Raw genomic sequence first — 105766 nt, forward strand, 5'->3', positions numbered from 1 at the left:
ACTGACCTAAAGCCCTGGACCCAAGCTACTAATTTTTTACCAAGTAAAACTTTTTAAAACGAGAAACTATCATCTACCATCATCATAAAAAACAGCATTTAACATCAAAAAGTAGAAAAGATAAATTTCTTTAAATGAAGATATCTTTAAGAGAAAAATGCTTTCCAAAGTTCTTTGTTTTTAGGCTGAGGAAAGTTTAATTTTGATTCAGCACTAGTTTAGCTCCAGGCTTTGGAGCCCATTACTTTATAAAGTAATCTTCATTTAAAGAAATTTATCTTTTCTACTTTAGAGCCCACAACTCTGTAATACTTAATTTTCCCATCAAAATATTTGATAAATTAATGAACCAAATATCTGTTATTTTTGTAGCCAGAAGACCTAAAGAACAAAAGAGGTAAAGCTATGAGTAACTAGCCAGAGGCTTTGAACATAAGAACATGATTGGCAGATGTCACTAAGGGCAGCCTATATTACAGGTGCTCCTCTAAGTATTTTTTTTTGAGTGTTTTTATCATTACTTCAAAAAACTAAATATATCCCATTTTTACAGATAAGGCAATTGAGGCACAGAAAGACGATGTTATTTCTTCTAGGTTCCCCATTAGTAAGTGTCAAAGTTGGTATTCTAACCCAAACAATCAGAATCCATCGTCTGGATTTGCTCACCAAGATAATTTGACTCTCTACCAAAAAGATAAAATATAGGATAAATTATAATGTGAGTGTACCATATAAATGGAAAGAAGTAGTTGGCAATTGAGGAGAGCAACAGTGTATGTTACTAAGACATTGGTAGTTTGGAAGCGTGAAGGATGGGAATAAGGGGGTAGACTGATGATTTAGTCCTGTGTATTGTTTTCAGCATTTTAAATCCATGGTATTTCCATGGCAGCAAAGGCGAGAGCTGGGAGGCACCATGTTCTGTCTGGATAGAGATGAGAAGCCAAGCAGGCATCACTAAATCACCTGGGTAGAACCCAGGTTAACGAATCAATTTCCTCAAGAAGCAGCCACTATTCATTGCTCTACACGAGCTCCATAGCAGAGGCCAAACACCAGTTCAGGGGAAAAGCCTTTGCCGAACACACAATAAGAAGTTACATTTTCCCAGAGCCTGGCTGCCAGCACATGGCCAGTGCCCAGCTGAAATTGGCAGTAGAGTCCACTCAAACCTCCTCCATCCAAAAGCAGAGAAACTGGCTTATTGGATCTTGGGTCTTGGATCATTTCCAGGCTGTCACTCCACAGCAGGGACCCATAGAAGTCCCAGCCAAGGCCCTGGTGACACATCAGGGGCTGCCAATGTAAGTCACTCTTTTGAAGACTAAAGACCTCTCTGCTGGGGTGAAGCTAAGCCTCCAAGGTTCACAAGATGCCAGATTCCACAGGCTTTCCATCATCTCATTATTAATCGTGTTTCATATTAACCCAAACACTTTGGTCTTGATACCAGTACTACTCAGGGAAAGTACATCCCCTTTGGAGTTCAAATTGATAGCATTTTCTTTGCTCTAGGCACTGTGCTAAGTACTTAGGTGGATTACCTACTTGTTACAACTGCCCTTTGTAGAAAAGGAAAGGAAAGTGGGAAAAGTGAAGTAAATCCTCAAATTACACACAGTGAGTGTCCTCAGAGCCCAGGCAAACTTCTTAGACACAGATCTAAGAACTTTGACATCTTGTCCTCTCTTTCATTCTTTTCCAACACAAAACAAAATTATCTGTGTTTTTGAGAGCCCGTAATACTATGAGGCTAAGGTCCAGGGAAGTTGATGATTTATTACAAAATAATGAAGTCTATCTGGTATGACAAGTGTTATTTCTTGCACATCTAGCAGTTATTTATAGATTGTTAAAATATTCTGTTTAATCATATTGTTTCATTAGTATGAGAAGCTGAAAGAAAAAAATATGTATATATGTATGTATATAAAAATAATAGTTAACATATTTATACTACTGATTTCTCTGAGTTCACTGAAGAGAAAGATCTGTGCTGGTGTTGTATGGAAAATTGAATGCAGATGTGCTCGGGTAAATGATCTGTGGATGACAGTGTGCAACGTATTTACCATTGTTGCCCCCTGATTGATGTGTTTTGAAATTTTGTTATAGTTTTTTCCTTTTCTTCTTTTTCTTCCTTTTCTTCTTTCTTCTTCCTCTTCCTTCTTCTTCTTTTCCTTCCTCCTCCTCTTCCTTCTTCTTTCCTTGAAATAAAATGCATTTGTAAAAAAATAAGAAAATAAGGGGCTGGGGATTTAGCTCAGTGGCATAAGCACCTGCCTTGCAAGCAGGCAGTCGTGAGTTCGATCCCTGGTACCAGTAAAAATACAAAAAAAAAAAAAAAAAAAGATAAAAAAAGTAAGAAAATATTCTGTTTATCCACATATTTGATTCTAAATGCTACTTACTAGTGTATTCTTCTCTGAAAAACTTTTTAAATTAGTCCAGTGGTGGATGTCATATAGTTAAAATCCATTTAGTTGGTCTTTTTCTGTGATTCCTAACACAGAGGTCCTAAATGCCTTGGAATTTCCTGAGTGATTGTTTTGTTTTGTTTTGTTTTGTTTTGTTTTGTTTTGTTTTGTTTTAATGGCCAACTCATGGCAGGTCTGCAGGTAGCTTCAGAATGGGGTCTGGTCAATAGAAAAAACAAACCTCGATTGAAAATTTTAACCCCAACCTGAATTCTATGGGGGAGGGCTAAGGAAACTGGAGACTGAATTAATAACAGATTATATTTCTGTGAAGCCATTTTTATGAAAATCCCTAAATGTTAGGGTTTGGGGAGCTTCCTGATGAACATTTAGAGGCACTGGGAACGCAGAGTGTGGAGAAAAGGTGTGAAACTGATTCTCCCATTTCATATGTATCTTTTACATTTGGCCTTTCCTGGGTTACTCTCCATAATGAATGGATAATGGTAAGTAATGTGCCATCTTGGTTCTGTATGTTGTGCTAGCAAATTATCAAATATTAGGAGAAGATTTTGAGAGAGCCCAATTTAAGTCCAGTCAGTTGAAAGTACGGCTGCTCTGAGTGACTGACATTTTAACTGGGGGCCATTTCGTGGGACTGACACTTTCATTACACTTCTGGGATTTGATGTTAAGTTTATGTGGTGTTGGTATTTAACTGAGTTGTAGAACAACTAGTTGGTATCCAGAGAATATGAGAATTAGTCATTGGTGTTGGAAAACATCCCTGTGACATTTTTGAGGGAAAACTACAAATTTGTCCTTGAGTACCCATAGCATGACAAGATACACAAAATATCTTCTGTTAAATGTATATAGTAGGCTCAAAAACACATTGAAGTGGGCCATGCAGGGGACTGGGAGGAGCCAAGCAACAAGCCTACTACCCAGCCTTTCTGGTAAGCCACGCAAGCCATGTGTATCCCAGAAAGAGGAAAGTTGGATAGTACCTCCCATGAGCCTCCCAACTGAGAATCACCGCTGTGGGTGGCTGGCTGGTTTGGGTGACAGGCTGAATTGGTGGCAACTGAGGTGCAGGGGGGAAGCTGAGTGCTTGTGTTGTTGTATTCGTTGGTTTTGCCTGGGGCTAGTGGTCTGAGCATCTATGGGAGGATAACTTTATGCAGTAAAGCAAATATGGAGTTATTTCCTTCTATCTTGCTTTTAAAATCCAGTATTGTTCTCACTGTTTTGTTCCAATTAATTGTTTTGCTTTATTCAATATTCTGTTTTGACTGATTTTATTCCATTTTATTTTGGTTTGATTTTGCTCTATCTGCTGGGATGGATGACAATTGTGAAGATAAGATATAATATGGGGGTTAGGGATTTAGCCCAGCATCCTAAGTGCCTGCTGGCAAGCACGAGGTCATGAGTTTGATCCCTGGCACCAAAAACGAAAACAAACAAACAAAAAAAAAAACAAGCTATACTATGCTAGTCATTGTTACTTTCCGATTGTCTTGCTTTGAAGTTCTGTACCAATTTCACTGCTCTGTTTTGACTGGATTTATTCTGTTTTGTTTTGTTGGGTTTTATTACCTTTAAAATAAAAAACACATCAAACTTTATTTTTATGAACAGTATCAAGGTCAAAATAAGAGATAGGTGTTTAAATATCTTACAAGTCCACATTATTATGAAAGCCTCCTGACCTGTTTCCATATACTCTCTGTGTTCTACTCTAACTTGTGATTGATTTTTACAATAAATGTTAAGTTTTTGATCATTGGCTCTGGTGATCTCTCTTCTCTAAACTGATGTGATGATGAGGATGAAGATGATGAACAGACGGAATTTACTGAAATTCTGTTAAGTCCTTTAGATGTTCTATCTCCTTTAAGTGCTCTCTCTCTCTCTGTCTTTCTGTGTCTATTTCTGTGTTTGTCTCTGTCTTTTGGACTCTGTGTGTGTGTGTGTGTGTGTGTGTGTGTGTGCACGCGCGCGCACAGGCGCGCACGCGTACGCATAGGGAGTACTGGGGATTGAACTCAGGGCATTCATACTGAGCTATATCCCCAGCCTTCTTGTTGTTTAGTTCTTATTTTGAGGCATACTCTTGCTAAATGGCTAAGCTGTCCAAGCTGGCCTTGGTCTTGCCACTCTTCCTGTAGTCATCCACCCAGAGAGCTGGTCATTTAATCTCTTTCTTTTTTTCAGTACTGGATTTGAACTCAGGGCCTTTACACTGGGATACACACCCAGCTGTTTAATTTTTTGTTTTCAAGACAGAGTCTCATTAAGTTGCTAAGTTTTATGACACCTATCTCACCTCCTCTCTAATGTCAAATACTCACAAATGGTTTTCCCTCTCTGGGCTTCCCACTTGCTGTTCCCTGCCCTGGGCTGCTCTTGTCACAGCTCTTCTCATGGCTGGCTCATGAATATCCATCAGGTGTGAGCTCTCACAGCCCCTGTTGGAGAGGCTGCTCTTGATCACGCAATATAAGCAGCTTCCCCAATTACAATATGTCTTTCTGCTGAGAAATTATTGTAGTCTTTCATGGTCATGTTTACTTTCTTCTGACATTTGTCTATCTTCCTACTTAGAATGTTTTGTAAGCTCTATGATGGCAATTTCCTTACCACTATCTTGATTGCTACTCTGTCACAAGAGCCTAGTGTGTATACAAAACATGGTTCAAGGATATTAGTGAAATTGATTTTAAGAATATAAATTTTAAGAAAATATAGTAATAAACAACAAAAATCTCAGCATATTTCTTGTAATTAGTAACCGCCTGCCCATGTCAATATTTATAACCTGAAGGGCCTGGCTTCCACATGGTCACTAGATACATGCACATTTGTTGGGTCAGTAATCCTAAGAGAAGCCGGTTCACATGAATCATGGGAAAATATCCCTGTGTTTAGAGATAGCTGGTTAGTAAAAATTGAGCATTAGCTCATAGTTAGGGCAGATAGCTATGCAAGGGAGATATGACATGCTGTCTGGGACTGTCAAGAAGGCTGACAATTCAGGCAACAGATATGTATTCTCAGATGGGGAGTGGTTTGATGTGGGCTGGTGCTTGGAATAGATGAAATGAGGAGGGGGAGGAGTGGAAGGAGATGAGGCTGAAGTGTAGGCTTCAAATGCTAGATGGTGGTGAACACCACTAACAAGGACAGATTTCATGCTGGAAGCAATGATTTGGAAGGGGGAAGGTCTTAGGGAATACAATGACTAGATTAATGCCTCACAAAAGAAGAGACGTGGATTGAAGACATACAGGCTTTTTTCCTCTCAGGTGATACATGCAATAGAACCAAGAGAATATTGAGTTAAAACTCAATATGCACTGAGTTAAAACTCAACATGTTTGTTCAATAACATCAACTTTAAAATGTGCGCATTGGACTATATCACATATTCTATGAAGTAGCTAAATGATAATTGTGTTAGCTGGTAAAGAGGTGCTTCCCTAAGCCCCAGCATGACTATTTTTGTATAAATAAGCATTGTATGCCCTTAAGGGTTCTAGATACAAGTTTTAGGTAAATTGAAAGAGTAAGAACTAAGGGTAACTTTAGAGTGGATCTGTGCCCTTATTCTTCATTGTTCCCTGCGTGGTCTTGCTCTTATCTCTGGAGCTTCTTTGAGGTTTCTAACTCTGCCATAAATCCAGATGTTTGCTCTCATTGGTGCCACAATTTTTCTCTCTTTCATTGCTGTCAGGTTAAGTCCTGAATATTTTTTCTGGCTAAAATAAAAAATCACATCTGATTATTATCGTTATCTTTAATTTTGTCCAGATAAAATTAATTGGTTATTCTATGTCTCTGTATTATTTGAAAAGCCTAGCATGTAAGTGCATATTGAAGCATAATCTTGTGGTTCCTAATGGTGTGGGCTCTGCAAAGTCAGGCTGCCTAGGTTTATTTGTGATTAGCCACATGACTGTAGTAAGTCAACAGAACACTGCTTTAGTGCCCTCATCTGTAAATAATCATGACAATAATGTCTTAGTCCTATCCAACTGCTATAACAAATACCATAGAATGGATGTCTTATAAACAGTAGAATTCCTTTCTCACAGTTTTAGAGGCAGGAAAGTCCAAGATCAAGTTGCTAGCAGATTCAGTTTCTTTAAGGATGTTTCTTTATAGATGATTATCTTCTCACTGTAACTTCACATGGCAGAGGAGCTAGCATTTCTCTAGGGCCTCTTTTATGGAGACACTTAATCCCATGCATAGGCCCTTATGACTTACTCAGATTTCAAAATCCCTACTTCCAAATATTTTTACCTTGTGGATTAGGATTTCCATGTATGAATTTGGAGAAACACAATCATTCAAATCATAGCAAATACTGTCTACCACAAAGAGTTACTGGAAGGATCTAATGAGCAAATCCATTTAAAACTTAAGAACAATTTCTGGAACATAGTAGACATTTGTGTGTTGTTCTTTTCTGGTAGTCAATGAGTAGGGTTCTTATTGTCAGTGTCAACCAAAAACCTGGCATAGTGCATGTGGTCCCTATAATCCTCAGAGAGGGCTGTGAATGAATGGGTTGTACTAATGAGGAAACTGAGGCTCAGGAAGTTAAAAGTCTTGTGATGGCCCTTTTGAGGATGCACCAAGGGCTTCTGGCCCCCAGACAGTGTTCCTGATTGACTGTTGAATTGATTACTTCTGAATGTGAAGGAAGTTATACTATGCTATGTGCCTTATCAGGGAAGAATCAATGCATTTACTCACTGTTTATGACACCTAGGATAGGGATATTTACAGTTGCAGAACACTAAAAAAAATGAATGAAAGTGTAAACTTCAGAAATTACTGTGATTTAGAAAATGATAGGTGTTATTTTTTCTCAAGTTTTATAGAATGAGTGCATGCAATGGAATAATCTGAACAAAGGTAAATAAACCTGAAGACTATTTTAAAATACGACATGATACAGGTTTATGCCTGTCTTTCACATATTTGCAAAATCTGTAGTATTTATCAAGTCTAAAAGTGAGAAATTACCTTAAAACATTTATTGGCCTAAGACATTGTGAAACAGAAGCATAGCCATGTTTGGGGTTCTGATTCAAAATCCCCAGTTCCTTAAGCACTAGGAGAGGCACAAGGGTGAATGAGAGTCTAATTTCTTCCCTCAGAACTAAAGCCTCTTGTCCTCTAGCTGCAGGTGTCTACCCTATGCTGATCTGAGGCTCAGTTATGATGTGATGGGAAATTTAAGGATGTTTAATTCTTTACAAATTAGTGCTGCTGTTAGGCTCACTTTGATCTGGGGCCCAATTCCAGTAAATGGGACCAACTTGTTGTCTGATTCTTGGTTACCTCCCTATGTCAAGAAATTATATCTTTAACTCATTTAATACTCCAATAATTTCACATGGGGTGAAACAAATGCCCAGAAAAGATAAATGATTTGATGAAGTCATATTGTACTAGAGTGGGGGAATCAGGGTTACAACTCTGATGAATGGTGGAAACAACCCAAATGCCCATCAAATGATGAATAGATAAATGAAATTTTATCCATACAAGGAATTGTATTCAACCTTTAAAGGAATAAGTACTGAGACATACATGTTACTTATTGGTTATGTTTCTCTAGAAAAACAAGCGGTTAGGGAAGAAAAGCTGCAGACCCACAAGAGCCAGTGGTATAATTAATGCCCATCCAAAAGCCTGAGAACCAGGAGAGCTGAGAGCTGATGGCAGGTATTTTAGTCTGGGTCTAAGACCAAAGGCAGAAGACCAGTGTTTTTACTGAAAGATGTTTAGGCAGAGTGCAAGAGAGAACAAATCCTGCCTTATTCAGCTTTTTTACACTACTCAGATTATTAGTGAATTTGGATGAGGACCCCTTACACTGGGAAAGATGATCTTTCCTCAGTATAGCGATTCAAATGTTAATCTTACCCAGAAACACCCTCCTAGGCACACCTTCATATTACAGTTAACCAAATATCTGGATTCCCTGTGGCCCAGTCAAATTGATGCACAAAATTAAACATCTTATGCTAAAACAAGATAAACCTCAAAAACATTGTGCCAGACACAAAGAAACTAGACACAAAGGTCATATATGTTGTATGGTTTCACATAAGTATGAAATATTTACAGTAAGCAGATTAGTTTTTGCTGGAGACTGGTCGGGGGAGGGAATGGAGAGGTGGCTGCTTAATGGGTGTGAGCTTTCCATTTGGGATAATGAAAATGTTCTGGAACTAGATAGTGCTGATGGTTGCACAGCACTGTGAATATACTTAATGCCACTAAATTGTAGACTTTAAATTGGATAAAATGATACTTTATGATACACATATTTTACCATCAGAAAAACAAGCAAACAAAGGAAAACTCGATGCATCTGTCTTTGAGACTAATTTTTCTCTTACAACCAGATGTTCTTCTGCCTTGTTCCTGATTCTCAATCCATACCTCATAATTGGATGTCCCTGTAGAAAAATTGCTCAGTCCCTCAGTCCCTCTGCTTGCTTTTTAGAATCACTGCTCCCTTTCTCACAAAGCCTGAGTTGAAGCTTTGTTTAACAGTGAGAACCTGGGCGCGGTGTCACTTGTTCCCATTTCTTTCCTGTGTGTAGCCCTTGGTTGGTGCTCCTTTATCTTGCCTGTGGCCCTACCTTGTATCAGTCACCTGTCTACACTCATCTTTGCCGCTGTACAGGCTGGATTCCCACCTCCTGATGCTGGGACTAGTTTGAGCTGACCCCACGTCAGAAAACTGGTCAGGATGACTTGTGTCAATGCTTTCAGTGTCTTCTTCCTTGATTTCCTACCCTAATCCTGTCTTAGTTTTTCTGCATGTTTGATTATCTGGTCCTTAAAAATGTCCCCAGAGTGACTACCAATCTTCTACAAATTTTTAATAAAGACTACTCATTCTGCTCTTCTTTGCCCTACCCCAGATGGGGTCCATCTTCCAAGAAGATAGGTAGGCATTCCCTACTCTATTACCAATTTATCATGTGCTTAGATTGTGTTTATTCTCCTTTTTGAAAAGATTTACTGGTAACTGTAATGACATCTACATTTCATGGCTGGTCAGAATCTTCTGAAAGTCTCTCTATTTTTTGGATACTAAGCACATTAGGACTTGTATCTTTCCAACATGTGTCAGAAACCCACTTTCCTGGCTTCCTTTGCATCTAGAGCATAGAAACATGGTTTTTCTCTGTCCATAGATTATTCTGACCAGGATGTAGATCCAGAGAGCCACGGCAAAGAGTTTCATTTTTCTGAAGATGATGACATAACTGGTTGTGGCAACTGTGGGCCTTCATAGAAGTGGCACAAGGAGTAGTTTAGCTAATCAGTCTCCATTTTCCATTCTCCATCCTTCAAGAGTTTCTGAAAATTACACAATATCTTAACATTTTTGCCCAGATTAACCAATATACTTTAAACTACAGTGAGGTGTAATTGACAAATAAAAGTAGAATGGTATAAACTCAAAGTGCAAAACATGTTATATATTGGGATATGTGTGTATTGTGTTATGATTACCAAAATCAAACCATCATATTGATCATATAGCACACATTTTTTTTGTCTGTGTGTTAAGAACACTTATGATCTACTTTCTTAGCAAAGTTCTTGTATGTGGTTCATTATTTTAGCTATAGTCACTATTCTATACATCAGGTCTCCAGAATTTATTTTTCTTATAAACTGCAAATGTGAAACATTTTATAATCAATTTTACCTTCTATTTAAACTACTTGAAGTTGTTGTTTGTGACTAAGAAATCTCGAAACATACAGCTTCCCTTTCTCTTTGGATTAAGACCAACTCCTCTTCCTGTGACTGTGCCTGCCATGGTGTGATTCAGCTTTTTAGGGCAGGCTCAGCTCTTTTCGTGTTCTGTGACTGTAGCCAAAGGGTACTGAGCACAGGGCGCTTCCCTGGGGCCACACTTGTGTATCTGCTCCTTGGTCCACCTGGAGTATTCTCCCAGCTCCACCTTTGCACCAGCATTCTACTCACCCTTTAAAACTCTTCTCAGGTTTCTCTTGAATAGCTCAGCGGCATAAGCACCTGCTTTGCAAGCAGGCAGTCATGAGTTCGATCTCTGGTACCGATAAAAAGAAAAAAGACAAAAAAAAAAAAAAAGATGGCAGAAGTGATCTTTATTTTTCAGAAACACACTATACTTCTTTTTAGGACATCTACAAAAGTTTGCCCATTTTTTCCAGAGGATAGAGACTGGCTTAATTTAGCAGTGTGTGATGGAGCTTATCACCAGTTGGTTTTAACAAAACAGCACACTGAGATCCCTCAAGGTAGCCAGTTGAAGGATTTCTACAATGTCCTTAACACTTATTCCTTCATGGTCATCTTCTCTTCAGGAAGGTCTTTAATTTCTGCTTCCATTTCTGTGGTAACCTTAGGTGGTATCAAAGCTCTTTACTTCTCTAGACTAAGGATAGTCCAAGACTCCCTTATCTTTTTTCCTCTCCTCTCCTCCTTTCCCCTCTCCTCTGCTCCCCTCCCTGCTTCCTTCTCTCCTCTTCCCTCCTTTCCTTTTCCCTCTCCTCCCCCTCTCTTTGCTAATGGGGATTGAACTCAGGGCCTAACTCCAGCCCCTTTTATTTTTTGACCAGAGCCTTGATAAGTTGCCCATTTTGGGCTCAAATTTGTGATCCATTTGTCTCAGCCTCCCAAGTACCTGGGATTACAGGCACACTACCATGTGTAGTTAAGATTCTTACCTTAATGTCTCCAAGAACAATTATGCTTCAGTTAGGAGTTTTGGACTAATATAAGAGAATAATTAATAAGATTCATGTGACTACTGATTGATAAGCATGGTTCTTCTCATCAGTTGTACCTATCCATCTTTGAGGTCCCATCTGTTCAACTCTAAATGGTGAGAACTAACTTCATTTCCTTCTTGTCACCCCACGAAGAAGCACATTTGAACCTTACTGAACGCTCAGGAATCTACAAGCAGAGAAAGGAAGGCATGTTTTCCTTACCCACATGTCTTTAAATTCTTCACTTCCTCTTCTAGGGCCTACTAATTCCCAGGACCATCAACTCTGGAGTATCCTTCATAGGCGATATTATTTCCTGATCACAGAGCCTTATTTTTGTCCAAAACTTAAATGGGACAGACAGATTATAGCACAATTTAACCCACTGCTTATGTAAGAACACACATACATGGCAGAGACATACAGTAGGAACATAGTAAATGTGTGGAGAATTGAATCGACTCACGTACATCCTTCAATGTTTGCAGTTATTGCAGTTCTGACTCAACACAAATATTGTAGTTCTTTAATTTTTTATAAGCCAACCTAATTTCCCCTATCCCATTGGGATTATAGCTGGAGAAAGTCTTCTTAAACTGTTCTTATACTTTTTCTGCCCCTTCTGAGCCCAGCGATTGGATTACAGTTCCAAGGTCTGTCACATTCCCAGTATCTGACATGGGAAGATGCCTCCCTCGGGTCATTTGTTTACTGAGTGTTTCACTGCTTACAGAGCCCTTTTGGAACTGATAGCTCTCTGTAGCTTTTGTTTCTGGCTCTAGTAGAAAAATCTTTGTAAGACTACAGCTAGCTAAACTTTAAGACTGCCAATGGATCTGGATGTATTTAGTTTATTTGATCAGCACAGTGTTTAAACATTTTAATCATAATAAATGCACTTAGAGAATGCAACCTCAGATATCTATGCTTCCTCTTGTATCTACTGGTTTAATCATTTCTTCATTTACAGTACCTTCTTTGTTCTTTGAAGGCATTTAAGTGTGTAAACTTACAATCATTGATGTCTAGGATCCTACTCCCTCTTTTTCTGTCTTGATTCAGAAAAATCTCTGCCTAATGGTATTGGAAGATCTTCCATTCTCTCCAATGCTTTGTTTAACACGTTCAGGATAGTCAGACGATCCTCTTTCCCTTTAACCTCCTTCATAAGTCCCACAAATTTAGTATTAGGTCTATAATGGGCAGATGATTTTAGAAAACAGAGGCTAGAGATCTACTAATGAATCTGTTTTTTTTTTTCTCTGCCACATATTTAAAAAGGCAGTTATGCAAGTTACAGGCAAAGACATAGAAAAAAAAAGAAGAAAATAAACTTTTATTGCAAATTATTAGCAAAGCACACAATCTAGAATAGAAAAGAATTAAGACAATGGGAATTTGGGGGCTGGAGATTTAGCTCAGCGGCATAAGCGCCTGCCTTGCAAGCATACAGTTGTGAGTTCAGTCCCTGGTACCAATTAAAAAAAAAAAAGACAATGGGAATTTTGAACAAAAAATAAAAGGAGACGTTTAGAAAGGGCAAGTTTAGAAACACAGGGATGAGACCTCTTCAAGTTTTACATCATTCTTGATACATATGATATGGGCAGCTGTTTATTCCATTCGTGTCCCCCATCCTGGGTGGCCCTTGCCCTTTCTTATGAGTAGTTACTGCCACTGAAGCCCTTCTTCTTACCAACACAACCCATATACGATCCTCTCAGCAGCCATCAGACATCCGGAGACAGGACACGACCTGCTCCTTCTCAAAATAAGAAGCCATACACACTTCACTTGTCTTGATATTTCCCAAAGTCCCTGTCTATAAATGATGTCATTAGATATGTAAAGGAAATAAAGAGCCTTTTCATTTTCTAGCTGCATAGGGAGCAAATTACATCCAGGAGCGATGCTGAAGCAGAGAGGAAGCCCTGCATGAGGCAGGCCCACTTGATTAGGGCAGTCTGGATGGAATGCCTGGGAGCCCCTCAGACATTGCTAGAAAGAAAAGAGAAGTACAGAAGCTGGGAAAAGGGATTGATGCTTTGACTTGAAAAAAACCAATCTCTCACTGATTAGAGAATTAAGCAGCTTTCATCTCTGGATCCTACTGGATACTGCAGTAAATACAGAGACGAGTATGATACAGTTCCTGTCTCAGGGAATTCACTGTTTGTAAAAAGGGGCAGACACTGTTTCATACCCTGTGATACTTCCACATATTTAGTGAGGAGTGATAAAATAAATGGAAATTCAGAGAGGGATAGAGAACTTGGGTCTGAAGTTTTTTGGAGAAGGGACTGGAACCAAGTGTTAAGGAAAGGGTAGTTTTGAAACAAGCAGGGGAAAACATTTTAAGTGGAGATGCTTTGTGGACAAGACAGAGGGAAAGCAGGGTTGGTTTGTTGGGTTAAAGCAAAATATAAAAGTGGTAGAGAAAACACTGGGAAGGGAAGAGACAGCAAAATGTGGTGGAGGCGTGACTAGAGTGTGAATTTATATGGCCTTAAACTTAGTTTCTTCATTTCCCCAAATGGCCGTGAAAGGCTTTGTGGTGTTGTTCATAAAGTTAAACAAGATACTTGATATGTAAGCTTGGTGTTTTGGAGACTCAACAAATGTGGCTTCTTCTTTCCTGGGCTGAGCTGATTAGACAGTATGCAGCAGACTGTGTGGAATCATTGGTATTTGTAAGCAGGAAAGTGAACTTCACAACTGTGACAGAGAGGAAGTGACAGAGAAGGATGTGAAAGGAGATGGAAGGAGGTTTGCTCAAACTGCTCTGGGGAGATGGGCAAAGGCTGTACTTGCTAAAGGACTACAAGAAGTCCTGGGTGTGGGGCAAGTTCCCAGAACAAGATGCTTTTCAGTGATCTCTCTGCCACTGTGCCAGGCAGTGAGATCATGTTTGAAGTCTTTTCCTGAAAGCTTCTCATCCAGTAGGCAGCAGGGCTGCTAACCCTTATACACTCCATTCAGGGGTAAAGAGAGAGGGATAGAAATGAAAGATTGTCCCCCTCCCCCCCTGTCAATCATAACTGCCAGCCATTCCTCAGTCCAGGTGAAATTTAGTAGATATATTAAAAATGCATCCGGGCACAATAAAACTTGGCTTGAGATTTAAAATATATAGCTTGTCAGATGAGTATTTAGTGTTGTGTTTTAATATGCATAAGTGAAAACCAGAATTTAATGTGCAAGCTAAAGTACACATTAGCAATTTCATAAGTGATCTGAAATTGCAGTGTACATAAGCAAGTTGAGGGGAGGGTGGGTTGACGAAGAAAGAGGGAAACAAAATACCATTAAACTGTGATGCTGTTCTTTTATTCCCTTAAATGAGACCTTGAAAATTTCCCAGGAGAATTTGTTATGAAGTCTTCTATTACTTATTTATTATTTTATGTTTTACTGAGATAGAATTCTTATAACATTAAAATTAACCCTTCTATAGGGCACAATTCAGTGGCATCTAATACATTCACAGTGCTATATTATCATCACTTCTGTCTGGTTCCAATTATTTTCATCATCCGAAAAGGAATCCTTGCACCTATGAAGAGGTCAATCCTTCCATTAAACAGTTATTCCCTACTTCCAGCTTACCCTAGACCGGTGATGGTGAACCTATGGCATGCATATTGCAGAGGGCTGTTTGTGTTACTGAAATCTAAAAGGTTTGCCATCACTGCCCTGAACCCTTATAAACTACTAATCTGCTCTCCAGCTCTGTGGATTTACTATTCAGAATCAATGTCTCTCTTAGCCTTGTGTGTGTGTTATGGTTCTAATTAGTTTATTTATTGGAAACAATTTCTTCTGGTTTGGAAGACTTCAGAAACTGTAATGCTAAGAGTCAAGATGATATAACATTTTGTTGAAAGGAGGGGAAGTCGCTAATAGAAGCTAACTTTGTAGAACCAATACAGGTACAATATAGGTAGAGCTGGGATACCTAGTGGTACCAAGATTTCTTTAAAGGAATTTTTAACCTTTTTGAATTGTGGACCTCTTGGCTGTTAGCGCAACACTTCGGACTGAGAATAATATTTTTAAAATGTTTTTATTTTAAAGAGAACAAAACAAGGGGTTTACATCGGCAGTGTAAATGCTTGCTTGGCAAATGCAAAGTCGTGAGTTCGATCAACAAAGCAAAACAAAACAGAACCAAGCAGAGCAGAGTAAAACAATGTAAGTAACACAGGATTTCAGAAAGAGACAGCAGGAAATCAACAGTGGCTACCAGAATGTCTCATTTTCTTCAAAATAGTAGTCATACCTTCACACACAATCAGTTAATACATATCAAACTAGTACAAAAGCAATCAAAACACAAGAATGAGAGCCTTAAGGGATTTCAAGACCAGATACTAGGAAATCAATAATGGCAACCATAATGTCTCTTGTTTTCTTCAAAATAGCTGTCCAAATCTTCATACATATTGAAATCAAATAACTGAAAACAGACTAAAACCAATCAAAACCAAGAACAAACAGCGTTATTGGCTTTCAAATCAAAATGATAGGAAATCATCAATGGTACCATGGTGTCTCATTTTCTTCCATGTAGATGTTCATATCATCACACATACTTAAAATCAATTCTTGTAAACCCTTTAGGCACATATAAGCCTATGCATGTATCAAAAGCCTGGCCACAAATGCAGCTTACTCATTATAGATATGAGTAAGGTCTCTTCAAAACCACATGGTTCAACAGTCGGTTTCTGTTCACTACAGCCAGAGCTCCTGCTGTAAGTTCTCTTTAAAATCGCACATATAAGTCTATACATGTGTATCTATCCTTTATGTATTAGAGGGAAAAACAAAACAACAACTAAGTAACTATAACTAAGAGTCCAAAACAATAACAATGTAGGTTAGATTATTATTTTGTTTTGTTTTTTTTGTTTTTTTGTCTTTTTCCTTTTTTTTTTATCGGTACCGGGGATCGAACTCACGACTGCCTGCTTGCAAGGCAGGCGCTTATGCCACTGAGCTAAATCCCCAGCCCCTAGATTATTATTTTGAATAAGATGAAAAATACAAATTATAAGGAGGCCAATTGTGTCAAGGTGCAGTTATAAAATATTAATGTATTTGGTGATTGAATAACATACACTCTTCTTTACTGACATTGAATAATAACATCCAGGTAAGGGAATAATAACACTGTAATTTTAAAGTAGTGAGAGGTATAAATTATGTCTTGAGATACCAGCAACATTATAATGTGATTTGAAAATACCTGATTTTTATTAGTGGCAAAGTCACAGAAATAGCTATTACTAGTGTTTGTTGCCTATATTTATAATTAAGGAAACATGGAAATCAGTGAAAACCAAAATAAAAATTTCCCTAAGTTCCCCACCCATAGACCCTGATTAAGAACTTTGCTCTGAGGCTGGGCGTGTTGGTGCACACTGTAACCTCAGCATTTGCAAGCCTGAGGCAGGAGGATCACTGAGAGTTCCAAGCCAGCCTGGGCTATAAAGTGAGTTCAAGGCCAGCCTGAATAATTCACAGTGCTGTATTATCATCACCTCTGTCTAGTTCCAAATCATTTTCCTCATCCCAAAAGGCAACCTTGCACCTATTGAGATTAATCCTTTCATTAACTGGTTACTCTCTACTCCTATTTTTCCCTTCACCAGTGGTTTTGAACCTATGGCATGCATGCACAGTGAAACCCTACCTCAAAAACAGTACAAAACCAAAAAATAATTTAGATCAATAGTCTCTAACATACTTCCAGCCATTAGGCCCCCTTTGAGAATATGAGATCACCTCACCAGAGAAATTCACTTATTTGCATATATACAATTATACATGCCTGTCAGCTCCCTAGCACTCATTTCTGGACTATTCCTATGTCAGTGGACTCCAGGTTGAAAGCTCCAGTTCCTGGTATACCAACAGCCAAGGGCACTGTTCTGCTTGAGACTCTGGCCGTAATGAACAGAAACCGACTGTTGAACCATGCAGTTTTGAAGAGACCTTACAACAGGAGCTCTGGACAGTCTTATTGCATCTCATGTCTGGAATGAAAGTCTTATTGCATCTCATATCTGGAATGGAATAAGCTCCATTCGTGGCCAGGCTTTTGACATTCTGATCACTATCTGAAAAGGCTAGCTTGGGTCAGGTGCCCATGAAGTTTATGAGGGGAAAATTGGGCACCTGGTTGACATGGGTACCTAGTGGTCTATAGCTAATAAGAATGGATGATTTCCTAAAAAGGAATTTGGGACGTTATTAGAAAGAAAGAAAGAAAAGATGGACATGAAACAGCTAGAAGGAAAAACAAAGTTTACTTTAAGTTGCATGAAAGGTGATGACTAGTATTGATTTTTTCTTAGTATTTGATACTGAAGTGTTTCTGAAATCAGGATATGGCTTTCATTTTCAAATGGTAATCACTTTTGACTGTCTGACTTGGTGATTTTTGATGTTATAGTGGAACACAAATGATACGCATTCAGTAAAAAACTATGCTTACAACTTTGCACTTTAAGTCTTTTGTAGGCCAGCCACATGTTAGCTATGGTGTTTGTTCAGGTGTATTAAATAAATTTCAACTTACCATATTTTCAGCATACATTGGGCTTATCAGGACATAACTCCATCATAAACTAAGGAGCATCATTACACATATATACTGAAAGTAGCCTTTCCCCTCTCCTCAGATGTAAACTTTTTATGAATCTGTGCTAATTGCATCTTGCAGTTGAGAAGTCTGTGAACTAGAACTGTACAAATCAATACAGAAATGCAAGCTGGATTCCTTGAAGCTTCAGGAAGTGTTTCCACACCAGTGCTCTTTACCATTTTCTTTCAATCTCTGCAGTTCTAGAATGTACTTACTCTGTCTACTTATTAGGCATCAGGTCATATATTTGACGTACTATTAAATGTTGAGATAAAATTCAATTCCATTAAACAGATGGATTTTGAATAATGGCTATCAGCTCAACTCTGAGACTCCATGAACATAATAAAAGGAGATTGACACACAGCTACCTGCTGTCCAGAAGTTTAGTTTGAGTGTAGAGATTACATATGCACAGGGATTGGTAAAACATTAACCTGGAGTGTTAGATTAAATGATACTCACTTGAAGTGCTAAACTAAGTTCTGAAGCCACTGAGAACAGAGTGTGGGTTGGGTGGAGAAGCAATCCTCTATTGAGGAACCTCGGGAAAATGAGTTCTGTTTCTGTCCCAGTGAGAAGGCAGCGTCCCAGACCTCCGATCTGATGACTGAGACATTGTACTCCTTGTCCTGGTCATGTCCAGAGATATAGGTGCCTCTGGGGACAAGGACCATGTGTGTCACAAACTCTTCACAGGGCCAATACCTGTTCATCTCTTTGGCCCCTCTCTCAAGTCACTTCCTGAAAAAGTCTTTCATGATCTCTTAATGTAAGACTAGTTTCCTTTATTAAACTTTCTCAGCAAATCTTGTTCTTTTCTTTTGAGCACATTTAACATAATTTGTGATTATGAGATTACTTTTCTCTCCATTGCTCTGTGAGTTTCTACGGGAAGGGAAGGGAAAAGGAGGGAAGAGCAGGAAGGGAAAGAAAGGGAAAGACCTGTCTCTCTCTCTCTTTTTTTTTTTTTTTTTTTTTTTTTGGTACTGGGTATTGAACTCATGACCTTGCGCTTGCCAGGAAGGTGCTTGTGCTGCTGAGCTAAACCCCCGGCCCCACAGACAGTATCTTTATGTTTACTTCTGTATCCATAAACCTCAATAGTTGCCTGCTTGTGTTAAGTGCTCAGTAAATTTGTGTGGAGTGACTGAAGACTTAAACACAGACTAGAAATCTTATCCTTGCTTTTTGGGGGTGATAAACATCAGTTGGAGACAAGGACACACTTGATAGCAAACATTTTGTTGTTAACAATGTGCCAGACCAAAAGGGACAGCTGGAAGATGAGTCACAGGTGAAAACCTTTCAGGCTATAGGTCTAAAAATTTAGATAATTAGAAAATGCTATTTTTCAGTTAAAATCCAGCAAGAAATAATCAGAAGTTAAAATCCAAGAGTGGACTATTTACAACCTAAAAGGACAGAGCTCCCTATTCCATTCTAAGCATGCTGACAGTTCTGCTTATAATGGGACTCTGGAGAGTTGTGGTTTTGAATGGTCCTACTTTCCTAAGCAAACCCCCTGAAATCCTGAGAGGAGTTAGACGAGCATGAAGACAGTTAATGATGCTCTTATTTCTCTTAAAATAGAAACTTAACATTTGCCAGCAGGGAAAAAGTTGTAAAGAAATTAAAGTTTTGAAAATCTGCTGGTATTCTTGGCTTGCTTGACTGTTGGCAGCAACGATGAGGTAGGGGCTCCTTTCCATACGTTAACTGAAGACTTAAATTTCAGGAAGCCAGAGTCAGTAAGCATGACCATCTTGGTTGAACTTTTCATTAGTGTTCAGTGCCTTTGTACAAATGAAAGCAGAGATCTGACAACATTTCCTTATGTAAGATTTTACGGCTTTGTGGAAATGGACAAGCTTATCTTTACTGTATATGTGTAAGTTGGCTCAAAGTTTTAGTTTAAAAAATACATATATGATACTACTACCAGTAAAAAAGACATTTTTATTATGCTACTTGATACTTACACAGTATTTTTCTTCGTGGATCTCAGATTCTAACTAAGTATATGAAATGGATAAGCTTGCTTCTTGAGGAAATACAAGTGCCTAGGCTTAAAAGCCATACAACAATGTGGAGACTTTTTCTTCTTAGCTGAAAAAAGGTAAATTTCTGTAAATGCCCATTAGACTTAACTTCAGCCAACACCAAGTGAGCATCTATGGCATTACCAAAGCGATCAATTTCATACTTAAACTGGTATTCAACTAGGCTTCAGGTAAATAGTTAAAATGTTCAAAGTTGCAGTTTCCCTCTTTATACACTGGGGTTAAAACCAATCTTCTTATAGGGTTAAGTAGTTTCTCATTGGTTGTTACTTAAGAACTCTCCTCACCATAAACACACATACATGTGTGCATGAGTGTGCACACATGTATCATACACACACACACACACACACACTGAGATCATTGACCAGATCTCAAGTCTAAATCTTTGCTCCTGACAGCCCAGCTCTCTTCGAGCCAGAGCCACAGATGCAATCTTGGAAGGGAGGCTTCCTTAGTCTTAAGTTCTAACAAGTGGAACGAACAGAACTGTCAAGTTCATGTAAGACAAAATAAGAAATGTAGTTAAGAAAACAGCAACAGTAGTTGAAAAGTGGTTATTTCCAAGGCTTTACGGTTTTTATGGACTAGTAATAGTATAAAATCTTTTTTGGGGGGGAACTAAGGTTGTCAAATTTTTGTTTTGCTAAACAAGGACTCAAACGAAAACTAGGTATTGAAGCCACCCTAACTACAGTGCTAATTCATACAAAAAGTGAACATGGTTAGCTTTGTATTGCTCTTAATACTCTTGTTTTATCCCTAGTAGCGAAACTCTCCATGGACCCACAGCCAACAGCAGATGAGTGTGGGACTTTCACTGTAGGGAATATACCACTGAGCATGGACAGAGCTGAGGGTACAAATTATGAACATATTTTGCTGACCAGAGCTCCTGGAAGCTGCAGCCAGGTCAAAAACCCAATTTTGAGGGTTCTACTTCTGCAAACACTCAGAGGCACATACAGACTTTACCATTTTAGGTCTCTCCCACCTTACTTCACTATATAAATAAATCATCCCTCAAGAATAGCACAGCACAGTCAACATGGCGTGTCTCTGAGGCACAGTATGGCATTTCCTCATTTATCCTATTTGTCCTGGTCTGCTCCGTAGTACCACATGGAAACCTAGAAGAGTGGATCTTCTACAATCTACACTCACCATAGTCTCTTTGTTTCTTTGCATCCATTTCTACAAAGTTAAATGTCACATTGACAAAGTCAGAAGACCCATAAGACCTGTATCATTCATTCAATAAATATTTATTGACAATCTGTGCACCAGACTTGGAGTAGGTGGTGATGTATAGGGACAGACAAGTGCAGTTCTTTCTTATATGCAGGAAAAATATGAATTAAACACATATATAAATATATAATTATGAAATGTGACAAAACAGAAAAAATAGGAGTGTTATGAGAGAGTGTTATAGATGGAGCAGTTAAGAAAAGCTTCCCTGAGAAGATGACATTTAAACTAAAATCTGAAAGATTAGAAGTGGCTAGTCATTGTTTTTGTCATCTTGCAAGGACTTTCCTTTCTTCTGGTAACAGAGTCCTGATGCTCATCTTTGTGGACGTTGATTCAAACTGTCCTCTGGCTGAAGACAGCATGTGACCAGGCTAGGCCAGGCAAATTTTCTTCTAGGGCTTGGAATCTAGCAGAGAGTAAGGCAAGCTCAGAAGCAAACAACATGGGTTGTTTTAGTAGCTGAGCCTCCAGCATGTGTCTGTCCTCCTTACATTCCTGAGGTGTCATGGTTCTTGAACTTCCTGAAACTTGGTTGAAGAGATTGTGGATTACCTACCTGTCATCTAAACTTTTGTTTATACTACCCCTTAATTGTTTTTCATTGCTTTCAACTTTAGTGGGTCTCCAGGAATAGGATTTAGCAAAGTGAAGAGTGTAGGACAGAGCAGATCAGGAGAGGGTATAGCAAGTACACAGGGCTTGAAGTATAGAAGAGCTTGATTTGGGGAACAGAAAGACTTCAGGGCAGAGTGTGCTGAGCGGCAGAGCAGAACAATGCTTCTGTAGGGCTATGCTGCACCAGACTTCGTGGAGCTGTGAGGCCATATTCAGAGTTGGGATCTCATGCTAAATATAAAAGAAAGTTGTAGACATACTTTGAGAGTAGGCAAAATATTTTAAATAGCAGCAAATGTCAAAAGGAAAAACAGAACAGTTCACCAGTGTAAAAAACCTTAAAATGGTCATCCCAATTGTGGTCTGAGCAAGCTGTAAGATTTATCTCTTTTAGCTTCAGTTTCCTTATCTGTAAAATAAAGTGGTAGATTAACTGATCTTTGTTCCTTCTTTGATGTTTTGTGATTTGTCAAGAAACCTTATCAATAACCTTAATTGTCACTAAGGAGTTTACATTAAGGGAGAGAGATAAACACACCCAAACTCATGATGCTGGCCTGTTCTAGCCATTTCAAGCAGTTATTTAAAACTTTTGGTAGCTTACAAGCTGATTTTGCAAGCCTATTCTGATGTTGACTGCAAAACGATTTGAAACTGCAGTACTAGTCTTAGTAACTATTTCAATAACCTTTTTTTTAATGTAACTCATGACCTCCTATGGGCCAGGCAGGTGCTTACCCGAGCTGACCTAAGTCCCGCCACCCTTCAGTAGAGAACTCTGAAAGAGGATATTTATATAAAATGTGACAGTCTGCTAAATTTAGACTTAGTGACTTCACCTGAAAGCTTCATGGCCAAAAACATTAGCAAGAGTACTGATTCCAGGGTGAATTTCACCAAGACACTACTGTTAAACTGTAAAAATTACTGTTAGTGATGTGTGCACTAATTACCTATTGTACAACAAATCATGCTAACACTTAGTGACTCTCACAATTCTGGGGCTGACTGCGTTATTTTTGTCTGTTGTTGCCTGGGGCTCTCTCATTCATGTGACTGAATTTAGCTGGCAGGTGGCAGAGCTAGGAGGGCAAGCCTTCCTCTCCTAGGGCATTTCATTCAGAAGGAGGTTGGGCTAGGTTTTTCATTGCAAGTTTAGGGCAGCATTCCAAAACAGGAGCAAGGCACACATGGTTACTCATCAAATGTTGTATTTGTTCATGTTCCAGGGGCCATGACACACCAAGACACACCATCAATGCAGGAGGATACCACACAAAGGCACCTTGGTTAGCGTGTGGTCATTAAAAGCCATTAGTGTAGCAGTACACAAAGTTTCCCTCTTAGACTTGGATTGCAAGATATGTAAGCAACTAACTTGTAAATTAGGGCACTTCCATCAGGACACCATATATATGTTATTACTAGTGTAAGGGCACAGTTAGAGTCACCTAATTAAGGGCCTGAATCCTACATCAATGGCTCTGCTTGCCTCATAAAATTACTCATTAATTTTAAGCAAAGGCTTTGAGAAGTTATGTGCAAAATATTTAGAGGAAAACAACATTTGCAATAATGAATTACAGCACTCCCCCACTGTAATACCACGGCCTCAATTTGGATCTTTAGGCTTACTAATTCTATACTCAGTCACATCCTTTCTGTGTAAACACGTTTATGTGTGTGTCTGTATCATCCACCGCGGCTCAGATTCCTTCAAGGGCAAGAACTTTACCTCACTCGTTTGCTTCCCCTCACCTTCCACTGCCAACAACACTAAATGGACACTCTGTAAGCACTTGTTAAATAATCACTAAGTGCTTTTACTAAACACTCACGTGTTCTAGGGGCTTTGCTCATAGAGAGGATTGCTTCTCTCCCAGGATCACAAGATGTTATTCTCCAGTTTCCACTTGACTGAGGTGCATAAAACCCAAGGTCATGGGTTGGGACTCCAGTCTGAGTCCCACTGATGCTACTTCACTGTATTGTTGGTTTGTGTGCAGACCAGAAAGAAAATTTGTTAAGCAGTATGACAGTGTGTTTGAGACAAGTTCAGGAAGAGATCAGGAAGGGGCAGTATACATCAAGGGACCTCGGTTTATTGCCTTTGATATCAACAAAATAAACTTGTTAATTAAGAGAGGACCTCAGAAACCCAGGTGGGAAATCTGCAGAAGAGCCCATTAAGTTCTATAGATCTTAAAAACCAAATCAAACCAAATAAAATCAAGGCCTGCTTCAGAAGATGGATAGAAGCCTGCCTGTCATGGGGCTGATGCTAAGCAGCAGTTTACAATATCATACAACCAAGATTTTGCCTAAGGTTGTCTTCAGGTGAAAAGGCAGCCATTATTATCACTTGCTAGATCAGTAGTAACTATACAAAAAATAAGCACTACATTATGCTGTACGCATCAGAGAGCTGTGTAAAGTACCTTAGAGTGTATGATCTCAGTTAATACAATAATCTTATGAAGTAGGTTTCATTATTCTTAATTTCTAGATGAGTTAATTGTGGCCCGGGGAGATTAGCTTTCCTGAGACTGCTCAGATTCTGAGTGGCTGACTTAAAAACCTAACTGTGTTTCACTAAAAGTCCTGAATAACATTTGGCACAGGGCCTTGTGAGGCTTTGATGCTGGTCTAAGGTGGGAAACTGTCAATCCCATTTAGTTATGCTGAAGTGTGCACGTGTAAAAAGGCGGCGGTTCAGGCTCTTGGTCGGTGAGGCATAAAAAACCTACTTGGGAACAGAGCGGTGGAAATCCCTCCCGGTTCTCTCTCGCGTCGGCTCCTTTCACAAGACTTCAAGGCGCACTTCGGGATTCCAGACCCAGGCTTGGGAGAGAGGCCGGTGAACGCGCTCCTCGCGCTGTTGGCCCCAGCCGCCTTCCTCTGCGATCTGCCCCCTCGGGGCGGGAAGCGAGCCTGCAGGAAGCCGACTTCCTGTGCCGGCCGCCAGCCCGAAGCGCCCCAGGACCCCGCGTGGGCGGCCCGCCGGCGTTAGGGTTAGGGCGGGAGGATTCGGCTTCCCGGCGGCAGAGGGCGCCTGGCGCTGCGGTCCGGCGCGCCGGAGCCGCCCGCGCGGGCGCCGAGAGAAGAGGCGAGGCGAGCGGGGAGCGCGAGCGGCGGCCACTGCCACGTCTTCCCGGCAGTGGCGGCGGAGGTGGCTCCGCGGCAGGTGGGCAGGGAGCAGCGGCCGGGCGGGCGCGGGACGCCGGGCGCGCGGGGGGCGGCGGCGGGACAGCGCCGTTCCCGCCGCGGCGCCTCCGCCTCTGCCTCCGCCTGCGCAGCGGGTGCCGACCGAGGCCCGGCGCCCAGCGGTCCCGCGCGCAACTCGCGCCGGCGGGCGGGACCTACGGGACGCGGGCGCGGACGGCCGTCGCGGCTCGGGACGAGGCCACCCAGCCGCTTCGGGGCCCGGGCTGAGGCCGGCAAAAGTTGGGGCGGACGCGTGTGCCGGGCGGGAAGTGCAGGTGAGGGGCGGCCGGGCGGGCCCGTAGGGGAAGGGGAGGACGCCGGCCTTTTCGTGCGCCCTGGGTCCCCGGGAGTGCGCGGAGAGGAGACCCAGGGCGGGGGACCCGCGGGGTACGCTGCCGGCTGTGCCCCGTCCCTGCCTCTGGCGGCCAGACTCCGAGAGAGAGGTCAGACCCAGCCCTGGGGCCGCCTGTGGGGTCCGAAGCCCCGGGGGGAGTTCCGGTAGAGGGTGGGTGGGAGCTGAGCGTGGCTTCCTCTGCCGCAGGGCCAGGTAGGGGCCTCCTCGCTGCCCGCGCTCAAACTGCTGGGCTGTGGTCCTGGGGAAGTTAAGGAGGGACAACCATTGAGTGGTCTGTTGCGGGTTCCAAGGTGAATAGGATGGACTGGGCTGCGTGGAATCATAACTGTCTGAAAAAAACTCCTCTATCTCCTCACCCCGTTCCCTGTCCAGTACTGCGTACTCCAGGTTCCCCGACTCTGAGATACACCCTGGGTTGTGCTAGCAACTTCCCAGAACCCAGCACCACGTCAGCTCACAGCTTTGTGGGCAAAAGATGTGGCCGTTTAGTCTCTAGCGGAGGTTGGTTATTTCACAAACAAGTGGTTGTGGAAATGCTGCGTGCTTTATAAGAACCACCCGCGTGGTGCCTCTTGACAAAGGAAATGATTCGTGTGCGTGTGTGTCTCTGTGTGTGTGTGTGTTTCTTTTTCCTCTCTCCCACATAAACTTTATTCGGGATACCAACATGCCAGGTCATTTGGAATAGTGACAACAGCTGGAGACTAAGGATGTGGGCCTTATGGGTCCTTTTTCTCATCTAGATGTGTCAGCAAGGAGTGTGATCTTGAATAAACCACTGGCCCTCTCTGGACCTCCGTTTTCCTATCTGTAAAGTGGACTATACAAAAAGCTAGATAATCTGATAAAGACAGAAGTAGGTTTCTGAGAGCTAAATGTTTGTGAAGTTAGGCTAGCTACACAAACTCAGCCTATTCTTATAAAGAAATTAACATAGATTTGAAAGAATACAAATAAGATTAAAAAAGGAAACAAAAACAATAATCAGTACTATATTTACAACATAAATACTGTTCCAATGCAGTCAAATAGTGATGTTGACTGTCCTGTCTTTACTATAAAGTTGCTACCTATGCATGGAAATTATTACATGTATTGCCTGTGGGCCTTCACTTTTTTTCCCCAGCCATCAAGCCTGATGCTCAGATGGTTTGTCTTTGTGAGGCCTCACCTGAAAGACAATTTCCAGATTTTTTTTTTTTTTTTTTGTCTTTTTCATTTTTATCGGTACCGGGGATTGAACTCACAACCGCCTGCTTGCAAGGCAGGTGCTTATGCCGCTGAGCTAAATCCCCAGCCCCCAATTTCCAGATTTTTAATTTCCGTACTACAGGTTTCTTCCAGTCTAACTGATGCTGGTCCTTACACATTCTCACTTCTGCTTTTCCACTCTGGTTTGAGCAGTGGTGAGCTGATTCCTGTTGCATCTGTCATTTCTGAATTAACCTGTTTTCTTTTCAAGTGAATACAGTAAATAAATGGACTGTGTACTTAGATGCAGCACATTAAAAATAGCTCCGAGCAGCAGACCACCCTCCCTGTCCCCCATTTCCTGTGTCCCCTGGGCAGTCTCTCGCTGAAGTTCTGGAACCGTTTTGGATGCTGAGGACCATCACAGAATTGAAATGACTGGGGTTAAATAGCACATTAGTGATCAAGCATGGTGCTGGATGGCAAAAAATACTTCATTATAACCAGGTACTCCTGCTCTCTTCCCTTAGGAACATTCAAAGTCCGTATTGCGTTTGACCACATCGTTTTCAGTACTCCTTTTTGTTTTATTTTTTGGTTGGTTTCTTGGAAGCTGCAGTTGTGAATTTTCTCTGAGTTTTAGATAGTGGTAAAATGATATCTTTAGGTAAAGACTTGACAGTTGGCCGAATCTTTAATATATCAGAAGTGTAAATGTGTGTGGATTTTACTTTAACTGAGGGCTATTAAGTTAATAGAAATCATGATGTCAGTAATAGTTACCATCTGAGCTCCTGCCGTTTATTAGGCACTGTGAGGTAGGAATGAGTGTCAGTTTACAGGCGAGAAAACAAAGCTAAGCTCCAGCACAGTTATGTTACAGCAGGTTTGCACAAGTTCCTGATGATTGTTAAGTCCAGATAGCCTTTTGTAATGGTGGAAAGGGAATTCTTAGCTGTTTCCTGGGGTTGTGAGAATTAATGAGATCACGTAAAAAGGATCCTGTAAACTATAGCATGATCCTTAACCTCTGACATTTTATCGTGATTGCTGGTAGACCCTGAAAATGGGTGTGCGAAGTGGTGAGTTCAGGTGTCTGATGGCCCTGAATATAAGTCCTGAGCCTGTCACCTGACCTCTGTGAGCCTGGTTTCTGCGTATGTACAAAAAGGGTTAAACTGTCTGCTTTGTGCTACATAAAATGTACCTGTGAATTGCAGTAGGTACTAGGATAAGGTTGGGCACTCCTTTCTTTCCCTTGCACTTGGGCACTCCAGATAATGGGATTGATTAAGTCTTCCAGTAGGAATTGTCCTCAGGGGAAAAAAGCTTTTAAAGCACATTTTTGTCCTTATGAATAATTCTCCCAGCTTTTGCATCCCTACCTTTATGTATTCTAGGACCCATAATAATCATTGAGTCCAAAAAGAAGGGTTTGAATAAAACCGGAAGTCAGAAAGAACAGATCTTTAGTAAGAGATCAAAGGGTCTTGCCGAATTGCCTAGGCTGATCTGGTACTCTTGATCCTTCCACCTCAGTTTCCAGAGTAGCAGGGGTCACAGCGGCGTGTCACCACATCTGGCTCCTTTTTTATAAAAATCATTTGTTCAATGGGGAAATGATACTGAATTTTAGAGGTTTCTGGCTAATGGAGGACCCTAGGGAGATGATACTGAATTTCAGGGCTTTCTGGCTGATGGAGGACCCTGGAATTTCAGGGGTTTCTGGCTGTAGCACAAAGTGGGAGGGCGGAGTGAACAGGAAGGAAATGGAGGATTTGAATGTGGCTGGTAGTAGAAGTAGGAAAGTTCAGCGGGGCGGAAATGGCTGTTAGATGTAGGATTTGGTTAAATATGAGGCCAGTTAGCACCTAGCCCTGTGGTCTTTGCGCTCCCAGCAGATTTTGACTGGTTGTGGTGGCACTGTAAATGAGTTTCCAGAGTTAAGTTGTATGCTGAAAAGGAAATTAAATTCGAAGAGGGTGTTTGTTGTGACTGATGCCAGAATTTCTCTTGAGAATTTTATTAAGATTCAGTCTGTCTATAACGGTACTTCTTAGTTCTCTGAAGGTATTAATTAAGAAACAGTTTTAAAAAAATAGATGTATCTCCTTTGTGAGCCTTTGAGGTGTCATATCCCTAAATCTTTATAATAAATGAAGTTCAAAACATCATAGAGGTTTGTATTTTAAAAGCTTTTTCTCTTGAAAGAAATGTTTTCTTTCTCTTCTCATTCCTTCCCTCCTCTCACATTGTTTTGATAAGGAGTTAATTTTGGTTTCTTTCACATTTTGGTATCCTGGCTTTTATATTTGCAGAGCTCCCATGTGCCTTTTCTTTTGGATCAGTTCTTGCTCACTCACTGTTATGAGATGGTACAGCAAGGTGATGAAGAGTGTACCGCCTGTGCCCCTAGGGGCTGGGCACAGTCTCTTGAGTGATAGATGCTTTACAGTTTGGACTTAATTCTTACAGCAGATCAGAGAGTTGATCATGTTATTCCCAGTACACCATGGTGGAAAATGGGACGGAAACACATGTGTCCAGTCAGTTGTTACTTATCAGATTAGTGATCTGTGGGACACCATAGCCTGTATTTGCCTTGATGCTGGAAAGGCAGGCGGGGGCTTTGCTGGCTGCACTTAGGATAGGAAGCAGTCCTGTAAGTTGGGAGTGCCATTAAGGAAGAAAAGGTCACGTCTGTGTTTTAGAAAGATGGCTTGGTAAGATACTTGGAGTATGAAGTGGAACAAGTAGAAATTAGTAGAGGAAGGAGTCTGTTAAAGTAATCAGTCTGAGATATGATGTGGACTTGAAAGTAAGACACTGAGACGGTGGCCATGGTGATGTAGAAAAGGGGACATGTTAGAGTCGGAAGAACCCTGGCCCTCTGGGAACTGGGAGATGGAGAATTCAAAGCCCAGCCTTGCCTTTCCTCTTTCTCCTCATCTTCCCCGCTGTAGTTCTGAGTCCCCAAGGCTGTATGTTGGAAGTTCTAACTCTCCCTAGACTAAAAACAGTCTTTACAGAAACCAAATTTGCCTTCTTTAGTCTCTTGCTGATAGCATGACACAGGTATTGAATCCAACACCTGAAAGAGCCTTAGCTTCTGTGTCCTTAGCCTTTGGCCTTATTCTTCCCTCTCGAGAAGCATCTCAGAGGATGGGAATCAGGCCTTCTCAGGTCCAATTTAGGGAAATGTTGGCTTGAACGCTTAAACTTTAAGCAAACAGTACTAAAGGGAAAATGCTACCGAAGAAAGAAGCTTGCCTGGAGTAAACCCTGTACATCATTATTCCCTGGTAACTTGCCAGGGGACTTATTCCTCACTTCTGGCTTTTCTCTAAGATCTGATATGCCCCAGGCGGGGTCGGCTTGTCACCAGGCATGTCAAAGTGACATGAGGAGGGAGAGAAGAGCGGATGAATGTGTAGTGATGAACAGTGGCCACCTTCCCATGACTGCTGGAGTCTGTGAGAAGCCAGGCTGACAAGCACAGGGAGATGGTTGGTTGGTGCCCTCATTGTGGGACACACTGTCACCATGTGGTTTTATGTTGTCTGTGCCAGACATGGTAGTAAACTGGCTTTTAGGCTTTCAGAATTCATAGAGCCCCTGCCTTTCAGAGATTTTGTTCTTGTGTTGGCTGGGCTGGAGACCAGTCGATCAGGTCTGGCTTTGCTTGGGCTGTGTAAGAGGCAGCCAAGGTCTGTGTATTGTGCCTCAGTGCTTCCCAGCGTTTTCACTTAATGCCCAGCTCTGCTGGTGTGTCTCCTTATAGACCCCTCTGGCCACTTTCTGTTTGGATGCTTACTCCTTTCTTTGGAGAGGTGACCTCTTTCCTCTTGTTCTCAGGGGACCGTTTGTTTGTGTGGTAGGAGCACTTGCCAGACAGAGCACATATTTTAACTAGAGAAAACTGTTTTTGCCCTAGGCATTAATTGTCATGCCTATCTCTTGAACATTGTGTCCTCAGCAAAGCCTCTTTGCTGTTCTTCTTTTTGTTGTATGTGTGTGTGTGCGTCGCACGTGTGCATGTGTTGTGGGTGTATTTGTTTTAGCTATTACTGAGGAGAAAAAGATACTTACCAAATGTTTAAATCTACAACAGTGTCATTGCTCTGGCAAACAGATAAATATATGTTTAGCCAGCGTACCACTGATTTCTCTTTTTCCTGTATTTTGGCAGAACCGTCTGATCTGTATACTGGTGCAGTCTGGATTTCAGTAGTGAGTGTGAGAAGACTTCTGGGCTGCTTGCCGAAGTGGAGGAACTCCAGTGAGTGTGCTTGAGGGCCGCCAGGCTTGGCTGTCTCTGCATCCCAGGAGCGTAGCGGTTGGGAAGGTGGAGCCTGACCAGACCCTTTCCTCGCCATGTCTGAGAACAGCTCTGTCGGCAGCAGTGAAGCTTTCCTCTCTGGTGTGGCAAAGGGAATTTTCTCTTAATCTCGATGTTGGCTTTTGTCTCTTCCTGTGGGGGTGGGTGAAAGGGAAGATGGCTGTAGAACCTTTGAATTAGGGAGATGGTAGATTCAGGGTAGGGCAGGCTTGCAGCTTGTGAAGAGCTTTTACCAGTTTTCCTTGCACCACACATCTCCTTCCTTCCCCTTTGGTCCTGGTCCAGTAATCGGAGCTTCAGAAACTGGACTTGAACCTTGTTAGTCCACTTTAAATCAGCACAAGTGCTGCCTGCATGCTGGTGCATTGGTGCAGCAGTTTCACGTTGGCACTACCCTGTTGGGTAGTAGTGTTCATATTCAATTCAGATGCTTTTTTCTTAAATTGTATAGGCAGCATGTGAATATATTCTGCTTTAGCACCCAAGCTTCTGCTTAAGATAGTGTAGAAGTCTATAGCCCCATTGTCTGGCACCCCTCCCCTAGGCTCCATCTCACCACCAGAGCTTCAGGTAACCAGCTGTAGCAGTTGCATGCATATCCTGAAACTGTCAACCTGTGTGTGTGTTTTCTTGTCTAACCTAAATCTGTTAATGTATATTGTTCCACTCTTTGCTTTTTTTTTTTTTTTCACATACCTTGGAGATCTTTTCATGCTTGTAGCTCTTCTCAGTTATTGTCTGTAACGTGCAAGTATAGCATTTATGAATTGGTTCCCTACTGGCAGACATACAAACTATCTTGTTACTTTGCCATTATATCTTCATACATATACATTTTATGCATGTGTTTCTCTAGGAGTGGAATTGGTGTATTAAATATTATATTCATTTAAAATGTAATAGGCCAGGTGTGGTGGTTCATGGCTGTAATCCAGTGCTCAAGAGCCTGAAGTAGGAGGATTGCAGTGAGTTCTAGGCTGGCCTGGGTTATACATAGCCAGCCTGAATTACACAGGAAGATCCTTAGCCCTCCATCCCCAAGTTTGTTAATCTCCATATTGTGCTCTCAAGGGTTATATTGGTTTAAACTACTGGTAGTATATCAGGCTGCGTTATTCCCCAGTGGCTGCTATTCTACTGGGTGAAAGAAATAGATTGTATTTAGTAGGTGTTTTGGTGCTTACTGCTGCTCGTCCTTCAGTCTCTGAGTCTTAATGGTAAGATTTTAGACATTTAGAGTGTCTGGGACCATAGTAACCCTGGTGCCTACTCCACAGAGGCCCTGACTCTGTCAAGGTGCTGTGAGTATCGTGTCACCAAGGCTGGCAGCATGGCACCTGGCAGCATGCACTGCTGGTTGCACATTCTTTCCACTTCTGCTGAGCCTGGGCTTGAAAACAGAAGGCTTTAGTTTTGGTACAACATGCCTGAGTATTACTCTGAACCTCCCTCCAGAGAAACCAGGCATGTGTAAGTATGAGCTGAGACCAGTCTGTCCTGCATTGCTTAAGGCAGGGTTTCACAATATAGAAACTGCCAAAAAACTGGATGTCGTGGCTGCTGGAAAAGGCAGTGGGTATATGGCAAGGCAGGATTCCATGTGGAGCAAGTCTTTTCTTTCAGCTGTGTGGCGTTCATTCCCCTGTTCTGACTTGCTGTAGGAATACTGTGGCGGTTGGTCCCTTACTAGGGTCCTATGGGGAGAAGAAATGGTTTTCCATTGCTGACCAACAGCTGGTAGAGGAGGCATATAGAAGCCGGTACAGGGCCATCTCTGCATGCTGTTATCCAGAGGGCTTTGGGAAGCCTTGGTTTCCTGGATGACAGCACCCTCCACCTGCCATAGCAAGGGGTCAGAGGGGAGAGTGCAGGAAGCTTGGTGTGGGAAAGAGACTCCAGAGTGGGGCCTCGCTGGAACCCAGCCATCACTAAGGCCATTATGATTGTGGCACTGTAGCAGTTATTCTCTCTTCAGACCCTAGTCTCCTACTTGGAATACTGTAAGTAACTACCTCACAGAGTGGTTTTGAGGATCGATACAGTAATGTGTTTAAGGCTGTCAGCATGTTACATAAAGTACTCAATAATTTTAAGTAACTACTATTTATGTTTTTTTCTTGATAAACAAAATGAGTAAGTAAATATTACTAAGTTTTTAAAATGTGTAGTTTGGTAATATTACAGAGGAAAAGTCAGCAGTCCCAGCTCTCAGGAGGCTGAGACAGGAGAATCGCAAGTATGAGGCCAGCCTGGATTATATAGTAAGGTCAAATTGGACTATATAAAAGTGGGAAGGCCAGGAGATTAACAGCTGTCTAGAAACACGTGACAGGTAGAGGTTGGGATGGTGCTATTAGCAGGACAGGAGAGTAAGCTTGGACATCTCTTAGCTGTCATGAACCGCTTGCTGGGTGCACACCCCAGCCCCAGATATAGCGGGCTTGTCCCTGTTTTTAGACCGAGTCCTGAGGAGGATGCTAGTATTACTGTCTTTGTAAGTGAATCCCTGAAAGGTGATGTGCTGCCCAAGCCACCCAGCCGGCAGGACAGCAAAGAAGTGGGTGGTTTTCAGCTCTCTGAAGTTGAGATGGTCTTCCTTTTTCCAGTCACTCTTCCTGAGCACCTTGTGAGGTAAGGTAAAGTCCAGGCAGTGCTGGGATTTAGACTTGGGCCTGCTTCCTTCAAAGCTCATGTTCTTATCCTCATAACGGTGCCGGTCCCAGGTCGATGTCCATCTGTGCTAGTTTCGTTTTCCTGGTCACCACTATGCACATGCAGGCATATTTGTGTATGATGGAAAGTTTATTTGGAGCATCTTGTTTGTTTGCTAGTGCTTCATCCAAACCAGATGGTCTGAGACCTGCAGGTTGAGTGTGGAGAGGGCTATACAGAGAGTGCTGGATAGAGAGCAAAAGAAACTTTTCTTTTGGGAGCTGATCTTGGTGTATTGATTGGGAGGAATACTCACCAAAGATTCTGAAAGTCCTGGGTAGACTCTGTGGCCTGCTGAGTTCCACATGCAGAAGCCAGTGGCATGAGTCTGGACCATGTGTGTATAAATTAACTATTTAGCCTGTGGTATGAAAGAGATTTCAGAGTGATGTGTGATAGGCACTGCCCTGAATGGAAGTCAACAGAATGGAGACTCGAGAATCTTAGAAGGCTTCTCAGAAGTAGCATGAATTAAAATGATCCTTGCTAACCCCATACAAAGCAAGCAGATTCAGCTTTTTTCCACCCTGCAGCTTGACAGATAAAGACATTGAGACCCCAGGTCCAAGCTTGGATCCTACCCCTCAGTTCCACCACACCACATATGTGGTTAGTTATTACTGTGTGTAGCGGCTGTCCTGGGAACTGGGCAGGAGAGCGCTCAGTTTATAGGAGCTCTTGTTGTGTGTCTCATGAATAATCAAGGTCTCAGTTCGGTTCTTGAGCGGGTTCTTCTGAGTTAGGGTTAGCTTCCTAGTCTTAGTCTGTAGGATGAGTGATGCACTTCTGTTTCCCTGCCAAGCTCATCTTTATTCATCCAGAATTTAGCAAATATTTGCTATCTACCAAGTGCTAGTTAGTCTACTTGGTGTTAGAAATTTTGTACTGGACGAAAGAAACCAAAATCCTGTTCTTGTGGGGTTAATTTTCTAGTGAGGGTGACAGACACTAAATGATTACAATGCATGGCATGTATGTTAATTTCCTAAGGCTGCAGGAACACAGGACCAGAACTGGTGGCTTAAGCAACAGAACTTTACTCTGCACAGCTTTGGAAGATTTAGGGGGAATCTGTTTCATGTTTCTTTCCTGGATTCTAGTAGTTACTGGCACTTCTTGCTTTTCCTGGCCCTTGGCAGCATAGCTCTAATTTCAGCCTCTTCCATTATATGCCATTGCCTGAGGCTTCCTGTGTCTGTGTATTAGTCTGGGTTCTCCAGAGACACAGAACTAATAGGAGATTAGTGTAACAGTATGACCCCATTGTGTTAGGATTCTCCCGAGAAGCAGAGCCAGCTGGGGTGAGTATATGTCTGTGTATGTAGAGAGATTTATTATAAGGTATTGGCCCACATGCTTATGGGCTAAGAAGTCCCACCAGTCTGCAGCCAGAAAGCCGGGACCAAGCAAAGTAATGAAGTAAGTTCCAATCCAGGTATGAAGACCCAAGAAACCAGGAGAGCTGGTGGCATAAGTTCCATGTAAAAGCTAACAGACTTGAGACTCTAGAAGAGCCAATTTTCTAGTTCATGTCAGAACTAGAAAAGACCAACTCAGGCATTCAGCTAGGAGGAGCTACCTCTTACACAGCTTGTTTGTTCTATTCAGGTCTTCATTTGATCGATGAGATCCACTTGCCTTGGAGAGGGCAGTCTGCTTTATTCAGTCTACCAATCCAAATGTTAATGTCATCTAGAAACACTTTCACAAGCACAGGATAATGTTTGGCCAGATGGGTAGGCATCTCTGGGCCAGTCAAGTTGACATGTAAAATTCACTGTCATACTCAAATTATGTTTACATTTAAAGTCACATTCTCAAGTTTCAGGTGGAGGTTTTTGATATACTAAACAAGCCAGACAGTATCCGGAGTCAGCAAATGTAGAGGGTCCAGTGTGAGCAGGCGCACTGCTAGGTGGTGTAGGGACAGTTTATTTTGAAGTGCACTGTTTGTGTGTGTTGAGAAGAGGTCATGACATGAAGTGCAAGAAGCTGGGTGCATATGTGAGGGACTGAGGATCAAGGAGGTTCTTGCCTATTTTTGTGAAGATTTTGGCCTTTGCTGTAGTGGGATGAAAGTGACTCTTGTGGTTGTGAGCACAAATTGGAGCAGAATTACAGGTGTGGGCTAGTTTGCTGCAACTGTTCCTTGGTATAAAAAAAAAAAAAGAAAAAGAAAAAGAATTAGTGTTCTATTGACCCTGTATCACCATCTTTTCCTATCGTTCTTCTAGATGTCTTTGCACCCACCCACCTATATAAACTATATAGGTGAAGAACTTGAGGAGGATGACAGGGACTGCTAGGAAAGTCATCATGTGTGGCCACCCTGCTTGGAATGCTGAGCCTCACTCTATCTGAGATGGTAGGCTCATCTCTTCCCCTCCAGGTCTGAGCCTGCATCTCTCTGACCATATTTAGAAAATGCTGAGATCAGTATTTTCCAGGATCCAAGATCCTTCTGTATGTACAGTCACTGTGCTGTAAAAAGAATCAAGTCAGCTCCCTTGGTCAGTGGGCCACATTTGGCCTTCAAAATAAATGGCAGAAAGGAAAGTCCAAAAGACTTGTGGAGAGAGTGAACAGCCATGAGATCAGGGCACATGGGACCTGTCTGCCAGCCACTATAAAAGGCCTGCAAAGTTTTCACACTTTTTTCTTCTTACTTGTTGTAAAAACAGTTCAACTTCCAAGCTCTGAATATCAGTCATAAAACAGCAGGTAATTCAGGCAGAGCCTTGCCTCGGCTTGCTAGGCCTGGTGGCCGGAGGCTTGTGTGATTGTTGAGGGAATAACTTCCCATTCCTTGGCCTGAGAGCCAAGGGCAATAGCCCTATCTGCTGACATGGAATTTCCTCTTGGTGTTTCGGAAGGAAGGGCCTGGCTCCGTGTGGTGAGGGCTCCCGAGAAGGTGCCCGTGGGAGGAGTTTGCTGCTTCCACCCTCTGAGGGAATGCCAGAAGCAACCCACAAGGGGAGGTTATCTGGGTGTCACTGCCACTGTGGCCCCTCTGGAGAGCATCACTTTAGAAGATAATTATGTGTAAGTAAAGATGGAAATAGAATTCCCCTGTGCCAGGAGCAGCTGTTCCTCTGTAATGTTTGAGGAGGTGCCTTTGGGGCACCATCACACTATCTTCCATTTCAAGCAAAACTCCCATACAAAATGCAAGTTGTGAAGGCTCTTCCCAGCTAGAAGTGAGCATTACAAATGTGTTTTGTGAGAGTGTAATTCCTGCTCTAGGGTTATTTTTGGGGTGCTTCCCTTCACACATCAAAAGAGCTTCCTTAGAGGAACTGCCTTTTGAATTGCTCAGCCTTTCTCTGCCAGACTTGCTCAGGAAGTTCCAGCGTGGTTGGCATCCCTCAGCAGTGGTGGAACCTGGCTTTGTTTCCATGATATAGTTAGAGCCGTGAGGACTTGCTCAGGACCAGGGACCAGATGGGACTCCAGGAGTTTCCATAAAACAGCTTCACCTTGCTCTTAGGTGTGACTTCTGTCTCTGTGTTGATGTTTCCTAAGCACTTAGTACATAAGTACTTCTTGGTGGATAGGATTGTATTGGAGATGGACTCTGGCATCTTTGCTAGGCTTTGAACTTACTGCTTAAAATCAGAGCTTAGAGAGCTCAGTCTTCTTATCACCAGCTAGGGACTGGAATGTTACATTCTAGTCCCATTGCTGCAGCCTTGTGAAAGTCACTTGTTTCCCTGAACCTCAGTTATCTCATTTTTAACCTGAGGAATGAATGAAAGGACTGGAATTTAGGTCTACCTTCTTTGGGTCCCTCCTACTTGCTCTGGGCAGTGCCTGGTCACAGTCTTTTAGGTTGCAGTGAATGCTTCTTGAAGACAGGGCTGTTCTAGGCAAAGCAAACATGTACTCTTTGTTCTCCTCAAGCAGATACATACAGAACTGTCTGCAGACTCATGACCTTCGGCTCTATCGTGCCTTGAGGGCCTGCCTTCTGTCTGGCCAAAGTTCAAGGGCTTTTACTTTCTTGGTGAGTGGGGATGAAGGGAAGAGAAGCAGATGTGAAGGATTTGGCTAAATCTCCAGTCTGGTCCTAGAGGCAGGTGTCTCCAGTTGCTTGACATGTTCTCCTTGTTCTTCTTTCAAGTTGACACAACTTTTTATCTTTGTAAGCAATATCTATTTTTAGCATTTTCTACATTGAGCATGTATTATCTCTATATTAAAAAGATTAAAATTACTATTAATAAGTAGCCATTTAAGCCAGGCATGGTGGTAATCTCAGCACTTGGGAGGCTGAGGCAGGAGGACCCATACAATTTCGAGACCTGCCTGGACTACAAAGTGCGCTTAAGGTCAGCCTCAACTGCATATTGGGACCCTGTCTCAAAAAGACAAAGGGAAAAAAAAGCGCTATTTATTAGTGTTTAAGTATGAAAACAGTATACCTGTACAGTTTCTTGTGTACTCCTTTTTAAGAACCTCATTGACTCAATTTTGTTTTTTTGTAAAATATGTAAAATTTATCTTTTAAACCATTTTCAGGTGCATAGTTTTTTGTGACATTAAGTATATTTACTATGAGATACTGTTTTTAACTCCTTATTCTAAGCTGAGACTTAGAATAACAAAGTTATTTGTGGTGGTAGCTTTCTGTCACTGTGACACAATAGCTGGGGTAAATCAAGAGGAAGAAGGAATCAGGAGTGGTGTGCATGCCTGTAATCCAGTACTGGAGGAAGGTAGGCAGGAGGATTGCAAGTTCAAGCCCAGCCTGTCTACATAATGACTCAATGAGAACCTGTCTCAAAAATTAAAAAATGCAAAAAGATAGGTTGGGGATGTAGCTCACTATGAAGGAGGCCCCAAGTTCAGTCCCTAGCCGTGCCCCTGCCCTGGTTTATGTCTGTGGCCCCCAGGCTTCATGAGTTTGCATTGTGCGATTGTGATGGTTCATTGTATAGTGCTTGGATTGATGGTGTCAGTGCTCCACCCACAGAGAGGTGGAGCCAGGATGTGATGTAATGGCAGGAAGAAGGTGTGTCTTGCTCTTTGCTGGTTCCTGCTTGCTGTTTTGCAGCCGCTATGAACTGCGGCCCAGCCATGCCTGCCTGCCTTGGAGCCAACTTAGTGTGGACTGAAGCCTCCAAAAACTGTAAGAAATAAACCTTTCCTTTCCCAACTTGGGCTTCAGGTATTTTGTCTCAGTGACAAGTACAAAGTAACTAAGACACCCCCACCCTGGGTGGGGAGTTTATTTTAGTTCATGGTTTTAGAGGTTTCAGTCCATAGTTAACTGATCTTGATGCCTTTAGGCCTGGGGCAAGGCAGTGCATCAAGCATGATTGTGTGGTGGAAAAAGGTTGTTTGCCTCATTGCATCTGGAAAACAAAGACAGGATGGGCTGAGGTCCCATTATTCCTTTTAAAGGCCCTCTCGCTGTGACCTAACTTCCTTCCACTAGGCTGCTCTGAAGATCCCACCACTTTCCAGGAACAGCGTGGACTGGGATCAGGCCTTCAACATACGAGCCTTTGGAGGACATTCAGGATCCAAACTATAACTCTTTGTCTCAGCCTCTTAAAGCTAATAAGTTCCAGAGATGAAATGTGAATGCAGAATTTAAAGATACTCAGAGGGCCTTCAACTTTCTGGGCCCTCTGTGAATACTGGAGTCCATGATGTATGTATTCTTTTTCTCAGTACTAGTGACTGTAGAAAGTCATTTACTTGTATATATTTTTCCTTTAAAACTTCTAGGAGTTAGGTTTTGTGCTTTTGCTGGGGAGGTGATGATCAGCACCGTGCAGGTGCTACTCAGGTGACACAGATACTGTCTGTCAGTGGTTACCAAGGTTGGTAAGTTTTGTGCTTCTGTTATGAAAAAAGGCTAGTGTGTGTGGGCTACAGTGTCAGAAAGTATGTGTGCTAGAATTCTGTGTGTAGAAAGTGCCTTATCCAGGTGTAGTGAGGAGAATGATTTAAAGCTCAGCTATGTGATTTCTTCAGGTCTCACTGTGCCCTGCTGGTTGATTTTGAAGAATGAGCATTGAACTTGCAATTAGAGGTTTGTGCTTCAGTCCTGATTTTTACCTCATGGGAGACATGCTTTGGCCTCACTTTCCTTGTTTTTAAGTGCACAGTGAAAAGTGCCCACTCCATCTGCCTCCCAAGATAGTAATGATGATTAAATGTTATCCTGTGGGGTAACAGTGGTAAATAAATAAGAGGGCTCTTAAGTTAGTTTCTGGGATAGGAATTTTGAGTGTGTATTTATGACTGATGCCGGAAATATGAGGAGGATGGGCTTGGAGGTAAAGCGTGACAGGCTTGCTTTGTTTTGGCTTTCAGTTTGCTTCCTCCACTATTCCTAAACAAATACAGTAGAATTTTCCACTGTCTGTAGGGTGTTCTTAACCTAGTACTGAATACTTTGGGATTTTATGGACATTTGTCCTGGCGAATCCTTGGATTTATTGTCCCTTAGACTCACGTTTCCTCATTGTGGTGCTTCTCTGTCTGCTGTGTCTTCATAGCAGATATCTATCTATCTTTGATCTCTATTAGCATGGACAGGGACCTTGCTCTGTCACTAGAGGGAGGAGCTCACTTTGCTAGGCTCTTTTCTGTGCAAGACACCACAGAACATCAAAATGAAGAAGACACCTCTTATCTCTCCCACAGGCCGTTTCATGGGGAAGATATAGAGTTCTGAGGACTTGGATGGGTAACTTGAAAAAACACTGCCATGAGACATGTAACCCTTGGTCCACATAGATGGAAGTGTTTCCTGGAGATAGTCGGAGGGCATGAGCTCAATGTCTGTGACTTTTTGCTTTGCAACAACTGTTTGAATCAGCCTTTTTCAAGAGGGGATTTCTGTCCAGCTGCCCTGAGAAAATATTTGGAGTCATCATTATTGCAGTGTACTTCTCATCTGACAGAAAGGCAGGGGTTTGTGCTGGGCTCTGCTGAAGTCAGCGGCCCAGTCTTAGTGTCCACCTGTTTTCAAGAATGGCATTCAAAGACTTTAAGTAGGTCATTGATAGCTATTTTGAACCAAGGGTGGCTGTGCTTCCTGGACATTTAATTTCCGGATCAGATCTGTTGGCCTCATTTACCCAGAAGGTTGACCACAAGCACTCTCTGGTTGGTCGTAGAGTATATTTAGTAAGTGTAAAGTGTCTGGAGGCAGGAGATACTCCAGTTCCCCAGACCTTTTAGGAATCAGTGGTGGAGAGGCTATGGAGCCCTTCAGGAAGCAGGGGTTTAGTTTTCCTGATCTGTTTTCTTGAGTTTTCCGAAAATTGTTGACCTTTATTAACTACATGAAATTTTGTTCTTTTCAAGGAATCTGATTTTTGCCCATCATTAATGTATCCCTCCTTTAAGTCAGGAGCAGCTTTTAGGTGTTGATTTAATGAGTAATGAGTGTTTGTGCAGAATATTTCATTTAATCCTCCCAAGGGCTTGGAAAAATGAATACTGTTTTCTTCATTTTACAAAGGGAAGAACCAAGAATAGAAATGGTACAGTCATTTTTGCCCATAGTCCTAGTAGGTAAGTAGCAGGGCCTGAGATTTGAAACCTGGGTCATTCTTGCTAGAATTTGGCCTTTTGCATCACAGCTCTGGGAACAGAAAATATCCCTGCTAGGAACGGGGAGCTCAGCTCTGGCTCCTTGCCCTGTTCGGCGTTCCTTTTGGGAGAGGCTGACTATGGTTGTTGGAAGTATAGACTCCCTCCACTGCAGAGTAGCTGCCACGTGGACCTGAAGTAATATTGTAGGCAGTCACTCTGGACGGACTGGACCAAAGGATTCTCAGTTTTCACTCTTTGTTGAGTTTTCTTCTGTTTCACTGTTTTTTTTAAGTATCCTTGCCCAGAACTCTGAGTGGTGTGATCCCTGTGACCCTGGAGGTGGTGACAAACTCCAACTACCAGCCATGTCCTGAATGCTTCTTTGGTATTTTATGCTTTTCTTACATGTTTGAAGAGGGAAAGTTTGTTAGGGGTGTATGTACTTTGTCCTTTTCTACAGCTTACCCTGCTACGCTCCTTACAGAGTCCTGGCAGGAGTGCTGCTGCTTGGTCCTTTAAATTTGTTGGTGTGTCAGCATCTTCAGGCAGCTTGCTCAGGTGTCTTGTCTGGATTCCCAAAGAGCCACCATCATCTTCTTTTCACAGATGGGGAATTTTAAGGGAAATCTGACAATTACATGGAGTATACTTTTTTCTGTGCTGTAGTTTTTCCCTGAAACTTTCTTAAAAACAAAACCCAAAGAATGAAAAAACATTTGCTTATATGCTAAAAGTAAAAAGAAGGCCTCTTTAGATGCTGTCTGGGGCTTGCTGGTACACAGTGGGCTTCTCTGTCAGAAGTGCCTGGCCCATGCTAAGTTTTTCCTCAGGCATCTCCTGGTTCTTTGAATTGGGACTGGCCACTTAAGCTTTCTCAGTCTGAATTTTATTAGTTGCTGATAATAATGTCTAAAAGAGGATGTGTTAAAGTAATAGTGTGACAGTGTTTTTCAGTCAGCCTGACTTGGGAAATCAAAGATCTCAGCTACTGATGCTGAGACCTGAAAAACTCCTCTCTAAGGCCAGAGGTGATACACCTTCCCTGCAAGCTCTTCCCCAAAAACAGGAGAGGAGAGGAAAAGCATGAAGAACCCTTGTTTCAACTAGGATCTTTCCAGGATTTCTTCATTCTTTTTGGTTTGGGGATGGGGTTCTGGTCTTTGCTTCAGTTTCTGAGAACCAGAACACTAAGTCTGTGTTAACCACAGAGCCTCACAGAAATGTCCAGTCCATTGTTTAAAAGAAACCAAATAAACCAGGATTTCAGAAGCAGAGGGATTTTATATATGCATGTTGGACACATACGCACGTTAGTGCACCAATACTTATGTAATTATTTTGAGATGACTTTGAAAGGCACTGGCCTCCTCTCAAAAGACCCATTCAGCCATCTAGTTGGTTCAGTGTTAAGTTTTTGACCACCTACTGAGACAGCTTTTTTATCCTCCCATCCTTCGTCTTATCTTTTTTAGTCTTTATAAGTTGAGTCTAGCCAAGTGTAAGTCTCCGGAAGTTCCAGAGAAGCTAAGATAGCAACCTGCAGCTTTTAATCTTTGGAGATTCCAATTTCATGTATATTTACTATGTGAACTTTAGCAATTCTCTTTACTTCAGGGCTCAAGGAAATTACAGTCTGTGGGGGAGATAGGTCTGGATTGTGATGTGCTAATACTGCTGAGTATGTACTAGAATCCTGTTCTTACAGAGGTTGAGTCCTAGTGCGGAGGCAGTGGTGGTAGTTATGGTTTTTTAAGTCTTAATGGATTATAAACTAGAAATATGCAAGCTATAATTTTTCATACTAATAAAATTGCAAATGGGATTAAAGGCTGGGCTTCCCACCATGAGGTACTCTCTCCTTGGGCTCCCAGGCTTCTGCCTCCCTTGAGGCAGGCAGTTGCAGTTAGTTAACTACGTACCTGTCCTTCTGCCCAGTTTGACAGCGAGCTTAGCATGGCAGCGACTTGGCTTATGCCCTGTTGTATCTTAGATATTTTGCATGTTCTATTTTTTATGTGAAACACAGCTGACATCTATATAAAAGGTTTAAAGGATTTGTGATCATATAAGATGGCAGAAAGAAGGCAGAGTGGCAGATTAGATTTTCAGCTACAGCCATTTATTAAACAGAACTGTCTCAACATCAGGGCCTCTGGAGTTGTGTGGGTCAAGGATGGAGGCTGGTGCTACGCAACCAGACTTGTCTCCCTTACACGCTTATGTGTCATGGCCACAGTGCCTCTGTTGAGAAACATGAGCTAGGTACCAGGTGTTGCCTTGGAATGAGCTGAAGGAGTGAGTGGTAATGTCTCCTGTTTTATAGGCCAAGGGCAAAGCAGGAAAGTCGGCATTTGAATGTAGATCTGCTGGGTTCCATATACCAGTCCCTTAATAATTCTGATACATTTGCCTTAAGGACATATTCAGCCAGAAGCTTTATCCCAAAACATTCAACTGAGACCTAAGGAAGAACTTTCTGGCTTTGTTTTTTTAATCAATGCAAAACTGGGACATTTTAGAGTAGGGGCTTTTCAAGCTGTCATTCACAATCCAGTGTCACAGTATCAATTTTGTGGATTAACATTTTTTTTAAAAATGGAATAAAAAATACCAGCATGCCACCCTTGTAAGGGTTTGTGCATGTGTATGCCTGCACATGTCCCAGACCAAGGTGGAAATACATTTCTGGCTATCGGTCAGTATGAGAGGGAGAAAGAAAGACAGTAAGACAGAGAGAGTTTAGTACTGATTAGCTTGTAGAGTTCTTCGTGGCAGGAATCTGTCTCCCCCCCCCCCCCGCCCCCTTCTTCCTTAGCCCAGTGTCATGTCTTAGCTGATTGAGTTTTCTTTCTGGAAAACATTGTATTTCCCCATTCATATTGAAGGATGATCACAACAGTGTGAAAGATAATTTATAGAAGACTTTCCAAAGTCGGAAATGAGAGAGGTGGTCTTGCCCTTGATTTATAAATGAGGGAGGCAGAAAGATCCTGAGGGTTAGGAAATAACACCCCAAAATACATCCCTTAGGATTTCAAATTAAGGGCACTTGAAGAATAACAAATAAAAGGTTGAGTTTTCTGTGAAGTTCCTTTATTTTCTTGTAGACATATACTCCAAAAGGAACTTAGTTGTCATGAATCTCTTCCCCATAAGTTTACACTTAATCAGACTATTGTGGGTTACCTCCTGATCTTTAAGGGACCATTTGTTTCCTGGATCCATTTGCTCTTCCCTAAGCCAGATTTTTGCCTTCTCCATAATGAAAATGTATGTAGACCTTACAGAGTATTCCAATATTACATGGCCTTGTGCATGTAAATGCGGCTGTACACTTTTTCTCCTATTAATCTGTCTAGTGTCATTTTATTTCCTAAACTTAGCGAACCCTCAATGATAAAGGGAGAATCATCCCCACCCCCCCACCCCTGGGTATATGAGTTAAGAGGTTGGGCTGTGAAGTCCAGGAATCTGGGGTTGAATTCTGTGTCCACAGTGTCTTGGTTATGTGATGTTGGTTAACTTGCTTTATCTTTAAACTAGGTATAAAAGTGACACCCAGAAATATTGCAAAGATTGAATGTGATAGATTCAGGTGTATTTGGTAAATCATCAGTAAACATTATCTGTCACTCTTGGTTTGTGATTAAGAGAGATTAAGTGACTTATGTTGGGTCTCAGGGTACCAGCTAGAGCTGGCTCCTTCTGGAGCTCTAGTTTTGTGATAGTTGTTGATCTTGAGATGAACTTGTGGCTTGAGTTTGTGGTTTATTTCTGGCAGTGAAAGGAAGTAGATGTTGCAGCAGAACAGGTGTGTGCATACAAGATGCCCTGATTTTGTAATTTAGAGAAAACAAAGCATCATTCAGAAACAGTGAAATAGGACTATTACAGTGGAATCTGAGGATGTAAATGGCATTTCTTGGGAAAACCAGGTGTTTTTTATTTCACCAGAAAGCAGCAGTTCTTAAATTCAATGTAGCAGTGTATATACTTAAACTGGTAGTTTTTTGTCCAGCACAGTGATAATTTTAGTGGAAATGCCAAATCTGGTAAATACTGATTTCTGAAAATATCCACTGGCCTAACAAAACTGCTGTGCACTCAGAGTTAGTCACCTTAAAATATGTGTAGTTAAATGTATGACGTGTTGAAGGTGTAGGATCGTGGACAAAATCCTACATGGACTAGTTTTTGGCACTGGCCCCTAATTTTCAAGTCTGGATCTCTTTAGTTCTGTTGTCCAGATGAGAGAGAGTCATAAACTTTCTTTCCCCTCAAATTAAAATATTTTTATATCCTTAAGTATGCAGCGAACGCTCATAAACTCTTCAGCAAATGGATGCTGTTACCATCATCCTCATCTTGGAGAAGACCAGGGCTGTAGACCTGGCTTTGTTGTTGCTAACAGTTGTGTTTGGTATGCTGCTGAAGCTCTCTGCACCTCAGTATTCTCAGAGAGTTGTTTGTACACTTCAGGTGCCTTCTGGCTCTTTCCTTCCGCCCACCGTGTTGAGTGTCTTGTTCTTGTCAGGCCTGAGTGATGTGATGCTGTCTCTAAGATTGAGACCATCTTCTGATAAGGACCTTTAGCCACACTGCCCTGCCAGGTGTTTGTCTTGATAACCTTTGTTTTTCTTTCCTTGATTTCATATTCCAAGTCTGTCTGTTTTCCTAACTCTGCCAAATGACTCCTTATGCTTTGTATTTTTTTTCAAACTGGAAGTACAGGTTTTGGGTTGGAGTCCAGTTTCCTCTTGGCAGAGCCTCACACATAAGGGATGTTCCTGCAAACAAGACTGATTCCATGGCTTTGTTGTTGTTTTTTAGATGTTGTTTGTTTGCCTTTATACTCTCCAACGTAGTACCCAGCGCTCCCTACATCCAGGCTGACCTAAGAAGAGCTACTCATGAGAAAGCAGTGGCTCTGATCCACAGTAAACTCTGTTTTTGCTTTGTTTCCTTCCTGGCCTTTAATTTTAGCTTGAAATTTGAAGAGCTTACTGGAGCTAATTTCAGGGCAGTTTTTTAGCTTTCACTTTTGCAAAAAGTGGAGCTGTAGATTTAATGTCCACAGCACCCCTTTGATGTTCTAGACTTATCTTCTGGTTCTTCTGAACAATCATGCACAGTGAATGAAGTAATTGAGTTGTTTTCAACATAATGGAACACCTGCTCAGAGAATGCTGCCAACTCACCTGCATATCTGATTTGCCAGCTATCCCTGTCATGTCAGTGTCTTGCTTATACCCCAAGAGTCAGTCTTGTCATGTACAGTTAGTTTGGTGTGTTCCTCAGAGGTCTATTACCTTCTTTGCCTAAAGGCGCTGATGTATCCCTCTTTTGGTACAGTACCTTTGCATTCCCATCTTGCCCTTGTTCTCCTAGCTACTGTCACTGGTGACTGTCAGTCTCTTAAAAATGGCTGCAAGACGAGATGCAGAGAGAGATCATGTGCACTCTGGGTAGGTTACTGTGCTCACTTGCCTTACCTTGGTTTTAGACTAGGTTTCTGACTAGTTTTCTAGTCAGTCATTCTTACAGTACTACTGATTATTTAGAAATACTCTTTGAAGGTGTGGGTTTTTAAAAAGACTGCTGACATTTTTTGACATGAGGGACTTAGGTCTTTTCAAAGAGAAAAAATTCTCTTACTAAAAGTAAGGCAGAGAATCTAATCTTTCCTGATCACAGAAAGCTGTCCTTGTTTATGGCTTGTGTTTGTTTTCTCATCTGTTTTCTTTGGTTAAAGTCTCAAAGTCAGCTGTGTGTTTCTGGTGGAGCCTTTGGTAGGTATAGTTTTGTTGTTAAAAATATCCTGGAGATAACTGCAGCCCTTGTTCATTATGTGGTGGGATTGCATGTCTTAATTTTCTCTTTGTGGTATCCCTTAGCCTTTTAAAAAGGATTGTACGTTTTGTATTTCTTCTGCCCAGAAATGAAATGAGATAAAAAAGTATTTTAAAACTTTTTATTTTATTATGGTTTTATATTCTGCTTTTAGTTTTCTTTTGGCTATTCTTGGTGGAATTAGAAACTTTTAAAAATATTTTAAGGAAGCATAGTGTCTCAAAAAATTAAACACAATTATCATAGGACCCAGCAGTTCCATCCTAGGTATTCAAAAAATTGAAAACAGGGCTGCAGATCTTTGTAAAGGAATACTCATGCCACACTGGTTAAGATAGCCAATCTTAGAAACAACACAGATTTCCACCATTGGATACATCCAGCCTTAAAAAGGTATGAAGTAAAGATACATGCTACAGCATAGATAAAACTTGAAAACATTATGCTCTGAGGAGAGAAGCCAAATACAGAAGGCCTCTTATTGCATAATTCCATTCGATAAGAAATATCTCAAACAGGGGAAACTAGAGAGAGAGAAAGCAAATGGATGGTTTCCAGGGGCTGAGGGAGATGAAAATGTTTGGGACTAGATAGGGGTGATGGTTTTACAACATTGTGAATATGTAAATGATGTCTAAATATTCAAATATCACTAACTGTCTAAATTCTTGAGAGTGATTGATATATGTTATAGGGATTTCACCTTGTTTAAAAAATTTGAAGGGGAGGCTCTATATGTTCTTGCCAATTGTAGTTTTTAAAGTGATCTCATAGAACAATTGCTCTGAGACGGAACACTTCAGTGTGGGTACAGGAAGGGAGTATGGAGGTGGTTGGCAGGGGCTCAGGTCTTAGTTTTTCACTCAGCTGCCAGGGGAGATTTAGCTTGGCCCATTGCCTCTCCTCTTTCAGCTTATAAAGAGGCTTAACGTAGGTTTTCCCTCTTAGGGTTGCTGTGAGAGTCAGAAGAGATAATAGGTAAAAAGTGCTGGGCATGCTGTACGTGCTTAATAAATACTAACCTTTGTTTCAGGTCTGTGGAAGGAGAGAATGAAGTGGACTCTAGCACAATGCTAAAACAGGCAAATAAGGATTGACATCAAGCCATCTAGGTTTAGGTTAGACCTTTGAGAAAAGGATAAAAGAAATCCTGTTCTCTAAATTCCTTTTAGAAGTTACCATAACCACATGGGCCACTGAAATCTGACTGACACCAACAGAAGCAGTATTTGTAAAGCACTAAGTGCCTAGCAAATAGTGAGGGCTCTACAAATGATTGAACTGAAGATAAAACCCCAGCCCCAGTATGGCTACTTGGTGTTAGTCTGCTGTCCACTTCCCTTGCTGAGCTACCTGGTTTCCCTTGGTGTCCAGCTCATTGTGGAGCTGGTTCTGTGAATGCACTGGGCTCACAGTGAGATGTGCCTCCCTCTTGCGTTAGCTCACAGTATTTGCAGGACATTGGGCTACTGGGTTCACCTTTATAGATCTGAATTTCTGATTCCCATTTTCTTCCTCAGGAGAAAGGCCTTCGTCATCCCCAGGCCCAGGCAGAAGCAGCAGCTGCATGGAGGAGAAAGGAAAGTGAGCGCTGGGTTGAGGCTCCCATCCTTCAGCTGTAGGGCAGAAGGGCGGGTGGTGAGAGAAGTCTCCTCTGAGTCTCCTTGGTGAAGAAGTAGTTTTTACATCTCCTTAGTCAGCACACAGTTGTGGAGTAGATATCTCTAATTTTAGGAAACTACTTGGATGTAAATGGGTATGTTGATTTCTCCTTTCTAATTCTGTTTGCACTAAACATCTTTACTGCACAATTAGCACCTTATTATGTACTGATAGTTCTTTACTGCTGGTGCTTCACAGCTTAGTGGGCAAATAATGCCAACTGTGGTACAGAAAGAAGAAAGATCTTGGGCTTGGAGTCTGAAGAGCGTGGCTTAGCTGTTGTGCATTCAGGCTTTCACTTATTTCACCTACTTCATCTTGCTTTCTTCTTTTGGAACTGCCGCACCCTTCTCCTGTACTTTTCCATCCACCCTTGGGGCCTGCCAGGTGTGGGTTTTGATTCTCTCTGTTCCAGTCAGGGGTTTTTCTGAAATTTTTTTAAATAAAAGGAAGAATTTATTATGAAGACTCATGTGTCTCAAGAGAATCCCAGGCAGTAACTGCACCCATATAATAAATGGGAGGTTAAAACGAGACCTTTCCTTGCCTGTTTCTTCGGAGACACCATGGATATTCTGTTAAATAAATGCAAAGCACCTTCCATGTAGAAATTACAAAGGGAAAGTGCAGAACCAGTTTTGGGCTCCTCAGCCAGATCAAAGATACTGAAAGGGGAGTTGCAATACAGAGAGATTTGGTGGAGGACTGCTGTCTGTCCTGTTCTTTCCACCCTGCTGCCTCCCCACCACTCCATAGGTCTGGGGAGAGGGATAGAGGTGTAGGGCATTCTTTCAAGCCCGTGTCTTTGAACTGGTGAACTTGAAGCCTGAAAACCTTTTCCTCTGGGATTCTGGAGCTGGGGTCTCTGGCATGCTGCAGGATCAGAAGAGGCCACAGACAGGGAGCAGATATATTCATCTGGGAGCCCCCACTGCCCACCTGCTTTTCCTGCTGTTTCTTTTTTGCCTTAGCTAAGCAGAAGTGTTTTATTTTCTTATAACCAAGAGTCCTAAATAATAGACATTGTGACCCTCAGTGTCTCTCACAGAACTTGGTCTTACTTGTGTTTTTTCCCTTCTGTTACCTGTAATTGCCTCATGGTTACTGAGATGATTAACTGAAATAACGGACATGAAAGCTTGGGGGAATTATAACATGTGAATATGGAGGCTTACAAGATTTGTGATTTTCTACCTGAGACTAATGACTTGGTCATTAGTCTCAGGTAAGAAGCATCATTGGCTGTCTTACTGTAGATTAAACGTTCTTTCAGAAACAAATGATACTATTAGTACGTTCTATTTTCAAGAGTTACATGACTTATGTATTTGTAGGAAATGAATGAATGGCCCTTGATAAATTATAGCCTTTCCAAGCTTAAAAAAGACTTTCCTGAGTTGAGCCTTAATTATATCCTGGGAAGCAAAAAATGCTGCCTCACTCATGTCAGGCGGGCAGTGCTTCATAACTCTTTGGCAGGGACAGTGGTGGTAGAATTTTAGAGTAATTGCACATGTATCTAGCTTTGGATTTGGGCGTTGGTGTTGCCACTCATTAAACCATGCTGTCTTATTGGTTGTCATCTTGTCTTTTGCACAGTGGGAATGATCAAGATTACAGGAGACTGAGGATTACAGGTTGTTAGCTGGTATGGAGTAGATGCTGAACAGATGCCACTTTTACTGTAAACACAGTAGCTTTAGAAACAGTTGCAGCTAAAGGGTGTGCGTTCAAAATTAGGAATTTGATGGTTAATGGCAATATCAATAACTCAGTATAAAAGTGAATTAACAAACTATTAGGTGCCTCCTTGGAAAGGGGTGAGGGTGGGGTGGATAAGCTTGTATGTATAGCCATTCTTGTCTGCTGGGGAAATAAATCATGACATATGGAAAAGTGAGACAATGTAAGGCAGCTGGCCTTTGGAAGATGGGAGAAAATTGGGAACAGAGAGGCTTCCTGGAGAAGCATAGGCTGATGGAAAATGTAACGAGGGAAGAGATGTCAAGAATAAACATATAGGGTGATTTAAATAGCTTATCTGTACACACTTACGGCTTCATTTTTCCTGATTCTGTCCACACCTGCAAAGTATTTCTGGCCAATGATGAAGATCCATGCCCAGTGCATATTCTAAAGCTTAACATTTTCACCATGAACCATTGGCTTTTTGTCAACTTATATCTAAAAGTGATCAGAATTTTCCTAGAAAATTCTGCTCTTCCCATTTGCATTACTTTGTGGTAATTTTCTGCACTGGAGAAAGCCTACTTGGGAGTTTTAATCCTTTTGAGTCATGCAGCAGGTGTTTACTGAGGTCCTACTACAGGTGGGGTACAGGCAGTGGGTTAGGGAGGCCTGGAGACTAGAAAGATTTGAGTGAGAGTGGTTCCTGCCCTGAAGCAGTTTGGTTAGTAGAGAAACAGATGGGCAAATGGACTCTTAATTAAATGTGATTAGTGCTTTATGTTGGTCGGATAAAGAAAGACATTTGGCGGGTCCCCAAATCCCCAAGTCCTCCACCAGCCACTTGCTATGTTCAGTTTAAAAAGACTTCCTGCCTTCCCAGCAGTCTGGACAAGTACATTCTTTATTAGTAACTACAGTTGGGACATGAAATCTCTCTGTATGGTGTCCTGCTTGGAAACATGTTGAAGTGAAGGTTCCTTTGTTATCTCTTCCCAAATCCTCCTCTAAGGAGAAAGTCCAGATTTCCTCTCCTTCCATGTACTAAAACCTACTCCTCCTTTGAGATCCCCTTCTCAAAAATAGCAGTGTAGTCAGCCCAGAAGCTTGAGAACATCTTAGATATTTTTCTTTTTCTTCACCTCCAGCTCTCCTTTTTGCAGCATTGGGGAGTGAACCCAGGGCCTTTGCACTAAGCATCGTTCTCAGCCCTTTGTATTTTTTTTTGTTTTAAGATGGTCTTATTAAGTTACTAAACTGCTGGGCTTGAACTCATAGTCCTACTGCCTCAGCTTCCCAGAGTGCTGGGATTACAGATGTGAGCTACCATGCCCTTCTCAGTTTTATCCAGGTATTTACCAAGTTCTATTTACTTGGACTTGAATGATGGTATTAACTACCCTCTACTTTTCTGTCCTTTTCCATCATCCAAGTTCTCATCGTCAACACTAGGTCATGATGCTTGTTATTGGATTCTAAAATTAATCCAGAGGGTCTTTTCTAGCATTTCAAAAATTACAGAAAAAGTAGAATGCAAAATGTAACATGTACTACATATTGAGGCTTTTACTTGTATATAATAACAGTTTTATAAAAATGGGTAACATTGCTAAGGGATTTATATATATTGAGTTCTTTATCCTCCATAATTTATATAGTTGGTGCCATTTTACTAGCACTATTTGCAGTTAAGGAAACTGAGACTCCGGCAGTTGGAGGAGATGGCCCAGGATCTCAGTAGTGCCAGAGTTCCCATTCAGACTGCTGCCTAGCCTCAGAGGCCATGTGAGTGTAGGTGTGCACATGAATTGATTGGTTTGTGAAGTAGAGTGTCCTACAGTCCTTGCAGGTTGTGGATAAAAAAAGTACAGACTGTTTACAGAACTCTGCTTTTATTTCCTACCTTCCAGGCCTCCTTACTGCAGCCACAGTAACCTTCTAAAATGCAAATCAAATGATGCCTTTCTGCAAGGAGATCTTTGAAGATCTCTTAATGTTAGAAGAGGTAAAAATCTGTGTGGTCAGAAGGCCCCATGTAATCTGGTTTCTGCTTGCCTCTCTACTCTTTTTTCTACCCCATTGGCCTTTTAGCTTCTAGGCTTTTTTTTTTACACAAGGGAAATGGCAATTATGTAGTTCAGCCTGGCTTTGAAAGACATCATGCAATTTACAGTGGCCATAAAGTTTCCTGCTGGGTGTAGTATTGTAATTTCAGCTGCTTAGGAGGGTGAAAAAGGAGGACTACAAGTTCGAGGCCAGCCCATGCAATTTAGCTTGACTGTTTCAAAATAAAAAGGGCTAAGGTTGCATCTCAGTGCTACAGAGCTTGTTTAGCTCTCCTCAATTTTCCTGTTCCTTTAATGTCTCTCTGAGGTTGGAAATACAACTTCAAAGCTCCTGGGGACATCATCTGGCATATCAGTGAATACTTATGTTCCATTATTGATGGAAAGTGAGGAAAGGGAAGAGTCTTATTTTTGACTAAATTGATATTCCTATCAAAATGTTTCTTATCCTGTCCTTCCTGTCCAGCCTTCTTAAAAAGTATCTCATTAATTGGTCCTCTTTATTTCTGTGAGTCAATCACAGTGTTTTGAATATTTTTCTTTGTTTTTATTTTTTAATTTGGCTCTAACTGGATGCAGAGTGGCAGGCTCTCAGTCCCTATCGGCTGGAAATGTGGTCTAGTAAGAGTCCTGGCCCTCAGGTCCTGAGAGCAGTTTAGCTGTGAGACAGCTTCCTGGCTGATAAAATGAGAGTGGTAACAGTGCACAAGCCTACATCTGGGTTGATTGTGCTAGTCAGGAGAGTGAAATTTGCTATGAAAGATACCTGGCATAGTGGTGTTGGCTCTCAGAATATGGTTGTTTTTAATGTTTTTTTCCTGGAGCTCTTTGTGCTTGACAGTGTGCTTTTGTGATGCGTGCTGCAAGTCCTTAAGCCAGTCAGAGGGAGTTTTCATTACCCAGTGTTTGTAGCCCCAAGCCAGAGCCTTTCAAATTCTTTTCCCCTGGTCAAATATTGGTGATTTTTAGGGCATGTTTAGGACTGGGGTGAATGTACTAAGAATTATAGATTCTGCTTTGGCAAAAGTAATGGCCACAGTGACAATAAGGTAAGAGATTAGGGTGTGGCAAACCAGATGAACAAGAGGGTGTGACCTGTGAATCATGGAGATCCAGGAAATGCCAAGAAAACAATTCCAAAGGCCTGCACTGTACTGTTTTCAGCAGATTTTGGATAGGATGGGCTAGATCTGATTCACCCTGCGGAGTGGAGGATACAAAAGAAGGCTGCCATTTCCCTTGTGGCCACAGGGCTCTATCAGGGCGGTCAGCTCTAACTCTGTAGGGAGTACTTCTTTTTCTACTTTTAAAACTGACCCACTCTCTGCAGAGCCTGTTTCTTTTCCTACATTTAATAAGTGTAAAAGCTCTCTATCTTTTGTACTTCTTTTGACCAGTTCTTTGGCTCAGGATAGAAAGAACTTAGAAAACACCTGAGAAGTAATACAGGTAGGTAGGTTACTTAGAAATATCATAGGCAGTCAGCCGGCTGTGCCCTCCAGAGGTCAGAGCAGAAGGCAGCTGTGCTGAAGGTGCATTCATTGAAGGCCAGGCCTCAGGACAGAGGAATGACTGCACCCATATACTTGCCTTCGGGAAGAACAGCAGGGGCGTCAGTCACCTTGAAGGCCAAAACCTTAGGCCTTCTAGGGAAATCCTTGTCCTTCCCCGTGCACTTGCTAAGTAATTTGCATCTCCATTTAATCAATGTTATTTAAGCAACATTACTCCTACTCTTCCTGGTTGACCATAGTTTTGTCCCACCTCACACCAACCTTATGATTTTCCATTAGATCACTATTACCTAAGTCACTACACTTGTAATCTTATGAGCTAACTATAGTTTTATCTTGCCTTACACCCACCTTACCTCTAGGTTTCACTTTATAAAATGCCTTGAGAAGCTGATTCCTTGGGCTACCCACTTGGGACTCCTTCTGTCCCTCTTGGACAAAAGCTTTCTTTCTCTCAATAAATATTTCCTCCTCTTAACTTCTATTCCTAGGATTCATTCTTTCATTTTAGAGAACACGAACTCGACATATCAGGCATCTTACAGGATTGGAGTCATATTTCTTACATTATTTGAGTTATTTGGAGATCCTTTATTACTCCTATATCATATATCAAAAAGAGACCCCAACCTGGTAACAGTAATCATTTTGGTTTTTATTTGTTCAGTGCTTTGCCTTATATCAGACCTGCAGTCACAGAAGCCATAATGCCATACCTCTGATCCCACCAACCTCAAAGTAAATGGTGGGCCCTCCTTTTGCAGAAGAGGAATGTGAGGCTCCGTGGGTTTGAGAAAGTCGTCAGATAGTTGTCTTTTGTGCATTCCATATGTTCCCTGTTTCTGATGGTGTACTCAGACTTTTTCTGGGTGAGATACTTGCTCAGGAGGTCTGCCTGTCCAGACTTCGGTGCAGTCTCCTTTGCTGTGGAAGTGTTTCTATTCCCTCTTTTCCATCTTTAGTGGTGAGTTGTGTGTTGATTGGCTAGAGTCCAGGCTCTGGAAATAGGAACTGATTTCCTTTCTTTTCTACTTTTTACTTCTAAATGCTTCTGTTTGTCTTCTCTGGGCTGCATTCATTTTCCCTCTTTACTGCTCTGGGTCGCATTCATTTTGGCTCTTTACTACTGCTGTTTATTGCTCTTTGCTGGCTCCTTTATTTTTATTTTCCAGACTTGCCTGAAATGCATCTTGATTTTGGCATCTTTAGTTGTTTAAAGAGTTGCACTTTGTTACTGATGATTTCCCGCATTTTGCAGAATTTTATTGGGTAAGTCTATTTTGCAAGACTCTACTTTCTTTCTTTTTTTCCATCATTACACTTTCATATTTTCCTGTTTCTGCTCCTTTGTAGGAATTTGTATTTCACTTTTTTTTTTTTTGAGGTTATAATAATGGGCCTTCAGTGCCCTACAGCTTGACCTCCTATATACTAACTCATTTTTAGAGTCATTTGTTCATGAAGCAGAGAGCTCTTTTATGGTATCCTTGCACTTTCTAAAAGGCAGATCTGTCCAGAGCATCGTGGTGGTTAGTACCCTTTCTTGGCTTTTGTGACATCAGCCCTGAACACCCCAACACAGTGTGAAAGACTGAGGGTATCTCTCCCTCCTGCTTCCTTGCCTTACCTCGCCCTCCCTCCCCTACTATGCTAGGCTGGTGCTTCTTAGCCTTTGGTTTTATGGCTTCTTTATCTAAGTCTTAAAAATTGATGAGATTTCCCCAAAGGGCTTTCATTTATATAGATTATATCTAGCAATATTTATTAGACATTGAGATAAAAAAGATTGAAGTATTTATTAAATTATATAAGAGTAATATACCTACTATATAACTTAAGCAGCATTTTGATGAAAAATAGCTATTTTTAAAACATATTTAGTAAGAGTGGCATTGTCTTAAACACTTCTAATGTCTGCCTTAATAGAAGGCAGCTGAGTTCTCCTAGGTGCTTCTGTGTTTGTTCTGTTGCAGTATGTTGTGTTGGATGCATCATATGCAGAAAATCCAGTCTTACACAGATGAGAGGGTAGAATATTTAAATACCCATTTCAGTTAATTGGGGATAGTCTTTGAAACTATATTAGAATGTGTCACAAGTAGTTTCTCAAAGTTTTGCTGCAGTATGAAGTCTGAAACCATACTTACAAACTTTTCATTCGCTGGTACATTGAAGTTTACTGGTCTGTCTTGGTCTTTGAAGGAATTTTTGTGCATGATTTTGTCATAGCATGTCATTTTTTGGACTATTAAAATATACTTAATATCAAATTTTGGAAAAGATAAAATACCCTATTTACTTACGTTACTTCCATTCTCACTTAAATGCCTTCAGGTATTGGGGTGCTCTGGAGCTCACACTGATGAATACGAGTTTTCCAACTCTTTTTTTTTTTTTTCTTTGTCTTTGAAGGAGGGTCTCACTGTGGAGTTCAAGCTGGCCTTGAACTTGCAGCAGTCTTCTTGCTTCAGCCTCCTGAATTCTGGAATTATAGGTATTTGTCTCCACATCCCGCTCCAATGTTTTACTTTTTGCTTGAAGGTTAACATTTCACCTTTGGCAACAGATGCCTGTTTCCTTGAAATAGCAGGAATACTTTGTTCATTTTTAAGAAAGTATTTAATGCTTGCTTTAGCAACGCATGTACTAGAAAGTATTTATAAATATCCAAATTTGAATAACTATACTTTCTCTGTCAGTCATTCTTCCGAGTAAGCATGGTGTACTTGAAGAGCAGTGGCCAGTGCAGCCTGTAGCCGAGTCACCTGAGTGCCCTTTCTTCCCAGAGCCTGCAGCAGTCGTGCTTGATGAGTCCTTGGCATTTGTCAGGGAATACTGTGAAAATGAGTACTTGTGAGTTGATAGTTGATGAAACTAATAAATATTACTGCTTCATTGAAGACATTCTTAGGTAAAATTGACCCCCTGCAAAAAAAAAAAAAAAAAAAAACAACTGTATGTGGCAATGGAAACTATAGTGAGTACTAACACAGTCAGATTAGTACTCCCTGTAGTAGTCCACAGTAATTAGTACCAGTACTGTCAGCCACTTCTTTGATTTGGATTGTAGCACTGACAGTTTTGTTGCTCTTGCTTTTGTATTATCAGTGCAAATCTCAACACAGCGAAGAGCTCTTGATCTTGTAGGGGCCTCTGAAAGTGTCCTGGACCATTCTGAAAACTACTGGATGAGACCAGCTGCTTGTTCATCTGGCATACCGGATTCTTGTTTCCCGTGTCTTGGGTTCATGCCCTTTTGTCTACAGCACCCATCTCCACCACCACCTCTCTGTTCCCGTGTTTATGAACATAGTGGATATATGTATATAGTGTGTGTGTGCATATGCACACACATCTATGATATATATGTATGTTATGTGTGTATATGTACATGTATGTGTCTGTGTGTGGTAGTGGTACTGAGAATCAAACCTGAGAGGTACTTCAGCGCTGAACTACATCCCAAGCCCTTTTTTATTTTTAAACAAGATCTTGCTGAATTGCCCAGCTTGTCCTTGAACTTGCAATTCTCCTGATTCAACCTTTTCAGTAACGGGGATTAAAGGCATGGGCTACCACACCTGGGTATCTGTGTATATTTATGTGTGTATCACTTCAGCTGATATTAGTTATGTCCGTGCATTGTTCTCTTCTGATACACTGTGAGCCAGATTTCATGTTTATTTTGATAGGAGGAACACCAAGTATGCCTGGCATGGCCAATCATTCTTGTTCATTGTTAACTGTCTGTATCATCAACAACAATTTAAGAACTTAATATGTATTTTTTTGAACAGATAAAGAGCCTGAGTGTGTATGCCCGCAATTTCCTTATAATATTGGTTATCTGTGACATCAGCAGGTATTAAAACATCAAAGGATATGAATGTTCAAGCAGGTTTTTAGTTGAAGGATTTCCTAGAGTCTTTTTGTTTTCTCCCCAGGATGGGGGATTGAACCCAAGGCCTCCGCTGAGCTACAGTCCCATCTCTTGTCTTATTTGTTCAGACAGGCTGTTGCTAATATGTCCAGGCTGGGCTTGAGCTCAGTCCTCCTCCGGAGCACATCAGCCTCCGAGAGAGCTGTGATTGCAGGTGTGTGCCACCGCACCCTGCTCTAGATTCTTCATTGTATAATGTAGGAGGCTATAGATTGTAACATCTCCCAGCTTTCCTCTGCACTTTTGCTTTGCTTTGCTCTTTTCTTCCTCCCTCCCCTCCCTTCCTTCCTTCCTTCTTTTCTTCTTTCCTTTCTGTTTTTTTTGCTACCAGGAACTTTCATGGCTTTACTCACATGGTTAGGATCGTCACAATTTTCTCCATTTGATGTTTCTGTTTTAACATTTGAGGAAATTACTTATGTTCGTTCTTTCACAAATTATACCTCAGATATTTGATGAATATCTCTTAAGGTTAGATACTGCTAGGTGTGAGAATAAAATGACAAGTAGAAAGAAATACCTGGAAATGTCAGTATTCTCTTTCTATGTTAAGTGGGAGATGTAGCACCAGCATTTATCAACTAATCACTAGAATTAGGAGTTCCAAAAGGTTTGTAGGAAAGTAAAGAATGCTAAATCATTGATGTTTTGGTTGGCCTGTGTAGATCATCCTCTTCAGTACTGCTGCTGGCATTCCTATGGTGCAAATGGCTGATGCTAAAGATGTCAGTCATTTGCCTGCTTGCATCATACTAGAGTGTAGCATGTTGAAGATAGCTTTTAAAATGTGAGATAGCCTCCACTTAGCACCTAGCACGTAGAAGGTACTGTATCTATTTATGGACAAATAAAGAGTATGTAAATGTGCTTAGAAAGACCTAGGACTTGAGGATATACCCTATACTACTGTGGTTTCATCACCTAGCACCCCAACTCATTGTGCTGTCCTGGGTGGTCTCAGCCTACCTGATGGCATGCATTTTGTGTTCATCTGCTCTTCCCTTTCCTTCTATGCAAAGCAAGATGCAAAACAAAAAAAACCGTCCTATTATCTCTTTTGGTCTAAGGCTGCCCACACAGTAGGGAAAATGTTACACTATTTATATGAACATGTTTAATCAAGGGATGTGATGTTAATATCATAAATTTGATCTTTAGTCTTTCAACCTGTGACTGCCTAGATGGATGATCATAGAGGAGTTTTGGAACAGAATACCTTTGGAGTCAAGACTTCTGTAAGAAAATTAGGCTGTTTAATTTGATATTTCATTCTATAAAGTCATCTACAGAGAAATCCAGCATTTACATGTTTATTAACTCTTGCTTTTGCTTCTTGATGTGTGGCTGTGGACTTTTCGGCTGGATAAGCTCTAGGAAGTATAAAAATCTCCTGCTGCCCTTGCCTGTGTATGGATACATATGGAGGAAAACATTTACCATCTCAGGTTATCTTCTTGCAGAAGCCTGAAACTTCTTCAGCCACATCATGCTTCTGTCAAGAGTCTGAAAACTAACAGGCTTTCAAGACACCAAGGGTTGAGTTGGAGTCACTTTAAAGAATGGCATGCATCTGGGTTGCTGTTTTTATTCAAGTGTTGTTCTGAGATTGAATTAAGACAATTATCGGGGAGTTTTGGCTCTCTTGATTTCATCTTTGTGATTCAGTTAGAGTTGTAGCAAATCATGAATTGCTAATTTTTAAACTTTTCCTTGTAAAAAATAATTCACACTAATTATAGAAATTTGGAAAAATATCAAAAGGCATAATGCTGAAAATTACCCATAATTCTACTACTCAGAAATAATCACTGCAAACATTTTGTTCTATTTGCAAGTTCTTTATACATAATTAAGATCATTGTGTATAAATTTTGACTCCACTTTTTTCATTTAACTTATGGATACTTTCTCCTACATTGAAAGCAGCATAGTACAGGGGCTTAGATGAGTTCCCTATAGCTGCTGTAACAAATTTCTGTGGGCTAAGCTTAACCACTTCCCAGTACAATTTTTTAAATACAGGATGATAAAAAATTGCATATTCATTCATTAATTTTTATAAGATAACAGGAAATACATGTATCACAATTTTACCAAACTTACCCACATAAGAATTAACTGCTTGAAATGACATCTGCCGGCACACTTGGGATAGTCAGTACATAAATAAACGCCTTGCCTAAGTGAAGCTTGAGTCACTGCCTAAGTAACTGCTAAGTGGCTAACGCAACAGAAATTTATTCCATCACAAACCTAGAGGCCAGAAGTCTAAAAGCAAAAGTGCGGGTCTGAGTGTGTTCTCCAGTATATAGAGGCTCCAGGAGAGAATTTGTTCTGTCCTTTCCCAGATCATGGTAGCTTTTGACCCTCCTAAGCACAAGCACACCATTCCATTTTTTTCTTCTTTGTGCATATTACTTTCTTGTGTGTATGGCCCCACCAGGATAATTAAGGCTGTCTCTCCATTTCAAGCATATTAATTTAGCTGGGTAGCCATATCATATTGCTAGAAAAGCTTCTAAGGGCTTACCCTTAATTTTTGTCCTTGTCGTGAACTGCCAGCATGGAGTTGGTATAAATTCCACTGCTTTGGGACCACTCTTTTGATTCTACCAGTTTAGTTTCCCTTCTTTGTTTTGTGGCTGAGGAAACTGAGGCCCAGAGAAAGACAGTAGTATGCTGGGATTGGTGCAGCAGGTGTGTCTCCTACTGGGAATGAACAGGCAGAGCTGGATCTGGAGTGAGCAGACAACTGAGCTGCCGTTGGGCTTCTTCTGCAGGCCAGCTGGTCTCCCCGACACTGTTCTCTACTCTGCTAAGTAAAAGCTGAAGCTCCAGCCAGCCCCTGGAGCATCAAACTGCTCAGGATGCCCAGAGACAGGGCAAATTTGTAGAGCCTTTCTTCCAGAGAATGAACCAACACAGCAGCCAAAGTCTCCAGCAAGGGCGGACATCCCTGGCAGCTTACTATCAACTTAACTTTCATCACTCTGCTTCAGTCTTTGTGGTTTGGGTCAGATCTCTCCAGAGCCCAATTTTAACTACCTGTATTTTGTGAATAATAATTAATTATCTCTTAGGGCCTAGGATTTGATTATCTGTAGTCATTTTGACTCATACACTGCTCAGTAAGTTCTGTGCTTCTTAGCTTGGTATTTATCACTTGAAAACTCTCATCTTCCCAGCCCTGCCTCCTGGCACTCTCTTCCAACTACCTTAACCTCTGAGCTGCACCAGAATCACTCCTTCCTAGCAGAGGGGCTGGAGGAGGTTAGGTTTTTGAAACCCTGCTGTAAGTGAGTTCATGATTGACCAACCCAAGAACTAATGGGAAAATACAATGAGGTGGTAGATGTTGGCCATACATCTGAGTGTGGGAGAGTGTTTATCTTTTCTAAAATAGAGCATAGAAACAGTATAGCTGATACCAATTGCCAGTGTGTGGCTAAGTCATCCAGCCCCGTTAAGCCACAAGATGACTCTGGTCATGCAGACAAACCCAGCAAGAACAGAAGAAAAATGGCCCAACCAAACAAGGTAGCACAACTGCCATACTAAACCAGGGGTAAGTGAACTGTTAGTTTTTAAGACAGTAAAACAAAGAAAGCAAAGACAGCACAGTAAGCCAAGACTTATCTTTGTATTACTGTACTTCTTACTTTAGTAATGATAGGCTTTATACCTTACTTATTCTTGCTTTCTGTAGACTTCAGAGTCTCCTTGATATTGTCAATGAAATTCTTTGCTTTGTTGCAGACAATCTTCACATTATGAACCTTCTCCCCACTCTGGGATCTGAGTCTCCATGTTAATATTGAATACCACTGGGGTCTTAATGAATTAATTTGTTGAGTTTTCACTCTGACTCTCATACACTCTCTCTTTTTCTTGGATGTTATAGAACAGTAGTTCAGAGGCCCACAGCACATTCATGTTTTATTCTTCCCAAGGTTTGATTTCAGAAATCTATTCCTTCACTACTAGAGCCAACCCTTGATCTTTCATTTTTAATCCATGATTGTTGGTTGTAGGAAATGGAAATGCTTTCATGTCAGTTTAAAATCACAGGAATACAGGGAGCAGCACTTGCTTAGCCAGCTGAGACAGGTGTGGGAAGGCCTGCTGCCTCGGGGCTGCATGGCAGCTGTGTTGCTCTGTGTCTGGGCCTGGGTGGCCGACTGTGCTGACCCGTGCTCTTCCCCCACCAGGCAGGTGGGGAAGGGAGCCACATGATGTTCTCTCAGTGTTTGCAGGGCTCCCAAAAAAGGGGTATGTAGAAGGTAGCCCCCTTCACCAGGTATCTATTATACCTCTTCTTCTAATTTCTCAACAGGAATAACTCCAGTCACCCTTATTGGAAATAAATTTGCTGAAATTGTTGAAACTGCAGTTCTTGAATTTGAAGAAAAAGGTAAAAATTCTCTAATAAGAATAACTCATCTTTGGGGAAGGGTTACGTACTGTCCCTGTTATGCTTCAGTCGTGTTCAGTAATATGTGATATTTTACTCTCTGCCCGGCCAGGGCCAGGTTTTCCTGTTCATTCCCTGAGGCCTTTATCAAATGCCTGCCCAACTTGCTCCTGTCCCCAGCTGAGGCTGGTGTTCAGTGAGGTTTGCATAAAGAGGGGTTGGCAGGTGGTACAGGTCTCCGTGATTGTGGCCTCTCTAGAACCTGTCCTTTCTCCATATGAGTAGCCAGACCACTTCAGGCAGTGAAGAAGTGCATCTTTATCTAGCTCTCTGGCACCAGCCTTTTGCTACAAATGAAGTAGTCAGTAGGTCGCCTTTCTCCATGTTTATGTAATTGGCAGGTATCCCTAGGAAGTCCTTTACTCATTTCATTAGTTTTCTTGGTCACCATCCTCTTGGAACCCTTGCCCCAGCCCTTCCCAACCAACAGTAACCCAGCTGTTTGTTATATGTGTAGAGTTTTTTTTTTTTTTTTTTTTAATCTTTTGCCGGATACTAATGCACATGGTCACCAGATTTCCTTTTCCCACCAATCCAGCAGGGCTGGCCCAAGTGATAACTTCTCATTTTCACAAACAAGCTGAGATGTTGAGAGTTTGCTTAAGGTCACTACTGGTGTGAACTGAATTTTTTTTCCTTCCATTTACCAACATGGTTCTTGTTTTTGGAATCTGTGGCGAACTGCTGGTGCCCCAAACCTGGGCACACTGTCCCTTACTGGTTTTCTTGTTCCTTTCAGGAAAGAGGCCTTGACCTTCTTTGGAGACATGCAATTTGATCCTGATGTCTCCCATCTCCAGCCAGGCAATTTTCTTGTAAAAGCAGGTGTCTCCTGCCTGAGACCTTCAGGCCAGGTTTGAAAGACACCCTCCTTCCCACTTAGGACTCTCTTAAATATAGATTCAATTATTTTACTTAGTGCTGAACTGTCTTATTCTGTGAGTAAACTGGAAGACACTGAACAAGAGTTTGATTTTAATGTGGCTGTAATGCTAATGATGTTTTCTTCCCCCGTTCCCCTTTAAATAATTGCAAATGATTCTATCAGTCAAGGTGCCAGAGCACATTACAATGCCTTGTGGAATTGTTTAGTTAAATGTTATTTTTTAAAATGGCTCAACATTTAATTAGAAAGCAGATTGTCTACTGACATTTTGATTTGCCCTTTGAGGAGGGAATTGGAAAATAGACCTATTATCAGAAACTGGGTTCTAATCCAGAAGGAGGCTTATTAACTTAAGAATAGTGATTTCAGTGCACCATTGTTTCCTGCAATAGGCTGTCCTCTCTGGTCTCTTTTGTTGAAGGAATTTTCTCTGTGTCTGATCTCACTTTGGAGTAACATTCATGGGAGACTATAACCTGGTGTCCCTCAAATTGAATGGTATTTCCAAGGATGTGTCAGGGCCTAAGACCAAACAATCTTTTATTGGGGAGCCTTGAAACACCACTATCAAAAAAAATCAAGCCTATTTTGTAGTTCTTATAATTTGAAGAAACTATCAGGCTTTTGACCTCCAGTTGTGACATGATACAAACAGCATTTTACAGTTAAGGTTATTGTTTTCTTAATCACAAAACTGGTATGTGTGTTACTGTGGATCATAATAGAAGCAGGCTGCTTACGTCCTAGCTGAACTTGGCCCTCTAAGCTCCTCCTGGGGTCACACTCACCCTGAGCTGGCACAGTGGCAGGATCTTCAGAGATGAGATTCTCTTCCACCATGAGAGAATACGGGGACATGATCAGCACTGAGGCCAGCTCCACACAGACCTTTCTTCTGGGCCCTGTCCTGTTGTTCGGGTGGGTAGTCGCTTCCTCCTGTAGTGTGGTGACAGTTGTATCTTGTAATAAAGGAAAACATGGGGATTCAGTCTGAGCCACTTTTTTGCATGTATTTTGAGGCAAGAGATTGGAGAGCTTCTAAGATAGTGTCCTAATATAACCCTGGCTACACCTGGAGAGAAGAGATGGGCATCACCACCCCACTGTCTGTTCACTTGGCTGTAGGGAGGTCTGCTGTGTGCTCAGGTAGTATCTCAGTCCTGCAGCAGAACCGGTGCTCACAAGAGAACGCTGTTGCATTTCCATTTACTGCTGCCCAGGAAGGAAGGTCCTCCTCACCCACTGAGCTACTGCTACATCAGCACTGGAGTGTGTTGCTCCAGTTTACTTAGCCTATTCCTACCAGTATTTCAGGGTTTCACCTGGCTGCTAGCTCTCTTAGTCCTATGATTGCCTCTGTACCCCTGTGTCCTCACAGAGCTGCTTACCTGTTGCTTTAGATGGATGGAGTGACTGAAGAGTGCAGGCTGCCTCCAGTCCATCTTCTACCCTCTGCACACCTTATACCTCCCCCACATCCCTAGCCCTGTGTTTGCATTTTTATTTTGAGACATGATCTTTCTAAGCTACTAAATTTCCCAGGCTGTCCCCAAACTTGTGATCCTTCTGATGCAACCTTTTAGAGCGCTAGGATTCAGTCATGCACCACCATGCCTGGCTACAAACTTTTGGGTATCAGCTGAGCACTTCAGGTTTAATGTATCTGAGTTTTAACTCTTATCCTATAGCCTTTTTCCAGTCCCTCCATCTCATTCTAAAACCTGAAGAGTCAGTCATCTACTAATATTCACTGTCCACTGGAAGGCTGGGGCCCTTCTGTGCTCGGTAATTGTATTTTCCTGGTCCCTCTGTTCCTGGATGCTCTGGCTTAGAGATTCTGCACATCTTGGGAGTAGTACTCTGTAGTACAGTGTCAACCGGAGCTTCAGTCTGTGATAGTTCCTGTTACAAAGGTAGATATTTCATTATCAATTGCTGGGGGCTGGGGATTTAGCTCAGCAGCATAAGTGCCTGCCTTGCAAGCAGGCAGTCGCGAGTTTGATCCCTGGTACTGATAAAAAAGAAAAAAGACAAAAAAAAAAAAAAAAAAAAAGAATGCATTATCAATTGCTGTTAGCTTAACTGTTTTTTTTTTATTATTAGTTTAATTTGACTTGGTTGATTGTTAACCCTGTGGTATAGAGTAATGCATATTTATTCCAATGATATTTTTTGGCTACTGTTTCTGATAACTAGACTTTTAAAAAGTTAGGAGATTTAGATGAATCTTCCAAACTTTTTTGCTAAAGATGTCTACATCTCCTACATTCTGCTTCTGACTTTTTTTTTTAGCTTTGATCATACTACTTTTTCCTGGCAATAGGGAAAACTGTGTGTGTGGAGAGGGCAAATTATTACAGCCCTCGTTGATCTACCTCCAAGGGCAGGAATTTTAGAAGGACTTAGATGTTTTTGTATTATTTCAGGCTTGAGAAAATGACAAATTCAGGAGAAGAACACAGGTTAGGAAACTATTGTAGAAAGGCTTCTGAACAAAGATAAGGCCTAAACTCGTGGCTATAGAGAGAGAAAAGCAGGGACAGGTTTGAAAATTATTTAGCATGAGGAGTGGTAGGACTAGACAATCATCTGATAAAGAGAGTGACAGAAACCCCAGACTTCTGGCTTGGGCAACAGTATTAAGAGGAATGGGATTGTATCAGGGTAGGTACAATACAGAGAGATGAGAAGACTTAGAAGTAACCAAATGTGCAGTTTGGCCTCCCGGCAATGTGCAGACAAAAGTGTGACTAAGTGTGAGGCATGTTCAAGGGTTGGGGTGAGCTTAGCACACACATAGAGCCCAGAAGCCCAAGCCACGTCAGCGTATGCAGACTTTTTAGTTAGAGTATTAGCATCTGCCTTTGGTTTCAGTGAAGTCCTTCTGACCAGAGGCTGGAGTCAGCAAGGCCTCTGAGTGAGAGTCCATAGGGACTAGGCATTAGCAGAGTGAGTATACAGGCATCTGTGTGTGGTGTGGTGTGGTGTAGCTTCTAGAGTCAGTATAGAAGGGGAGTGATCAGCTCTCAGCCGTCAAGCGGGTGTTGGGTGAGGTAGCAGTGGAGGGCGGAGCTGATGTCAACTTGGAGGCTTTCGACTTTTCTGGGTGACTGGTTTTGCCTTTGTCAGCAGTGGCTCTCAGCAGTCTGAGTGGATCAAGGCTGTGACTGACGTGGAAGACTGGGATCTGCAGGTGAGCCTGTGGCAAGATCAATATCCTTATCTTCAGTGTGCAGAAGCCTGTTGTTCTGTGCTTTTTGCCCAAATCATCCTCACTGACTGTTCTGTTTGGTAAATTTAAAGTTCAACAAAAAAGAAAGTTTAAATTAAAGAACAAATATTTATTGCTTTGTTACTAACAAAGCAACTGTAACAGTTCACGTTCATTGTTAGTTAGTAAACTTATTCTTTTTCTCTTACCCCAAAGACTGCTCTCAGGTGAGCTGGAGACCATTGGCTCACCATTATGTAAATATTTGATAGCAGCTTAGCTTGCTGCCCTTCTTTTGCAGAATATTTGAATTTTGTCAGGAATCAAAGGCCTGCAGTAGAGTGCAAATGATAGGCTTGGAGATGTCGCAGGGAGTTCTGAATCTCAGCCCCCTCTATCCATCTACCCTGGCCACCTGCTGTTCCTTGAAACATTTCAGGCTTTTGCTGCCTGGTGACTTCATCTTCTCCATTTCCTTCTTAGCACCATCCTTCCCTCATTGTCCTCTCTGTATGCTCCCATCTTCCTGTCAGTTCTCACAGTGCTGTCTCTATCACAGCACATCCCCTCCCTACACTTTGCACTGGGCTGTCTTCATAGCACTTTGCCTCTTGACATATTATGCATTTTCATTAATCAATCAATTAGAATGTGCATTTTGTGAGATCGGTAGCGTTGTTTGCTCATTATTCTGTCCCCACTGCCAGGATAGTATCTAGAACATCAAAGTCGCCTCGTGTTTGGTGAATAGTGAATGATCTGCTGTACCGGTCAATTAATCAGTCAGTGTGTTCAAACAGTTCATCAGTGTGTGGCATGTGGTTGGTGCTCGGAAAGCGTCTGAATGACTGAACTAGTGAGTAAGTGAGGCTGTGTGTAATTAGTCCCCAGTGCTTTGGGTTCTCAGCAGGCATTTGTTGAATAAATGAATGATTGCATGGCTGAGAATGCTTCCCCACCTTTCTCTAGGACCCTAGATGAGGTGAACCCCAGTTTGTTTGTAGGAAGAAGGCCTGGATGTGTAGCTTTGCTTGTTCTTCCTGTTTGATAAATTCAGTCACACCCTCGTTTTTTTCCCTTAGTATATCTACCATCAGCCAGGCTGTGTAATTAATCTACTATAATTTAGCTTGGAAATGAATTTCTCATTCTAAAGATGCTATAAACAACTGGTACTTGTGATATCTTGGTTAATGAAGTTCGTGTCTAAGGGAATGTGACATCGGTTTTTCATGTTGGGATTCAAGGGATACTGGTCTACCGATGGCCCCAGAAATGAGAGACAGGCTGACAAGTTCTGATAATGAGTTTCTCTATTTCTGGGTGTACCATAGCATGTGCCAGTGTGGGGGCACTGCCACTCGATGAATATAGTGTATCTTCCTCAAGGATCACAATGTACCCAAAAATTTGGGGGAAAAGACATTTGAGAATTATAAAAGTATGGATATTTGTTCGAGATTTCAATATAGATTGATAGTTAAGAGCAGACTTCGGAGCCAAACTGCATGGGTTTGACTTTGTGGCACCAACTTGGCACTTCATGGTCCTGTGCCAGTTGTATAACCTCCAATCTCATTTCTCACCTGTGGGGTGGGGACCTGTTGATGCAGCAGAGCCAGCAGCAGGAGGGATCAGTGATAACCCAGGAGGCTTCTGCAGTGTGTGTATATTATAAATAAACAAGGCTAATGTCTTATATGATTACTTGATACTCTCAGGTAACAGAGGAGACACTGAAATTTTATTTTTATGCTGGCTGTGTCCCAGACTTGGCCCCTGGAGATGGGAGGCGATTCCCCTCTGCCTATTTCAGATGGAAAAGTTAGAGGAGCACTGTCTTAAACAAAATAATGCATACATTTGGCACACATGCTTTCTTGAATTCTTCTCCCAGCCTTGTCTTAAGTCTTGAGCTGTCATAGAGTTGAGCTGTCATTAACAGATGAATAAATTAGTGATGCTTACTTGGAGTGCCTGCTGTCTTAAAGTACCTAATTGAATAACAGATGAAGTTGAGGGCACCTACAGGTTTGGATAAAGAATTGCCATTTAAGAAATGACAATGCTTGGAAGAGCTTGTGACTTTCTGAGTGCTTTCACATACATGCTTCCGTTTTATTCTTACACAGCCTATTCATCAAGATAGAGAAGACTGGCAGAGTGGAGCATTGAGCAACTCTAGGGTCCGTCTCTTTCACTGAACTGCAGCAGGCTGTTTGTGTTTTAGACTCTGCTTTGTCTCTCATGAGATCAAGAGAACCTTGTCTGAAAGACAGTTGGTCCAGACTGGCTGCTTGTCACTTCGGCCTGTTGGTTCACAGTGTGTCTTCTAGAGCCACAACTAAATCCAGCACTTCTCCAGTGTGCACTTCATATCCCTTTGGGTACACAGACTTCTAGACCTAAAGTTCCACAGCCTGCCTGTGCCTGTGATTTAACCATTGTGTGCATTGCGTCGGCAGAGCACAGCCCTCACTGTAGCAGATCTTTCTAGCGCAGCAGTTTTAAATTGTTGGTCACAGCTCATTGACTGATTGTGAAATATCTTTTAGTGTTTTGAAAGCAGTGTTTTTAAGAAAAATACAGTAATGCAAAACAAAATAGAGTACATAAGGGAACAGTTTTTATAAATCTTCAATTTTAGTTTGTTATGTATGCTATTATTAATTGTATTTCTTTGTAATGTAACTCTTTCAAAAGCCATTTTTGGTCAGGGGCGGTGGAGCACTATCTTAGTGTGTACAAGGCCCTGCGTTTCATCACCAGCACTGGGAAGTGGGGGAAAGAAAAAGAAAAACCAGTCTCTGGGATCCTTGTGTAGGATTTCAAGTTTCTTGAATTTAAAGTTACTTCTTTTTTTATTTAGTCATCTTTGTACTTCCTTTGTACTTTGTACTTGAATTGCTTCAGTGCAGTTAAAGACAGAGTTGCCATGCTTGAAGTTGCTGGTCACTGTTAGTTTTACTCTAACTCCACAGTAAAGAAGGGCAGTGCCTGAGTTTTCCATCAAAAACAAGGCCCATTCAAAGCCATGGTTCACCTAGAGAGCTTCTTACACTTGTAGGCATGTTGTTGGGAGGCAGGGCTGGCAGCCCTCTCTGGCATCATTTTTGGAATGAGCTGTAAGTCCAGCCTACATTCCCAGGGGCTTCTTTGGTCTCCAGACAGCACTGAACCTAGAAGTATTCTCAGAAGCAGGAAAGGCATTTGATCATAAGTTGGTCTGAGATATATGACAGTAATTTGAATTGAAAAGGAAGGAGTGTGGCTTCGTGGAAGAAGCAGAATTGAGAATTCAGTAGTGTTTTCTTAGTCTGCCTTCTTTGTGTATTGGCAACAGGGACAGATAGGGTAGGAGAGGAGAATTCCTGGAATTGGCCACTAGAGTTTTCACCATCAGCGGCATGGTAAGTGCCAGGGCCTCTGCCTTGGTCTTCCTCTTGCTTTGACTTGCCCTAGGTAAACTTACCATCTCTCAACCTGTGCGACAGCCTTGCCGTGAAGATGTGCGGCCCCTACTCACAGATGACCCTGTGCCACGGCCAGACACTGACTGCAGCCTTGCAGTGCGTTCGTGCCGCCACCTGTTGTATGACTTCGCTCCCTTCAGGCTTCCATTGTTTCCTTCTTCCCAGCTCCTAAGGTGATGATCTATCTTCACATACTTACTTTGCACACATAATTATTTTGTTGTCACTCCCTATGATGACTGTACTGTGAGCTAATACTTAATATTGTACACAATGCACTGTTCTTTTTAGGTAAGAAATTTAAAAGGGCATTAAAGTGAGTGACTTGCCCGTAGTCACAGGGTTGACAAATGGCAGGAGTGGAGCTCTGGCCTGCCGGGCACAGTGCCTGTGAGTCTTCACTGTTCACACCTTGAGAAGGAGTGCACACGCCCTGCCTCAGCCTGTGTGTTCCTCCTGCCTCTTCTGACAGCTGCTCTCACGGCGCCAGTGACCTGCCTGTGCTCTCTTCCCTCACAACATCTTTGGTGTCTCAGACACCGCATCCTTCCTTTTTTCCTTTCTGGCACTCCTTTTCAGTCTCTCACTTGTGCTTCTTGGCTCCCCAGGGTCTAGACACTGTATGGTCTCTGTGCTTCATGGTATCATCCCACACACGGTCTGTTCATCTGTTAGTTGTCTGTCTCCCCACTTTCCCTGTGAATAAAGATAACTTCCTTACATGAAGCAACATTTTTACTTGTTTCCTTTGTACCTGCATTCTGTACATTACTGCCTGATACATACAGTACATCCTCAAAAAATTTTGAATTTTATCCTTGTTTTACAATGGAGTAACTAAAGGTCTAAGAAACCAAGTTACTTGGCTACAGTTGCCAACCCTAGAATTGCCAGGATGGGACCGAAACCCTGAGATGCACTTAGTTGCTTCATGGGCTGCCTTTTCTTGCTAAGGACAATGAGTAACATGCAGAGTTACTTTGAGGATGAAATGAATAATGCACAGGAAGGCACTTTGCAAAACCCAGGCTGCCAGAATACTAATTTATTGAGAACTCTGGCTTTTTATGTCACCCAAAGGTTCTTTTGTGTTCTTGGATTTTTATTTAGGGATAGCTCATAGTACCACTGTCAAATTACGTATTCTTTTTCTTTCTGTTCTTGGTGTGAAGGATGTTTGTCTGTGTCTGTGTCTGTGTGTCTGTGTGTCTGTGTCTGTGTGTCTGTGTCTATGTCTGTGTGTCTGTGTCTGTGTCTGTGTCTGTGTCTGTGTCTGTGTCTGTGTCTGTGTCTGTGTCTGTGTCTGTCTGTATCTGTCTGACTTTTGCTGGCTCCCTGGCTGCTTCCGCCTATGTAGAACTGTGATCCCCATCACACCCAGCACACACTGGCAGGTCTGGTGGAGCTTCCCAGACCTTGGTGGCCTGTCAACAGCAGGGGGCAGTGGAGTGAGCACCTGTGTGGCTGTCACTGTTTGTTCCTGTATCTCTTCCTGGGGAAGGCACTTATGTTATCAGCAGGTGCTTTGCTGGTGTCAGGAATTCCATCTTGCACAGTTCTCTGGCAGCCTGCCTGCTCCCTGCCCCCACTCTGCAGCAGACTGAAATGAAGTGATTGCAAGCCCATAACGGCTAAATACCATGGACATAAAACGAAGCAAGCACACTTGATGAATCACAGAGCTGCTGCTCTCAAGAGTGAATTTATGTCTCCCTGAACCCAGGGCAGCTTCCTTACGCTTATGGCATAAAGTATGGAGCAGTTTGACCCACAAATGTTTCATGTTATGGTAATGACACAGCTGCAAGAAGAGATGGTGGAGCTCTCCCAGCATAGACCTTGCTCATGTGATGTTTATTCATTCGTATGCTTGATTTTGAGGTAAGAGAAAATGCACCATTTTATCAGACACCTTAAAAGGTCTTTTCTAAAGAATAGAGTGCTTTGGCACTTTAGAATGGTTAACAGTATTGAGAATGGGCCAGCAGTCTGTTCCCTGGGCTTGGTTATTGTACTTGATTTGACTGTGAGGTGGGATGTAGTTGACACAGTCTGCAGTGACTGTACGTGGGCATCAGGTCAAATGTTGGCCAGTGTACCTCCAACAGCCCATGACATGCTTGGGTTCCTCAATGCTGTTGGCTTTGGTAGTATAGTGATGAGAGAGATACACTTCCTGGGGAGGTTTAGAGCAATCTGGCCTACACTGAGAACCAAGCAGGATGCCGCGCATCTTTTAACCTGGGGTGACTGCCAGCCTGGAATGTGCATGCAGCAGTACCTTCCAGGATAAGGGTGAGCCTGCCTTACAGTGAGAAACAGGCTTTATCTACTGCCAGGTGAGGCAAGCTGTGGTCTCCTTTACCTTTCCCATATCCTCAGCCTCGAGCTGATGGGTAAGAATGACATGGACTCTTTAGCAGTGCCCCTGATCACAAGCACTTTAGAGTAGACTTCTGGCCACTGGAAAGCAGCAATGTGCAATGGGAATGAGCGTGGCTTCTGAGCCAGTTTAGTTGATATCCTGACACGCAGTGAGATTTAAAACCAGTACTTGCTACCATTAGTTCTAGAGTAGGTAGAAGCAACATAAAATAATACATTACAGGCAGGACTTGGAGTCAGGTCTGAGTTCAGTTGCTCACTCATTAAATAATGTGTGGCTTTGGATTTTACTGGAGTTGGGATTTTACTGCTTTCCTAATAGTCTTTGGCTTGGGGAAAGTCAGTATACTTTTTATGAATCTGTTTCATCATATAGAAAAGAAAATAGCAATCTTGTGAGACTAGTGAGGATGAAATAAGTGGTACCTAGTTTGTTGTTATGCAGTTTTCTATTCTATTCTGGTTAGTTGCTTGAGATACATGGCTTATCTTAAATCAGTCCAGTTTTGTTATCAATCCAATAGGTGTGTGTCCAGTAGCTGTTGTGTGCAATACATCTTGCTAATCGCAGGAAAGTATCAGCAAGGCACTTGCAGGCCCAGAGGAGAGTTGGTGGTGGAGTTTTGGGCCCACACAGTTAGGTAGTGGCTATAGAACAGGCATAAACTGAGTCCTGAGGTAATGTACAGAAGGGAGCCGTTGCTTCTATCTGGAGAGGCTTGAGAAGGCCATGTGGAGAGGCCGGCCAAGGGTGAGAGAGACTGCGATAGCTGGGCGATGGTGTGCGGGGCGGGGCATTGCAGCAGAGGGCTGTGTCCAGAGAAGGCGCTGAATCACCAAGGCCCCTGGGTGTTGAGTGCAGGGAGCACAGGTGTGCTGGTAGCAGTGGATCACATGGGAGTAATGAGGCTGGAAAGAACCAGGGGACTGGGCTGTGGTGACTTGGAGTTCTCAACAGCTGGGCTGAGCCTGTGATGCAGAGAACTTTTAGGAGGGCAGAATGTGGATCTGTTGGATAGAATGTGCTTCTGTTGGAACAGAATGAGCTTCTGTTGGATAGGGCAAGCCAGTACACTGGCAGAAGAGAAAGAGGTGTGACACTCTTGCAATCACATTTTTCTAGTGGCCAAATTAAAACAATAAAAAGATAAAATTAATTTTAACATATATATTTCGTTTAACCCTATATATACAGAATTTTATCATTTAAATATGTAATCAGTATAAAAACATTACAGTAAGATATTTTGCTTTTTTTTTTGGTACTGAACCTTCAAAGTCTGGGGTGTATTCTATACAACAGCCCAGCTCACTTTGACCACAGTTGCATTTCAAAGGCTCAACAGCCTCAGCCTTGGGGGTTAATCAGATCTGGGATGATTGAAGCCTGCCTTCAATAGGTAGACCCACCTTTCTCACAGCAAACCTCTGAACAAACCTGCCAAAGCGCTGGTGAGTAACTCAAGGAAAAGAAAACATCAGGTAATTCATCACTCATGGGTTGTATAATGACCAGAAGCAAGGGTGGGGAGGTGGGTGGTGGCAGAGACAGAGACAGAAAGAAGGAATGAACGAATGAATTCCTGGTTTTCTGGTACATACCACAATTCTTAGTGTCTGTCGCCAATGGACAGACTTTTCTCTGCATAGCAAGTTTGTGTGCGCCGTTTTTTGAAGATCTAGGGTGACCTGTGAATGCACTGGTTAGTTCAGAAGATACATTGTTTTAAATTTTTCTGCTATACAGGGGTTTTGTTTTGTTTTGTTTTTAAGCCATATAACAGAAGAGGAAGTCAGGACTTGAAAGATTTAGTACTTTGTCTAGGACTATAAAACTAGATGTGGCAGACCTGAGGCCCAAACCTGTTTGCAACCCAAGTTCTCACCTCTCCCTCTGGCTGTTTGCCTAATAGAATCCAACTCTGTACATCATGATCTTCATTCAAATTGGAGAGAAGTACAGCATGCACAAGAATTGCATGCATATCAATATGCATACTCTAGAAGATTATATTTTAAAAAAATCCTAATTTAAAAACTTCTGTGCTGAACAGTATGTGTCTCCCCAACATCCCTGCCCTCCTGTCTTCTGTTCACACCCGCGGGGCCTGCCTAGAATGTTTCAGTGTTCACCACTTGACATGGGCTTCAGTTGTTGGGGTGGGGCACAGAGGCTGAGGTCTCAGTAGAACTGGGTGGAACTCGGGGTTTGTGAAGATTCCATTTTCTTAATTGGTGGAACTTGAGGCAGAGGGGCAAACAAACCGTAGTTATAGAGTAAGAACTCAGCGGGTGGCTTCAGATTCTGTCCTGCCCAGGCTGCTTACTAGGAAGTAGCCAGGGCAAGCCGTGTGAGCTTCAGTTTATTTCCTGTTTGCAGAGGACTAGTGAGCAGTGAAGCAGTCCTGAAGTGAGTAAAGGATAGAAAGCTGTGTGGGGCGAGTCCAGAAGGATGCTGGCGCTTCAGACTTCAGACAGACAGAGGCTCGGCTGCTGGCTCTGCTGCACGCTTGTTTGTGACAGTCAGGGCTTTGGGTACCTTGTAGTAAAGCTGGAGTCTTTCTGGCAGGTGTCTCTGTTCATTGTCAGGTACTGAGACTCACTGCAGCCAGCTCAAGTGAAAAAGAGATGCTTATTGTACACAGAAACATGTTATAGCCACCTGAGAACAGGAGCCTTTGTGGAGCTGGGCCTGTTAGGGACTGGACCAGAAAAAGAGTGGACTTCACTCTTTCTCCTCTCTCTCCCATAGTTTTCTGTACATGGCACAGAATGGCTTCCCTGGTATCTACATCTGCATGATCGTCCAATTTTACTGTCTATGTTTCTGAAACTTGTTTTTTTGTTTTGTTTTGTTTTTCTTAGGGCCTTACTATATAGTTCAGGCTGACCTTAAACTCACTGTGTGACCCAGGCTAGCCTCAAATTATGTAGGTCAGACTAGCCTTAGAAGTGCTGGGATTACAGATGTGTGCCACCATGCCCAGCTCTGAAACTGTTGGTATAGATACCACTTGATTCAGTTTCTTTTTGAGGCAAGCTGTTGTCTTTTCAAGGGTCCTGACATGAGCCAGCCTTGCCTGGTCCAGTGATGGGGGCTACAACCGTGGTGAGGTGGGCCTCTGGCTGCTTAGAGTGCAAGAGGTGGGCAGTAAGGACAGAAGGCCAACCATGAAGACAAGTGTTTCTCACTAAATTTGCTTTTCCTCCCTCTACAATGATTATTTCATACCCTTCCCCTTTACTTAGGCCTGACTCTCTACTCCCAGACTAAGCCAAAGCCCTCTTCCATTTCATCATTAAAGAAAAAAGTCTATCTCCCTCTTATTTTTGGTGGGGCAGGGGTGGCTGACCCATGCCAGTGTACCTCTCCTAGGTAATTCCTTCCATTTGTATTCTCATCCTACAGACACCCTCCCTTTAGCACTGGAGTTTTCTCCCATTCTGCTAGATCCCTCAGGGACTTCCTGGTTTCTCTCATTATTTAAAGAAAATTAGAAAACCTCTTTTGGCCATGCATGTTGTTCTAGCAGGTCATCATGCCAAGTGTCTGTCCTGTGCTATTGAGAAGGCTGGCAATGCCAACCATTTATTATGTTGCCAAAATATTAAGATGTTTATGCCAGAACACGAATGAGCTGTGTACTGAGTTTAATTGGCGGATGGTTTTTTCATGAAAAAAGTTACACAGTGAAGGAAGCAAAGCATTCACTTACATTCTGATATAAACTCTTGTCTCTCCTCAGACAGGTAACAAACTGCTGCCACATCTGAACCCCCCCCCCCCCACACACACATACACACACTTACATCCTTCTTCCTCTGCTTTGCCAAGTCCAATGGAAACTCCTTTTCTTCATTTTAGTCATCATCTCAGCAGTGACTCTGACTTGCTTGGTCCCCATGATGCCACATTCTCTTCCTTTTCTTCTCCACTTGCCTCCAAATCTCTTTCCCATGGATCGTTGGCTGTCAGGATGCTACGGGCAGGGCTTTGACCTGGGCCTCTTTGTCTATCTTATTGTAGTGACCTCACTTAGTCTCACAGCTGATGATTTCCAAGTGTGGATCTTCAACCCAGACCCAGCTCTTGACTCGTTTGGTTATTTCTATGCTGCTGAGTATTCCTGCGGCAGTGTGCAATAGGCATCCTCACATGTTAGCAGGTGTGAACAGAGTTCTCAGATTTGCTCTGCCCGATTGCTCCCCGCCTGCCCCATGTCCCTTTCCCTCTCATCTCATATGATGGAATTTCTGTCTGTCCAGTGGCTCAGGCTCCATGCCTTAGACTCATCCTTAGTGCCGGCTTTTCTCACTGGCTGTAGTGGGTCCATCATTTGAGGCCTGTCTGTCATGTCTCCACATGACTCCATCCTCCTCTCCATCACTACTGACCCACTTGCTGCCCTAGATACTGCCATCCTCCTTGACTGCTCCTTTCATTCCTCAGGACCCACTCCCCACTGATGAGCCAGAGGGAGCTTTTAAAACCTGTATCTTGAAGCTCCAGGGGTACAACCAGTTAGCACACAGTACTTACATAAAACCTGCATCTCCCTGGGTGAAAGCCCTTAAGTGCCTTGTGGTGTCTTGAAATGAAGCCTGATTCCTCATTATGGTCTTTGAGACCCTGGGGGATCAGGTTCTGCTGCCCTAGGTGTCTCTGTTCTTGTTCTTGTTCTTGTTCTTGTTCTTGTTCTTGTTCTTGTTCTTGTTCTTGTTCCTGTTCCTGTTCCTGTTCCTGTTCCTGTTCCTGTTCTTGTTCTTGTTCCTGTTCTTCTTGTTCTTGTTCTTGTTCTTGTTCTTGTTCTTGTTCTTGTTCTTGTTCTTGTTCTTGTTCTTGTTCTTGTTCTTGTTCTTGTTCTTGTTCTTGTTCTTGTTCTTGTTGTTCGTGTTCGTGTTCATGTTCGTTTTCGTGTTCGTGTTCCTCTCACTCCTGCTTAAACTAGTTCCTTTCCGGCTCTGATATGGTTCCCTGCCTGGTGCTCTTCCCAGGTCCCCTCCTGGAAAGTCCTTTTTCATACAGGGTCCCCCTCCTCAGTTGTCACCTCAGAGATACTTTCTCTTGTTGTCCCCCCCCCCCCACACACACACATGAGAACACCAACAGGAAGGATGCCCATCATGGCCTGATGTAGAGCCCCAGATTTGAAATGTGTTTGTCCCTTAAATTATGACCAGACTTGCAACATGCCTAGCAACTCACAGCTTTTTTTCAAGCCTCTGGGAACTTCTCAATGCATCTTACAAATGTCAAGAGCTGGCCATTGTGGAGGCTGGTGCTTTTGAATGTCAACATTCAGTGCACATGCGTGGGAGGATGCAGACAACAGTTAAAGGAGCAGATGAAAGTCAGGCTCAGCACTGTGAGCCAGAGCAGCTGGGTGCTTGTTAATGTGGGGTCCATGCTGCTCCCTGGCACCTGTAAGGCCCTGTGAGAGACAGCTGCACGGTCTGACAGGCCATTTGCTCCACCTGGAAAAGGCCAAGATTCAGAGTGCTATTAATGGCTTGTTTTTTACCCAACTCTATGAGACAGTGTCCAGAAAAGGATGTTGTCCCTTGGTTGTTTTGAAGCCATTTCTGTGTTTACAGAATGGGTAACCTTTGGCAAAACACTTTGCCTCTTTTGTCCTTTGAGTTCCTTCTCTCTGTATTGGGAATGCTTCTGAAGCCTGCCCATCAGACTTACAGGACAGTTGAGGTCAGGTCTAGTGGTACCTTCTCTGTCTGCAGCCTCAGGTATATGGTCCTCTGAGGGTGGACTGTATCGCTGTGACCTCCTCGGTAGGTAGCAGTTGAGGTTTGGAGGTCAGTAAGCTCTACTCAGGGCTGCATGCAGGTGCATGGTAGAATTGCCTCAGCCAGACTGTGCTGTATTCCACTGCCACCAGTAGAGCTCCACGTATAGGTGCATTTTCTTTCCTAATCCTATCATTCTGTAAGACAGAAGTTGTTCTCATCATTCAGATGATATTGAAACCTACTGAAGTTAAGTCACTTACTCAGAGCCATTAAGCTGGTGAGTGGTATATCTGAGCTAAACACAAGTCTGTGAAAGTTCTTTGAAAGATTTAAAAAGGACAAATGATAAAGTCAGGGCTTCCTGAACCAGTGTGAGCTTAAGGAAGTAATAGTGATGGTGTAGTCAGCTTTCTGTCACTATAATAAACACTTTAGATAATCAGTTTACAAAGACAAGTTTATTTTAGCGGACAGTTTTAGAGACCTACTGCTTTTGGGCATTTGGTGCAGGGCTGTACAGAACATTATGATGGCAGTGCAGTGGCACAGCAGAATCATTCATCTCATGATAATGAAATGGAAGAGAGGAAGTAGGAGGAACTGAGGTCCTCTGTACTGTCCACAGGTAAACCCTCAGTTACCTAAAGACTTTCCACTAGGTTCTTCTGATTAAAGTTTCCAGCACCATGCACTGGGAGACAAGCCTCTAACACATGGGTCTTTGGAGACTTTCCAATTCAAACTACTCGCATTTTGACCCTGGTCCCATGTCACAGTGCAAAAATATATTCTGTCCATCTCCACCATTCCCCTAAGCCCCAGCTTTTGAAGCATTGCTCACAAATCCTCTCTAGAGTCTCCTCTGAGACTCAAGGCACACTATTAGCTGTACAAAAGCAAAAAGCAAATTACCTCCAGTGTGCACTGATACAGAGTAAACACTGCCATTCAAAAAGGGAGGAGTAGGAAAATTGTAAGGAAAGATTGGACCAAAGAAAGACTGAAACCCAGCAGGACAAACAAATTGTAAATCTCCAGTCCAACATGTGGAGGAGCTTGCTGTGGAGGGTTAGGGACTCCAGAGAACTTGGGGAGCCTTGTTTCGGCCTCTCTCTTGGGCTGATGTTGTATATTACCTGTATCTTCTCTCACCAGACATTGCATATTCCTTTCATCTCTCATTTTCTGGGACTGCCATTGCAGCTTTGGCTTCGCTTTCATGGCTTCACGTGTCGCCCTATCAGGGACTGCTTGCAGAGCCTCTACCCTGCCATATTGTTGCCTAACTGCCCAGAGTGTCCTTTGAAGTCTGTGGAACGCTCTATCCCCATACTTGTCACATTCTGCATGCCTACAAAACCAGCATCGCCTGGATGGTTCTAAGTTTTGCTACCAGCATGATCTATATCTGGGACTGCCTGACTGTGACTGTACCAGCCTCTGAGTGCCTTGATAGCTGAACACGCAAATGATTCTCAAGGTGGTCATGGGTAAGCAAGATGCCCTCCAGCGTTCTTTCTCAGAAAACTGCCCTGGAAAATCTTCGCAAGAAATTTGTATTTCTGTACCTTTGAGCTTATGATGGTCACTGTTTTGCTGATTTCTGAGATGCTTTCCAGGCAAGTTTTCTACTGTTCTAATGGAAAAGTGCTTGACTGTTCTCACCTCACCTCACCTCAGTACTCAGTTTGAACCCAAGACATTCACACTTAGCTCAGTCACTATGTTGTGCATGCTGAACTCGAACTTGGATTCCTCAACCTTCCAAAGTGTTGAGTTTACAGAAGTGTGCCACCATGACCAGCTATTTGGCTGCTTTTTAAGATTCTAACCTCTTCAGCAACTGTACTCTCCTTGGCTGTATGTTTCTGTACTCCTTTTCTGGCCAAACTTTGAATTTTCAAATCTTTTTGCTCTTTTCTGTGTTCTCTTGATTCTCCCTGTAAGTTTGACTAAAAGCAGCCAATAATACCCATGCCAGTGCCTGAATGCTGTGATTTGAAATTTCCTTTACTAGTCTTAACTAGTCCTTCATCTGTAAGGTCGTTTCCCCAAAGTCCAAGGCATGGGATGACAAAATGTACTTAGATTCTTTGCCACAATGGAATAGGGTGACCTTTAATTCAGTTTCCAATATAATCCTCATTTTCAGCTGAATTTCCATAGCCTTTACCATTCACATTCCTAATGAGGATTATAATCCTCTGCACCCTCATTTGAATTTCCCATTTAAGTTTTGCTTATAGCATTTTTGCTGTCTCTAGTCAGTTTCTCCAAACGTTTCCAGATTCCTTCTGCAAACCAATTCCAAAGGCTTCTCCATCCACATTATCTTAGATGAAGGAACAACCATCCAAGTTTTGGATAACAAGTTTCCGTGTCAGCTTTGTATCACTGTAATGAATTCCTTGAGCAGTCAGAGAAGAGGTTGATTTGGCTCACAGTTTTGTGAATTTTAGTCCATGATTATAGTGGACACCCTGCTTTTAGGCCTCTGGTGGTGACAACATGGCCAGCACATCATGGCAGGAGTGTATAACCTCGCAAAACTGATCATCTCATGGTGGGGAAGCATAAGAGAAAAAAAGGAAGAGGCTGTGGTCCCCAAATTTCCCTTAAGAGCATGTTCATCTGTGACCTAAAGAGTCCCCATGAACTACTTAGCAATAGACCAGGGACTAACCCATTAACACATGGGCCTTTTGGGGAACATTCCAGATCCAAACTATAGCAACTGGGTTTTTTAAAATTTTTAATTTACCTTTCTAATTTTTTGATGGAAGTTGTTCATTTGTCAGTGAGGCTGCTGTAAACTTTAGTATTTTCTTTTGTCCAGTATTGTGTCATCTTAGCACAGTAATATTAGTCACTTCATACTGTAAGAAATTCTGCCAGATTGTGGATTATACAAAATAAAATGTTTTGGGGTTTTTTGTGGGACCAGGGGAGTGATAAGTGATTGGGATCCTTATAATAAAATAGTAAGGTATCAAAAAGGTCCTGTCTATCTTTGAGAATCTACATTCCGTTACCTACCACAGTCACTCAAATGTGTCATCATTCTTTTTACAATCATGAAGGCCACTCATTCTATGGGACAAAACTGGGCACATGAAAGTTGCCTTGTTCAAGGAACATCCATGTATGTAACACTGTTTTTTTGCTTCCAAAGCTCCCTAACTCCATGCTAGTCTGCCAGGAGGTTATAATGTACATTTGTCTCTGTTATGTTCTTGCTCAGTATCCAGCCCTGCTTGATACTCTGCCTGCTTAAGTCTTGAAAGGTAGGTTGGATGCGCACAGGAATGAGTAAGACTAAATAAACAAACAAACAAACTAGGCTGTGGAGAGATCATCCTGGAGATGATGCTGCGGCTGCATCTGTTTGCCCAGGCAGCAGCGATGAAAGCACCCCCTGCTTCAGTGCTCACGTCCAGTGATGATGATGTAATCTGTTGCGTACATGTCCCTGGGCCTCATGGCATCCCCTATCCTGCCCATTTTCTGAGTTTGTTGTGTGTCTTTTCTGAGGGAATCTGTGAAATGCCAAAGACTGAGTAAATTTTGATAAGATAGGTTGCTCCATAGTTTTTTAAGGGTTTTTATTCATTTAATAGACCTGTGGGCACTACCATGAGCCACAGAATTCACCACAAGGGAATCATAGTTTGGGCAGGTGGTAAAACCTTAGACCTACCCAGGCTCTACTCTCCCTGTAACTGATCATACACCCCTCTAGTGTGAGCCCAGAGAGGACAGTCCTATCCCTCCAGCCTTGTCCTCCAGTGATCCATCTTCTGGAGCTATATCCAGCACTAATAAGTGCTCGGGAAGTTTTGAACTCTCATTCAAGGAGTGAAGTAATCAGTGAATTGACTAAGGTGTTGTCTGAGGACTCAGAGCTCAGTGTCACCTCTGTTGCAGATATTTTTCCTTCTATACTTGCCTTTAACTTAGCATTTGTTTTCCTTTCATACTGTTCATTCTTGATTATAAATGTTCTCCCCGCAGGACGTTCTCTGCCTTGACTATAGAGGAGTGTGGCCCTTCCTTCGAACCCCCTCTGGATATATCCTCTGAGCATCCACCAGGAAAGATGCGGCAGCTCAAAGGAAAGCCCAAGAAGGAGACGTCAAAGGATAAGAAGGAGCGGAAGCAGGCCATGCAGGAGGCTCGGCAGCAGATCACCACGGTGGTGCTGCCCACGCTGGCTGTGGTGGTGCTCCTGATTGTCGTGTTTGTGTATGTGGCTACACGCCCCACCATCACCGAGTGAGCACTGCACATGGACTCCTCGGGCAGGGAAAGGGAAGCAAAGGAAAAATGGCTTTCATCTGCAGAGATGTTCTTGATGCTGAGCTCTGAGCGGAGCACTCATGTCTTCTCTGGTCTTTGACTTGATTAAAGTTCTCTACTTTTCTTGGGAGGGAATAGGGAAAGTTTTATCAGTGAATGTGCCATACACCTTATGGTCCACTTCATGTGCCTTTCAGACTTCAAAGCAGAAAGTGAGTGTGTGTGTGTGTGTGTGTGTGTGTGTGTGTGTGTGTGTGTATGTGCGTGTGTGTGTATGTGTGTGTACGCGCGTGTGAGTGCGTGCACACTTTGGTGCAGTGTGTGTCTCGTCTCCTGAAATCGATATATATAGTTCTACCTGGTCAGAGAGGCCTCTCGGGTCATGAAGCAGCTGGAAATAGTATTCACCTCATCCCCATCGTCTGGAACATGCTTTCCTATACTTGTTCACAATTTCCAAAGGGACTATGTTTCTTTTCTGCTTAATGTGATTTGAAACATGTTGATTCAAAGTGAAATATTTATTTTTGAATAAAGGAAATACTAGCCTTAAACTGGGTATTTATCATACTTTGCTGAAAGGTGCCGGCTGGCTGTGGGGTCCCTTCCCAGGCATTGCCCCGTTTTCTCTACTTTCCTGTCCCTAGAGGCTTTCTCTGCTTCTCTTTCTTCCCTGCTGTTCAGTACTTCCAGGAAAATGATGCTTTGTGACTGGATCGTTTTAAAATTGAGGAAGGAATCTTGAGAGGGGTAGAAAGTGAGTGCTAATTGACTTGTTTGAGAAAAGTGAGAGTTCTAATTGGAATATGACCAAAGTGCTTTTACCCCAGTTTGCCTTTCCTGCTCAAATACCACATTTGCAAACAGCAATACAAAGTGGACCTGGAATAAAGGTCAGACTTGGTTTTATTCTTAACTGAAGGGATGCAAATTGTTGCCATTCCAACGGAGCTTTCAGTGCAAATTGGCCGTGCTGGACAGGTTGCTTCATTTTACTATAGCAGCTCACGGGTCCTGGTTCCTAGCAGCCTTTTTGGAAGTTAGATTGTGAGGGTGTCTCTGTATCTGTCATTGCTGATTACAGAGAGATTTTTGAGGAGAGAAGTATTTTTGGTGGATGCATGATTTGCTCACTGATGACAAAAGCTGTTGCTAGGGACTTGGGACCTCATGGATTGAGTCTTGCAGGAAGAGGAAAGGCACCCGTCTATGTTCAGGATCCTGAGACTTGCATGGTTCACAGAGCTCTGGGGAGACTTGGTGCCTTCTTATGCTCAGTCAATTGCCAGTGGCTCTGTAAAGAGATTTACTAAAATGTTTTATCAAATTCCGGGGCTGCTAGCCTAAAATTCCTCTTAGGTTTCTCTTTTTCCCCCACTTCATTTTGTTCTGAGTCTAGGTGATTTTTGTTCTGGGAAAAACTGAAAGCCACTGCCTCAAGGACCTGCTCATTCAGAGGTGAAAGGAAACATCTCTGCTGTTTTTTTTGTACCAGCCATAGAACTATAAGACCTGGTGCTTACAGGCAGGCATGTGAGCCATTGAACTAAATCCTTGCCCGCCAGCTCTGCTCTTAACAGAGGCCTCCAGGCAACTGCCTGACCCCTCTCTCCTCCCGGAGTGCATGCTGTGAGAACAGAGAGAAGACTGCCTGCCTGTCCATGGAAGAAAGAGCATAGTCAGCCTGCTTTTTAATTTCTGACTTGCATTTAGTCTGCCTGTCTGAACTGATTACCTAACTCCACCAAGCCTCAGTTTCCCTGTGTCTAAGTAACTAAAGACACTTCTACAGAAGTGACCCATCTAATAAAAAATGAGGTTTTAGAGTTAACCTGGCTTTTTATGCAGATTTCCCTTCTGGAATGTCTGAGTCCACTTCCTTATGTGATCTTGCCTCAGGAATGCTGGGAGGTTTAAACTGAAATAGTGTTTGGGATGTAGTTATGCCATAAATAGTAAGAGTATCTTGCCAGTTGTACTGATTCTTTTATTTCTTTCACCACTCTGAAGTGGGTATGATGAGTACGCAGTTTGATGAACAAGGAAACTGATGCAGGCCAGGAAATTTATCCATGTAATTCAGTTAGTAAGCAAAGGAGCTCAGGTTTGTTTCTTCTTAAGCTTTCCATATGGGAAATTTCAAACATACATAAAAACACACAATATACTTCTGCGCTTAATGACTAGCTTCAGCAAACACCAGGACATGGCCATCTCTGTTCATCCGTCCAACTGTTCCTACACCCAGACATCCTTATGTACACAAAAACAGTGGCAAAACAGAAGATGGGCTTAAAGCCAGAAAGCAACAGAGAATGTGCTCTTCAGCTTTGAAGTCTTGTTTTCAGTGGGTGATTAGGAGAAGAAACCTTTACCACACAAGTGTATGGTCCCTCATCTGGTAAAGTCACTGTGAGCAGCCTTATACTCCATACTTCCCTACCTTGTATCCAGCGCAGGCAGAGTCTCTGATATGTTGTGCAGTGGGAGAAGAGCCTTGCTTCATAGCCATGTAGGAGAAGTAGCTGTTCATGGGTTCCTTAAGACATTCCTGGGTTCTTGGCTTCGGGCATTTTGAGCATGATGTGAGAAGAGCTTTGCTTTAGGAAGCGAAGGCACTTAGGACTCCTAACTGCTACCTTCTAGCTAAACAACCTCCATCAGGCCTCACCCTGAGCTATAGGTGCCCCACATCTAATAAATGAAGTAAATAATTTTACTATGTAGAGCATATTGGGAGGATACATTGACATATGAAAAAGGCATAACATTTCTTGTACAGTGTAGATGCTCAATAAATGGTCATACCTGACCTCTTTTCAGTGTACTCAAAACCTTGTAGAACACAAATGAAGGCTTAGTCCCCAAGGCTTTACTTGGCAGAGAAACATAACACTACACACTGTATAATAGAGATCTGTTAGGTACTTTAGAGTTTCATTTTCATCACTGTTTTCCCCTTTCTTATCCTTTGAGAAGCCTGGTGGATTCAGACTGGATTTTCAGAAGGCAGTTACTAGGCAGGCTTGGTAAAGGTGGACTGAAAATTAATGTTTTGTGTGTGTGTGGTACCGGAGATTGAACTCACAACCTTGTGCTTGCCTGGCAAGTGCCTGCCACTGAACTAAATCTCCAGCCCTGAAAATGGACTTTTAAAGTTAACACAACTTTGATGTGAGCCACCTCCTGGCAAGAATGAGACACCCATTTACTGTGGACTTGCTGAGTGGGATTTTAACCATTCTCTAGGTAAATAGTATCTCATGTGGGTGCACTTAGTAAAGATTTGAGAGATGAACTTCCAAATTATTCTCTTCTGTGGTTTCAAACCAAAATGGAACGATTTACTAGAAATTTCACAAAGTCATATTGGGGTTTCTGAAGTAGTAACCAGGAGTCTTGGCTTTCAGTCTTCATTCCAGAGCCTAACATTTCTGGAAGAGGATATTTCAAAAGAAAAGTCCAATTGGAAACAGAAATAGAAACCATTTGTGTTGTTTAAAAGTGTCATTGGGTATATTTTAAAAATTATAATCCCAAGATAGGTGTGTATGTAGTTGCTCATTCAATAGCCACCCAAAATTTTGGTGGTCCATTATTGTAGTCTTCGGTAGTATGAGAGTGAAAAATTCAGGCCTAGTCCACTTCTTAGAGTGTGACACTTGCCAAGCCTTCCCTATAGATGTGTTGGATCAGAGATCATGAAAAGTGCTGCATCCCAGAGTGTCTGTGAATGTAGAGTTAACGGCCTCCCTATGTGAACCAGAAGTCTGTGCAGAACTTGAAGAACTCACATCTTGTGGGGACAGGAGGACTGAGGAACCTTGCATATATTTCTCTGTAATCTGCCCAGTGCTCCACAAAGGTAGTGCTTGCTATGTCTCATTTTCTGAAGTCGAGAAGGCAAAGGTCAATCTAATGGCTTCTGTAATTTTTTCCCCCAAACAGGACAGCATGTACCTACCCTTCCCTCATATATGCTTATGAAGTAACAAGAAGAAAACTTGCAGCTAGACTTATCAGTAAATTGGTTTGCTAGCACTTGCCTTGAGTTGTTGGAAAGATTAAACAGATGATTGTCCTTTCCTGTCCCATTAAAAGACCTCACTTCATTATTTGTAATAATTATTTATTTGAAAACTTCTGAAATTATGACTCTGAGATTTCTCTGGAGAAGCATAGCATAATATGTGTGTATATTCCCCTATTGCCGTGCCTTGAAAATGTCCCCCTCCATGAGCATATCTTCTGACTTGGCATGCCTTACTGTGGATGCTGTTTGCTTGTGTAGGAATTACATTGAATTCTGTACGGTGTATTTTCTATAAGATTCGTCATAGACTGTTGCTTAAACATTAGAAGTAAGATACAGAATCCTCAAATCAAGGAAGTACATGAGTAGCTCCTGAATCCCTCCAGAACATCTGCACTAGAGTTGGAGAAGGTTCACATGGCCTTGGGATCCTTGTCCCTGTTCTTGTGTACTTTATATGTCAGGCAGATCAGCTGCACAGGAGGCTTGCCTTACCCACTCTGTAGGGACCTAGTTTTTGCTTATGGGTCTTGGTGTAGATCAATAAGGAGTTCTAGAGTTTTCTCATTACTTTTCATAGTAAATGTCAGTGCATTTCAGTCAGGTCATTTGTATTATCCATCTACCTGCCAGTTCTTTGGTAAGGAGCCAACCTTTTCAAAAAGCTTTTAAGCTGGTGAGCTATTCAGTAGTAATTTGAGGATTGTGGAGCCAAGAGAATGTTTGAATGTAGTAATGCTATGGTTAAGCCTCTTTCATTCCCTTGGCATTTATTACCCCTTAACTTCATAAAGGTTGTTTGTCTTTGAGCCCTCTTGGTAGGACTTTTTCTGGTAATTTTTGAATATTCCTTTTCTAGCTGAAACAAAGTATAACTTGCCACATATTGATCACTTCAGCTGTTTTGGAAACATAGTAAATGTTTTAGGATTAGATCTAACTCGAGGCATCAGCTAGTTCAGAATGGAATATATTAAGTAAGCCCATTATGAAACCCTTCTGAAACTCCTTCACCTTGAAATATTTCTGCCTTCAGCTGTATTACTGGCTTGATTGAAGACCTGTTCATCCATTTCACACAATGCAAGGCGTTGAAATTTCCACTCCCAGATTAGACTTTAAAAGATAGCAATACCTTTAGACATAGTTAAAGCAAAAGTATGGAAAAGATTGAAAATAAGAAGATAGAAAAAGACATAGCAGGCAAATAGAAACAAAAACCATGCAGCAGTTTTAGCATCCACAAAGAAGCATAAGGTGAGCATGTCATGAAGGACAAAGGATGGCACATACTAGTAATGTACACTGGTACTTTGGTTCATGGACTTGACTGACTCTATGGTTCTGGTTGCAAACTGAGTTGGACGAGAACTGAATCTAATTCAGCAGTTAGGTTGAATGTTGACCGTATGATGAAATTTGATTCAGTTCTCATCCAGTTTGGTTTGCAACCAGAATTGTTGAATTTGTGAACTAAGGTACCACTGTTAGTTAAAAATATGATATATCGATGTAGTTTCAAAATAAATAATGACTACTAACAGTAACCATGGGAAAAGGTGCATTAATTTTGGTTGAAGTTTTTAAGATGTACCTTTTAGAAATTGGTAGATCAAGCAGCCTTTCAGAAAAGGTGTAGAGGATATGTATAATAAAATTAGTAGGCTTGATCTTGCAGGTAAGTATAGATCTTTTCACTCAACAGAGAATGTCCATTTTTAAAGAGCACACACGAACCATTAATAAAAACTGGCTTAATTTTCAAGCTTGATGAGAAATATAAATCCTTAGATTCAAGAAGCTCAACAGACTGTAAATAGACTGAACAGAACCATATGTAGGCACCTCAAAGTCAAATTTCTGAAAACCAAAAATAAATGTGAGTATAGAATTTGGATAGGCTTCAAGCACTAGAATAACAATACCTCCCAAGTTTGTAGGGAAAAATGCCTAGCCCAAGACCTTTTTCTCCCCTCTTTGGTAGGTTTTTATTTTACAAATACAGCAGCTGTGTGCAAGGTGCTATTCTTGGCATTTGAAATACAACAGTGAACAAAAATATCCTTGTCAAAATATTTCTGATTTTACATTGCGAACGTTATACCGGGTGAAAGTAACAGGTAAACATTGCTGAACATGGAGGGACTATATTTTATAAAGACTATTTGTTGTGAACATTTTATGAAGAGACTGAGGAAAAAGGACAAACAATTTAAGAGGTAAATGGAGATACAACAAAAGAATTTAAGTTTTAGAATCAACTTTTATGGTCATACTTCTGAAATTATTCTAGAAATGCTATCACAAGTTGGAAGCGAAAAGGTGGCATACATATTCTGATTTTTTTTTACTTTTATTAGCATTTAAGATTCTTTAAAACCAATAACATACTTTATACCAGAAAAAATAGAAATAATATAGCTAGCTAATTTTATGGAGGGGAAATATGAGAAAATGAAGGCATTTTATTTTTTTTATATACTATCAATAAATAGAATATAGAGAAGTAGTGGTTAGCCAAATAAAGTCCTAGAAGAAAACAAGGAAAACACTTTGGTTTGGGCAATGATTTTTTAAAATATAAACACAAAAGCAAAATAATTATATTACATCAAACTAAAAATCTGCACAGCCAAAGAAGTAGTCAATAGAGTGAAGAGACAACAGAATAGAAGAAAATATTTTCCATTTATACATCTGATAAGGATTATCCAAAACATACAGAGCAGTACAAAACAATTAGAAAATAGGCAGAGAATCTGAATACATAGTTCTCAAGACATACAAATGGGCAATAAGTGTATTAAATGTTCAACATTACAAATCAGTGGAATGCAAATAAAAGCACAATGAACTAGTACCTCATACCTGTTAGAATGGATATTATAAAAAAGATTTAAGGGTGATAGGATGCGTGGAAAATGGAAACATTGCACACTGTTATAAAGAAGGTGTGTCAATAACTGTTCTCTCATTGCTGAGACAAAGTACTGGACACCCCAAATTAAAGAAGGAAGGGTTTATTTAGCTCACAGTTTGTAGAGGTTTCAGTCAGTAGTAATAAGCTCATTCCACGGCAGGATGGCCTGGTGGGGACGATAGTTCAAGGTGGCAGAAGATAGCAAAGCAACAAGAGCAAAAATCGGGTAGACAAAGCATCTTTTCCTTCCTCATGTTGTAAGCATACTACCACCCTCTACGGCAAGTGTAACACACCATCTCCTTGCCCTCCTCTTGCACAGGATGAGGATGTTTACAAAATGAGGACCCCTACTAAGTTGCTTAATTAAACTTCTCAAGTTGACACACTATATCAACCATTACAATCCACCCCTTTTCAACTTGGCAACCAGAAACATGTCTTTTGTGTTGTTTTTTTTTTTTTTTTTTTTTTTTTTGGTGGCACTGGGGATCGAATTCAAGACCTTGTGCTTACCAGGTAGGCACTTACACTGCTGAGCTAAACTGACCCAGAAATATTTCTTTAAACCAGTTTCCAGGTACAAAGACATGTCTATTCTTATTTCACAACTTGAACATTACAGGTTTAACAATCATGAAGAACCACTATTAGGGGGCTGGGGAATTAGCTCAGCGGCATAAGTGCCTCCCTTGCAAGTGGTCATGAGTTTGATCCCAGGACCAATTAAAAAAACCACTATTAAGTCTATCAATATACTACATTACATCCATAACATTTTGCCCTCTTCCCCCCCACAACTCATGCATATCCCTTTATGCTAAAGGCATTTAGTCCATCTGCAAGTGTTGCCAAATTCATAACCGTTTCAGCAATGCTGAAAAGTCCAAGTCCCAAGCCTCCTTGAGATGTAAGGCAGTCTGCTTAGCTGCAAGCCCCTGTACAAGTGGAAACAAAGGTAAACACTTCCATATTCAGTGTTACAAGATGAACATTTTCATTCCAAAATAGGAATATAAAGAAATGGGACCAAAGCAAGTCTAAAATTAAGTACTATAGTTTCATGTGTAGCATTTGAGGCAATCTGGCAGATTGGGAGCTTCAAAGTGCTTGGATGGCTCTACCCCAATGGCTCTACCAGTGGAAATAGCCCTCATGGCTTCTCTCTTGGGCCTGCTGTGCCTCCTTCATTGTGGAATTCCTCAAATCCACATTCCTGGATTTTCCAAACTTTAGGAGTCTCCATTGCGCCTTTGGCTTCACCCTCACAGCTTCACACACTGCCCTCTCAGGGGCACACTCCTCTCTTGGTTGCAGTGGTTGAGTGCCTGGATCACTGAGCACTCTAAGGAGCTCCAGTTCTAAGGAACGAATTTTCTATGCTACCATTCTGGAACATGTACTCTGTGGCTTTCTCCTCAAAGTGAAGCCCTTCGTGTTACAACGAAGACTGAAAACTTGTTGCTTCTTCTGATGCCCTCAGGCCATCATTTCTCCTGTTCCTTCTCAGCTCTATTTTTGTAGTCCACAGCTTTACTGGAACTTCCTTTCTAGCCAAACACAGAGCACTGTAAGTCTTCTAGGCTGTTTGCTCTTGATTTGCAACATAAATCTGGTTAAAAGTCTCCAATAATACTCATGCTATAGCTTCAACATTTTAGTACCTTGGAAGTTTCTTCTGCCAGATTAATCAGTCCACTACCCTTAATCTCAGTCTTGGGCAAAGTCTCTGAACATGAGCAAAATGCAAACAAATTTTCTGACAAATAGTAATATGTATCATCTGGACTCCAACAAGCATTGTAGTCCTTCCCAACAGAAAACTTCCAAGTCCAGTCTTTACTGGCAGGATTTACATCAGCCTTCTAATCCTCTGACCTCTGACCAGAATCTCCTATACAGAACAGCCTTAAGCATTCCAGCCCTGCTTTTTCAGTTGGCATAAGACCTCTTAAGTTGACACAATGTATCAAGCATTACAGAAGGCAAATTAGTATAGATATTATGGAAAACAGTAGGGAAGTTCCTCAGCAGCTTAACCTACCATTAGCATGTACATATCCAAACAAAATTAAATCAGTATGCTGAAGAGCAGTGAGCTCTCATGTTAATTGCAACATTATTCACAATAGCCAAGAAATGGAATCAAGTGTCCATAATGGATGGATGAAGAAAATATGGTATTAATGTTAACAAAGAAGTCCTATTGGTTTTCATAGCATGGATGAACCTAGAAGTCATTATGTTAAGCCAGAAACAGGCAAATATCACATAATCTCACATGTGGAATATTAAAAAGTTGAATTCATGGATATGGAGGAACATACCTACTTGGAAGACTGCAGGAGAATCACAAGTTCAAGGTCTTTCTGAGCCAAATAGCAAGACTTTGAAAAAAAATGTAGAAAAATAGAACGGTGATTATCAGGAGCTGGGAAAATGTTGGTTAGGGATAAGTTTCAGTCAGGAGGAATTAGTTAAAGAGATCTATTCTACAACATGGAACAATATTTAACAACATCATATTTTTGAAAATTGTAAATTTTAAGTTTTCATCATGAAACTAAGGGAATACATATTTTAATTAGCTTGATTTAGCTACTCTGCAGTGTATTTCTAGTAAGTAAATGATGAATATATTCAGTTTTTATTTGTTAACTAAAAATGAAAAGATAGCCATTAGGAAATAACTAAAACGCAATGGAAACTTTAAAATGATTGAAAACATACCTAAGCAAAGAAAACATAAACTGTATAGTCATAGGTCACTTCATAATGCAGATTAGTTCTAAAAAATGTGTCATTGGGTAAATTTGTCCTTGTGTAAACATCATAAGCTATACTTACACAAACTAAGGTGGCTATGATGTCAGTTAGGTGATCTAAGTTTATGGAAAAACTATGATATATGTGGTCCTTCCTTGACTGAAACATTGTTATGGAACCCATGATGTGTAAAGTTATTTTACGGGACCGGGAATATAGCTCAGCAACAAAGTGCCTGCTTGGCAAGCACAAAGTCCTGAGTTCAATCCCCAGTATCCTCCCTAATAAATAAAATAAAAAAATAAAGTTACTTTAAATCGTCAATGGAAATAAAGTCATGTAATTACTGGAACAAGACTAAATATAGCTATCCGATTTGTAATTGTAATTATACTTATTTGAAGAAAAACTTTAAATTGGATTATAAAGGGAAACCCAGTGTGTACCTTATTGAAAAAAATATACATTAAGGTGATTTAAAACAGTAGGAAAAACAAAAGGATAGAAAAGAATGTATCAGCAATCATCTAGGGGAAAAGTACTATTAAATGAAAACTCAGGAGAAAATTCATAACTTTAAATATTTATATCTGAAGCAGTGAAACTGTTAGAAAAACAGAAAAGCAGCAGCAGTCGTGACCTGTTAGATAAAGTTGAATAGGAGCAAAAAGAATAAATCAGATAAAAATCCATTATGATGATAAACTAATTCATAATGAAAGTCTGCAAACTATAAATACACACAAATGAACAAATTTTTCCTAAAAGACAATTCAGGAAGAGACATTAGTAACTGGAATTTTTAGTTCATTATTTTAAACCTATGACAGAGCAAGTGAATAAAAGATACAGGTTTGGAGACTCAAACAACAAAATAAAACACATCTGACTTGTACAAGTACAAATCAAATGTTATCCCTAAAATCACAGTCTATATATTTTTTCAAGTTTCAGAAACACAAAGTGTGTTGTTTGCTTACTTAACCTAATTATGTAGTCTGCTTCCTCTAAATCATGAGTTGCATGAGATAGAAAAGGAACTTGTCTATTTTGTTACCTACCTACTTCCCCAAGAATTAAAAGGAGTGATCAATAAATATTTTAAAGAGCAGATAATACACAAGAGAAAAATACAAATGTCCACTAAGCTTATGAAAAAAAGCATAACTTATAAGCAAAAATATTTCTGTTCAAACAACAATAGAATGCCATTTTACTCATCAGGTCAGCAAAACTTTTAAGCAATAACATTTTCTAAATTCTTTGCTCTGTACCAACAAATTTGTAATTTGTCAACTCTGAAATGTCAAGCAAGATAGGTAATACAGTTTTTGCCAGTTCTGTTCCCTTCATACAAACATGCAAGGCCAGCCATGGCTTGTGAAGAAATGTACAACTTTGTAATGTCAGATCCTCACTTTCCCTTTATTTCAGCCAGTGGCGTGTCCCCAGGCAGAGTGCATGGTCTCTCTCTCTTTCTTTTTGTTTTTTTGTACTGGGAACCTAACTCATGGCGTTGCACTTGCCAGGCAGGCACTGTACCACTGAACTATATTCTCAGCCCAGAACAGCATAAGCTCTAAATAGATCCACAACAGAAGTCACTTTCTCCTGAACTGGGCTCCCAGGTCCTCTGCTTAGCTGCTCTTGCCCATCACAGTCACTCTGCCCACCTCTGCTGCTGTCTCCTGAGAGAATGAGTGTCTCCCAAGGCTGGTATTTAGCCTGTTGTTAACATGAACATTTACTGCAAGGAACGCAGGATATTTTCACCTGGCAATAAAAACATTATGTTTTGTGGTTAGATTTCCAGACTATCTTACAACCTATTCAAATTTTTAGAACCTTAGAATTGAAAAGGTCAATAGAGATTGTCTGGTTCAATCTCCTTCCTCTTCGTATAGCAACACTGACAGATTGCGATTTCATATTTAGCATTAGGAAAGTCTACAACTGCAGAAGATAGGCCCCCAAGTGTGAGTACTATATTAAAAAACAGACCAAAAAAAAGAGCAGAAGAAAAAGGGTTTAAGCCACATTGCATAATTCAAATATGGCTATTTTATTAACTATTCCCTCCTCCAAGTTATGCTCAGAATTTGACCCCTGCCTTACAGTCTTCATCATTACCTACAATCATGAAATGCACTAATCTCATCTACAATCATGACAATGATTTGCATCCATGTGTATGAATTAACCCTGAGAAAGCCAATCTAGCTCTTAGCTGGATAAGAATGATGTCAAACTCACATATTAAACTAATTCCTGATGTGTTGAATCACACTATGATTATTGAGTCAGTACATCTGGCTAATGATGATTTCAACAATGTTCCCTTCTAATAAAATGACAGTAAAGATAAAAATAAGGAATTCCTAGAATAAAGAGGAAAGGAGCAGAAGGAAGAGCCCCAGCCCCTGAGATGGAAGGCAAATGTAGCTGACTGGGCTGAACCAACAGCGCTGACGGTGGGAGCGCCTAGGGACCACACCAGCTTTCGCCCCAGCTCTCGTAAAGCTTAGGAATTGATAGAGCAAAGTTCTGGGAGTGATTGTGAAGATGGAGCTAGAAAAGAGACTGAGAGAGTCATTTAAAAATCTGTTAGAATCCCAGATTATTTCCTCAGCTCTGGCAGAAAGCAGACAATTCATTCTCAAGAGGAGAAATACAATCTTCTCAATAAGGGCAACCAGGTGTAGTTGAAGGAGGTGGTTGTGTACTAAAAACATGAGGCTTAAGTGATGGACATATCAAATCCTGAGATCGCTAGCTTTCTTTCACATTTGGGGCCCAGAATGTGGCTAGGAACATCATACCCTTCAGACAGAAAAGTAGAAGTATCTTCTCCGGGGAATTTAATTTGATCAAGAGAACAGACCCAAAGATTGGGGCTGTCCAAAGAAATGATCTGTTTGGATTAGCATGTGCTGGGTCAGTACATTCCACCAGATCTGCACTTTTTAGTGCCTTTGGATTTTTAGTGCCTTTAAAAGGCAGAACTTTTTAGTGCCTTTAAAAACAAGCAAAACAAACAAACAAGAAAGAGGAAAAGAAAGTCCTCTAAAGGATATAACTGCATGTATGTTTAGGTGTATAGGACTGACAACCATATTACTAAGTTTTTGTTGGATAGTTGAACAGAACTGTCTGCAGTCTTGCTGTTTGAATGTCCACTTTGTATGCTTCACTTTTGTAACTTGAACAACTATTTGTAAGAGGACAATATGTAATTATCAACTAGTGATTTCTTACTGGGTTTTTTTTTATTTTTTGAAATTATGTATTACTTCTATCCTTTTTCTGTTTTATTTTTTCTTTAAATAAAAAAATACACATTAGCAATCAGACAATTAAAAATGGATTACAATAAAAAACACAAACAAAAAAGCTAAGGATCTCTTTTTAAAAGCCAAAATAAGGAAACTAAACAGCAGTGAAAACAACAGACTACACCAAATGACCCAATAGTGATTCCTTCTATGCGTCAAAGTAGCTTTCCTTATCTGAAAGTAAATATAGATATTTTAAATATGGTTTAAAATTTTTCTGCTGCACAATGGACAAAACACTGTAAGAAAGGCTTGAGGAAGTTAAAACCAATATACATAATTCAAACTAAACTGTTGTTTCAAGAACAATCATATTTACTTGGCCCAGGATAGATTTTAATAAAATAAACACTCGCTTCTATGACTGAGTAAAAATCCTGGATAAGGAGATGCAGTATTGGAGAGGCATACAGCTGGAGATGGCTCACAGGGCTGATGCTAAGATGACAATATGACAAGACTACAGTGTCCAAATCCAAAGGCTACACATCCGCAGCTTTTATCCATTTTAAGACCTCTGATTATGCTGAGAGCTTCAGCATAAGAATCTGAAACACCATTGGGTGAACACAGTGTTTCTTGTTTGCACTAAACTCTGATGTAAACTACGATAGCCTGTGGGCCAAATCCAGCCTGCCTCTCGTCTAAACAGATGGGAGCTGAGGATGTTTTTTTTTTTATTTTAACTTTTTATTTTGAGACAAGTATAGGTTCATGCAATAGTAGGAAAATAGAGAGATGCTGTGTCCCCTTTACCTATTCTTCCATCAAACCTATACTATGATGCCCTAATCCTAGGATATTAGCATTGATAGAGTCAAGAGGCAGAAGACATCACTCTGGGAGCTCCCTTTGTAGTCCCTGGCACTCACTAATCTGTTACCTATTTTTAAAATGCTGTCATTTCAAGAGTGTCATTCAAATGGAATAGCACAGAATGTAACCTTTTGGGATTAGCTTTATTGGTAGGGTTTTTTTTTTCCTTAGTAGTCTATAATATGGATATATTGCTTTATTTTTTAACTATTCACTCACTGAAGGGTATCTATGTTGTTCCTAGCATTTGGTTATTATGAGTATGTTCGTGTGAGCATTCAGTACATTTTTTGTGTTACCGCATAAGTCTTCACCTCTTAGGGATAAATGGCAAGGCGCGCAAATGCTGGGCCATATGATAGTTGCATATTTAAGTTTTTTAAAGAACCTGTTAAACTTTTTCAGAGCAGTGATCCCACTTTACATTTCACCAGGAATGTGACTCAGTTTCTCCGTCACTATTTGAGAGTTTCACTATTTTTTATTTGTAACTACTCTGGTAAGTATCTAATCATATCTTATTGCAGTTCTCTAATGGCTAATAATGTTAATGTTTTCATGTGTTTACTTGACACATTTAGTGTCTTCAGTGACTACATCTTCACCTCTTTTACCCATATTCTGATTGGCTCTTTGGATTTTTGCTGTTGAGTTTTGAAAGATCTTTATACATTTTAGATGATGGTCCTTCGTCAGATATATGGTTTGCAAATTTTTTTTCGCAGTAGATTTTCTTTTCAACTTCTTAGCAAGCCTTTTAGCAAAGCAAACATTTTTGGTTTTGATAACTTCTAATTTCAATTTCTTATTATGTATTGTGATTTTTCCATCATATCTCAGAGCTCCTTGCATTGGTCTGGATTCCACAACTTTTATTCTGTCTTTTTGTCTTAAAAGTTTATAATTTTAAAAAAGTTTATAGTTTTACTTTTATGCCCATAATCCATTTTTATTACTGAATTTTATAATGTTAATTACAAAAAACCCCTCAATTTTGTATAAAGTACAAGACTTCAGTCAAGGTTCACATTTTTGCCTACAAACGTCCAGTTGTTCCATCAGTTTGTTGAAAGGCTGTATTATTCCTCCACTAAGTTGTTTTTGTACTTTTGTAAAAAGCCAGTTGGGCATCTAGTTGTGAGTCTGTGGTCTGTATCAGCAACACCCAGTCTTGATTACTCTACTCATATGGATAGTCCCTGACTTACCATCACTCAACTTAGTGATTGATTGATTTAGTCATGGGGTGAAAGCATATCCACATAGTCACTGTTTTTTTTACTAGTGGTGCAGTTATTGCTTTATTAGAAAACAAGACCTGTGTTAGGTGATTTTGCTCAACCATACAATGTCAGTGTTCTGAGAATATTTAAGATGGGGTATGCTTAACTGTGACATTTGGTAGGTTAGGTATATTAAATGCATTTTTCAACATAGGATATTTTCCATTTATAATTTACAATGGGTCAAGACATAACCTCATTGTAAACTGAAGTTGAGGAGCATCTACATATTACATTAGATAAGGTATTCTCTCTTTCAAAATTGTTTTAGCTATTCTGGTTTTTTACTTTTCTATATAATCCTTTTGTTTCTTGAGACAGAATCTCCCTATGTAGCCCAGGCTGATCTCAAACTTGCTAAAGTACCCAGAATACCATCAAATTCCTAATCCTCTGCCTAAGCCTCCTGAGTGCTGAGATTACAAACATGTACCACCACACTCAGATGCAACATCAACTTCATAATAATTTTGTCTGTGTCTATCAAATATTTTGCTGGGATTTTGATGAGGATTGTTTTAAACCTGTATATAAACTTTGAGGGAACTGAGGTCTTTACTATCTTGAGTTTTTAATCCATGGTCTTCATTTTTAAAATCCTTATTTTTCTTTAGCACTTAGAAGATTTATAGTATGCAAGTGCTACACATGTTTTTTAGACTTACACCTAAGTATTTCATTTATTTGAGTGATTATAAATGAATTATACTTTACATTTCAATATCTACATCTTTACTGCTGGCATTTAGAAATATGATTGATTAGCGTATAGTTATCTTGAATCCTGTGGGTTTGCTAAACTCATTAGTTCTAGGAATTTTTTATTTTTAAGAGATTCTTTTGGGCTATTAGACAATTATGTTATCTACAAGTAGGAAAAGCTTTCTGATCTGTGTATCCTTAATTCCTTTTTCACTTATCACACTGGCTAGAACTTCCAACACTATGTTAAGTAAAAGTGACAGAATTGTACATCTTTGCATTATTTTTGTTTAAGGGAAAACCATTCTGTCATTCACTATTACATATGTGTTATCCATAAGTTCTTTTTTAATATTCTTTATCAAGTTCTGCTATTTTCCTAAGAGTTTTATCATAAAATAGAATTTAGTTTTGGTAAGTTTTTTCTGCATTAATTGGTATGATCATATGATTTTTATTTTGTGGTCTTTTTCATACTATTAATGTGGACTGGATTGAGTTTTGAATATTGAGCCCTTGTACCTCTGGCATAAATTCTACTTAATCCTAATATATAATTATTTTATGTATTTCTGATTTTATTTATTAAAATTTATGTTAAGAATTTTTGAATCTATGTAATGAAAAATTTTGACCTGTACTTTTCTGTTTTTGTACAGTCTGGTTTTGGTATTGTGCTAATATTTTTCATGAAATCAATTGGGAAGTATTCACTTCTGTTTTCTGAAAGAGTTTATTAAATAGCTCTTTTTGACGTTTTTTTTCCCTAAGTTTCTGTTGGAATTTTCTAATGAAACTATTTTAGGGCTTGAAATTTTTTTTGGAAATTCAAAAGTTATGGATTCAACTTCCTCAGTAGTTTTAGGACAATTCAAATTTCCTATTTCCTATTGTGTTATAGAAATTTGTGGTTTTCAAGGAGTTGGTTTATTTAAACTAAGTTGTCAAATAACTTGTGTTTATAGCATTCTATTATTCTTGTGCTTTCTGCAGGCTCTGTAGTAAGGCTGGTTGTTTCATTTCTTTGTGCCTTCTTCCTTTTTTTCCTTCTTTCTAAAGCTTTGTCAGTTTTATTGACTTTTCTAACTAGATAGCTCTTTGGTTTATTGATTTTTCTCTACTTTTTTCTGCTTTCAATTTCACTGATTTCTAGTCTTCATCACTTGCTTCCTAAGCTTGTTTTGTTTTGGTCACACACACACACACACACACACACACACACACACACACACACAGGCACACACACAGGCACATCCTGCCGAGATGCTTGGGATGAAAGCTTAGATTACTCATGTGAAATTTTCCGTTTTCTAAGATATGCACTTAGTGTTTTAGTCTCTCTCTTAGCCCTGCTTTACCTCCGGAGGCAGTAGGGTGCCTCCTTACCACTAAGCCAAGATGGCGATTTTGAAATAGCAGTTTTCTTTTTCCTTTTTTGATGTGTGTGTAGGTGGGGGGAGGTTGCATATGGGGAATCACTTGCCAGGCAGGCACTGTGCCTGCTGAGCTATACTCTCGGCTTCTAGGGATATTTAACTTTCCATTAGGCCTCCTCTGCTCCTCTGGAGAGTGGTGGGTTCCCTCTTACTATTCCAGTGGAGCTCACACTAGTTTTTCTTGCAGCTGTGAGTAGAGTTGCCTCCTTACCTGCTGGCCCTGATGAAAGTTTTGTCATCCAAATCAGCCTCCTCTCATACACTCTGGTGGGGGCTGGAGAGAGGGTGGAAGCCGAGGTTCTGTCAATGCCTCTGACGGTTTGGGCCACAGCTTTTTCTTCGTGGTGTCTGAATTAAAGTCTGAAAGTTCTCTTTTTTGTCTTTGCTAGAGAAAATAGGCTTTTTCTGATGCTTTTTTTCTTTGCACCTGTTGCCAGCCTGTTCAGCTCCTCACTCAGAGATGTATTAGTTTACTAAAGCCACCATAACACAGCACCATAATCTGGGTGGCTTGAACAACAGAAATGTATTGTGTCCCAGTTCTGGAGATTGGAATTCTGAAATCCAAGTACTGTGATATTGGCAGGGTTGGTCTGAGTGCTGTGAAGAAGAATCTGCTCTAGGTCTCTTTCCTAGCTGTTAGTGGTCTTGCTGCCAATTCTGAGTACTCCTTAGCTTGTAGAAAATCACCTTGTCCTTCCTGTTCACATGATATTCTTTATGCATCTAGGTTCACATTCATCCCTTCTATAAAGGTATCAGTCATACTGGATTGGGGGTCCACTGTATTCCAATACAACCTTATCTATGTTGATCCTATTTCCATATAAAGGATAATTCTGAGATACTGAGGATTAAGACTTCAACTTTATCAGTCCACTATATGAATTTAAATCTGCATGAGGCAAAAAGAAAATCCAGGGAACTCACTGTTGTATTCTTGAGTCCTGAGGACTCTAGCCACTTTGCCTTCTTAACTTAGACATCTTGTATTTATTTCATATGTAAATCCAGGGTTTTTAATTGTACTTAGCAGAAAGAATAAATGAGGAGATAAATGCACCTTGAGAAATTAGGTCTAACAAAGAACGTTGAAACAAAGATAGTCTTCCAGTTTTGTTTGTCCCATGAACAGTACACATGGCTTCATTCACCTGCAGGGCTGCCTGCTTCCCATCCGTATCCCACCCTCAGTAGCACATATTTAATCTGTAGGACCCAGTGCGGAGCTCTTTCTTCAGAAATTATTAGGAATTCAAGAAAGCAACAGTGAGTGGTACATTAAATCAAGCATTGGGCCTTCTGAGCCCAGGTCACTGACCTTGAAATTCAGCCCTGTCTTGTTTGTTGCTCATGTTTGTCCTGAAAAAATCAGTTTAGTATCAGTTCCTCTGGGAGTATTTTTTGGGATGACTTCTGTTTTCCAGTCTCCCAATACATGCACACTCCAAACTGGATTAGATATCTTCCTTGACTTTACGTAATACGGAGCATGTACTTCCAATGTCACGTGTTAATGAAATTTTGTCTGATGTTCATTAGGAGTATGTTTCTCAACTTTGTACCTCAAAATTTTAACATTTCCTGGCTTATTTTAGACAATTAGTAAATGCCTTTAACCTAAGTGCTGAACTGAATGAAATGGCAAACCCAGGTAACCCTTCTTTCCCACCCCCATCTCCTCTACCTCATCCAAGACAGCAGTGTTCCTACAAACCAAGTAAAAGCCTGACAACTCAATCCAATCTTTAAAACTTATTCTAAAATTATGTATAGATGTCTAAATAGGAAATAACAATCTTCACTGGTAAGTGAACCAGTGAACATAAAATTGAAAAATGCTCTCCACATGCTTTATTTGGGGTTATGGACTATCATTTATCATCTGGCCTATGCCTGACTCTAAGTAGGTTTTCAGTAAATGACTATAGAGTGAATGATGTGTCAAGTAAAACCTACATGGGCATCTTTTCACTTTTCTACTCCTTTATTTACCTTTTTCTAACTCAGCCTTGAAGGTTCAGTTGAATTACTGATTTCCAAGTTGATGGCACACTCATCCAAGAATTCTTAAGTGTACTGTATACCAGTTTTACTCTTTCTTTCTGGTTTAGTACTGTAATTCATTTAGATCTTTTAGTTATGATTCTAGACTGAACTGCCTAATCTGTTTCATAAATCTTTATATATCTTAGGTTTTGATTTCACCAATATTTCATGCCTTATATATCTAACAGTATCATTGGTGGAATATAAACATGTACATTTTCTCTAAATAATGCTGTTACGTTTGGCCATTAAGTCATATTTTTCTTAAGAAATTATAATTTCAACATTAAAAATGCTGTCTAAAAAAACAGTGACTGAACTATTGTATGGTTTTCAAGCTCTGGGGCCATTATTGGTTCATGCTTTATTGATATATTCAAAGTTTTGTATGTATATGTATGTGTGTGTGTATATATATATATGTATACACATCCATATTTTTTCAAAACTTGTGGATATAATTCTTGTTAGTATAAAAGCTTTGTTTATAAATGAAGCTTTGTATATTGCAAATATTATGTTTGAAGCCAAAGAAATGTTTTAGTTTGGTTACTCATAATTTTATCCACAAAAATCACTTTGGAATGATTCACCAAATAATTTATTTCAGCCAAGAGATATGCTTGGAATTAAAAAAAGGTTTGAGATGAATGAATACTGACTTTTGGAAGATTTCCCTCAAGCTGATGAAAAGGAAGAATTTGAAAGCTGTCAATGTTCTTATTTAAGTAAACAAACAAAACCCAAAGAAATCTACCAAATGGGAAGAATAATGGATCAATAATTTTGTTTTGTCATTTATTTTCATAAAATTTTATAAACAGACCTGTTATACAGACCTATACCCTTTGGGCTTATCTTATATAATAATGTTCAGGCTGCTCCTATGGTCACAATGTGTCCTTCCAAAATTTATATGTTGAACTCAACCCCCAATATAATAATTTTAAGAAGTGGTCAGGAGGTGATCAGATGACATAATTAAAAAGCAATAGAATTCTAATTAAAAACATAAAAAAAGTGATAGATCTGCTTCTGCCTGCTGGTTGCTGCCACCAGAAGACCCCTTTCTATGGGCATTCAGAGTGCACAGAGAGAGCCAGACAGATCCACCTCTGCCTGTTGGATACTGCCACTGGAAGGCTCCTTTCTGTGGGCAGCCAACAGAAACAGGGACACACAGCCAGGTAAGACCCATGTACCTGTAGATCACCATTGGAGGCCCTTGGTTCCTCCAGGCAGCCATCAGCCACCAGGAGAATTAAAAAAACAAAACAAAACAAACACCTCTGTGTGTCTGCCAGCAGTGTAGGAGTGCCAGTGAAGACACACAGGCTGAGAGAAGCAGCCCCTCTGTGCACCCCTGATCATCAGGGAAACTGCAGTGTAGCTGCACAAGTCTGGAGAAGCCTGTCCCATGCCCTGCTATCTCCCTGTAAATCTTGGGCCAGAGGAACACAGGTGCCTGTCCCTTTCTCCTACACTGCCTAGAGGCAGCCAACATGAGAAGTGTCTGGGGCCCTACAACCAGCTTGTTGGGTGGAACTCTGGAGAATATAAAGATGAAGCAGCAAAAAGCAATCTCAGACCTCCAGTCCACACAGAACAAGTCTGCGAGATACAGTCATGGAAGAAAATGGAAATCACACACCTGAAATCCCTGAGAGAATAGCAACTGAAGTAAACAACTTCATGAAATTGTAAAAGCAATCAAATCAGAAATAATGTCTCAAGAAATCACAAACATACTGAAAGAATTGTTCAGTATATCCCAAGAAGACGTAGATAAAAAAGAGGCACATAGGAAAATGATAGAAACTGGAATATAGAAAGGAATTACAATGCATGAAACAGATTCAAAGAGAGATACAAGAAATTAAAAAGTCAGTCAAAAGCTGACAAAAATGTTTGAAAGAGACTGACGATAGACTCAAACCTTCAAGATAGGATTGCAGCTAGCGATCATGAAAGGAAAGATCTCTTAAAAATAACATGGAATCAGGAAATAACAATTCAGAAGTTGAAAGATGACACAAAGAAGCATAATCTAAGAATGATAGGTGTTGGTGAAGAAGCAGGGGTCAACACAAATGAAATTAAAAGGCTATTTACAGAAGTAATAGCAGAAAACTTCCCAAACACGAGAAATGGATTTGGCATGCAGATAAGTGAGGCATATAGAACTCCAACAAAGCCATAAGAAAAATAAATCTATACCCAGACATATAATAAGATCTGAGAGATTCAGCCCAAGAACAGAATATTAAAAGCTATTAGAGAAAAGAAACAGATTACCTATAAAGGAAACCCCATCAGAATTAAGGCAGACTTATCAAGTCAAGAAGAGTTTGGAGTAAAATGTTTCAAACCCTGAAAGAAAACAACTTCCAACCCAGATGGATGTATTCTGCAAGACTATCATTCAAAATTGATGGAAAAATAAGATACTTCCATGTTAAAAAACTGAAGGAATTCATGACTACCAAACCAACCCTCCTGAGAGTGCTAAAGGATATTCTAGAGAGAAATAAAAATGAGCATGGTTCCAGGAATGGCAGCAGAGGAGGATCACCAAACAAGACAGGCAGTTGAATGAAAGGGAAAAGTGAGGACCAACAACAGGAGGATAGCATGGCAGAGACAAACCAATGTATGCTGGTTGTAACCATTAATGTAGATGGCCTCAGATCAGCAATAAAAAGAAAAACAAGGAGAGTGGCTCAAGAAACAAAATCCACCCAGGGGTTTAGCTCAATGGTATAAGTGCCTGCTTGACAAATGTGAGGTTGTGAGTTCAAATCTGGCACTGAAAAAAAAAAGTAGAAACAAGATCCATCAATATATTGTATACAAGAAACACAATTAACTGGAAAGGAAATTCATAGACTAAAATTCAAAGGAGAGAAAACAATTGTTCCATGTGACAGGAGACCAGAAAAAAAGCAAAGGTAACTTACCCATCAACCACAGGATGGATAAGAAAGATATGGTATTTTCATGCAGTGGAAAGCTACTCAGCTGTAAAGTAGAATAATCTCAAAGCTCTTGTAAGTAAATGAATGCAACTGGAGATCATGTTTATAGGTTAAACAGTTTGAACTCATACACATGAACCCTAGGAAACAGAAGGAGTTAATGAGATCCAAAAGCAAAATAGTTATTATAAGAGTGATAGGGGAGGAAACATCTAGGAAGGAAAGGTGGTAACTACTGTTAATTTCTTATTGTCTTGTCTTGAACTCTTGTATTGTTTTCACAATTTTGTTAGGTTTGTTTTTGTTCTGTCTTGTTAGATTTTACTTTGTCTGATGGTATGGACAGCTATTTTGAACATAATGGGATGTGTTATGGCAATCATGGTTGGTTTCCTATTATACTGAAGCCTTACAATGCTTTAATTGGTTTTATTGTTTTATTTGATTTTATTATGTCTGATGGTATGAACAGCTATTTTGAAGAAAATAAGACATTATAGTAGCCATTGCTGATTTCCTGTCCTCTTGTTATGAAGTCCTATCATGCTGCTGTTCTTTTGTTTTGATTGGCTCTACTCTGTTGCTTTGATTTTATTATGTGTGATGGTATGGACAACTTTTTTGAGGAAAATGATAGCCATTGTTCACTTCCTGTTATCTGGTTTTAAAGTCCTACAATGCTTTCATTCTTTTGATTGGTTTTATACTATTTTGTTATGTTTGATGTTATTGTGTGTGAGGTATGCCCTACTATTTTGAAGAAAACAAGAGACATTATGGTAGCCACTGTTGATGTCCTGCTGTCTTGGTGTGAAGTCCTGTGTTGTTTACATTGTTGTTTTTATTTGCTTTGCTTTGTTTTGTTGTTTTACTCTCTTTAAAATAAAAAAAGAAAATCCCAAGGCATTATTTATTCATCTTTTGCCATGTGAAGATGCTTAAAAGGCACCATCTATGAGAAACAGGGCTTCACCCAATGTCTAATCTATAATGCCTTGATTATGGGCTTCCCAGTCTCTGAAACTGTTAGCAACAAATTTCTGTTATGTTATCTGGCCTACAATATTTTGTTATGGTAGCTAGAACAAGGTAAGATGTCAGGTTACTAT

General features: G+C 41.1%; 1 protein-coding gene across 15 annotated transcripts; it reads left to right on the forward strand.

Moving 5' to 3' along the window:
* The first annotated feature begins 24849 nt into the window (after positions 1-24849).
* On the forward strand, positions 24850-82899 carry Smco4 (single-pass membrane protein with coiled-coil domains 4). Of its 15 annotated transcripts, none has more exons than XM_063256247.1 (5): positions 30739-30834; positions 48531-48594; positions 62212-62289; positions 66365-66428; positions 82061-82899. In XM_063256247.1, exon 5 carries the CDS (start codon positions 82146-82148, stop codon positions 82323-82325), a length of 180 nt encoding a protein of 59 aa, XP_063112317.1. In that variant the 5' UTR covers positions 30739-30834; positions 48531-48594; positions 62212-62289; positions 66365-66428; positions 82061-82145; the 3' UTR covers positions 82326-82899. The 15 variants fall into 15 exon arrangements, with proteins under 15 accessions (XP_063112320.1, XP_063112321.1, XP_063112313.1 ...); XM_063256249.1 differs by having other exon boundaries at positions 66368-66428; XM_063256250.1 differs by lacking the exons at positions 30739-30834; positions 48531-48594 and adding an exon at positions 24850-24989.
* Positions 82900-105766: the final 22867 nt, after the last annotated feature.

Source organism: Cavia porcellus, unplaced genomic scaffold (genome assembly GCF_034190915.1).
Source record: "Cavia porcellus strain 051 isolate PalLab524CR breed Dunkin Hartley unplaced genomic scaffold, mCavPor4.1 scaffold_9, whole genome shotgun sequence".
NCBI lineage: Eukaryota > Metazoa > Chordata > Mammalia > Rodentia > Caviidae > Cavia > Cavia porcellus.